Source organism: Phalacrocorax carbo, chromosome 19, assembly GCF_963921805.1.
Source record: "Phalacrocorax carbo chromosome 19, bPhaCar2.1, whole genome shotgun sequence".
NCBI classification, from domain to species: Eukaryota; Metazoa; Chordata; class Aves; order Suliformes; family Phalacrocoracidae; genus Phalacrocorax; species Phalacrocorax carbo.
Window position 1 is genome coordinate 3,913,764 of NC_087531.1, and position 144,179 is coordinate 4,057,942.

Sequence of the window (144,179 nt, forward strand, 5' to 3'; positions counted from 1 at the left end):
GTTAACAGACAGCCGGATCTTAAAGTATGAAGCAATACTAATAGACTCCCCTGACTTAGAATTGAGGGTGACTTCTGCCCAGAATCCAGCGCAATTTTTGTTTGGAGAGCCATCAGAGGAAGAATTACATCATAATTGTTTAGAGGTAATTGAAGCCCAGACTAAAGTGAGGCCAGATTTAAGGGATACTGAGTTGGAAGATGGGAAGGTGCTGTTTATAGATGGTTCCTCCCGAGTGGTGGAAGGGAAAAGAAAATCAGGATATGCAATAATTAATGAGGATCTAGAACTTGTAGAGTCAGGACCTCTGAGTCCATCATGGTCAGCTCAAGCTTGTGAGCTGTATGCCCTCTGTAGGGCCCTGGAATTATTAAAAGGCAAAAGAGGGACTATATTTACGGATTCTAAATACGCGTATGGGGTGGTCCATACTTTTGGGAAAATTTGGGAAGAAAGAGGTTTAATTAATACTCAAGGGAGAAATCTAATACATCAAGAATTAATAGTAAAAATTTTAAAAGCATTAAGAGAACCAAAAGAAATAGCAGTGGTACATGTGAGAGGACACCAAAAGGGATTAGATTACCGAACTCGAGGGAATAATTTAGCGGATAAAGAGGCCCAGGAAGCAGCCCTGAGGACTCAAGTCGCTAAAATTAATGTAGTACAAACACAGGAGGACATCAGCAAAAAAACACAGGAGGAGAAAGAGAAGAAGTTTACCCCTGAAGAAAAGATAAAATTAGAAAAAATAGGGGCTAAGTTAGAACAAGGAAAATGGACATTGCCCGACCGGCGAGAAATGCTGCCGAAAGCCTATGCCAGACAAATATTGGAGCATTTGCATGCGCAAACACATTGGGGTACAAAGGCGTTAAGTGATCATTTCCTTAAACAATTTGGCTGTATTGGGATTTTTGAAATAGCAAAGCAGATTACACAAGGATGCTTAACTTGTCAAAAGGTAAATAAGAAAGTGTTTCGACAAGTGGCAATAGGAGGGAGAAAAACAGCTTACAGACCTTTCGAGAAAGTACAAATAGATTTTACTGAACTGCCTAAAGTAGGGAGAATAAAATATTTATTATTAGTAGTAGATCATTTGACACAATGGGTAGAAGCTTACCCTGTAGCACGGGCTACAGCACAGATGGTGGTAAAAATTTTATTGGAACATTTGATACCTAGATATGGGATAATCCAGTACATTGATTCGGACCAGGGCACACACTTTACTTCCAAAATAATAAAACTATTATGTCAATCATTGGGCATTCAGTGGGAATACCACACTCCATGGCACCCACAAAGTTCGGGGAAGGTAGAAAGAATGAATCAAACAATAAAACAACAATTGGCTAAACTGATGATTGAGACACAAATGCCTTGGACAAAATGCTTACCATTGGCACTGTTAAATATAAGAACTAAACCATACAGTGAGACTGGATTATCACCATATGAGATGTTATATGGCATGCCCTACTTTCAAGGGATGCCTTTGGGGAATAATGTAATTGAAGATCATAGTATCCAAAAATATATAATTACCATTGGAAAAAGATTAAAAGAGTTAAGAGAGATTGGGATGGTGGCCCAGACACCACCTTTAGGATTTGCAATTCATCAGTTAGAACCAGGAGATAAGGTTCTAATAAAAACATGGAAAGAAAGAAACCTATCTCCCCTTTGGGGAGGACCTTTCCTTGTTTTATTAACTACAGAAACAGCTGTGAGAACTGCTGAAAAAGGGTGGACACATGTGTCGCAAGTGAAAGGTCCAGTGAAGGAGTGGAGAGTCACATCTGAACCCGGAGAAACTAAGCTAACCATCAGACGAACCTGAAGAGGCCATCATCAAAGAACATAAGCTAAGTTGCTGTGGGAATTTTATTGTGACTACTCCTGTAGAATTTGTAAACTGAGAAGCTCCTAAATGAATACCCATTAGGGAAGACAATTTGTCAATAACAAGGAAATATTGGTTCCTGGGAATAGCAATAGGCTATCCATGGTATACAATGGATATTTTTTGAGACATAGCATACGAATTGGAAAAAGCCAATCCTTAAATACTCAGGAAAGGACACCCCTTAAGATTAAGGAAGAGGGCAAGACCGGATAGGGAACCGGTGCTATGGTTTGAAAAGGTCTGCCAAGGGCTGCAACCCCTTTGGGCCGTGACCGCCAATCACTATGGCCCTTACCGGACCTCTTCTAGTTAGTCCTACTTGGGGTGAGTTCCTTAACCCTGGCTATGACAAACAACTGCAGTCAATGTGTAATATGACTGTAAAGGCCAGGAAATAGGAAGCTGCATTATGCTTTATGCAGAGAAGGTAACAGGACCGTATGCTATGATCCAAAAGAACTCACAAATTCGGAAGTAGCAAGACTAATTGGCAGCATAGACTGTTCATGAAATATAAACAGGAGTAAAATATGAAATTCCCACAGTTGCTAAAAATCTATCTGTAACCAATTGTTATGTTTGTGCATTGAATGTAACCAATTGTTATGTTTGTGGTGGAACAAACCAAGGTGAAAAGAAATTAAGAAAATCGCATACGTCCCAGTTCAAACTTGGAATGGAATCAATCTAGGAGAATTAGGGGGGAACTTTATGGACGGTCTCTATTGGGGATATGTGGAGGACTGTTCATAATTCCATGTTTAATACCCTGTTTTACTAGACTCATACACTCGGTTATACAAGGAATGCAGATAACTGCAATACCTGTTGATCCAGAAACAAGGGAAAAGAAAACTCATTCCTTGATGATAATAAAGACAAAAGAAGACCCAAAATTGATACCAATTCAGCAAGTATTGAGTAGATTGGAAACAAAAACACGAATCAATGTCATAAAAAGAAAAGAAGATGAGGGATTGTAAAATGTGTTCATCTGATTCGTGTCAATATGGAACAATGCTAGAGTCACACGGTGAAGTGTGACCCTCTAACATTTGACCCTTCTGTTTGTGCTTGTGTAACCGAGGGCCGTTCAATTGACTTGTTAACTGTCTTAATGGTTGGAATGTTGATTGGCGATTTGTTAAGTTAATTGTTAAGAAAGAATTTTAGTTAGGAGTAGAAATTCACACCTGAGAATTTTAACAAGATAATAAATAATGCTTAGGCCAGACAAGAGGGCGTTAGCAATGAATGCTGCATTGACAAGAAGCCTCCTAAAAAGATACAATTCAGTAGAACTTCAAGGACTAACAGTGGAAACACCCTGCTACAAAGGAGAGTGCCAAGATAAGGGAAGACCACAAATCAGCCAGTAGTGATAACAGGGAACTTCTTGGCTCAGAAGGCGCTGAAGCATGGAAATTAGGGGAAAGGTAATTCCGGCAGGGGGAGATTGCGACCACGGACCCAATTCAGGACCAAAAAGACTTGCCCCCCCACACCCGTAAAGAGCATGCGGGCTAATCTACATGGCAAGCGTGGCTAATTTAACTACGGCTGACCAACGGCAAGTGGGATGCTTATCACTGACCAATGAGTGTAAACTTAGGCGTGTTTTTACTAATTGTTATTAATTAAGTAACTGAATATAAACCCTGTAATTTTGTATGACGGTATGCACGTTAGGCGGAAGGATCCCCCGTGCATCCAGCGCTGCTTGCTTGTCTCTATTCAATAAATTGTAAACTTTGATTGAAATTCCGTTTAAGGCTAAATTAATTATAACAATGTTAAAACTAAAAGGACACTAAGCTATCTTTAATTAGAAGACTAGACATACAGTATCCTTGAAGAAGGGCTGAGAAACTGATAAAAGGGAAAACTCTTGCCTCATCTGGGTGAGAAAGTATGAAGTCAGTATCTTTTAACCAAGGACATTCCAGGGCAGTTAGAGAGAACAACTAATTGGATGTTTTATGTATGTTGCCAACTTGGTAATAACTAAGTGCCCTTTGTGTGAACTATCCTCATTATAATAGTAAAAATCTCACCCATAGGTTAGAAAGCCCTCTACTCAAATAAGCCCCTTACTCTCTGAGCATGCGTAGTGAATTTAAAAGGAGCTGTACCTTTAAGATGAAGTAAGAGACTAACTAATGATTAGTTGGGGCATGAATATTAGCTGATTACTAAAGCATTTAACTGTATAAATACCCTGTAGTTTCTTGTTTGGTGTGCTTGATTAGTGGGAAACCACTGAGCACCCTGGCTTGCACAACCCTGAAATAAACAAGCAATGTCTCTCCTGAGTGTGTGATTATTGGCTCATTGCACACTGGGCAACGGATCCGCTTTTTGGACAACAGTTATACTAGTCAAGGACTTTTTCAGCTTCCCATGCTGTGCCAGGGGCACAAGAAGCTGGGAGGGGACACAGCCGGGACAGCTGACCCCAGCTGACCAAAGGGATATTCCACACCATATGATGCCATACTCAGCATATAAAGCTGGGAGAAGAAGGAGGAAGGAGGGGATGTTCAGGGTTATGGCATTTGTCTTCCCAAGTAACCATTATGCGTAATGGATGCCTGCTTTCCTGGAGATGACTGAACACCTGCCTGCCCATGGGAAGCAGTGAATAAATTCCTTGTTTTGCTTGTGGGCACAGCTTTTGCTTTAACCTATTAAACTGTGTTTATCTCAACCCACAAGTTTTCTCACTTTTACTCTTCTGATTCTCTCCCCCATCCCACTGTGGGGGGAGTGAGTGAGCGGCTGGGTGGGGCTTAGCTGCTGACTGGGGCTAAACTGTGACACTCCCTTAGTCCAAAAGGTGATCTGGAGAGCTGCTCCTGATGACTCATCTCGATGGGTTTCATGTCTGGATATGGCTCTGTTGGGACAGCCCTGGGAGTGACCCGGAGAAGGTGTTCATTCCTCGGGAGTCCTTGATTTGGGTTCCTGTCTGGTATTTTGTGCTCCTGTGGACTTGTGAAGATGGGCCTTTGATTGACTGATGGCCCCTGTGATGGGCCTGGGAGTAGCCCGGCAAGGTATTATTTGGGCTCTCCCTCTTGCTGTTGTCTCTCTGAGCTCCTTTGTGAGTGTGCAGATGAGCTTTTTTCACATAACTTAACAGAAAGCACCCAAATACACTTTAATATAACTTTTTCTAAAATAATCTACGCTGTATAAACATACATTTTAATATTTTGGTCACTCAGAATAACCTACCTATATTTTAGAACCATGATGGTTGCTACATTAGTGAGGGTTGTTTGACTGCATATGTGCATTTGCTTTAAAAGGTACACTTTGGTTAAAAATTAAGTAAATGAAATTTTATAGCAGAACATATTTTAAAACTTAGCTATTCACAGTACCTCATCCAAATTACTTAAAATGCAAGCCATTCAAGTATGCAGAGTTTCAAATGAAACTGAACTAAATGCTGTGCAAGCTCTAGAAATTATACAGATGTAGGCTTTTATCCTAGAAAAGCTTAGTGATTTTTTTCTTTAATATCCGAAAGAAGTTAAAATTGTAAAGATGTGGTGATTCACAACACGGACTCCATATTCATGCACAAGCAAAGCTGAAGTAGTTTATTAACAAAAGAGCAGCCTTAATATAGTCTGCCTCTTGAGCTAGTATTTTTCCCTTCTCTCCGTCTCTGAATGTGTTCTATCACACTAGCTCCATATATGGTATAAACATAGATAAGCACGCTCTCTTGCTTCAGTGCTCCAGCTGTGCCCCTGACCTTCTGTCCTGCATATCAAGGCCTCAGTTCTGTGTTTTTGTAGGTTGTTTTTCTATCCCACGGCTTGCATCCAATAAGGGCGATGAGATCTCCGGTGCTGTCACAGGAGGCTGCATTCACTTACTCCACATAAAGAGACCTTTCATGCTATTAAAGTGCAACATTACAGCTGAATTTTCAATCTCCATAGACAGTGTCTCCTGACTGAAAAAAAAAAGAAACGTCTCTTATAATCTCAGATAGTTAACAAGAATGACGTAGCTATAAAGTACATCACTTACTTTTTTCACAACTCTTTCCTTAAAGAATCTTTCCTTAAACAAATGCAGAAGAGACTTTATCTGGTTCAGGCATTGCTCTAAGGGAGTTGCCATAATGAATTATTCAGTAAGAGTTTGGGAGAGAAAGGAAGGTGAAGAGGCAAAATGGTAGCAGGTGACAAACTTAAAGATTGTTGTGGAACAGAGTTTCAGGAAAATGGATCCAGACAAAAACTCAATTACCTAATGAAAATGAACCTGTTTCACTGTTAAAGCTTCTGGTAACCCATTAGAATAAGTCCCTAACCTATAAATCACCTTGTATTGCATCCTCAGGTGATGACGGAAAATCCAGTGAAGTGTCCAGTGACTAGTTTCTTCCTTTTTTAGTTCAGAAAAAGAGTGGCCAAAAGAAATCCTTCCCTTTATTATAGGTCTGAAAAATATCGTAAATTACTATATGTAACCAAATGCCAAAGGATGGCCCCCAAGCGGTTAGCTCTCACCGCCACCCCGGATCCTGCAGGCCCTGGAAGGCAGTGGGCCCTGGCCTCTCCTGAGTTTCAGGAGAGGAGAGACCTCCTGTGACCTCTCTGATGGCCTGTGGGCGCGGCTTGAGGTCACAGCCCGCCCCAGCTCCTCTCTGTGCTGGGCGTTGGCCGTGCCAGGCCCCGATAGCCGCCTCCTCCCCGGGGCCGCGGCGGAGGGCCTCGGAGTGAGGGCGCTGCTGTTTTGCACGTCTCCGGGAAGCTGCGGGGCATCGCTGGACAGCCCCGGAGCGCAGCGCAGTGCCCACGTTCTGGAGACGGCGCAGATGTGTACGGCGGTGGCGGTCCTTTCCTGGCAGAGTGCAATCCCGGAAGCAAGCTTAGCGAGCGCTCTCCCCGCCCACCTCGGGACCCCCCGGGTTTCTGTGGCGTGGGGCACCCCGGCGGCGGGGCAGGGGGGAGGGTAACCCTTATCCGTGGGAGTGGTGGGAGACAGGATCCCTGCACAGGAGGGGGCAGGGCGATAGGGGATATCTCTGCCGTCTCACACTGCAGCTGGTCTCCCCCAACGAGATGGTCCTTGTTTTGGTCCGCCTGACCAATCGGACACAGCGGCTGGATTCTACGGAAGCCGGGATGGGCCCTTCGTGGCAGCAACAGGACTCTCCCCTGCTGACCATAACGCATTGCGCAGGGTGCACCACCATCACCTGGTCCTCCTGCGGCTTTAATGCCTCTGACATGGAAACACCGTTGCAGTTCCAGCTAGGCTTCTGCTCCGAGCAGCAGCACAGCCAGGACAAGCGGAGTCTTCTCCAGCAGCCACAGCAGCAGCAGAGCCCATGCCTCCAGTGCAACAACTGCACCTACTATGGGGTTGCTGCAGCAGCAGCGGAGGATAACCTGCCCTCAATGCTCTGCACTTCTTTGCCCCTCTTGGGCACCTTCAGGACTCACTCCTCGCTGCTCTCCATTTCCGCCTCCTCCCGGCAGGGCAGCCAGTTGAACATCAACAAGCTCACACCCTCCAGCCATGCCGGCTCATCCAGGCAGCCCCACCAGTACCCCCAGTACCCCCAGTGCCATAGCCTGCAGCAGCAGCAGGAAGCCAGTCCCAGCAGCAGTCCCAGCAGCAGCAGCACCCACCATCACCACTACCAGCAGCGTTGGGAGAGCAATCCTTTCGCCGAAATAGCCATGAGCAGCTGTAGGTACAACGGCGGCATCATGCGGCCCCTCAGCAACCTGAGCTCATCCCGCAGGAACCTGCACGAGCTTGACTCTGAGTCTCAGCCGCCCCAGCCACCGCTCGCCAGCCCCATAGCTGCTGCCCCAGAGATCGTGGTCTCCAAGCCTGAGCACAACTCCAACAACCTGGCGCTCTACGGCTCTGGCGGCATGAACAACGGCGGGGCCAAGTCCAGCAAGAAGAACCAGAACATCGGCTACAAGCTGGGGCACCGCCGGGCGCTCTTCGAGAAGCGAAAGCGCCTCAGCGACTACGCACTCATCTTCGGCATGTTTGGCATCGTAGTCATGGTGATTGAGACAGAGCTGTCCTGGGGCGCCTACACAAAGGTACCTGCCACACCATCAGACTGCCTTCCTCTTGCTCTCAGCACCGTCGGCGCAGCCTGACCTACGCCCCTGTCCCCATCCCATCCCTGTCCCATGCCCTGCCACGGGCTTCGTGTCTTCCCTGGCCCGCAGGCAAGGCCAGCTCACGGGAAGGCAGCTCCGCAGCCAGCTGCACTCTCTTGCCAGCCGTTCAAATCCATGCGGTCTAGCCGCCCCATGCCGCTGTCCTCGCAGAAAGGCAGCAGCCTCCCGGCCCCGATGTCACTTCGTTTCTCTGAGCCCAGCGCAGCGGGACTGTTTGGCCCTCGCCCAGCCCTGCCACGAGGCGGCCCTCACCCTGAGAAGTGCCCTTCCCCCCCCGGCACCGCCGTGTGGGGCCCACTGGTCCTCCGCCCTGGGATGAGATGCTCCACCCGCGGTTCCACAACCGTGAGGCGAGGTATCCCTCTCCCCTGGCCCCAACACCGTAAGGCGCGGCAACCCTCCCTCCCCTCCCAGTCCAGGCTCCGCTGCTCTCAGTGAGGCTGGGGAGCCCGGCGGGGTGGGAAGAGTCCCGCGCGTGTGTGTATCTGATGAACATCGCTGTCTTTCTCTTGCAGGAGTCTCTGTATTCCCTCGCTCTAAAATGCCTTATTAGCCTCTCCACGATTATCCTGCTTGGGCTCATTATTGTATACCATGCAAGGGAAATTCAGGTAACGTTTCACTTTATGAATTGCTGAGTGTTTATGTATCTGTGTTTGTAGAATCAGTTTTTCTAAAGGCTTTATTGTGGTAAGCACTTTGCACTTCCTGCTGATTCAGAAAACAAAAATAATCCCTTAGTGCTTCCTGAAGTTCAGTGAATGTATTTCATCCCTGGAGAGAAATAAGATAGGCTTAATAGACACATTTGTGCTAGGAAGCATTACCTGTTAGGGACTGTTACCTGCAATTATGCTAGTAGGAGCACTTAGTTCTGAGGTTATAGCACACTTTCTCTATGACATACCTGCTGTCTTCTGTAGCAGACGTAGGGCAACAGTCTTTTATTTCCCAGTGACTAAATGTCATGCTGTGCATTTTCACTGGATAGCGGGGATAATTATTAGGAAAGAGGCATCAGTAACTTCTAGGTATGTAATCTTCACTGTGCTGTTTCAGGTACTAGCATACACTAGAAGAATATTTAACAAAGAGGGGAAAGCCTTATGTTGGATTTGTTTTATTTAATGCCATAGAAATTACAGCCACTAGGAAATGTGACAGAGGAAAGCTATCAAGACAGGTAGGGCTGAAGGTAGAGGGAATTTAATGATCAAAGCTATAGAGTAAGTCTAAAAATACTGTCACACGTCCTGTCCCAGGTACTTAGTTCTAATTTCAGCTGTCATTTTTTTTTTTTGATCAAGAAATTACAATTTGCCATTTCAGATAAATTGAAACATATAAGAGAGTTTTCAAAGTTTTGAAGTGAAGAAATACCTTATTTGTAGATACATTGGTGGTTTTGCTATGTCTAATTAGAGATAACTTGGGCTACAGGCAGAAATGACAGTTTTCAAGGGCAAAGACGTCTTTTTCAGCAGTACCAACTAACAAAAAAGAGAAATTAAGAATCATATAGCACCCTTTTTCTATGCTGTAGTTCTAATATGAAAGGGAGACTGTTGTGGTTTAGCCCATCAGCAACCAAGCACCATGCAGCCGCTTGCTCACTCCCCTCTGGTGGGACATGGGAGAGAATCGTAAAAGTGAGGAAACTCATGGGTTGGGATAAAGACAGTTTTATAGATAAAGCAAAAGCTGCACATGGAAGCAAAGCAAAACCAGGAATTCATTCATTACTTCCCATTGGACAGCAGATGTTCAGCCATCTCCAGGAAAGTAGGGCTCCATCACGCATAACGGTTACTTGGGAAGACAAACACCATAACTCTGAACATCCGCCCCTTCTTTCCTTCTTCCCCCAGCTTTATATACTGAGCATGACATCATATGGTATGGAATATCCCCTCGGTCAGCCGGGGCCAGCCATCCTGGCTGTGTCCCCTCCCAGTCTCCCATGCACTGGGCAGAGCATGGGGAGCTGAAAAAGTCCTCGACCAGTGCAAGTGCTACTCAGCAACAACCAAAACATCTCTGCATTATCACCACTGTTTCCAGCACAAATCCAAAACATAGCCCCACACTAGCCACTGTGAAGAAAACTAACTCCATCCCAGTTGAAACCAGTACCATAGTCTCCTACTTAGACTACTGTTAGAGAAGTATTGCATTACTGAATACTCTTTGCCAAGTGGGATCCTGTCCTGCAGTCCTTACATATGAAAAACAGTATTTCTGGCTCAGAACCCAGTTTCTTTGCATTAATATCAAGGATGGGCAGCTGTTTAACATTATTGTATTCAACAAACAAGTGTCTGGTGACAGAGTATCACTTTAAACTATTGGTATACTGATGAAGAGGTTTCTTTATTTGTGTAAAAATAAATAAATGTAGCTTCTGTAATGTGGGAGCATTGTTCTCCAGTGCACCTTGCTATAAGTGGTGTTTGAGGCACTAAGAAGAAAGCTGAAGAAAACAAGCTCTTGTAAGTATTTGAAATATTCTATGTATTTTCAAGAAACTTTAAATAGAAAACAATGCACAAGATAACCAAATAGTCATAGGTTTCTGTATGCATAAGCTTACAGTAGGTAGTTACTCCAACATTTGTATATTTTTTCCAGCTAATTAGATGCACATTTTCATTCTTTCAGAGATTTGTTATGGATCAGAAAAATCAATCTTTTAAAAAACTTCAGTTGTATTTCTGTTTTTTTTTTTTTAATTTTTCTAAAGAACTCCTTCATGTATGAGACTATATGGAAGGATTTGTGCAATCATGTGACTTAATCAAGGTTAATGTAGTTTTCAACACTGCCTGTCAGTATAGAATACAAGCATACCTGTTTGTAAAACAGTAATACTCTATGTTTTTGTCTGAGAGACACTGTAGGCTGCAGTACTCATGTCAGAGCCTTGGAGTAAGCTGCAGCTCCAAGGGGCTCTGTCATTCATCTTGAAAATGAAAGGGAAGTTTTGTTTTCAAGGACACTATTGGAAGGAAAGGCCATTGTACCACCCTTAGCTGTTAGATATCTAATAGACTTTTAATTTAGGCACAGTATGTTTATATACACACACTTGTCTTTAAAAAAAATAAGATGAAAACCACACAAAGAAATATGTACATCAATGTATGGTGCTAAATTTATGTTACACCTTAACTCTGAAAACAAGAAGTATTTTTAAAATACTTTAGCTTAGAAATGTACAAAACCTACTCCAAATGAAAGAAAATACTGCATAAGCCCAATAATGTAATGATTTTCAAATAATCTTTAAAGCTAACTGTTTTCTGAAGGGATACTTGCCTTTAATTCAGGCAAATATCCTGCTATGTGCAGTGGAATATTTCTTGAATCAGGACTGTAGAATCATGCCCATAGATGGTTGATTGTGTCCTAGAGCACCAGCTGTTTGTTGATCTTGTTCAAATTTGATCATTCCTTTCTTATTCTTCTCTGAAAGGTGCTTAGACTTTATCAGTAAGTATAGCATAAATTTGCAGGAATCCATCAAGACAATAAATGTTGTTGTACAGGACAGAATGGCAATGTATTTTGTTTGCAGCATGGTATGTTTCATAGTCTGATAGAAGCAAACCTACCTGAAAGAAAAGTAGATTTTCCTGCAAAACGTGATCTAAAATAGGTTGGGAAATAAGATAAAAGTTTAGCAATTAGTAGTGCTTACAGATTTAATAATTAGAAGCACCTGGTGACATAAAAGTCTGCTAACTGAAATCAGCTGTTTGTTTTTTTTTTCAGTAGCCTGTGCCCTTGATTTGTTGGTAGGAAGTCTGAACATCCATGCTGCAAGCAACTCTATGGTAGTGCCTAATGGTGTAGCAGGTGACTGTAGTCTGTCCATTTAAATGACCTTGCCTGTGTGTTCTGTTTTGAAAACAGTTGGCTTGTCAGTTAAACCAAACTATGAGTTTGCTTGTCACAGACCTGCCGAACATCCTATTTTAAGGGAGTTGGAAGGGAGATTTAAGATGACTTATAGTGATTCTTCCCAAGAATATTATATGGATGTGAGATAAATGGGCTTTTTTGTCTTTCTTTTGTTTGTTTTCATCTTCTTTTTTTCTTTTTTAGTTTATAAGCAGTAGAGGAACAGGAGCATCTTCAGTATATAGGGGGTGGGGGTGTCCTCCGCCTCCTTTTCGGCACCGCAGACAGTTCTACACGTTGCACGTTAGCTGGGGTGGCCTTGACTGGGCTGGGCCTGACTCAGAGCAACCTGTGCTGTGGGGAGGGGGGCTGCCAGCCTCCCTAGCTTCCCTCCCGCAGCACAGCCAGGTGAGTTCTGCTACTGCCTGATGGCACATGCATAATTTTGGACATATTTTTAGCCTTGCATTCTAAACCTTTTAGCAAAACAGATTCATTTCTATATTCTATGAAACAGCTCTGCATTTGACAGACCAAAGTCTCCAGAACAGCATAGGTGAAGTATTTAGACTAACTGTTTGGCTGCTGTGCAGTTTTGTGAAATATTGGAAATGTTAAAATGCTTATTAATAACTTATTAGTTAGTGTATTAGTTATCCTGTTATTCAGGAGCTATTATATTTATTAAATGTGACTTAATAAAGACTATAATAACAATAAAATTAAACCAGGTAGTTTTAAATTATAATTCTTAGTCTACATTATAATTTCCAGAAAAGAGGATAAAAACACAAACAGTGCTTTCTTCACCTCCCTCCCTCTCCCAGGAAAAAAAGCCAGATGAACAACAGTAATGATGTTGGAACCAAGTATGGTGACAACCCCAAATCTGTGTATTCTCCTTTTGGTTCATTGTTGTCATGCTTGTAATGTTATTAAAAACATCACACTTGGGAGATTATGAAATATTCATTACTCTCTGAGCTTGTGTGGTTGTTGATTCAGTTTGGAGGACCGGTAAGAAAACTGTAACTCATTGTTATCCCAGCCTAGAACAGGTATTTCTCAGACTACTGTTCCAGTTGAGAAATACACTTTTGAAGAGGTGGAGGAGGGAAGAGCTAAGAAGATAGTATCATCCAATTATCATAATAATTTACAATGTATTAATTGCCTACTTCATGCATAAGAAGTTTGTTACTTCATAATATTTTACAGAAAATAGCAGCATACAACATTATTAAAATTGCTGTTTCTAGACAATTTATTGTTCCATTCCACATTTCCCTAATGCAGTTTGCTGTTAGATTATTAATCAGGTGGAAGTTAAGAAACTTTTTGATAACAGTTCACATGGTAAAGCTGCATATTTTTTTTTCTACTTTTACTGAGAAAGTAGACCTCTCTGTCTCTCTCTTGTACTGCTGGAGATAGAAATGCTTTTTAAATGTACAGTTCCTGAAGTTTTACTGGCACTTCCTTATGTTACTCAGAACAAAGAATTAAACCCAAAATTCTCTAAGGTTGCTAATAAGATGTCTTTAATCTTCTTTCTTAGGTATTCTGTCACAGCCTGGTATTTCTTGAAAGATGTCTGTCACAGGGTAGAAGGACTATGTCCAGTGGGATACTTTTGCTTTGGTGCTGGACTACTTAGGGTATCCCTTCTGTAAATAAATGTTGCCCTTCTATTGCCTTTCTTGAATAATGGTAACCCATGTCCTTCTGGGCTGAATCTGAACCTCTTCTCCCTCTTCCCTTGATACAGATGCTCTCACTCATACAGAAAAATGAAAATTGTTGATATTTGGCAGAAACTAATAGCAATATTCATTTTTTTAAATGTGAATTGAGATTTCTAAACACTTAAAAATTGGACTGTCAGTTCATGTTCAAGTAGAACTCCTATGGAAAGTCATACAAACTTCAAAGATAAGGTTAAGCCATTGTTGTCACAGCATAGTTCATTTTTAGAATTCAGTCCATCACTTTCCAGGTCTCCAGGGAGAAATCACCCTCAGTCCCTCGATTGTTCTGAAGTGGTGGGAAAATCAATTGATACTGATGGATTTGGAATGAAACATTTTTGGTCTTCATTAACATTATGGAAAATTATCACACATGTGAGCCCAAATACCTTGCTGAAGACTCAAGAGTCTTTTCTCCTTTTCCCTGTCTCCTGAAAACTTGAAGAAATGGAACAGACAGTACTAGGAAACATAAGTGGATGTTAATAAATACATTTCTTGACTTATTTATTGTGCAAATACATTCCATAATGCACGATTCTAATAAACACTGCTTATGGGGCTTTAATTACCTTATTGGAAAGTTCTTCAGAAAAAATCCTGCATTCCCTAAGAAATATGAAGTTAAACTCCCTTACAGTTTCCCATCACAAGCACTAATGGGTATTCTGCAGGCAAAATTGTTTATATCTATGTAATCCTCTTGCCTTCGCTGTGGTGGTACATGCTTATCTCATTGTCTTTCTTCTTCTGTTGACTCCATGCCAAAAGAAAAAAATCTAGCTTGCCTTTGCTTAAGTACACTGAATCATCAGCTAAGACTGCTGCTGCAAAAACAAATGAAGATTAAGAGCACAGAAAGCAAGTCTGCTGAATAACAGGTGAAAAATCAATAAATAAACTTTGAGTGATGATTTTATTCTGATCTAAAACCTGTTGAAAAGTTACTGAAATTTTTCTGTTTATTTTAATAGGCCTTTGTGCTGGTTTTGGCTGGGATAGAGTTAATTCTCTTCACTGTAGTGCCTGTAGTAGTCAGGGACCTTTCCAGCTTCCCATGCTTTGCCATGTGGGCAAGAGGCCAGGAGGGGCATGGCCACAGCCAAGACAGCTGACCCAAACTGGCCAATGGGATATTCATTCCATACCATGTGATGCCATGACCAGTTGTCATGGTTTTAGCTGGGATAGAGTTAATTTTCTTCACTCTAGCTGGTATAGTGCTGTGCTTTGAAATTAGCATGGAAAAAAAAAACAAAACCTGTTGAGATAACACACAGATGTTTAGGCTGTTGCTGGGTAGCGCTTATACTAGTCAAGGACATGTCTAGCCTCCCATGCTCTGCTGGGTGCACAAGAAGCTGGGAGGGGAGGGGGCACAGCTAAGAGAGCGGATTCAAACTGACCAAAGGGATATTCCATATCATGTAACGTCATGCCCAGTATGCTACCTGGGAGGGGCTGGCCGGGGGAGGGAGGGAGCAATCGCGGCTCGGGGACAGGCAGTGTCGGTTGGCGGGTGGTGAGCGGTTGTATCGTTCGTGTTTCCGTGGTTTTTTTTCCTGTTTTCCCTTTCCCTTCCTTTTCCCTTTTGTTATATTAACATTATTGTCATTATTCTCATAATCATTTATCATTATCATTTTATTGTAATCATTAAACTGTGCTTATCTCAACCCACAAGTTCTTTTGCTCGTCCGATTCTCTTCCCCATCCCACAGGGGTGGGGGGGGTGAGCGAGCGGCTGCGTGGTGTTCAGTTGCCAGCTGAGGCTGAACCACGACACCAGTATATTAACCAGGGTAGTTGGTGTCTGGTGGAGTTGGTTGGTAGCATTGTGTGCTGTTTGATTTGGTTGTTCATTCCCCCTTCCCTGGGTTTCATGCCTCTCATTGTTTTCCTTTCTGTTGCATTATTGTTGTTATAGTTTTATTTCATTTATTAAACTGTTCTTATCTCAACCTATGAGCTTTACCCTTTTGATTCTCTCCTCCATCCTTCTGGTGGGGGAGTGAGTGAGTGGCTGTGTGGGGCTGAGTTGGTGGCTAAACCACAGCACCTTGGATCAGGCGACAACAAATCTCATCATGTGCTAGTTTTGGTCCAGGATATAGTAACTTCATGTATAGCCTTGAAAAATTACCTTGTACCAGTGAAGTTTAATGCACATTCCATACAACAGAAAAGCATGCTGATTATAAGAAATCTAGAGACATCATATCTGTTAAATTATTGCTTTACGAGTATTTATTTGATAAGTATTTAGTTTTAGTTGAACTTGGTACATTTTTTAATAGATTACATCTGCAGAACATGTTGACCCAGGAAATGTTACAGGTGCCTACTGTCTCTGAAAAGCAGCACTGTAATGCATAAGACAGAAGGTAGGATAGAAAATCCATTAACGTTGGTCAAGCATCTAATGAACAGTGACTGAAAGTATCTAAGGCCTTTTGCATTGAAATTAAATGTAGAAGATGCTTGTTTCCAACAGCCTCCCTTAGGACATAGGAGGAGGTTGTATCTAACGGTCAGGCTGCTGAATGGTTGACTTGACAATACCTAGCATTGTCCATTCAAATGCACCCTTCTTCTGAGCATTTTCTAGTGAGGCTGTTAGAAGTTTATCAGGACATTAGGTTTACCTTTCCTTAAAAATACATTCTTAAGTCTAGAGTCACAGGTGTACTCCTTTGGCAGAATGAATAAATTAGCTCATTTTATCTAGCTTCAGATTCAGCATTTCTTCCTTTAATATTGCAAATTTCTTCAGTGAATATATCCTTTTTTAATTGGTTCTAGTTTTCCTAGTGTCCTGGTTTCAGCTGGGATAGAGAGAGCGGCTGCGTGGTGCTTGGTTGCTGACTGGGGCTAAACCACTACACCCAGTAGTAATGAAGCTAATATTCCCTGAAGAGACTAAGGCTTCTCTCACATTAGGAATAGCACCTGATGGTAGCTGTGTTGGGAGGTGGCAGTTCTTCATGCAGTGATCTGTAGAAAAAATTAATTTTGTGATGAAGAAGAACAAATCCTAAATTAAGTACTGTAAAATGACCATTTAAAATTAACAACATAAAAATACTGAAATGTAGATAATTCTCCTCAGTGAATTTTGCTTCCACAAGCATATTGTAGCATTAGAGTTACTTTATTTCTGAGTTACTTGAATGGGGAAAAATATGACAGAGCACTAGGTTTCTTACAAGATGCATTCTAAAATTAGTGCTGTATGAAAGTACTGATATTTTGTGGGAAGATGTGCCATGTTCTTCATACACAGTCTTGGAATTGCTGCTTCAGTGCAAAACTAAATTATTTCCTAACTCTGGAATCTGACTAATGTTTCTATTCCAGTACTGCTAAGACTAGTGCACTAGTTATAGCAGACCACCTACAAGACCAGAAAAGGTTTTTAAAGAGAAGTTTTTGTTTTGGAAATATTTTATTAGTATGCTAGGTTTTTCAGTGTGGTCATTTGTTGTTCATATTTGTGAAGGTGCAAAGGGAACCTAAGCAATCCATTAAATATTTCTTTGCCACTTTCCCTTTCAGGTGTAATAAAGCTGGCATAGATAATGTCCAGCTACACTCTCAGCAGTGAGAGTGAGCCAGAACAGGCCAGTAGAAGTAGGGGGTAGGAGCTTATTCTCATTGTGTTTTACCCTGCTGGAGGGAGTGGGGTCTGAATACATTATATAATAGAATATGTGTTAAATTAAGAATATTATTTAAATGAGGAAATGCCTTTAGTGGACACTGACTTTGAAAGAACTCCTTATTCAGTAACTTTAATTGTCACTTACTGATGGGTCTACTGAGTATCTCAAATGAATATGGTAACCCTGAGTGGTGGGCTTCTATTTCTGGGCCTCTGATTTGGCTCATAAAAAATCATATAAGTAAATATCTCACCATTGCTTAAAAATCTGAGGAAGCTCAAGTGTGATTATTCCATCAAGAGTCCAAATTAAATTAAAGTAGAAGATTGCCTCATGAAATATCTTTTTAATAATGCTTTTATCGGGAGTTCCTCCTTCTCCATAGCACTGGGGAAGAAATCTGGATATCTAGGGACATCTTTTTTTTTCCTTGGAGTCCTTGGATTTCACTTCTTGACACTGTCACCTGCATAGAAGGTTACTGGAAAGAAAGAATGGCAGTTTTAGGAGCATCTCACCTTCTTTGGGTCCCTGAAGCACATGCATACAGGGAGAACTACATGAAAAGAAATTCCATGTGTCCCAGCAATTGCTGGGTGTTGTAATGGTTCCTTGGCACCACAGGCTGTCAGGAATTCAGTCTTTCCACAGCTATCTGAGACAAATGAAAGATCTGAAAGTCTGGCCTGTAGCATTTAAAAATACTGAGCGATGCCTCAGAATATCTTTGGAGAGAGAAAGCAAAAAAGAATAATTTCAGTATCTGATTTAGAACAGAAGGAAAACATGGGGAGGCAGAATTTAAGCTTATGTTAGTTTATGTGATCATGTCCTTTATTTCTTTATTATAGAGTATTTGGGCTAGTGTTTTTATAATTATCCGAGGGACAGAGGTTAAAAAAGACATGGACAAACCTGATAAGTGTGTTGAGTAACACATATATGTTTATTGAAATGGTTGTGGCTATGTTCCTCTCTGCGTGTGCCCTGTCATAGTATGATGTATATTATTCAGGTGTATTTTAGTGTGCAGTTTTTGATGCTGCACATTGGAAAATATGGTACACAAAGACCATAAGTAGCCTGAGCCTCAGTTACACATCTCTTCCTGAGATGGTCAGATTTAATGCTGTCTTTGAGGGAAGCATTTCAAGCCTAGTTATCCACCATCACACATTAACATGAAATTTCCTTTACATGTACTGATATACACAGTATGTATAGCAAGATATCAATAACAATGAAAAACTTATTTTGCATAGGGATACCAAATTTAAATAAATATACTATGCAAAAAAAATATTGATGATGCAACTAAGTACCAGACTTTTACAATCATTCTTTTAAATTGGCATTTTTATAATTAGGGGTGTATGTATGTGCATGTACATGTATGAATGATAAAATAGTCTAACTTCCCCATGTTTCATTTGTGTAGACAGCTATATCCACAAGATCTTGTGGATCAGTTTCTAATGACCTAGTAGAAAATTTGGTCTGGATGTGGGAAACATTCTGGAAAATATAGGATAACAAGGCTTTTGTGTAGTTTTGTGAAAAACATTATTCTTTGCCTTCTGTGCTTTGCTTGCAGAAGGTGTTTGATGCCTCATGGCTTTATATAGGACTTAAACTTACTAACTTCTCTGCTCTGTGGCACTCTATTCAGGATGTAGAGTCCTCAGGAATTGCTACAGGCTCTCCAAGATCGAGGACAGGCCTTTGGATAATTTATAGACCATTTGATTATATGCCTTCTGATGATGGAAGAAGGTGTTTTTCATCCCCTAGTAAGGGAAAGGCTTGAGACATCTATCTCCAACCACCATATGATTTTTAAATTTTTTTGTACCTAATACCTTCTTCCCCTCTGAGGACTATAATGCTGGTTTTAGTTGCATAAGTGATATTTTGGGTACTAGAAGCTATAGAAAAATGTTTGGTCAAAAATTTGGTAGAACAGCAGCCACAGAGGCTATATTTTGCTAGTCTGTGTCATGGTTCCATCAGTTCTTTTATAAGGGTAAAGCAACTCCAGTGTTTAATAATTTGAAATTTGGATTTTTAAATTAAACAATTGCTGCAATTCCATTGTGAGTATAGTTGATTCTCCTTCTGCAAGGAATGCCTCAAGGAGTACAGCTGATGCTACTTTATCATTGTTTATCACTTCCTTTTTATTCTTTACAGCAGAGCAGTGATACTGTTTTCACATTTGTTCTTCTACCGGGATTGTAAAGAAACCGGCCTATTTTCTTGTACTTTGCATTCACCAACATCCTCAGATAGCCTGCTAGGAATTTGTTTTGATATACTAATCATTTACAAAATTAATTTCTCTACTTTCTTTTAAGTAGCTTCAGGGAGTCTCTGATCTAAGTTGTCATTGTGTGCAATCTGTCTACTCTGAATTTGTTTATCTTTTTTTAATCTGGTGTATATTAATTTAACACAAATTGTTATGTAAATACACAAACACCCATTAATATCTATGATGTGCTATCTGTTTTTATATTTATACTGTGTGGTGTTAGAAACATCAAGTTTATTTATAGTTTAAGATTCATGTCTTATTTTTACATACCACGTGTTGGAAATTCATTATCTAATTTCAGATGAAAATAACTTTTTAAAATTCATCTTATAGAGTGCAGGCTTAGTAAAGGTAGATGGTAGTTCTGTATTTGAAGAAGCTTTACAGAACATAGATGAAGAACTTCAATTAGATTTCAATGTTAGACTAATAATTAATAAGAAATTTGAAAGCTGTGAGCAGGCATAACATCTTTGACCTTGTCTGGAGTTTGGCCTTCTGCATAGGCTACAGGACTCAATTTCATAGGAAGAGCTTGTTCTCTTTTTATTACTAGCATCATTCCCCATTCAAATGGGGAGTAGTATCATAAAATGAATGCATCGCTATTATAACAGAATTGACTGAAAGCAGCTGAGAGGTTGTGTGTGTGTATATATATAGAAAAAATGCATATACCCCCCTTTCTCCTTCATTCATTTTCCCTCCTTGCTTTCTGAATAGTAAATGTACACAACCAAGCAAGCAGGACATGCAAATACCACTGCATTTTCCAAATTAAAAATTAACAATTGCATTTAGTAGGTTGCATAATTGCAAGCATATAAAATGTATATGAAATCCTGTACTAATTTCTATCTAATTTCAGTACATCCCAACTGACTTGTTATCCACAGCCCATTTTGTTCCAGAATATTTGATATTCCTGTATTTCATGGGATGAATTTAGAATTTAGAGACATGGATTTGTATGTATGGAAATTTACCTCATAAATTCTTCTATTCTCACCTTTTGAATTGAATCAATACTTAAGGTATCATTTTTCGAATTGCCTTTCTGCATATAGTATTCATATTGAAATCTGTAAAGACAGTAGGTAAAAAGGGAGGACAAAAGACCACTGCTTTTACAGCATATTCTGCAACTTTAAAAGAAATTTTAAAACACTGCTGATTTATCATGTATTTGCTATGTATCTGAGAACTGAAATGGTCCACTGTGTGATTCATTTATTATTTTCTTCAGAGAACCACACATTTGAGGGATTTGATATTATCTTATATTCAGTTGAACTGGACCTCTTTATAGCATTTGTGTGATCTGACTGACATCATTTACAGGCTAATCACAAGAGTCAAATGCACTTGAGCCTCATTGTATTTTGAAAGTTTGGCCCTTTATATCAAATAGTACATTTACTAAGTGCAAAACAACTGTCTTTTGGTAATAAATAAATAGATGGATTTGCCTTCCTACCAGTATGAATTTAATTTTTATATCTAGCATACAAAGTCTTCAGAAAGACCACAGGTGAAAGAAAGTGTATGTGTTCATGTTGCATACATTGAATTCACCAAATGTGTTTCTTTAGCTTAATTCAAAACTATGTTTCTTTGGCTTTAACAGTATTGCAGTGGAGGTAAGAACTATGCCTAAGATAAAGAGAAGGAACATGAAGGAGCAAAAAAACAGATCAAAAAAAAAAAAAGAATTTGAGTTGGGTTGTTTTGTTTGTTTCTCACTGTGGTTAGCTTTTTTTTTTTTAGTGTCACTCCAACTACAATACAGTTAATTTATTTTTATCACTTTCTTAAACAAAGAAATGGAGCAATTTTCTGGAAGACAAACCAAATGTGTTGGGAGGAAGATGCAGACTGTGGTTTTGGATCTCTAAAGAATATATACAGTGTTCAGGATTGCATTTCTAAACTTTTAAAGGATGGAAAGGGGCAAAAGCAATGCAGATGAGGAATTGCTTGTTTGGCCTTGTATATGGTGTGTAGCATGCAGGAAATACTTTTCTTACGTTCAGAAGGACATTCTTTGTGTATTTCACCTTCTCACCCCTTAAATTACTTTTAAGTTTTTGAATAATCTATTTTAAAAAACCCTGCAAATGTGTGTTGTTTCCAATTACATATTTACTGAACAGCATTGTCTAAATTCAGCCTAGAAGTGGTGTAAAGGTCTTCTCCTGTTGCTGAGATTGTATGTTCTTTTTCATTATGGATTATTTTCCTTTTTTGAAAAGTTACCTTGCATATCCCTACTCTCTACTGGTGACAAATATTGTTCAATTAAGTATTTAGTTAGTAAATCTTCAGGAACAACATTTACTAAACAAAGTGTTTTATGACTTTTGTTCCTGGGTGGTAAACAGAAGGCTTTGATTCTGCAAGGACCTACATACATGTGCATTTAATTTTCAGCTACTAATAGACCTCACTTGGCTGCCTAGGCTACTCTGGTGTTTGTAGGCCTCTGCTTTTCATTTTTGGTGGGTTTTTTTGGTTTGTTTGTTTGGGTTTTTTTGAAGGTGTGACTACAGTTCATTTAGACGTAGTCAACCTAGCTTTAAAACGGCTAGTTCAGGTATTGTTGAGGTACAGTTGAACTGTTCTTTCACTATGAGTTGTCTTTTAGAGTCTTTATGTAGTTTCTTGGATGGTTTTGCATCCTGCATTGGTCTGTATCAGTACCTGAAGTTTGAAGAAAGCTTGAATAGTTATACTGAAGCTATAATCTCTCATGTCTAAAGCATTGATCTGCTCTAAACAAGTCTTAACGTTGTACTGCAGAAAGTATTTTCAATTTGTAATTTACATTTCCATCCTGAAAAACCTTTCTTAAATTCTTCTTAATTCTATGAATTTTGAATAAGCAATTGATTTTGAAGGGATGAAGTTTAAATTGGAACAGAGTTTTGTTTTATCAAAAATGACAATTAAACAAAAATATGAAAAAATCTTAGTAAATGATATGTGGAAATTCAGTTCCATATACAGTTTTAAAAATAGTGCACAAAAACATTCTTTCTGACTTAACCAAAATCACATTCACTTAGTAGTGACTTAGCAACATCATTTGCTGAAATGGCATATTTATTTTGATTTTAATGGTCATTAGCAGCTCTGAGAACGATGGTATTTTAAAATGGAATTATAACAATGTTTGTTAATGGCATACTAAATTTAACCTTATATTTTATCATTTCAGTTATTCATGGTGGACAATGGAGCAGATGACTGGAGAATAGCTATGACTTATGAGCGTATTTTCTTTATCTGCTTGGAAATGCTTGTATGTGCCATACATCCCATACCTGGGACCTATACATTTACATGGACAGCCCGGCTTGCCTTCTCTTATGCTCCATCCACAACAACAGCTGATGTGGACATTATTTTATCTATACCAATGTTCTTAAGGCTGTATCTTATTGCCAGAGTTATGCTTTTGCATAGCAAACTTTTCACTGATGCATCATCTAGAAGCATTGGAGCGTTAAATAAGATAAACTTCAATACCCGTTTTGTTATGAAGACTTTAATGACAATATGTCCAGGAACTGTACTGTTGGTTTTTAGTATCTCATTATGGATAATTGCTGCGTGGACTGTCCGAGCTTGTGAAAGGTAAGGTGGTTCTGTTTGGTTGGTTGGTTCTGTCTGTCTTGTTTTGCTTCTTTGGTTTTGTATTTGAAGGACCTAAATATTTAATGGAATGGAGCTTCCTGGTCTTTGATATGTTGAGTGCTGGTTGAATTTCACTCTGTCACAGATTGTCAGGAATATTTTGCCTTTTAATCTGAAGGACTTACGTAGAGAAGTTTGTGTCACAACATTTATTGTAGTATTGCAAGTCAATTTCAATGTTTTCATTTAACTTTGCTAAAACACAGTGGAATACCATAAAATGTCTTTTAACAACAGTTGCTGTTGTTAATATTCTGTGCTGATAACAGCTTTCATTTACTGTGTTTGTGAGTTAAATTTATTAAGAGTAATGTAGATAAAATAGCTATGGAAAATTCCAATGGAAAATGTATTTTTTCAATTAGACTTTTATTGTCCTGTTTCTTAAAAAAAATTAAAAAATGTTGTTGGGGAGTTGGCAAGATCAAGAAAGGGTGATGTACTGGTTTTGACTGGGACAGAGTTAATTATCTTTATAGTAGCTCATATGGTGATACATGTTTTGGATTAATGACCAGAATAGTGTTGATAGTACACCAATGTTTTAGCTATTGCTGAACAGTGCTTATGCAGTGTCAGGACCTTCTCTGTTTCTCACTCTGCCCATCCCCAGCCAGGGATGCACAAGAGACTGGGAGGGGACACAGCTGGAACAGCTGACCCCAACTGACCAAAGGGATATTCCATACCGTATGATGTCATACTCAGCAGTAAAAGCTGGGGGAAAGAAGGGGGAAGGGGGGACGTTTGGAGATATGTCTTTATCTTAACCCCTGCATTTTCTCACTTTTACCCTTCCAAGTCTAAGTCTCTTCCCCCCTCCCACTATGAGGGACTGAGTGAGCAGCTGTGTGGTACTTAGTTGCTGGCTAGGGTTCAACCACAACAGAGACAGAGAGGAAGGGGGTGGGGGGGAGAGATATATAAAAACAGAGGGGAAGAGAGATAAATAGGGGATGCAAACGAGATGAAGAGAGATAAAAAGAGAGAAAGAGAGCAACAGAGAAACAAAGGAGAAAGGAAAAGTTAGAAAGAGAAAGGGGAAGAAAGAGTAAAAAGAGGGGGAGAAGGGGGGAGGAGAGAGGTGGGGGAGAGAGAAACAAAAGAGGAACAGAAAAGAGCTACTAAAAGAAAGATAAATAGTTAAAGGGACGGAGAAAGAGAGAGAAAGAGTGCAGGAAAGAGAGTGAGAGTAAGATAGTAAGAGAGAAAGGGAGGGAGAAGTAGTGAGGAAGGGGGGGGGGGAGAGAGTGGACAGACAAACCAAGAGAGACAGAAAAAGCAAGAGTGTGAGAGTGAGGGAGAGAGAAAGCATGAGAAAGCACACAAGAGAAAGCGAGTTGAAGAGACAAAAAGGGGGGGGGAGAGAAATATCAAGCAAGCGAGAGAGAGGAAGTGCAGGGCAAAAGCAAGAGACTGAGCGAGAGAGAAAGCAAGAGAGGAAAAGAGAGAATGTGATGGAGCAAAAGCAAGAAACTGTGTGTAATGCTTTGAATCAGGTGTCCCACCCATCCTGTCAGGGAATTAAACCATTCAGCTAGCCAGGCACCACTAGTAGATTGTTTCATTTGATGCATTAAGTCCTGGAGATGTTGAATGTCATCCTCTACGCTGGCTGATTCATCAGTTGAAGCAACACATGCCTTCAAAATTGGAGCAGCATTTATGGTGTCGAAGAAGGAGATAGTCCAACACCAATCAATTTTGTAATGTTCCTTGGCATACAGCCGTTACCTACTCGGAAAGAATAACAATGAGGAACATTAATATCAAAAGCACTTAGCATAGTATAATTCTGTAATATAGCTGCTGGGGTTGGCACACCAATGAAACATGTCAAGATATCTGCAGCTGTTAATCCTCCCTCAATACAAAAGGCAGATGAGTTAGTTACAATAGAAGCCAGCCAAACACAAGTATTTACATGTTGATCTTGCAGAAATGTATCCAGGGCATGTGCTTGTAGTACAAGACTACAAAGCACAATGAGACAACCTGTGATAAGGGAGGAAAACAGGAGTGTCATCTCCTTCCAGTAACACATACACTGTTGCACCAGCTCCTTCAGCTAATATTACTGCGTGTTTGATAACCTGATGTCGGGTAATTGCCCACACAGACTGAAGAGCTATTTCTTGTGCTTTTTCAGATTGAACTTCAATTCACCGTTGGGTTTGCGACACAAATAACACCTTTTCAGTGCTATCTCCTCTAGATAAGGCACAGGTATTTGTTGAAGATACTTGCAATACAAGAACTCAAGAATCTGATATCAACAGAGGTTGTAAAATAAGAGGAGAAGTTGGGGTGCAGAACCATATGGCATTCTCAAGGGTTAGGAACCTTCATGTCTAGACTAATAGGTTGTGGTCCCACTGTGCAATCCGTTGGTGTAAACAATTCAATTTCCCCTGTAGTTAATATTTTGGGATTGATACCATCTGGAAGAATTTCAATCCTCACCATGTTTTGTACTGGAGAGGTAATACAATCATAGGGTGTTTGATTATGAATATTTCAGCTGTTTAACAAAACTGCTTTAGTGAGATGTGAACTCCAATGTTGTTAAATTTTAGTACTGGTTAGCTTTTTAAATTGTTCCTTCAACATCCCATTCATTCTTTCAGTTCAGCCATTAGCTTGGGGACGGTAGGCAATGTGGAATATCCACCTTGTCCCTAGCCCTTGAGCCCAATCTTGGACACTGAGTTCTTGATTCTTGGAGAAGTAAGAAGAGGGGTCAGCAGAACCACTACCATGGACTTCTGGAGGGCAGACTTTGGCCTGTTCAGGGCACTGGTTGGGAGAGTCCTTTGGGAGGAAGTCCTGAAGGGCAAAGGAGTCCAGGAAGGCTGGGCTTTCTTCAAGAAGGAAGTCTTGAAGGCACAGGAGCAGGCTGTCCCCAAGTACCGCAAGACGAACCAGCAGGGAAGACGACCAGCCTGGCTGAACAGAGAGCTTCTGTTGACACTCAGGAAAAAAAGGAGAGCCTACTGCTTTTGGAAGAAGGGGCAGGTAGCACAAGAAGAGTACAGAGACCTTGTTAGGTCTTGCAGAGAGAAAATTAGGCAAGCAAAAGCCCAGCTAGAACTCAAACTGGCCACTGCTATAAGGGATAATAAAAAATGTTTTTACAAATATATTAACAGAAAGGGAATCTCCATCCTCTATTGGATACAGAGGGGAACATTGCCACTGAGGATGAGCTGGAAGGCAGGGACGGATGGCAGAATAAATCCCCCATAATCCAGGAGGAAGCAGTTTACGACCTGCTGCTACACCTGGACACTGACAAGTCTATGGGGCTGGATGGGATCCACCCGAGAGTACTGAGGGAGCTGATAGAGGAGCTTGCCAAGCCACTCCCCATCATTTACCAGCAGTCCTGGTTAACAGGGGAGGTCCCACATGACTGTAGGCTTCCCAATGTGACACCTAACTACAAGAAGGGCCGGAAGGAGGATCCAGGGAACTACAGGCCTGTCAGCCTGACCTTGGTACTGGTGAAGGTAATGGAGAGGTTCATCTTGAGTGAGCTCACCAACAATGTGCAGGACAACCAGGGGATGAGGCCTAGTCAGCATGGCTTCATGAAAGGCAGGTCCTGCCTGACCAACCTGATCTCCTTCTCTGATGGGGTGACACACCTAGTGGATGAGGGAAAGGCTGTGGATGTTGTCTACCTGGACTTTAGCAAAGCCTTTGACACCATTTCCCAATCATTCTCCTGGAGAAACTGGCTGCTCATGGCTTGGATGGGTGTAATCTTCACTGGATAAAAAACTGGCTGGATGGCCGAGCCCAGAGAGTTGTGGTGAACAGAGCTAAATCCAGTTGGCAGCCAATCATGAGTGGGGTTCCCCAGGGTTCAGTGCTGGGGCCAGTCTTGTTTAACATCTTTATCAATGATCTGAATGAGGGAATCGAGTGTACCCTCAGTAAGTTTGCAGATGACACCAAGTTGGGTGGGAGTGCTGATCTGCTCGAGGGTGGGAAGGCTCTACAGAGGGACCTGGACAGGCTGGATCGATGGGCCAAGGTCAGTTGTATGAGTTTTAACAAGGCCAAGTGCTGGGCCCTGCACTTGGGTCACAAGAACCCCATGCAATGCTGCAGGCTTGGGGAAGAGTGGCTGGAAAGCTGCCTGGCAGAGAAGGACCTGGGGGTACTGGTTGACAGCTGGCTGAATATGAGCCAGCAGTGTGCCCAGGTGGCCAAGGAGGCCAAAAGCATCCTGGCTTGTATCAGGAACAGTGTGGCCAGCTGGACTAGGGAAGTGATTGTGCCCCTGTGCTCGGTACTGGTGAGGCCACACCTTGAATATTGTGTTCGGTTTTGGGCCCCTCACTACAAAAAGGACATTGAGTTGCTGGAATGTGTCCAGAGAAAGGCGACGAAGCTGGTGAAGGGTCTAGAGAGCAGGTCTTATGAGGAGAGGTTGAGGGAACTGGGGTTGTTTAGTCTGGAGAAGAGGAGGCTGAGGGGAGACCTTATTGTTCTCTACAACTACCTGAAAAGAGGTTGTAGTGAGGTGGGTGTTGGTCTCTTCTCCCAGGTCAGTAGTGATAGAACGAGAAGAAATGGCTTCAAGCTGCATCAGGGGAGGTTTAGATTGGATATTAGGAAAAATGTCTACTGAAAGAGTGGTCAAGCATTGGAACAGGCTGCCCAGAGAGGTGGTAGAGTCTCCATCCCTGGAGGTATTTAAAAGACTTATAGATGTGGCACTTCAGGGCATGGTTTAGGAGACGTGGTAGTGTTGGGCTGACAGTTGGACTTGATGATCCTAGAGGTCTTTTCCAACCTTAATGATTCTATGATTATGTGTGCTATAGTGTGTTCCTTGGTCACTTTGTATTTGGTGAGGAGGTCAATATTGATGAATGAGTTGTTCTAATGCTTCAGTTGTGCTATGTTAATTAGCATATTTGGTGGGTTTAGCAAAAAACAATCCTGACACTGTATCCACATCAGTGAATACATATTGCTACCCCCTCGATGGGGGCAGGGGGCCAATGTCAGCCCAGTCATCTGCCACAATCCCTTCAGATGTATACCTGCTGTGGCACAGACATAACCATGGCCACAGATGTTTTGGGGTGTCCTGCTCCCATGTGGACTCATCCACAGGTCACAGTCCCTTCGACTCGAGTTCACACTGGAGTTCCGGCCTGTCCAGTACAGTAGCACAGAAGCAGCAGCAATGCCCTGGCCATCTGCCAGCCCAGGCACCTGGCCATTTCTGTTACCAAAATGTTCGCAGGCACAGGAGAGTAATATGATAAGCAGTACAGCAAGCAGCGAAAGCAAAAAGCAGCCGCTACCGAGCACTAGACTTTAACATACAGTAAGGCAAGCAAGCCCCATAGCAAGCACAGGAGCCTGCCGATTAAATAGCTAAACAGTAATAATGGCTATAAATTCCATGTAGCACGTTCCAATAAAATCTGTTGTTATCTCGAACCCTTCGAGCCCAATGTTGGGTGCCAAAAAGGACTGTCATGGTTTAACCCCAGCTGGCAACTAAGTACCATGCAGCCACTCGCTCACTTCCTGCCCCCCACCCCCACCCCTGTGAGATGGGGAGCAGAATCAGAAGGGTAAAAGTGAGAAAACTCGTGGGTTGAGATAAAGACAGTTTAATAGGTAAAGCAAAAGCCATGCACACAAGCAAAGCAAAAGCCATGCACACAAGCAAAGCAAAAGAAGGAATTAATTCACTACTTCCTATCAGCAGGCAGGTGCGTTCAGCCATCTCCAGGAAAGCAGGGCTCCATCATGTGTAACGGTTACTTGGGAAGATAAACACCATAACTCTGAACATCCCCTCGTTTATTAGCAGTATGCACTACCAACTGCTCTACAGCACCTTGCAGCCCATGGCACTGCTCTGCTTGAGTAGTAATTACTTCTTGCGCATTCGCTTTTGCATCTTGTAAAGGCCCGGCTTCCCTTTCCAACTCTCATTTTACTCCATAATGCCACAACTTCGCAATCAAGAGCTCTAAGACTGGTAACATAACCATCCCAATCTCCCTGCTAATTTGAGAGAAAACTCCAGTGCTGGTTTCCATGGCCATCCATGCATAGCCATTTCAATTGTTGGGGGGGGCAGTAAGCACTGCCCCATCATCTGTTTCAGGCCATGCTTCTGGCAGAGCCAATGTAACCAGGAAAGTGGCTGCAGGGGGTCCAGTGATCAGTACTGGGCCATCCCGGAATAGGGGGAGTCACCATCGTGGCCTCCCCAGTCCCTGACATTTTTCCGGCTGTCGTGGTTTAGCGGCAGCTCAGCCCCACACAGTCGCTCGCTCACTCCCCCACCGGTAGATGGGGGAGAGAATCAGAAGGGTAACGCTCGTGGGTTGGGATAAGAACAGTTTAATAATTAAAATTAAAAGAAAACAACAGTAGAAATGCAATGTAAAGGAGAACAACAAGAGGCACAAAGCCCCGGGGGAGGGGGGGGGGAAGGGAGGGGAGAAGGGGAACGAACCGCCAGAACAAACTGCCCGCGCCGCAGCCGCTCGCCGCCCCGACGCCTCCGCGCTGGCGCTGCAACTGCCCCCCCCTCAATATATTGGTCATGGTGTCACATGGTATGGAATGAACATGCCATTGGCCAGTCGGGGTCAGCCGTCCCCACCATGGCCCTGCCCCTCCCAGCCCCCCCCGCCACGCGGCAGAGCGCGGGAAGCTGGAAAGGTAGCCGACCCCCACAGTGAGGAGAATTAACCCCTTCTCAGCCAAAACCAGCACATTCTCCACCCCTTATTCCATACCATTTACACCATGCCCGGGTCCCATATGATGCAATACAACCTTACCAGCCACCACCCCTCCCCTTCCCATCCTTTAACATAATACACAGACATCATTCCCTTAGTTCATGGACCTTCCCTGTACAATGTCCATTAAAAATGTCCATTGAGTTCTTCCAGTCCATGACTCTGGGCTCCATCTGTTGTATCAGTCTTTCCGGGTGGGAGAGATGGTGTGTGGCGTTGGGTTGCTGCATACCGAGTCAGTCATCGTTCCATCACTGCTGCACGGCTTGTTTCATAGTTGATCTTCCATGGGTTGGGAGGCTCGTACTCTGATATCATTGGTACAACACAGAGGTGACACACAGTATTATATAGGAGTTCACATTGTGCCATGCAGTTCATTGACTGTTTTCACCCAAAATCAAATCCCCTTGAGGCACACATCGGATTTCTCCATCCTCCCGCATCACCCACCAAGTGCACCCAGGTCCTCGAGCAAAAGCAATCCCACCAATGGGTTTGCCTTTGCCGGAGGCAGGAAGAACCCAGACTGTTTTGCCCAGCATACTTTTTTTATGTGCACTACAGGGACTCTATCCCCTTCCACAGTATGTAGGATTTCTGACTGGGCAGGGCCAGCTCGGTTGGCAGATCCCCTCGTGTTGACTAACCACGTGGCTTTTGCTAAATGTGTATCCCAGTGCTTGAATGTTCCACCCCCCATTGCTCTCAGTGTGGCTTTTAACAGTCCACTGTACCGTTCAATTTTCCCAGAGGCGGGTGCGTGATAGGGGATGTGATACACCCACTCAATGCCATGCTCTTTGGCCCAGGAGTCTATGAGGTTATTTTGGAAATGAGTCCCGTTGTCTGACTCAATTCTCTCTGGGGAGCCATGTCGCCACAGGACTTGTTTCTCAAGACCCAGGATAGTGTTCCGGGCAGTGGCGTGGGGGACAGGATATGTTTCCAGCCAGCCAGTCGATGTTTCTACCATTGTAAGCACATGGCGCTTGCCTTGGCGGGTCTGTGGGAGTGTGATATAGTCAATTTGCCAGGCCTCCCCATATTTATATTTCAGCCATCGTCCCCCATACCACAAAGGCTTCACCCGCTTCGCTTGCTTGATTGCAGCACATGTGTCACATTCGTGGATAACCTGTGCAATAACATCCATGGTCAAGTCCACCCCTCGATCACGAGCCCATCTGTATGTTGCATCTCTCCCTTGATGGCCTGAGGTGTCATGGGCCCACCGAGCTAGAAATAGTTCACCCTTATGCTGCCAGTCCAGATCCACCTCAGCCACTTCAATCTTGGCAGCCTGATCTACCTGCTGGTTGTTTCGATGTTCTTCAGTGGCCCAACTCTTGGGGACGTGAGCATCCACATGACGTACCTTTACAACCAGGTTCTCTACCCGGGCAGCAATATCTTGCTACAATGTGGCAGCCCAGATGGGTTTGCCTCTGCGCTGCCAGTTGCTTTGCTTCCATTGCTGCAGCCAGCCCCACAAGGCATTTGCCACCATCCAGGAGTCAGTATAGAGAGAGAGCACTGGCCACTTTTCCCGTTCCACAATGTCTAAGGCCAGCTGGATGGCCTTTACCTCTGCAAACTGGCTCGATTCACCTTCTCCTTCAGCAGTTTCTGCTACTTGTTGTGTAGGAATCCATACAGCAGCCTTCCATCTCCGGTGCTTTCCCACAAGGCGACAGGACCCATCAGTGAACAGGGCGTATTGCTTCTCATTTTCTGGCAGTGTGTTATACAGTGGGGCTTCTTCAGCACGTGTCACCTCCTCCTCTGGTGATAATCCAAAATCTTTGCCTTCTGGCCAGTCCATAATCACTTCCAAGATTCCTGGGCGACTGGGGTTTCCTACTCGAGCCCGCTGGGTAATCAGTGCAACCCATTTACTCCACGTAGCATCAGTTGCATGGTGTGTAGAGGGGATGTTTCCTTTGAACATCCAGCCCAGCACCAGCAGTCAGGGTGCCAGGAGCAACTGTGCTTCAGTACCAACCACTTCTGAAGCAGCTCGAACCCCTTCATATGCTGCCAATATCTCTTTTTCAGTTGGAGTATAGCGGGCTTCGGACCCTCTGTATCCCCGACTCCAAAACCCTAGGGGTTGACCCCGGGTCTCCCCTGGTACTTTCTGCCAGAGGCTACAGGTAGGACCATTCTCCCCAACTGCGGTGTAGAGCACATTTTTTACATCTTGTCCTGCCCGGACTGGCCCAAGAGCTACGGCATGGACTATTTCTCGTTTAATCTGTTCAAAGGCTTGTCGTTGCTCAGGGCCCCATTTAAAATCATTCTTTTTCCGGGTCACTTGATAGAGAGGGCTTACGATCAGGCTGTAATGTGGAATATGCATTCTCCAAAAACCCACAACGCCCAAGAAAGCTTGTGTTTCCTTTTTGCTAGTTGGTGGAGACATGGCTGCTATTTTGTTGATCACATCCATTGGAATATGACAACGACCATCTTGCCATTTGATTCCTAAGAACTGGATCTCTTGTGCAGGTCCCTTGACCTTACTTTGTTTTATGGCAAAACCAGCTTTCAGAAGGATTTGGACTATTTTCTCTCCTTTCTCAAAAACTTCTTCTGCTGTGCTGCCCCACACAATGATGTCATCAATGTACTGAAGGTGTTCTGGAGCTTCTCCCTGTTCCAGTACAGTCTGAATCAGTACATGGCAAATAGTAGGACTGTGTTTCCACCCCTGGGGCAGTCGATTCCAGGTATACTGGACGCCCCTCCATGTGAAAGCAAACTGTGGCCTGCACTCTGCTGCCAGAGGGATTGAGAAGAATGCATTAGCAATATCAGTTGTGGCATACCACTTGGCTGCCTTTTACTCCAGTTCGTACTGAAGTTCTAGCATGTCTGGCACAGCAGCACTCAACGGTGGAGTGACTTCATTCAGGCCACGATAGTCTACTGTTAGTCTCCACTCTCCATTAGACTTCCGGACTGGCCATATGGGACTGTTAAAGGGTGAGTGGGACTTACTGATGACTCCTTGGCTCCTCAGTTGGTGAATGAGTTTATGGATGGGGATCAGAGAGTCTCTGTTGGTGCGATATTGCCGCCGGTGCACTGTTGTGGTGGCGATGGGCACCTGTTGTTCTTTGACCTTCAGCAACCCCACCACAGAAGGGTCCTTTGAGAGACCGGGCAAGGTAGACAGCTGTTCAGTTTCCTCCGTCTCCAAGGCAGCTACACCAAAAGCCCACTTGTAACCTTTTGGGTCCTTGAAATACCCTTTCCTGAGGTAGTCTATGCCAAGGATGCATGGAGCCTCTGGGCCAGTCACAATGGGGTGCTTCTGCCACTCATTGCCAGTTAGGCACACTTCGGCCTCCAATACAGTTAGCTCTTGGGATCCCCCTGTCACTCCAGCAATGCTGATGGGTTCTGCCCCTATATAGTTTGATGGCATTAAGGTGCACTGTGCGCCGGTGTCCACTAAAGCTTTGTACTCCTGTGGGTCGGACGTGCCAGGCCATCGGATCCACACAGTCCTGTAAGCCCGGTTATCCCTTTCCTCCACCTGGCTGGAGGCAGGGCCCCTCTAGTCCTGATCATGGCAGTCACAACTCACTTCCTGTAAATGTGAATCAGGAGTCCCTCTATTACACTTAGAAATAAAATCTGCGCTTCTACTCCTCTGTCTGGGGACTTGCTTGCTGGAAACTGGAGCAGCAGCTTTCCTGGAAGAGCCTCCCTGAGTGACTGTTCTTCCTTGCAGTTCATACACTCGTGCCTGTAGGGTCGAGGTAGGCTTGCCATCCCACCTCATCATGTCCTCTCCGTGGTCACGCAGGTAGAACCATAGGGTGGCCCGTGGTGTGTATCCCCTTCTTTGAGCCAAAGGACGCTTATTCCTAACAGCTGAGACACTGCTCTGTCGAGGTGGGGAGTAGGACAGATCTTCTTTGAGTTGCTGGACCTCTTGGGAGAGTTTCTCCACAGCAGAGACAAGCGAGGAAGAGATATTTGTGTCGTAATCTCGGAGTCTATCAATCACCTCTGCCACCGTTGGTGTCTCGTCATCTTTCCAGGACATCACTGCCAATGAGTTTGCATGTGAGGATGGTGCGCTCCGTACAAACTTCCACCACATGGGTCGTGTGCACTCGGCTTCATCTGGATCTTTGGATGACCCTTGATCGTCCAGGTCACCATAAATCACCTCAAACACAGCTAATTCCCTTAGATACTGGATGCCTTTCTCCATAGTTGTCCATTTTCCTGGGCGATATGTAACATCTTCTTTAAAGGGATACCTTTCCTTCACTCCAGACAGGAGTCGCCTCCAGAGGCTGAGGGCTTGTGGTTTTTTTCCAATTGCTTTGTCAACGCCCCCTTCCCCAGAAAGGGACCCCAGTTGTTTGGCTTCTTTTCCCTCTAGTTCCAGGCTACTGGCCCCATTATCCCAGCATCGGAGCAGCCAGGTGACAATGTGCTCACCTGAATGACGGCTATAATCTTTTCGCATATCTCGCAACTCGCTTAAGGACAGGGATCGGGTGGTCTCTATTTCATTTATTACTTCTCCCTCCTCTCCCCGCGATGGCCCTGGTTCTTCATCATCCCGTTCTAAACGAGGTGATGTCCGCTTCCAATATTTGTCTTGTGTATGGGGGTGACTGATACTGGTACGGGTTTATTTTCTGAGCTAGCTCCGGTACTTGTTGTGGGGGTTTGAGTGGCTGCAGTGCCTGTTGTCAGGGCTGGATTGTCTGCAGTGCCAGTCACTTTGCATTTCAATCCAGAGACATTCTCTTCCCCCTGGGGGCACTGAATACTGTTGAGCAGGGCTCAGTAGGCTTGGGCCAGGTCCCAGCATGTTGCAGTGGTCTGTGTCTCTCTGGAGTTCCCAGCATAACAACATACTTTCTCCAAATATTCTACTAGTTTTTTAGGATTCTGCACTTGTTCGGGGGTGAAACTCCAAAACACTGGGGGTGCCCACTGCCCTAGGTATTTGCCCATGCTATCCCACATGCCCTGCCACTCCTAACTATCAAGCCTCGGGGCAGATTTCTGGGTGATATTCTTAAATTGCTTAGTCAAAACCAAAACAACATGCCTAAAAACTAACAATAAGTGCACCTTAACCACCCAAGGATGTTCAAGATACAAAGACATTGTTGTAACAAAGGCACAGACATCATAGAACAAAGTTGCAAAGGTATTATTCTGTATTTCCTCCATATAAAAATCTCTCAGAGGAGGAGATATAATTGCTAATTGCCTCAACAAGGTGGTATCCGAAGTACAGTAACGGTTTCGGCAAAAACCCCAAATACCAGATAAAGCTGAAAACGAGTGTTTGTATAACAAATCTTGTAGGCAAAACATTACTAATCACAGCAGAACACAGCAGACTAAACAAACCAACACCGATTTTTAACACCAACTGCAAAAAGGACAACATGGTGCTGTGACCAGCAGCTGTTGTTATCTCCAACCCCTGAGCCCCACGTTGGGCGCCAAAAAGACTGTCGTGGTTTAGCGGCAGCTCAGCCCCACACAGTCGCTCGCTCACTCCCCCACCGGTAGATGGGGGAGAGAATCAGAAGGGTAACGCTCGTGGGTTGGGATAAGAACAGTTTAAGAATTAAAATTAAAAGAAAACAACAGTAGAAATGCAATGTAAAGGAGAACAACGAGAGGCACAAAGCCCCGGGGGAGGGGGGGGGGAAGGGAGGGGAGAAGGGGAACGAACCGCCAGAACAAACTGCCCGCGCCGCAGCCGCTCGCCACCCGCTGACCCACCTCCGCGCCGCCTCCGCGCTGGCGCTGCAACTGCCCCCCCTCAATATATTGGTCATGGTGTCACATGGTATGGAATGAACCTGCCATTGGCCAGTCGGGGTCAGCCGCCCCCACCATGGCCCTGCCCCTCCCAGTCCCCCCTGCCACGCGGCAGAGCGCGGGAAGCTGGAAAGGTAGCCGACCCCCACAGTGAGGAGAATTAACCCCTTCTCAGCCAAAACCAGCACACCGGCCATGGCATGGCTGTTCCTGGATCCTGCTGACTCTGCTAAACGTGTGGGTCAGCACAGGCAGCGTGCAGGAACAACTACAAAACCATGGATGAAATGTAAATAGTAAATTTATTTTCATTGCATTGCTAACCAGGGGATCCCTGAAGCAGCACCCAGGGAAGAGGCACACAAGTGGAAATGCAGGCACTGCTGTGTTTTTATTCCATGCTGGAGGATCACCAAGCCTGCTGTTTTCACCTGTTTATCACAGATTCGTGCAGGTGTAGTTTACCACTGTGCTTTGATCTTTCCCACAGCAGGGCAGGAATCTCAAGCATGTTCGATAGGGTGCCTCTGTCACAGGCCTACATTATATAAACACAGATGTTCTACTTGTCAAGCACAGAAGGATAAACAACAGTTAGAATGATATATATTTTTTTCTACACCCCAGCTGCAAGTCACTTCAGCGTGTTTACAATCCTTCTTGCCAATCTTCTGTTATTATCCCACACCGTGTGAAAGCAAGAGCAAAAACTAGAGGAAGAGAGAGTGAGAAAGAAAGCGAGACAGGAAGAGGCAGCAAAAGATCCTCCCTGAGTGACTGTTCTTCCTTGCAGTTCATGTACTCGTGCCTCTAGGGTCAAGGCAGGCTCGCCATCCCACCTCATCATGTCCTCTCCATGGTCACACAGGTAGAACCATAGGGTGGCCCGTGGTGTGTATCCTCTCCTTTGAGCCAAAGGACGCTTATTCCTAACAGCTGAGACACTACGCTCTAGAGGTGGGGAGAAGGACATATCTTCTTTGAGTAGCTGGACCCCTTGGGATAGTTTCTCCACAGCAGAGACTAGTGAGGAAGAGATTTGTTTCGTAATCCCAGAGTCTATCAATCACCTCCGTCACCGTCGCTGTCTCGTCACCTTTCCAGGACATTTCTGCCAATGAGTTTCCATGCAAAGATAGTGTGCTCCGTACAAACTTCCACCACATGGGTCATGTGCACTAGGCTTCATCTGGATCTTTGGATGACCGTTGATCGTCCAGGTCACCATAAATCACCTCAAACACAGCTAATTCCCTTAGATACTGGATCCCTTTCTCCAGGGTTGTCCATTTTCCTGGGCGATATGTAACATCTTCTTTAAAGGGATACCTTTCCTTCACTCTGTACAGGAGTCACCTCTAGAGGCTGAGGGCTTGTGTTCTTTTCCCAACTGCTTTGTCAACGCCCCCTTCCCCAGAAAGGGATCCCAGTTGTTTGGCTTCTTTTCCCTCTAGTTCCAGGCTACTGGCCCCATTATCCCAGCATTGGAGCAGCCAGGTGACAATGTGCTCACCTGAACAACGGCTGAAATCTTTCCGCATATCTCACAACTCTCTCAAGGACAGGGATCGGGTGGTCTCTATTTCATTTATGACTTCTTCCTCCTCTCCCCGTGACAGCCCTGCTTTTTCATCATCCTGTTCTAAATGAGTTGACGTCCGCTTCCAGTATTTCGTCTTGTGTATGGGGGTGACTGATACTGGTACAGGTTGATTCTCTGAGCCAGCTCCAGTACTTGTTGTGGGGGTTTGAGTGGCCACAGTACCTGTCACTTTGCCTTTCAATCCAGAGACCTTCTCTTCCCCTTGGGAGCACCGAATACTGTTGAGCAGGGCTCAGTAGGCATGGGCCAGGTCCCAGCATGTTGCAGTTATCTGTGTCTCTCTGGAGTTCCCAGCATAACAACATACTTTCTCCAAATATTCTACTAGTTTTTTAGGATTCTGCACTTGTTCGGGGGTGAAACTCCAAAACACTGGGGGTGCCCACTGCCCTAGGTATTTGCCCATGCTATCCCACATGCCCTGCCACTCCTAACTATCAAGCCTCGGGGCAGATTTCTGGGTGATATTCTTAAATTGCTTAGTCAAAACCGAAACAACCTGCCCAAAAACTAACAATAAGTGCACCTTAACCACCCAAGGATGTTCAAGATACAAAAAGGTTGTTGTAATAGAGGCAGAGACATCATAGAACAATGTTGCAAAGGTACTATTCTGTTTTTCCTCCATGTAAAGTCTCTCCGAGGAGAAGGCATAATTGCTAATTGCCTCAACAAGGTGGTATCCAAAGTACAGTAACAGTTTCAGGAAAAACCCCAAATACCAGATAAAGCTGAAAACGAGTGTTTGCATAACAGATCTCATCAGGAAAACATTACTAATCAGAGCAGAACACAGCAGACTAAACAAACCAACACCAATCTTTAACACCAACTGCAAAAAGGACAACACGGTGCTGTGACCATCAGCTGTTATTATCTCCAACCCTCAAGCTCCACGTTGGGCACCAAAAAGACTGTCGTGGTTTAGCCGGCAGCTCAGCCCTGCACAGTCGCTCGCTCACTCCCCCACCGGTAGATGGGGGAGAGAATCAGAAGGGTAAAGCTCATGGGTTGGGATAAGAACATTTTAGTAATTAAAATTAAAAGAAACAATAACAAAAATGCAATGTGAAGGAGAACAACTAGAGGCACAAAACCCCGGGGGGGGGGGGGGGGGGGGGGGCGTAATCAACTGCTGAAACAAAGTGCACACAACACAGTTGCTCACCACCTAGCAACCCAATGCCACACCTTCCTTAGTTGTAAACTGCCCCCCCTTAATATACTGGTCATGGTGTCACATGGTATGGAATGAACATGCCATTGGCCAGTCGGGGTCAGCCACCCCAGCCTTGGCCGTGCCTCTCCCAGCCTCCCACCCCCACGGGAGAGCAAAGGAAGCTGGAAAGGTAGCCAGCCCTCCATGGTGAGGAGAATTAACCCCTTCTCAGCCAAAACCAGCACATCTGTGATTAACTGGCAAAAATTAAATTAATATTCCCCAAGTTGAGTCTGTTTTGCTCATGATGGTAATTCCTGAGTGATCTCCCTGTCCTCATCTTGACCCACGAGCTTTTTGTTATATTTTCTCCCCCGTGTCCTGCTGAGGAGGGGAGTAATAGAGTGGCTTGGTGGGCACCTGGTGACCTGCCAAGGTCAGCCCACCACAGGTGTGCATGAATAGCAATTTATAATCATCTTGGTGTGTTTATCAGAGAGACAAGGAGAAATGTCTGACAGTTACTTTGAACTAAAATAACTCTTTGGTTTTTTAAATTTCTTTGTAAAGACTTATTTTTTCCCATAAATACACTAAATATTTACAATTTACTTTGACTTGCAGAAGATTATAGAATGTAGTCTGTGAACTGCAGAAGGTGAAATTACCTGTATGCTGTCTTTGAAAAAAATGCAATGTATTGTAATACATAAACAAGAAATGACAGAATGATTAAAGATAAAGTGTTAAGACAGAAGGTTTGTTGGTGTACGTGTTCAACATAAGGATTTTATGTGAAAGAGAGAAGAAAAATATCAGTCCCATTGCAGCTTGATGCTGTTGGAGGGGAGAGGAGGATGTTGACCAAACACTTGTTTGGGCTTGTTTTCTGCTTCCACCTCCCTATTTGGACTGGCATAGGACATGAGATTTAAAGAGGATAAGCAGCTCTCTCTTTCCAACTCTGGAGAAGAGCATAGAAGAACATGGAAAGTATTTTGGTTAATAATCAGTGGTGTCAGAAAGTTCAATGGCTTCTTTTCAAATTTAATATTTGGCTACGGTACATCTCCGAGAGAAGCTTAAACATGATTATAAAACATTGCATGCCAACTCCTGGGTTTGCAGTGGGGTTGTGGTAGGAGAATGTGGAGTTTACACTATTGCAGGTGCTGTTTGGCAAGTGCACCGTCCATTTGCTGCTATAGACTTGCTTCTGGTAGTTACCAAGGGATGATGTTAATCTGCGTTCCTTTTCTTTCAGTCAGACACATTCTCTGTTAGTACTGAATAACCTAAATTTATCAGTTTTGTAGTCACTTAGTTTAACTGACTTAACCTGAGAGTTATCCAAAATGTTTTCCTTTGTGACCTAAGTGTCAACCAGGGGCTAGGCTGCGTATTTCTGAGTCTCCAGGAGCATATGTGGGAAATGAAATTGCAAATTATTTACATGAAGTAATGGTCTTCTAATAAAAACTAAGTTCTGTCTTACCTGTGTTTCAGAAAGAAATGACCTGCTGTTCTAATTTCTTGAGTTAAAGGTGATCTTTTATGTTATCCTGTATTTTGAAGAATGCATTAGATAATAGTCTGAAAATCTTCCCACAATCCGTAATTGTAGAGATGCAACATTATTTGAAATTGAATAGTGAGATTTCAGATCAAATATTTGTGCCCAAATGTCTTTTTCTTTTTACTTTATTTTTAATCATTCATCCTTTCAGAAAATCATCATACACCTTCAGACTAATGAGCTTCTAAAATTGTATCCTTGCCTGTTTAAACTTTGATGTGAAAGTGGAATCTTTTGCAGTTAATTCTTTCCAAGGCATTCAAAATATGATGTTACATTTAGTTAATTTAACACCAAAGAGGCTTTTCAGCTCAGTAATACTTGCAGCATTAATTGTCTTCCTTTTCCAAGCACACCAGCATTTGACAAAAGTTTTGCTTGATAATTCTTGATAATACTGCGTTTAGAGTGGTATTTTCTCTAATGGTTACATCTCCTTGCAAGCAGATGGCATTGATTGCCATCTCCTTGTTTTGTGTGTTGGGAGGCAGAAGACCTGCTGATGCAATCAGTGTACCTTCACTGATTGTATTTCTGAAGGCAAGGCATGCGATGTCTCTTGATTTTTAGAAAATGAGATCTTGCACAGACATTAAGTCAAGAAGCAGATGCTGTGGCATGATGTTCCAGTGTCCATTGGAGACACAACAATCTGCACCAGGAACTGCACAGTAGAGCAGTTCATTTTCATTTTCTTCAGAAGGAAAATAAAAAATGTAGACTCAAAGACTGTTAGTATGGTTTTAATAGGATCAACCCTAATAGAATCATAGAATTATAGAATGGTTTGGGTTGGAAGGGACCTTTAGAGGTCATCTAGTCCAACCCTGCTGCAGTGAGCAGGAACATCTTTAACTAGATCAGGTTGCTCAGAGCCCTGTCCAACCTGACCTTGAATGTTTCTAGGGATTTGGCCGCCACAACCTCTCTGGGCAACCCATTCCAGTGTTTCACCACCCTCATAGTAAAACATTTTTTCCTTATATCCAGTCTGAATCTACCCTCCTTTAGTTTGAAACAATTACCCCTTGCTCCGGCCCTCGGATCATTTTTGTGGCCCTCCTCTGGACCCGCTCCAACAGGTCCATGTCCTTCTTGTGCTGAGGGCTCCAGAGCTGGACGCAGTACTCTAGGTGGGGTCTCACCAGAGCAGAGTAGAGGGGCAGAATCACCTCCCTCGACCTGCTGGCCATGCTTCTTTTGATACAGCCCAGGATACGGCTGGCCTTTTGGGCTGCAAGCGCACACTGTTGGCTCATGTCCAGCCTTTCATTCACCAGTACCCCCAAGTCCTTCTCTGCAGGGCTGCTCTCAATCTCTTCATCCCCCAGCCTGTATTGATACCGGGGGGTGCCCCGACCCAGGTGCAGGACCTTGCACTTGGCCTTGTTGAACCTCATGAGGTTCTCACAGGCCCACCTCTCCAGCTTGTCCAGGTCTCCCTGAATGACATCCCATCCTTCTGGTGTGTCAACTGCACCACTCAGCTTGGTGTCATCTGCAAACTTGCTGAGGGTGCACTTGATCCCACTATGTAATTGATGAAGATATTAAACAGTACCAGTCCCAGTACAGACCCCTGAGGGACACCACTCGTCACCGGTCTCCATCTGGACATCGAGCCATTGACCACTACCCTCTGGATGCAACTATCCAACCAATTCCTTATCCACCGAACAGTCCACCGATCAAATCCATATCTCTCCAGTTTAGAGAGAAGGATGCTGTGGGGGACCGTGTCAAAGGCCTTACAGAAGTCCAGATAGATGACATCTGCAGCTCTTCCCTTGTCCACTGATGTAGTCACTCCGTCATAGAAGGCCACTAGTTTGGTCAGGCAGGACTTGCCCTTGGTGAAGCCATGATGGCTGCCTTGCATCACCTCCCTGTTCTCCATGTGCCTTAGCATAGCTTCTTGGAGGATCTGTTCCGTGATCTTCCCAGGCACAAAGGTGAGGCTGACAGGTCAGTAGTTCCCTGGGTCCTCCTTTCTACCCTTTGTAAAGATGGGCACAATGTTTCCCTTTTTCCAGTTTCTGACCATCACAGAAGCTTACTGTGAAGTATTTTTCTAGCCTTCTCATCAGTGCAATGAATAGAACAGAATCAAAAAAGGGAGAACACATTTTAAAAAATATCAACAGCCTCATGCTGTTTAATGCATAAAAATGCTTTCTTTGCTTAATTTGCTTTATAGCAATATATAGTTATGTTTTTATACTTCCTTATATTTCATAAAATTAAATATACCAATTGTCCCCCATATATTAGTAACATCTGGCATAACTTTTGGATGACTCTCAAGTACACACTTCATGTTTGGAATTGTCTTTATAAACATTCAGTAAAATATATCTAGTTTCAAGCAGTGTGACTTATGGAAGCATTAAACTAAATATAACCTTTCATCTTTTCATAAAAGACATTAAAATATATTCAAGGAGCAAGTATAGTTTGCATTGATTTAAGAGAAATACATGGCTCTATGTTGTGGTTCAGCCTCAGTTGGCAACTAAACACCATGCAGCCGCTCGCTCACTCCCCCCCACCCCGTGGGATGGGGAAGAGAATTCGGAAGAGCAAAAGAACTTGTGGGTTGAGATAAGCACAGTTTAATGACGGAAAACCAGCGGGAGACAGGCACCATCCGATGATGATCATCAAGTCTCGTTTATTGGCAATTAGCAAATATCTTTTATACCGTTCGTAAATTAGCTCATACCTATTTGCAAAAGCATAGCTCATCCTTGGCTGGGAGGTAGATGCCAACTCCTCCCATGCTTATCTCTTGTGTTCAGCCTTGCAAGTAGCAGTTACTTGTTTCTCACACTCCTTTACCGGTCAACAACAGCTGGGCTCACACTCCCTTGTAAAACACCAGCTGGCCTCATATTCCTCTGTCGACCAACAGCTGGGCCCAAGGTTGCTCTAACTCTGAGCCTGCTTTCTACTTCAATGCCCGCTTTCTGCTAGCCGTTCCCGGGCTAGAGTCTCCCACATTTCCCCCGTTTTTACTTTGCACGACATAAGCTTGGTTAACAATTTTCATTAAAAGGGTTCTAATACAAGAAAACACACAGCTCAAGCAAAGCAGTACTACAACTATTATGATTAGTAACAACAACCCTGACTGTAACACACTTTTGAGCCATCCACGCACCCCCAACCAGCCCCCCAAGGCCTCCAGACCAAAGAGGCCAGTATCTTGTTGCCCCTTCTGGGTGTGTTCTATGAGGTCCTGGATTTCCTTATGAATAGATCGAGAGTGGTCAGCCAGATCCATACAACACATTCCCTCAAAATCTTCACAGCCATGCCCGTGGGCCAGTAAAAGGAAATCTATTGCGGCTCTATTTTGTAACACGGCATGCTGCACTGTGGATAGATCCTCAGATACCTCTGAGAGGACTCTACTTGTGCCATTGGCTTGTTTCAGCACCCAGCATGCGAGACTCTCAAGATTTTTATGAGCTCGAGCCGCGGAGACCCCTGGTGTAAAGAGGGATGCGAAAAAGACTTCCCATCTATTCCATAGGCTGACTCCGTCACTGCACTCTGACGTTAGCGACTGAGACGTACCTCTTTTAAACCGATACCTATGGGTTGCGTTGGGGTGGTGGTGCGGTGCGCCGAAACTAAGTTGGCCTACCGTGCATGGCCCCCCTCGAGGGTAGGAGGGAATGCCTGCCCAGGCACGGTTGCCACAAATTAAGAAGAACCCCTTGGGAAGGCGCCTGGGCCACATCGTGCCCGGGGCCGAGTGGGTCTTGTTGCAGGCCAGTCGCTGGCACCAAACCGTTTCCCAGAGACTGAGGTCCCCTAATGGTGTAACGTTAGTGGGGGGTGAGATAGTGACGTGGCGCCCCTCCCTCTGATCCCCGGTCCAATTGGACAGGCCGATGTAAACACAGCTAGTAGCATTAAGAGAGCCCACAAGGGCAAGCTCCTGTGGTTCTGGGCCCACGGGGAGTACATCATCCCAGATGTCATACTCAGCAAACACCGAAGGGGCGTCACGCCACTTAAAGGGACACTTCCGAGTTATGTTATGCTGCTGTCGCAGCTCCGCTACGGACTGAGTAAAAGTCATAAAGGTTGCATTACTTAAAGGCACCCCAATAAGACATGTGATAAATGGGGAGTCGGGCGTTGCTAGGCTGGCACAAAAGCTAGTTGTATTCAATGATCTAGCTAGCGTGACCCAGATATTTTCTCGTGGGTCAAAAACGTTAGGCACAAGGGCAGTGCTACATACACTTAAAAGGGCTAATACCCATAATTTCTGTTCAGCAGAGCTCATTATCAGTCCGCCTTGTATTCTCGGTCGAAACCAGACCAAACCTCGGGCGCTATGCACCCTCTGGGACCTTTGTTCCTCCTGGACCGTGGTTATTCACTGGTGAGTGCTGCACAGCGCTCCTCTGGGTTCCTTCCGCTGATCCCAGCCGTTCGGGTGCCGCTTCGGCTGGTGCCGCGGTGGGCAACTGTTCTGCGTCGCGCTGTGTGGGGGAGGTGGCGGGTCTGGCACATCTAGCTGGAATCCATTGCGGCCCTGTAGGGGTAGAAACACAGAGATACCCCCTCCCCCAATATAAAACCTCCACAGGCCCTAACCATACACCCGTACGCGGGTCTTTGTATTTGACCCAAACTCGGGGTAGCTCCCGTTCGTCTTTTTTCTGTCTATAGTGAACGATGACAGCAGGCACTCCCTCAGAGCCAAATACACACAAATAGTTTAACACAAACAGTGCTTTTACCAGCCGCTCCTGTGGGTCTTTTATATCTGCATACTTTTGAACATAGGTTTTCAGCAACCCATTAGCTCGTTCCACTATTGCTTGACCCGTTGGGTTGTGAGGGATACCTGCAATGTGTTGTACTGACGCACCCACGCAGGAGGGTTATCGTGTTCTGCAAATAGGCATAAGTGATTTAATACAAACAAAACTTCTGCACAAACAAAACTTTTGCCATTCCAACACCCTTATCTTCTCCCCCTTTTTCTTTTTGCACTGAGTAAGTGCACCCAAAATGTGAGTAGAACCATGGAGTATGGGGAGATCGATGGGGAGATCGGGGTCCAGGCGGTCTACTGCTCTCTGGACGATCTCGGAGCTAAGACGTTGTATCATAGTGTGTTGTTCAGCAGTCGGTCGGACCGGCACGGCAGGGTCAGTGCCCTTTAACATTGAGCGAAAAACTGAGAGTCACTGATGCGCCACCCAAGGTATTTCCATACCGGTGAACGTTGAACCTTCTCTGCTGCTATTACTAGGTCGTGTAGCTGGAGCTGTTGCTGTAAATATAATTCTTGCTGTGCTGAGAAAGGTTGTACTTGCGCAAACAAGATGTCATCCATGTAATGGTAAATTATAGTGTCCGGCCATTGCTGCCTCACTTCTTTCAATGCAGCATCTACGAAGAGTTGACACAGAGTAGGGCTATTCTGCATGCCTTGTGGCAATACTGTCCATTCAAAGCGTAAGTCAGGACCCTCTCTGTTGATTGCTGGTAACGTAAATGCAAATCGCTGGGTATCCTGAGGATGCAGCTTTGTAGTAAAAAAGCAGTCCTTTAAGTCGATAATTAGTAAATGCCAGTCAGTTGGTAGCATGGCTGGATTTGGAAGGCTAGGCTGTAAAGCCCCCATCGCTTGCATTTGCTGATTCACTGCCCGTAGATCATGTAACAGCTTGAGATGTCCTTGATCTAATTGTTGTTTTATTAATATACAGGCTTGTTGTAGACTTTCCCGTTTGAGCGGTCACTGCCCGACCCATACTGGCTCTGCTGTGAGCCATGTCAGTGGGATTGGGAAAGTCCATGTGGCAGTGACCCTCTTTGGTTACTGTTGAGAGTTTTTGGCTGGACCCAATGGGGCGAGAGCGGCACAAACTTGTTGCTGAACGTGTACCATTCCCTGCCCAACTTCCCTCAATGCTTCAACTAACATAGCTCGGGGGCCGGGAGGTACCCGACTCATGCGTTCAAGCATCATCTCAATGCCTGCGTCTAGGGGAAGTGTAATTAAAATGCTTTTAGTAGCATGGTTGGAGTTTTCCATAACACATTGACGCAGCAATGGGCCCTTCATAAAAATTTTCCAATCAAGAGGATTATGGTGTGCTAATAAATTTTGATTGTTAGCAGGGTCCGGTTGATAGATGACAGGGAAAGCCTGAGCTAACAAATCGGCGGTCTCTAGGTCCCCGTTCTGTAATGCCTCTAACCCGATTTTTCGCCAGTCAACCTGGCTGCGCACAGCAGGCACAGAACGGTGACTAGACGGCGTGCTCGGCTTATTTTCCTTCACCGGAGAGACTACATCACATAAATTTTCAATATCTTCACCTCCCTTTCCCAAGCTTATTCCTCCTCCGCTAGTTTCTACAGATGTAGATTTATCAGGGGCGGGAGGGGGGGGAATAAGGGGTTTTCGAGGTACGACAACTGGGATCCCCAAGAAGGGAGGAGAGAGATTGTCTAAGCCAATTCCAATCTTCCCAGCATTGGGGTCACAGTTGTCTAGCCGATCAGAGGCGGCTGTTGCTAATCTTTTTTCAGTTTTATATTTTTTCATACAGTTAATCACTTCCCGCCAAGGTTTCATTAACTTTTCCGCTGTCTTATCGTCATCTATCACCCAATCCCACAAACAATCACCATAGGCTCCCCACTCCTCTACTTCAAAAATCGACTCCGGTTCTTTAAAAAACCCTTTCGCTTTACCCACTGCAACTAATCCTGACAAGTCTTTTAACTGACTTACTCCCCGCTTTTCTAAAAAGCGCTTTAATAATTCGAAAGCTACCTTGACCTCCATCGCCCGATGTGAGGAAAATCAGCGTCTTTGTACGGCTCTCGCTCCCGGGTTAGCTTCAACTGCGGAAAGCGGATCCCCTCTTGAATCCCGAGGTTGGATCCAGGCCGGAGGGTCGGGACGTATCAAAAATTATGCATAAATCGACTCCTCTTTGCCCCCTGGCCGCCGTCTGCCAGTGCATCTCCGTCTCTCGCTGCTGTATCCGAAATAATCCTTTTCAGGTGTGGGTTACTAAAGTGTCCCTTCTCGCATCCCCAGCTTATGAGCAACGGTAGTTCTTTGCGTAGATCTATACCCTTAATGCTACGCCTTTCTAAGAGGGATGTAAAGAAATCATATGCTGCTTGCCTCTGCGTTGTGCTCGTCGGCGCCATTGCAGCTCCCAAGGTCTCGGCAGCACGTATCGGCTGAGCCCACCTATGTGGTCGCCCAGGGCACGCAGACTGAGCCCACCTATGTGGTCGCCCAGGGTACGCAGACCAGCTGCGCTGTCTGTTTTGCCGTCCCTCTGCTTGCAGGACCCGAACCCTACGCTGGACCGTCCGTGGTATCACGTCAGGGTCACCATTTGACGGAAAACCAGCGGGAGACAGGCACCATCCGATGATGATCATCAAGTCTCGTTTATTGGCAATTAGCAAATATCTTTTATACCGTTTGTAAATTAGCTCATACCTATTTGCAAAAGCATAGCTCATCCTTGGCTGGGAGGTAGATGCCAACTCCTCCCATGCTTATCTCTTGTGTTCAGCCTTGCAAGTAGCAGTTACTTGTTTCTCACACTCCTTTACCGGTCAACAACAGCTGGGCTCACACTCCCTTGTAAAACACCAGCTGGCCTCATATTCCTCTGTCGACCAACAGCTGGGCCCAAGGTTGCTCTAACTCTGAGCCTGCTTTCTACTTCAATGCCCGCTTTCTGCTAGCCGTTCCCGGGCTAGAGTCTCCCACAGTTTAATAATTACAATAAAATAATAATTATAATAATGATTATGATAATAATGACAATAATGATAATATAATAAAATGGAAAAGGAAAAAAAAAAACAGAAACAGAAACGATACAGCCGCTCACCACCCGCCGACTGACGCTGCCTGTCCCCGAGCCGCGATTGCTGCCTCCCTCCCCTGGCTAGCTCCTCCCAGTTAACATACTGGGCATGACGTTACATGATATGGAATATCCCTTTGGTCAGTTTGAATCCGCTCTCTTAGCTGTCCCCCCTCCCCTCCCAGCTTCTTGTGCACCCAGCAGAACATGGGAAGCTAGAAAAGTCCTTGACTAGTACAAGCACTACCCAGCAACAGCCAAAACATCTGTGTTTTATCTCAACATTTTTTTCACGCTAATTTCAAAGCACAGCACTATACCAGCTAGAGTGAAGAAAATTAACTCTATCCCAGCTAAAACCATGACACTCTGGCATTGCCCATGATATGGGGCACAAGCCTAGTCCAAAATCTGTAGCAGTCAATTAAATTGTTTCTACTGACCACGGGTTTGGCTCAGACCCAAATTGAGCTAAAAATAATTCTGCCTAGATTTTGTAAAATGGCTTCTTCCACAGTGCTGTACTATATAGGGCATAGTTTTATTCTCCTGTGTTTCTAGAACATACATTTTGATTAATCTGTAGAATACTTTGTTTTTTAACTCTAAGGAAAATTATATTAGCTTGGCCTTTGTATTGTCATCTGTTTCCAGTGTGCTTTTTGTTAGAAAACATGCTCATGTTGGTAAAATTTGTATGGGTACGTGCATGAGAGAGCATCTGCTCCCTTAAGGTTATCTGACCAAGGACCTTGTCAAATGGGATGATAAAGAAAAGAGGGAAGCAATAAATGTAGAGGCACAAAGCTGACTGATAAACTTTAACAGAGACAATAAGAGCCAAACCTCATCAGTTATACTAATTGATAAGGGCGTGTGGAGTGTGAGAATGTTTATTTCAGTATGATTATCTGGTTGAGGTCTTTGTCAAATGGGATGGTAAGGAAAAGGGGGAGGCACAGACCTGACAAACAAACATAATGGGAATAAAGACAAGAAGCCAACCTTTTCAGTCACACTAATTGATGAGCTATCAAGAAACTGCTGGCATCACTTCAAAGAGGGCCAACCTGGACTTTGCAACTGATAAGGATGCAAACCTCCAGGACCTGGATACAGGTGCAGGGAAGGGGGCAGGGGGCACGGTGGGTGTCGGTGGAACTACACAAACAGATGAAGGAATATGCAGGGAAAGGGAATCAAGGAGAAACAGAGGATGACTAGACAGAAAGGGATATAAGAGGGGCTGATCATATGTAAACTGTGGCGGGTCAGTACGCTAGTCTGACTGAGCCATGTGCTTGATCACTGCAATCTGTCTTATCTTCTTATTAAATCCTTACTTAACTATCTTTCTGTGTAAATCTCACTCTCTGTCCCGTGTGTGTGAGTGCTGTAAGGATGAGGTGCCAGCTAATGGTGAGACCAACATGAGTGGATTTGGGGCCAGCAACTGGAGTCAGACAGGGGGGTATAGGCACCCCCAGGCCTGTGGTGGCAGCATCTGGAGTGAGTGAGGGTCTTGGCTTTAGTACTTGGAGGGGCTACAGCTCTTAGGAGCACCTTGACACATCCTACAGATTTTGTGTCCAGAGTGCCAGTTACTGGGGAGACCAGTGTGAGTGGATTTGGTGGCAGCAACTGGAGTCAAGCCAAGGGTGTAGGCACCCCAGCCTGTGGTGTCGGCAACTGGAGCAAGTGAGGGTCTCAGTGCTAGTGCCTGGAGGGAGTAAGGGTCTCCAGCACCCAGGATGGGACCAGTGTGTGTCCCAAGTACCAGCTACTGGGAGGGACCGGCACGAGTGAGGCAAGTGAGGGGCTCAGTGCCAGTGGCTGTGAGTGTGGAGTGTCATGTGTGTGCCTTCACTAGTGATCTTCTATCTCTACCAGCCAAAGAAGAGGAAGGGGACTTGGCAGTCTATACTTATGTTTTATGTGAGTCCTATATGTCGGTGCTGTTGAAGGCCTTATCTGCCTTATCTGTGGCAGTCTGTATCTGGCTGTGTCAATGTCCTATGTGTATCCTTTGTGTGTCTGTGCATATGTGTGTGTCACTGGCTTATGTGCTCAGATTTACTGCTGGTTGAACTTGCAAACCACATTCATTGGCCTGGGGCAGAGACCCTCTGGTCTGGGCTCCAGTGGCCAGACAGGACAAATCCCTGGGCCTGGAGGTGCTGGAGATGGCAGCTGCTTATAACATCGCTTAACAAAATAGTTTATATTTTTGAGACATTTGGGCATAAAGAATAAATTTTATGACTGTGAGCTTGTACTTCACTGCTTTTTATGGAAGGCAGTACATCAGGTTCTGCTTTGGGGGAAAAAATAATTTTAAAAAATAATAATTTGCATGATGATAAATGAAATTAGATCCATGAGAGAAAAATACCTTCAGACTGTTCAGTTTGTCACAAAGTCATCTCTGAGAATTCAGCATTATCTTTGCTGTGTACTTTCCTCCTCTTCCCTACCCTTTCCTCACATACACATACACCTTTATCTAGTTTTGCTGTGTTATGTTAGAAAAAAAATGGCTGTTGGCTTAGTTTTAAGTGCATAATGATTAGTTCTGTTTCTAATTTCTAAAGCTTCTATTTCGGAACTTTTTCTTCAGGAAATTACTTCAGATTCTTTAGATGTCAGTTGATTCCAGTTGATGGTCTCAACTTTAAAAACAAGCAAACCAACCCCCCCCAAAACCCAGAACAAAACATAAACCCTTCCTCCTTCTGAGGAGGGACTGTGTATAAAGTAGAAGCACAGTATCTCCAGAGAAAATGTAAAATGCAAAGTAAAGGAAAGTTTTAGGAGTGAATTAGTTGCTAGTGAATATAACGAATCACAGTAGAGCTCATTAAAGAACTTCCTTTGATTTTGAATGATTGATATTCCAATAATAATGCAGCTTTAACTAATGCTGTTACAGACTTGAAAAATTAAAGCAAGACTTGTAAAAAATAAGATTCATTCTTACTGTATCAACAAATTTCAAACATTATACTGTGTTACAAAATTATGGCTGCAGAAAGGAAAGATATATGCATATATTTATATATTTTAAAATAAGATTACAAATTAGAACACTCAAATAAAATTTTGCTTTAAGGTTGCTTATGTCACTTCAGTTTGATTCACTTATATTCATGCATTAGAACATTCTTTTAACTGAATGTCTATTTACAGCAGCTCCTCTTACTGAACCTCATTTGATAAAGATGATATACAGAACTACAGAAAGAGCAGCTCTTGGGTATTTTGGATTTTATTTCTATTATTCAATGTGTGTGTGGTCTCTGTACTTTCTCGATTACTTGCTGAACTTTGCTTTGAAAGCAGAACTATTGTTTACTCAGAGTGGTTTGTCAAGGATTAGAATTGACATGTCCCCTTCCCCAACTCTGGCCCTGATCCTTTTAGGCAATATCTCTGTCCGCTGTATGGGAGAGTCATGCTCTCTCCATTTTTAATTCCATTTAAAGTTGAAGTAGCTTCAAAACCGTTGCTGATTGGCTCGGCCTTGGCCAGCAGCGGGTCTGTCTTGGAGCCAGCTGACATTGGCTCTATCAGGCACAGGGGAAGCTTCTAGCAGCTTCTCACAGAAGGCACCCCTGTAGCCCCACCACTACCAAAACCTTGCCACACAAACCCAATACATTTGGGCAATGCCAGTATTTTTGGAAAAGTGAAGTATTCTTTTGTTATGAAACTTTTGGATGTCTAATTTAAGAAACATAGCTTCTTATTTTCAAACATACTTGTAATTACAGAGAACTTTGAGTTAATTGGTTTTTAGTTGCAGCTTTGAGGATCCAGGTCTTCGACAAATCAAACTCTGAAGTATGGCTCTGAAAGCAAAAACAAAAAAAAAGGAGCTGTAACACATATGGTTAACTTCATGCAGCAAGTCTATCAGAGCACTATGAAAAATTAAAATCTGATTTTTCATTTCCAAAAAATGAGGCAGGAAACTGTATGAAAATAAAGTATTTTGTGCTGCTGTTTTCCATCCCTGCTGCGGAGCTATGCTTTGCACTGAAAGCGTAATGGCATGGTTTTTGGAATGGTAAAAAGTATCATATTATCATGGAGTTAGTGCATCATAATACATGTGCCCAAAGAGGAGGAATTAAGATTGCTCCAGTCCTTACTGTTAGTTTTGGTGCCTATTGATGCTTTTGCTCAGACAACTGAAAACAATCACCAGAGTTTGCCAGACTGGAGTGGTATAGAGCACTGTATTGGGTTTATGGGGCAAGGCTTAAGTAGCAGGGGTGGGGAACTGCAGGAGTGGCTTCTGTGAGATGAGATCAGGGGCTGCCCCCATGTTGGACAGAGCCAGTTCCAGCCAGCTCCAAGACAGAGCTGCAACTGGCCAAAGCTGAGCCTATCAGTGACGTTGGTAGTGCCTCTGTGATGACATACTGAAGAAAGGGTAAAAAAAAGGGGAGGGGGCACAGCTAAGAGAGCAGATTCAAACTGGCCAAAGGGATATTCCATATCATGTAACGTCATGCCCAGTATGTTAACTGGGAGGAGCTGGCCAGGGGGAGGGAGGCAGCAATCACGGCTCAAGGATGGGCAGCGTCAGTCAGCGGGTGGTGAGTGGTTGTATCGTTTGTGTTTCTGGGGTTTTTTTCCTTCTTTTTCTTTTCCATTTTATTATATTATCATTATTGTTATTATTATCATAATCATTATTATGATAATTATTATTTTTATTGTAATTATTAAACTGTTCTTATCTCAACCCACAAGTTGGGGGTTTTTTTGTGCTTTTGCTCTTCCGATTCTCTCCCCCGTCCCACAGGAGTGGGGGGAGTGAGCAAGCAGCTGCGTAGTGTTTAGTTGCCAACTGAGGCTGAACCACGACACCAGGTCTCGTTGGATGGCAGCACGGCCTTCTGGTATATCAGCCACTCCTCCCAGCTTATCCACAGTGTCCGTTTGTATGTCCTCAGGTCCAGAGACCCTCTCATCCCTTTGAGGTTGCTGGACACAGGCTCAGTGTATGTAGGCAAGGCCCCAACACAGTGCTAGAAGTTGTGTCTTTGGTATAGGCAAGGTATCCTTCCTTCCAGTGTTCTGCCACTTCAACGGGATTCCACGCCTTTTTGGGTGTGAAGTCCCAGTCCATTGGAGGTGAAAATCGCTCTAAGCATCTACCCAAATTCTCCCACGCACCTTGCCACCCATGACTCAGCTGTCTCAGAGCACAACCCTGCATGGCATTTCCAAGCAGTTGGTTAACTTCAGGAAAAGCTGAAATCAGCTGAAATCCTCATCTTCCTCCTCCTCCTCAGCTCCAGCTGTGGTCTGCTACTGCATTGTTCTAGATGCTGCAACAACAGAAGAACCTACAAAAGCTTGTATAAAGAACAGAATGACGGTGTTTTGCAGATATTTATAGGGAATATATAGGTAATATATTGCAAGTGAGAGAACAGGGAATTTCCTGAGAGCGTCTTTGTGCTCACTCTGCATTTCTGCTCCATCATTCAGAGTGAAGTCCAGAAAGGAAGAAAACTGAAGTATTTCAGTGGTGGAAAGCTAATTACCTAGCAGCACTCTGTGACCCACTGTGAGACAGTGATTTGGGGACTGGTTAAAATAATACCCTTGAGGATCCAACAGCACAGATGATTGACCTGAGGCTTCACAGCAGCTGCAGGGGTTATTTCAGCCTTGAGGCTTCAGTAGCAGCCAGGTACTCTCTGTTGCAGAGCTACTCTATGTCTGGGAAGCAAAATTTCATCTCCATTAATGTTAGGCCTTTTTTCCTCACAGAGTGAGTGGTAACATTAGGTTTCATACCTAAAACATGTCCTTATGGCTTCCCAGTAGAGTTGAGAGAGAGAGAGAGAGAGATAGTGAAGACTAGATTATTCATTTAAGCTTGTTTTCTTTAAAGGAAACAATGAATACATTCCATTAGAATGGTAAAACTAAGACAGCAAATAGCACATCAGGAAGTTACATTCAGTAGTTGACTTCAACACAAAAGGGAGGTTTTCTTATTTTTAAGGTAGAGACCTTGTGTGACAAGGAATACAGTGGCATACAGTTCTATTCATCTTAAACATGCTGAAGGAAAGGGAAGATCCTAGGTTAATTCAGCATTCACATGGCAGTTCATTATTAGATTACTGATTACAGACTTAAATTTAGGCCAAGGAGACAGAGATCTGCTCTGCTCTCTGCTTGTCCACACATCCATTTTTGACTTCTGTATATGCTTCAGACTGGAGCAACTACAGTAGACTGATGTCTTATACAACTGCAGAGGATCAACAGAACTTGTACACCCTATGAAAAGATTCTCTTAAAACCCAAGAGTTTTCTATTTTAATAGTAATAGCAGAATACTAAAATATAAAATGGCATGAATATCTGTACTACTCATGCTATTGTTGTATCTTTTGTTTCTTTAGTGATGTCATTGTATTTGATTTTTATATAATAACTTATAAGCATTTTTAAAAAGAAATAACTATAGATTACAAGAATAGCTTTATCAACAGTGCATTGGGTATATGTGGCAAGGTTTTGGGAATGGGGGGACTGCAGGGGTGGCATCTGTGCTGGACACAGCCAGTTCCAGCTGGCTTGGCAATAGACCCACTGCAGGCCAAAGCTGAGCCAGTCAGTGAAGTTGGTGCCTGTGTGAAAACATATTTAAGAAAGGGCAGAAAGCACTTCACAGGCAAGTGAGAAGAGAAAAAGATTGAGAAACAGCAGTGTGAACACCAAGGTCAGAGGAGAAGGTGCTCCAGGCACCAGACCAGAGATTCCCCTGCAGCCATTGGAAGAGATCATGACAGATCGGGTATTCCCCTGCAGCCCATGGAGAGGTCACACACTGGAGCAGGGGAAAAGTGTGAGAAGGAAGAAGTGGCAGAGAGGATCTGTTATATTGTTGTGGGTTAACCCCGGTAGACAGATAAGCACCACACAGTCGCTTGCTCACTCCTCCCCCTGCCACCCCAAGTGGGATGGGGAAAGAGGAAAGGAAGAATAAAAACCTAGAAAACTTGGGGGTCAAGATAAAACAAACAAACAAAATTAATAAGTGAATGATAAGTGGAAGAAGAGGGAAGAAAACAAAACAAGTCACACAAAAGCAATTACTCACCACTTTACATAGGTAGCCAGTTCCAGAGCAAAAGATGGCTAACCCCCTAAAGCCCCTTCTTTTCCCTTTTATTGCTGAGCATGACATTATATGATATGGAATATCTCTTTGGTTAGTTCAGGTCATCGGCCCAGTTGTGTCCCCTCCCAGCCTATTGCACAACCCCTCCTCCCCCAGTCTATTCACTGAGAGGACAGAGATAGAAACAGAGAAGGCCTTGATGCTGTGCACTGTTCAGCAATAGCTAGAATATTAGTGTATCAGTACTGTTTTGGTAAAAAATCCAGAACACAGCACCATATGAGCTGCTTTGAAGAAAATTAACTCTATCCTAGCCAGGCCTAGTACATATATACTGACCATATACTTGGGAGGACAGGTAGAAGAGTCAGGAGTGAAGGAATAAAGTTGAACCTGGGAAATGGGGGGTTGCGGGGGAGTTGGTTTTTCAATTTTTATTTTTGTTTCTCATTACACAAGCCTATTTTGTCCCCTCCATCTTGCTGAGCAGGGAGGCGTGAGCAGCTGGGTGGGCGTTTGGCTGTTAGCCAAGGTCGAGCCACCACACACCAGTTAGTGAGATTTCTTTCTGACAGCACAAAAATTTAACAAAACTTTTAATTATAAAGAAATTCTTTTTCTTTTCAGGTACCATGATCAACAGGATGTTACGAGCAACTTCCTTGGAGCAATGTGGTTGATTTCAATAACATTTCTATCCATTGGATATGGTGACATGGTACCTAATACATACTGTGGGAAAGGAGTCTGTTTACTCACTGGAATCATGGTGAGTGGTTCAGAATTTATTCACATGATATGAAATTAAGTTTGTTAGAATTAATCCCCAAACTCATGATAGTCATAACAGAAATACTTATTTGATAACTTTTAAAGTATATAGGCTTACTTGCACCATTCCATGGTCTCATTTCATGGTAATGGAATGGAAGGCTTTCATCCTCTGTAGATAGAATGAAGAGCTGCGTAATAGAGAGAAGCAGTTCCACCCTGAAGCCATTCTCAGCTTCAAAATCTCAAGACTCTTTCAATAAATGTTAGGATATCACATCATCTTGACTGTCTTTGGACATGTGTAATTGGACCTCTTCTAATAACAAAGATACGGCTCTGACATTTGCTTCTTAATGAAGTTACTTGCAGGTGTAGAGTTGCAATGGTTGCTAGTCTCCTAAAGCATTTTGCTTGTGCATAGTTTTCTACGCTGTTTCTTATAAGTCTAATAACATATGGTGCATAGTTTTCCATTGCTTTAAGTGTATTTATGTAGTGCAGTTTTTATTATAAGAGTTTTTGTTACCATTGTTTTAATAGTTAGACCATACATATTCAGTACATATTTATTAGCTGTACTTCATATCTAATTTCAAGTTTTTTTGTATTGTAGCATTTGGTCCAAGTTAGGTAGGGAGTAGGGCAATAAATGATAATGGAAATTTCTGCATATTTACAGTAAATTAGAAGTTAAAAAGCTCCAGATCATGCCACTTTTATTTGTATCAAGCTCCTGTGTAAATTTCCCTGTGAGTGAGAAGTTTAGGATGGGCATCATATATAATGTATAAGACAGTAAGATCCATTGATCATAAAAGTAATGTAGCTTCAATATCTACCTTCTATTAAAACAGGTATATTGGGATTACTACTGAAAACATATGGTGGCAAGAAGTTTCCCTTTTTGAGCAGGTGTTTTAATAAATCTGTTGTTTATAAAAGTATATATTTTATGTTCAGAGAGTAAAATAGATCAATGCATTTTTGTAGTGTTGAAGACTTTTTCCAAATGCTGCTTTTTAATTTTTTAACATCTGACAGGTTCCAGGTCATTGACTTTTATTGAGAAAGACTTCCAGTAGTGTCAAATACATATCTGTTTAAATACAGAGTTTGCAATCTGGTGAAAATAGAGGCGGAAAGCACAGAAATTACTCAGAAGGCTTTTCTAAAGGCTGTTGACTAAACTCATATTTGCTGTCTTCTAGGGTATTTGCCTTTGTTCTTCATTTTGAGCTGGATTTTGATGCCAGATAGAAAAAAAATTGGCCATAAGTTCATTAGGAAAAGAAGAGAACATGCAGTGTATATTGCCACAGGGATGTGCAGAACAAGTACAGAACCCTGTTATAATGCTTTCCTTCTTCCCAGACACTGTTCAGAAATAAGAAGCAAATGCTTCAAGATTGTCCAGTCTTTACCATGCTGATTGTAAAGTACATGTTAAAACTTGCTGTTGGTTCTGTCAGCTGGCTGTGCTCTGCAGTGATTAGAGATATTTTGCCTAGGAGACTTGTTATTAAAACACTGGCCTTGACTGTTATCAGTTATTTAGGTTTTGCATGGAAGCCGTTACTGTACTACAGCTACCACCTCATGGAGGCAATTAGCAATTATACCTCCTCCTCTGAGGAGTTTTTTATGGAGGAAATACAGAATGGCACCGTAGCTAATATCTTATGTAATGTCTCCTCCCTCATTACAACAACTTTTCAGTATCTTGAACATCCTTGTGTAGTTAAGATACATCTGTTGATATTGCTTTGGCAAGTGGTATCAGATCTGTCTAAGGTTAGTAAGCAAGTTAAGAATATAATCCAGAGATCTGTCCCAAGGCTTGATAGCTATGCATGGCAGGGTATGTGGGAAAGTATGGGCAAATGCCTAAGACGGTGGGCACCCCCTGTGGTGTGGGACTTCACCCCTGAACAAGTGCAGAATCCTGAAAAATTAGTAGAACATTTGGAGGAAATATGTTGTCACCCTGGCAATTCCAGAGACATACAGATCACTGCCATGTGCTGGGGTCTGGCTTATGCCTATCGAGCCCTATTTAACACTATTCAGTACCCCCAAGGGAAAGAGAAGGGAACTACTCCAACCCCAGCGACAAGCACTGCGGCCACCCAAACCGCCGTGACAGAGACTGCAGCTACTCCAACCCCGGTGACAAACACTGCGGCCACCCAACCCGCCGCGACAGACACTGCAGCTACTCCAACCCCGGTGACAAACACTGCGGCCACCCAACCCGCCGCGACAGATACTGCAGCTACTCCAACCCCGGTGATGAGCACTGCGGCCACCCAACCCGCCGCGACAGAGAATGCAGCTACTCCAACCCCGGTGACAAGCACTGCGGCCACCCAACCCGTTGCGACAGATACTGCAGCTGCTCCAACCCCGGTGATGAGCACGGCGGCCACTCAAACCCCCACAACAGGCACTGCAGCTACTCAAACCCCAGTGCCAAGCGTTGCAGCTGAACCAGAGGACCAACCTGTGCCAGTATCAGTCACCCCTATACGCAAGAAGAAATCATGGAAGAGAAAGTCAACTCGTTTAGAAAGAGATTACGATGAACCAGGGCCATCACGAGAAGAGGAGGAGGAGGAGGAACCATGTGTACAAGAAACGGAAACTACCCGATCTCTATCCTTGAGTGAGTTGCGGGATATACGGAAAGATTTCGGGCGTCATTCAGGTGAGCACGTTATCACCTGGCTGCTCCGATGCTGGGATAATGGGGCCAGTAGTTTGGAATTAGAGGGGAAGGAAGCCAAACAACTGGGATCCCTCTCTAGGGAAGGGGGCATTGATAAAGCGATTGGAAAAGGAACACAAGCCCTCAGCCTCTGGAGGCGGCTCCTGGCCGCGGTGAGAGAGAGGTATCCCTTCAAAGAAGATATTGTATTTCGCCTAGGAAAATGGACGACCATGGAGAAAGGCGTTCAGCATCTAAGGGAATTAGCCGTGCTTGAGGTGGTTTATGGTGACCTGGACGATCAACGGTCCTCCAAAGATCCAGATGAAGCCGAGTGTACACGACCCATGTGGCGGAAGTTTGTACGGAGCGCACCATCCTCGTATGCAAACTCATTGGCAGTGATGTCCTGGAAAGATGACGAGACACCAACGGTGGCTGAGTTGATTGATAGACTCCGGGAATATGAAGCGAATCTCTCTTCCTCGCTCGTCTCTGCTGTTGAGAAACTGTCCCGAGAGTTCCAGCAACTCAAAGAAGATATGTCCTACTCCCCACCAGTACGGACCAGTATCTCAGCCATTAGGAGTAATCGTCCCTTGGCTCAAGAGAAGGGATACACACGACGGGGCACCCTATGGTTTTACCTGCGTGATCACGGAGAGGACATGAAGAAGTGGGATGGAAAACCTACCTCAGCCTTAGAGGCGCGGGTACATGAGCTGCAAGGGAGAACAATTACTCAGGGAAGTTTCTCCAGGAGAGCTGCTGCCCCAGTTTCCCGTAAGCAATTCTCCAGACAGAGGAGCAGAAGTGCTGATGGCCTGACTGATCTTAACAGAGACACCCGTGATTCATATCTACCGGAAGTGAGTGATGAATACTATGATCAGGACTAGGGGGGCCCTGCCTCCAGCCAGGTGGAGGAAAGGGATAACCGGGTTTACTGGACTGTGTGGATCCGATGGCCTGGCACATCTGACCCACAGGAATATAGAGCTTTAGTGGACACCGGTGCACAGTGTACCTTAATGCCATCAAACTATATAGGGGCAGAACCCATCAGCATTGCTGGAGTGACAGGGGGATCCCAAGAGCTAACTGTATTGGAGGCTGAAGTGAGCCTAACTGGCAATGAGTGGCAGAAGCACCCCATTGTGACTGGCCCCGAGGCTCCGTGCATCCTTGGCATAGACTATCTCAGGAGAGGGTATCTCAAGGACCCAAAAGGTTACAAGTGGGCTTTTGGTGTAGCCGCCTTGGAGACGGCGGAAATTAAACAGCTGTCTACTTTGCCTGGCCTCTCGAAGGACCCTTCTGTTGTGGGGTTGCTGAAGGTCAAAGAACAACAGGTGCCGATCGCCACCACAACAGTGCACCGACGGCAATATCGCACCAACAGAGACTCTCTGATCCCTATCCACGGGCTCATTCGTCGACTGGAGAGCCAAGGAGTCATCAGTAAAACCCACTCACCCTTTAACAGTCCCATATGGCCAGTCCGGAAGTCTAATGGAGAGTGGAGGCTAACAGTGGAGTATCGTGGCCTGGATGAAGTCACTCCACCATTGAGTGCTGCTGTGCCAGACATGCTAGAACTTCAATATGAACTGGAGTCCAAGGCAGCCAAGTGGTATGCCACAATTGATATCGCTAATGCATTCTTCTCAATCCCTCTGGCAGCAGAGTGCAGGCCACAGTTTGCTTTTAGTTGGAGGGGGGTCCAGTACACCTGGAATCGACTGCCCCAGGGGTGGAAACACAGCCCTACCATTTGCCATGGACTGATCCATAATGCTTTGGAACAAGGTGGAGCTCCCGAACACCTACAATACATTGATGACATCATCGTGTGGGGCAATACAGCAGAAGAAGTTTTTGAGAAAGGGAAGGAAATAGTTCAAATCCTCCTGAAAGCTGGTTTTGCCATAAAACAAAGTAAGGCCAAGGGACCTGCACAAGAGATCCAGGTCTTAGGAATCAAATGGCAAGATGGTCGTCGTCAGATCCCCATGGATGTGATCAACAAAATAACAGCCATGTCTCCACCAACCAGCAAAAAGGAAACACAAGCTTTCTTGGGCGTTGTGGGTTTTTGGAGAATGCATATTCCACACTACAGCCTGATTGTAAGCCCCCTCCATCAAGTGACCCGGAAAAAGAATGATTTCAAATGGGGCCCTGAACAACAACAAGCCTTTGAACAGATTAAACGGGAAATAGTTCATGCAGTAGCTCTTGGGCCAGTCCGGGCAGGACAAGATATTAAAAATGTGCTCTACACCGCAGCTGGGGAGAATGGCCCTACCTGGAGCCTCTGGCAGAAGGCACCAGGGGAGACCCGAGGTCGACCCCTATGGTTTTGGAGTCGGGGATACAGAGGGTCCGAAGCCCGCTATACTCCAACTGAAAAAGAGATATTGGCAGCATATGAAGGGGTCCGAGCTGCTTCAGAAGTGGTTGGTACTGAAGCACAGTTGCTCCTGGCACCCCGACTGCCAGTGCTGGGCTGGATGTTCAAAGGAAATGTCCCCTCTACACACCATGCAACTGATGCTACGTGGAGTAAATGGGTTGCACTGATTACCCAGCGGGCTCGAGTAGGAAACCCCAGTCGCCCAGGAATCTTGGAAGTGATTATGGACTGGCCAGAAGGCAAAGACTTTGGAATATCACCAGAGGAGGAGGTGACACGTGCTGAAGAAGCCCCACTGTATAACACACTGCCAGAAGATGAGAAGCAATATGCCCTGTTTACTGATGGGTCCTGTCGCCTTGTGGGAAAGCACCGGAGATGGAAGGCTGCTGTATGGAGTCCTACACGACAAGTAGCAGAAACTGCTGAAGGAGAAGGTGAATCGAGCCAGTTTGCAGAAGTAAAGGCCATCCAGCTGGCCTTAGACATCGCTGAACGGGAAAAGTGGCCAGTGCTCTATCTCTATACTGATTCCTGGATGGTGGCTAATGCCCTGTGGGGCTGGCTACAGCAGTGGAAGCAAAGCAACTGGCAGCGCAGAGGCAAACCCATCTGGGCTGCCACATTGTGGCAAGATATTGCTGCCCGGGTAGAGAACCTGGTTGTAAAGGTACGGCATGTGGATGCTCACGTCCCTAAGAGTCGGGCCACTGAAGAACATCGAAACAACCAGCAGGTAGATCAGGCTGCCAAGATTGAAGTGGCTGAGGTGGATCTGGACTGGCAACATAAGGGTGAACTATTTCTAGCTCGGTGGGCCCATGACACCTCAGGCCATCAAGGGAGAGATGCAACATACAGGTGGGCTCGTGATCGAGGGGTGGACTTGACCATGGACGTTATTGCGCAGGTTATCCACGAATGTGAAACATGTGCTGCAATCAAGCAAGTGAAGCGGGTAAAGCCTCTGTGGTATGGGGGACGATGGCTGAAATATAAATATGGGGAGGCCTGGCAAATTGACTATATCACACTCCCACAGACCCGCCAAGGCAAGCGCCATGTTCTCACCATGGTAGAAGCAACCACCGGCTGGCTGGAAACATATCCTGTCCCCCACGCCACTGCCCGGAACACTATCCTGGGTCTCGAAAAACAAGTCCTGTGGCGACATGGCACCCCAGAGAGAATTGAGTCAGATAATGGGACTCATTTCCGAAATAACCTTATAGACACCTGGGCCAAAGAGCATGGCATTGAGTGGGTGTATCACATCCCCTATCACGCACCAGCCTCTGGGAAAATCGAAAGATACAATGGACTATTAAAGATGACACTGAGAGCAATGGGGGGTGGAACATTTAAACACTGGGATACACATTTAGCAAAAGCCACCTGGTTAGTCAACACAAGGGGATCTGCCAGGCGAGCTGGCCCGGCCCAATCAGAATCCTTACGTACTGTGGAAGGGGATAGAGTCCCTGTAGTGCACATAAAAAATATGCTGGGCAAGACAGTCTGGGTTATTCCTGCTTCCAGCAGAGGCAAACCCACTCGTGGGATTGCGTTTGCTCGAGGACCTGGGTGCACTTGGTGGGTGATGCGGGAGGATGGAGGAGTTCGGTGTGTACCCCAGGGGGATTTAATTTTGGGTGAAAACAGCCAATGAACTGAATAATATGCTGTTAATTGTAATATGATGTTGTATGTCATCACTACTATGGTTGCATCAGTGGAATGTTATCGCGGTGGGAATCTCCCAATTAATGATAATAGCAAATGAACTTTCAATGGAACCGAGCAAAGTGCAGCAGTGAGAGAACACGAACTACCAGTGCAGCGGTGATGGAACAAGGACTGACATGCAACAACCTGACCCCACGCACACCGCCTCTCTGAAGGACCCTTACAAGAGATGAAATCCAAAGTCATGGACTAAATGAACTCAATGGACATTTCACAGGCATTCTACAGGGGTGTTCCATAAACTAGTGGAATGATAAATGAAAATCTGTATATATATATATATATATATATATATTGTTAAAGGATAAGAAGATGGATAAGGATTATTGAAGTTGTACTGAATAGTATGGGACCTGAGCATGATGTCAATGATATGGAATAAGGGGTGGATACTGTCATGGTTTCAGCTGGGATAGAGTTAATTTTCTTCACTCTAGCTGGTATAGTGCTGTGCTTTGAAATTAGCATGGAAAAAAAACCTGTTGAGATAACACACAGATGTTTAGGCTGTTGCTGGGCAGCGCTGATACTAGTCAAGGACATGTCTAGCCTCCCATGCTCTGCTGGGTGCACAAGAAGCCGGGAGGGGAGGGGGCACAGCTAAGAGAGTGGATTCAAACTGACCAAAGGGATATTCCATATCATGTAACGTCATGCCCAGTATGCTACCTGGGAGGGGCTGGCCGGGGGAGGGAGGGAGCAATCGCGGCTCGGGGACGGGCAGCGTCGGTCGGCGGGTGGTGAGCGGTTGTATCGTTCGTGTTTCTGCGTTTTTGTTCCCTGTTTTCCCTTTCCTTCCTTTTCCCTTTTATTATATTAACATTACTGTCATTATTATCATAATCATTTATCATCATCATTCTATTGTAGTTATTAAACTGTGCTTATCTCAACCCACAAGTTCTTTTGCTCGTCCGATTCTCTTCCCCATCCCACAGGGGTGGGCGGGGGGTGAGCGGGCGGCTGCGTGGTGTTCAGTTGCCAGCTGAGGCTGAACCACGACAAAGATGCAGATATTAGATCATTATCCCTCCTCATTATCATCTCTGACTACACCCTTGACAACAGATCTCTTGACAACAGCTAAATTCTAGGTTAACTGCAGTGAAAATGTTAGTATTGATACTAATCAGCCATGGGTTTCACATTGCTATTGGGTTTATATTGATACAAATGACAGCAGCATCTGGACTGGTCTTAAAATTTTAATGACTGTGGGTAGGCTGTATGATTCTGTTATGATGAAAAAAAGGTAAAAATAAAATAACAGAAATGGTCTCCAGATTACTGCAAGGTTTTTCTATGCACTCATGAATGAACCACACAGAAGGTGAAATTCTAAGCTGTATTTGTCATTTTGCTTATGACAGCACCATTTGGAATCAGGTGTAAAATTATATACAGCAGCTGTTTCCAATGCTTTAGTGAAAAGCTACAGTACTGGTTAATATATAGTGATTACACACACAGCATTTCTTTTTCTCAACTGAAACAAGATCCCTTTGAAAATTAGGTTTGTAAAAGGTACAGATGATATTCACCTTCATGTCTTTGACAGCTTTTTATGATTAAAAATTCTGCAGCTACATTTGAAGCAGTAAGGCTCCAAACACACAGTAGTACTATGTAGTCAGAATCACATGATGAGTTTGGGATAAATAACTCCAGAGACAGAAAGCACTCTCAACAAAAAAGGGGTCAGGTAGTTAGTGTGTGATGGTAGTTAAAAGAGTAATGAAAATCTGACCCCTAATTAAATTTTAAAGGACATCAGCAATATGGCTTTGGCAAGCTGTCATCTTTGAGAAGAAAATTATGAAGCAATGTGAGAAATTTGGATGTTGAAATTATTGCTTTTTCTTTGGTAAAGGATCTGAAAGATATAAAGTATGAAACAGTGAACATATTAATAAGCATATCCTCCAGCCTAAACTCCAAGACCAAAAAGTTCATAGCTCTTAAATATAATTCTTTAAAAACAGCTACACTTTTGAAACTTGTACAATAACTAATTCATGTTTATTGTGGAAAAGATAAGATTCTAAAAGAACAGACCTACCTACTTCTATTTCAAGAGGAATGATTATTGTCTAATTAAAAGACACAATAACTGTTGAATTACTAAAACAAGTAAAAGCAAACCATCTATGTGATTTCAAGAGGAAAAATTTAATTCCCTAGCATCTAAAGTACCAAGTAGATTACTGTGATCAATACCCAATACCACTGAATTTTTGCTTTTGGATAAGGCCCCTGTTAAAAAGTACAGAAGGGAAAATAAATAGAAGTACTTACGAACACATGTTTAAATTCAGGGAAACATCTGTAAATGACTGGTTACAAGAGTGGTTGCACAGACCACTGAAGAGTTAATATTGGCTTTGCAGAACTGGTGGCCCAAGGAGGGCTCCTTTTGTGTCTTGACCCTATAGAAGGGAGAGAGCCCAGGTGTTGTGCTTCTGCCAGGGAGTAGACTTTATGCAGTCTGCTGATGGCACCAAATTGTGGCTATTAAAACTGAAGCTACTGCTATCTTGAGATGCTGGTTTAAATGACATGTTTTAAATTCTCCTGGAAAATAGGAAAATCTTTACATATTATTCTGATGATACTAAAAGAAAACAAACAGTTGAGAATCATTAAGAGTAAGCCAGTAGTCTATCTGATGTATTAGAAAAATTAAAATAAGCAAAAAAGAAAACTGTGAACCATTTGTATTCTTGAAAAAATAAGGTAAATATTTAAAGAATGTGTTCTGTCATATTGAACAATTTATTATTGATCTTGCAAAGAACTTAAATATGTTAATCTTTAATGAAAATATTGAAACAGTGCAGTACAGAGTTGGTGGCATTGGTAAATGCAGAAGTTGTTTATATACTGGCAAGAGAAACTGAACTGAGTACCTCTCTAAAGCACCTATCAGTGTTTTTCCGATGAGACTTCACTAGGAAGCAGTCTATGCAGACTGGCAGACTATGGACCATGTAGATGATAAATTGGATAGTAAATGGGTCCTCTGTCTTCTCTATACATTAATTAGGACTGCAGAGAGTGATTGATGAATAGAAATATGAGTGCCATCTTCTGTATCAGAAGAGGATATAGAATAGATGGGGAGACCCACATCATTTTCACCAGGCCATGAAACTTGTCTGAGTTTTGGCTATCTACTGAACATGCAGTGGTAATCAATGCATACCCGCCAGATCTCTCAGTTCCTGGTCAGCAGGCTGAGCTCAGCTACAGGTGGAGCACTTTATTTGTGCTGTTATTAACTTCAGTGGCACTGCTTACACATGGATAGTATTTTCACCTGCTTAACTATTTTACAGAGTCAGGGCCTTGGAATGTTTTGCCAATTTTTCCTTCCTTTATGAGAAGTATATAGTGAAGACAACAAAAATGTAAGGAAGGGAAGTATAAATTGGTAGAAGTAAAAGGAGAGGCAATCAAGAGAAGCTATGGGAAGATGCATAATTATTGACTGTAGGATGGGAAGAATGGGAATAAATGAAGTATTAAAAATATACGAAAAATATGGAGGTGGTTGAATAGCTCTTGGTCTAGTATGAGAATAGGGAGTTTATTTGTCTATATTAAAAGTCAATACATTTGGAAAAAATAAGTAGAAGGAAGATAAAATGGATGAGTTACAATTAACTGTTTTGTCATAGGATGCACAGAGTAATTAGCTATAACTTTGTCGTGGTTCAGCCTCAGTCGGAAACTAAACACCATGCAGCCGCTTGCTCACTCTCCCCACCCCTGTGGGATGGGGGAGAGAATCAGAAGAGCAAAAGAACTTGTGGGTTGAGATAAGCACCATTTAATAATTACAATGAAAAGAATAATTATAATAATAATGATTATGATAATAATAATAATGATAATATAATAAAATGGAAAAGGAAAAAGAAAACCCAGAAACACAAACGATACAACCGCTCACCACCTGCCAACCGATGCTGCCCGTCCCCGAGCTGCCATTGCTTCCTTTCTCCCCTGGCCAGCTGCAACCAGTTAACATACTGGGCATGACATTACATGATATGGAATATCCCCTTGGCCAGTTTGAATCTGCTCTCTTAGCTGTGCCCCCCTCCCCTCCCGGCTTCTTGTGCACCTGGCAGAGCATGGGAAGCTGGAAAAGTCCTTGACTAGTGTAAGCACTACTTAGCAACAACTGAAACATCAGCGTGTTATCAATATTATTCTTATATTAATCCAAAACACAGCACTATGCCAGCGATGGTGAAGAAAAGGAACTCTATCCAAGGTAAAACCATGACAGTATCCATCCCTTATTCCATGCCATTTACATCACGCTCAGGTCCCATACTATCCAATACAGCCTCAATAACCACCCCCCCTCCCCCTTCCCATCCTTTGATAATACACACAGGAACATTTAGCATTCCGTTAGTCTATGGACCACCCCTGTAAAATGTCTGTAAAAAGGCAACAAATGTCCATAAAATGACCACTGAGTTAATTTAGTCTTTGATTTTGGGCTCCATCTATTCTAACAGTCTTTCCGGGCAGGAAAGATGGTGCGTGTAGTCTTGGATTGTTGCATGCTTTAAGTCAGTCCTTGTTCCATCACTGCTGCACTTTGCTCGATTTCGTCAAAGGTCATCTACCAGGCCTCCCCATATTGATATTTCAGACATCATCCCCTGTAGCTGTACGCTTCTACGGGAGAACTTATCTTGGGCCGCATATCTCCGGGACACAGGGCTCTACCCACCCTGGGGACAGTGATGCACAGACATCAATATGATGGATGCAAAATGTCCGTCTATTTGGCTGCGTCACACGCTTATATAGCTCTTGCGGTTCCTGTTCCTGCCACTCCTATGGGGAGGAGTCTATCTTTCCGTCACATCCCGTAATCTTCCGGTCGCCGATCCCTGTCTATTCCCCTACAATCCCCCATACCACAGAGGCTTTACCTGCTTCGCTTGCTTGATTGCAGCACAGGTTTCACATTCATGAATAAGGTGCAATACTGTTGATGGTCAAGTCTACCCCTCTATCACAGGCCCATCTGTATGTTGCATCTCTTCCTTGATGGCTTGAGGTGTCATGGGCCCACTGAGCTGAAAATAATTCACAGTTATGTTGCCAATATAGATCTATCTGAGCCACTTCAATCTTGGCAGACTGATCCACCCGCTGGTTGTTTCGATGTTCTTCAGTGGCCCGACTCTTGGGGACGTGAGCATCCACATGAAGTACTTTCACAACCAGGTTCTCTACCCGGGCAGCAATATCTTGCCACAATGTGGCAGCCCAGATGGGTTTGCCTCTGCACTGCCAGTTGCTTTGCTTCCACTGCAGTAATCAGCCCCACAGGGCATTTGCCACCATCCATGAGTCAGTATAAAGATAGAGCACTGGCCACTTTTCCTGTTCATCAATGACTAAGGCCAGCTGGATGGCCTTTACCTCTGCAAACTGGCTCGATTCACCTTCTCCTTCAGCAGTTTCTGCTACTTGTTGTGTAGGACTCCATACAGCAGCCTTCCATCTCTGGTGCTTTCCCACAAGGCAACAGGACCCATCAGTGAACAGGGCATATTGCTTCTTATTTTCTGGCAGTTTGTTATACAGTGGGGCTTCTTCAGCACATGTCACCCCTTCCACTGGTGATATTCCAAGATCTTTGCCTTCTGGCCAGTCCATAATCACTTCCAAGATTCCTGGGCAACTGGGGATTCCTACTCGAGCCCGCTGGGTGATCAGTGCAACCCATTTACTCCACGTAGCATCAGTTGCATGGTGTGTAGAGGGGATGTTTCCTTTGAACATCCAGCCCAGCACCAGCAGTCAGGGTGCCAGGGGCAGCTGTGCTTCAGTACCAACCACTTCTGAAGCAGCTTGAACCCATTCCTATGCTGCTAATATCTCTTTTTCAGTTGGAGTATAGCAGGCTTCGGACCCTCTGTATCCCCGACTCCAAAACCTTAGGGGTCGACCTCAGGTCTCCCCTGGCCTTTTCTGCCAGAGGCTACAGGTAGGATCATTCTCCCCAGCTGCGGTGTAGAGCACATTTTTTACATCTTGTCCTGCCCGGACTGGCCCAAGGGCTACTGCATGAACTATTTCTTGTTTAATCTGTTCAAAGGCTTGTTGTTGCTCAAGGCCCCATTTGAAATCATTCTTCTTCCAGGTCACTTGATAGAGAGGGCTAACCATCAGACTGTAACGTGGAATATGCATTCTCCAAAAACCCACAACGCCCAAGAAAGCTTGTGTTTCCTTTTTGCTAGTTGGTGGAGACATGGCTGCTATTTTGTTGATCACATCCATTGGGATCTGACGACGTCCATCTTGCCATTTGATTCCTAAGACCTGGATCTCTTGTGCAGGTCCCTTGGCCTTACTTTGTTTTATGGCAAAACCAGCTTTCAGGAGTATTTGGACTATTTTCTCTCCTTTCTCAAAAACTTCTTCTGCTGTGCTGCCCCACACAATGATGTCATCAATGTACTGAAGATGTTCTGGAGCTTCTCCCTGTTCCAGTACAGTCTGAATCAGTCCATGGCAAATGGTAGGGCTGTGTTTCCACCCCTGGGGCAGTTGATTCCGGGTGTACTGGACGCCCCTCCATGTGAAAGCAAACTGTGGCCTGCACTCTGCTGCCAGAGGGATTGAGAAGAATGCATTAGCAATATCAACTGTGGCATACCACTTGGCTGCCTTTGACTCCAGTTCATACTGAAGTTCTAGCATGTCTGGCACAGCAGCACTCAACGGTGGAGTGACTTCATTCAGGCCACGATAGTCTACTGTTAACCTACACTCTCCATTAGACTTCTACATAAGCCATATGGGACTGTTAAAGGGTGAGTGGGTTTTACTGATGACTCCTTGGCTCTCCAGTCCGTGAATGAGCTCATGGATGGGGATCAGAGAGTCTCGGTTGGTGCAATATTGCCGCCGGTGCACTGTTGTGGTGGCGATCGGGACCTGTTGTTCTTCAGCGACCCCACAACAGAAGGGTCCTTCGAGAGACTGAGCAAGGTACACAGCTATTTAATTTCCTCTGTGTGCTGGTTTTGGCTGAGAAGGGGTTAATTCTCCTCACTGTGGGGGTTCGGCTATCTTTCCAGCTTCCCGCGGCAGGGTTGGGAGGGGCAGGGCCATGGTGGGGGCGGGTGGCCAATGGCATGTTCTTTCCATACCATGTGACACTATGACCAGTATATTAAGGGGGGGCATTTGGTGGCTTAGGAGTCGCGTGGCGTCGGGTCGTGGGCAACTGCATTGTGAGCGGTTTGTTTTAGCGGTTCGTTCCCCTCTCCCTTCCCCCCTACCCCGGGGTTTTGTGCCTCTCGTTGTTCTCCTTTACATTGCTTTTCTGTTGTTGTTTCTTTTAATTGTAATTATTAAACTGTTCTTATATCAACCCACGAGCTTTACCCTTCTGATTCTCTCCTCCATCTACCGGTGGGGGAGGGAGCGAGCGACTGTGGGTCTGAGCTGCCGGCTAAACCACGACAGTCTTTTTGGCGCCCAACGTGGGGCTCAAGGGTTGGAGATAATAACAGCTGTTAGTCACAGCACCATGTTGTCCTTTTTGCAGTTGGTGTTAAAGATTGGTGTTGGTTTGTTGAGTCTGCTGTGTTCTGCTGTGATTAGTAACGTTTTGCCTATGAGATTTGTTATGCAAACACTCGTTTTCAGCTTTATCTGGTATTTGGGGTTTTTGCTGAAACCGTTACTGTACTTTGGATACCACCTTGTTGAGGCCGTTAGCAATTATACCTCCTCCTCTGAGAGATTTTATATGGAGGAAGTATGGAATGGTATCTTTGCTACTTTCTTCTATGATGTCTCCACCTTTATCACAACCACCTTTTTGTATCTTGAACATCCTTGGGTGGTTAAGGTGCACTTATTGTTAGTTTTTAGGCATGTTGTTTTGGTTTTGACTAAGCAATTTAAGAATATCACCCAGAAATCTGCCCCAAGGCTTGATAGTTACGAGTGGCAGGGCATGTGGGATAGCATGGGCAAATACCTAGGGCAGTGGGCACCCCCAGTGTTTTGGAGTTTCACCCCCGAACAAGTGTACAATCCTAAAAAACTAGTAGAATATTTGGAGAAAGAATGTTGTTATGCTGGGAACTCCAGAGAGAGACAGATAACTGCAACATGCTGGGGCCTGGCCCATGCCTACTGAGCCCTGCTCAACAGTATTCAGTGCTCCCAAGGGGAAGAGAATGTCTCTGGATTGAAATGCAAAGTGACTGGCACTGTAGTCACTCTAGCCCTGAGGACAGGTACTGTGGCCACTCAAACCCCCACAACAAGTACTGGAGCTGGCTCAGAGAATCAACCTGTACCAGTATCAGTCACCCCCATACACAAGACAAAATACTGGAAGCGGACGTCAACTCATTTAGAACAGGATGATGAAAAAGCAGGGCTGTCACGGGGAGAGGAGGAAGAAGTCATAAATGAAATAGAGACCACCCGATCCCTGTCCTTGAGTGAGTTGTGAGATATGCGGAAAGATTTCAGCCATTGTTCAGGTGAGCACATTGTCACCTGGCTGCTCCAATGCTGGGATAATGGGGCCAGTAGCCTGGAACTAGAGGGAAAAGAAGCCAAACAACTGGGATCCCTTTCTGGGGAAGGGGGCGTTGACAAAGCAGTTGGGAAAAGAACACAAGCCCTCAGCCTCTGGAGGTGACTCCTGTACAGAGTGAAGGAAAGGTATCCCTTTAAAGATGTTGTTACATATCGCCCAGGAAAATGGACAACCCTGGAGAAAGGGATCCAGTATCTAAGGGAATTAGCTGTGTTTGAGGTGATTTATGGTGACCTGGATGATCAACGGTCATCCAAAGATCCAGATGAAGCTGATTGCATGCGACCCATGTGGTGGAAGTTTGGAGACTAATTGGAAGCTTTTGCAAAAATCATTTGGTGTATCAGTAAGTAGAAAGTGCAGAGACATTTTTTTTTTCAGGCAGTATGTGAATAAGGTTTTCCAGCAAGTTAAATTATTTTTCTGTTTAGTAGTGTAATTTGTATTTGGGAAGCTAGGTTCAGAGATGATGTTCTGTATTTTCTGGAGATAGTAAAGCAGGTATAGAGAAGGAATGGAGAGAGAGTAAATGAATGGGAGAAAGACTACCTTGAGAATGGGAGAAAGAGGTGTGTGTCTAAAAATCCAGTAAGCTTCAATGTGAAACGAGACTGCTTTACACACTAATAGCTAAATTTGGGTGAACCTGAAAGTTAAACAGACCCTAAGTATATTTAATGTCATTTTACTTTTCTTTTTTTAAAGAACCTGTGAAGCTTGGTTTAGAAAGATACTAAAGCAGCAGATTTTAGTAATGGTGTCAGACTAAATGATAACTAGAGCTGTGTGATATGTATGCTGTTTCTGGTTATCAGATTAATTTTAGCCTATTCTCCTGTCCTTTAAAGAAATTAAATTTGTGATGGTGATAAAAGTACTGTCATTTCAAAGGAACTGGCACCTGCTTGCTTTGATCTGTTATGAACATGCATGTCTGTGTAGATACACATGTATATGTACATACACAGCACAAACTAGAAATTTGCAACTTTCTCCATCTAAGTTTTGAAGAAATGGTGCTGTGTATGTGTGCTATTTCTAATGAGAAACAGAAATACTATAGGAAATATAGGAACAGAAATACTTGTAGGCCTCAAAACAACTGCCCAAATTTCCCCATGAGACAACACACTTACAAGTTCTAACACAACAAAGTCAGTAACAATCCCCACCCTGCTATATTCCCACCCCATAAGAATGAAATGTGACAGCTCCACTAAAATTCAACTGAACAGAAAATATTTCCCCACTATCTATAGTAACCACCCCAAACTTTTCAAAACTCAGCAAAAACACCCAACAGCCATCCCTACAAGAAGCTCCAAGATAAACCCTACACCATATCCCACAAAAGGTCAATCTCCTCAAGCCTCAGGAAAAGGCTCAGCTGCCAGAGCTACAGAATAAACAAAGACCACTAACATCCCACCTAAATAAACCATAAACAACACCAAAGATACAAAAGAAATCCCTAAACTCAACCACTATCCACACCCCATAACAGACACTAGTACCAAACCAACCACTCCATAATACAGAGACAGATTAGGTGCTACTGCCAGCCCCCCCCAAAACAGAAGACAATGCTAAAAAAGGTAGAAAATAAATCATATTAGCTCCTGCTTGAGCTTCAAGGTCTATGGCCTGAAAAACTGTCAGTGTCTCAACCACAGGCACCCATAAAGCACCCCCTCAACATTCTATGTATAATTGTACATTAATTTATTTACCCTATATACTATATTAGCTCAGGGAATACATTCAATATATGGACTATACTCATTATTATGTAGAGCATGCCTCTCTTCCCCATCCTACTTTCAGGGGATTAGCAGTCCATACTTGATAGATAAGAACCAATACCTGTACTACAACCATCCATTGGTGTACTGTACATATACTAAAGTGATGAAATACTAAATTTATTATAACTTTATCTTTAGGCCCTAAAGAACATCCTAAGAAATCTTTCTTTTGTGTGTGACAAATGCTAATGTAATCTTATTTCTTCTTTAGCAATTCTTATTCACTGTAGAGAATTGTTAAGAACAGAGTATTCTGCATTTATTTACTAATATTCTGGGTTTTAAAATTGTTCTGATGACCCCCTTTGTTTATACACTAGAAATGGGATGTGTTTGAATTTTCAACGCCTGAAGGAAAAAAAGCAGAACTTTTAAATAATGCTGCTCACCAATTATTTTGATGCCATGGCAGTTTACTAACCTGCAATTGCTGACTTCTATTATTCTGAATTGAAATAGTTGTAGTATGTTTATCAGGGATCAATCACCTTATGCCTGCCATATTTCTACAGCAAAGGAGAAACTGCCATTAAAAACTCTGCAAAATGCAGCAATAACATCTTGGGGGTTTGTTTTATTGTTTTCAGGGTGCTGGGTGCACTGCACTGGTGGTAGCTGTGGTTGCAAGGAAGTTAGAACTTACCAAAGCTGAAAAACATGTGCATAATTTCATGATGGACACCCAGCTAACTAAAAGAGTAAGTCACACTTTATATTCACAACTGAAAGGGAAATGTGTGATAATTTTTATTCTGCATTTGTTTTAAATGGCTTCATGCTCCGTTCTCTTTTCGAACTTTTTCATGGGTGTGATTTTGCAAGGTGCTATGTGGAGGACTTGAATGCCCTGAGCTTCTCTTTGAAGTTGAGGGCAACAGCAGGTTCTCAGATTTTGAGGATTTGAATATTTTCTATAGAGGGTCCTTGCAGCTGAAAGATAATTGATGTAACCAACAGTTAAAAGCTGTGAAACGAGAGACTAATATATTAAACTGACAAATTTCCATGCAGCATATGAGAATAATGTATAAAATTTTAGGGTTTATTCTATTCAGCTGTCCTTCACATAAATCTAAATATCAGCTTAATAGTGGTGTTTTGGTAGTTTCAGACTCATGAAACTCAAAGGAAATGAAAAGCACACAAAACAAGCAACCAAATCTGAGACGTACCTCAGATCACAAATCCATTACACAGATACTAGAGAAGTTTCCTCACAGACTGAAGATAGCCAGATCTTGTGGAAATACAAGGACTAAAGATCTTGAGGAAGTCTCTAAAATCTCATTCTGCTTCCACTGAAGTCAAGACCAAGGTTCTCCAATGCTTTTATGGTTTCAAGGTTGGGAGATCCTGCTGGGAAGAGCTACTGCATAGCATTCCTAAAATGTCTTTACCTATACATTGTGTTAGCTCTGACACTGCAGTGACTGGCATGATATAAAACCAGAGGGAGAGAAAATACAGATCAGTAATAAGTGTTTGCCTTTGCAAATAGCCTAGTAATTCTGTCATTAATCAACATTGCATTGAAATTCTTTGTCTATTGCTTTCAAGTATTCTTGGTAATATTAGAGGGTCTAGGAAGGAACTGTAGGTATTCTTATGTTTAACATTTTATAGAAAGCCTCATTTAAAAAAAAATTCAAAGCACTCATGAAATAGAACACTGGCTACATTTATTGACAAGTTATTTTTTACATGTCCTCCAAGAATGGTAAGAAAGAAACCAGAATAAGGAAAAGTATAAAAAACAAAACAAACAAAAAACCCTGTTCTAACAGCACTGAAAATTTAAGACTGTTAAATTGCTAAGAGAAAAAAGGTAATAATGATACAAGAAAGAGAGAAATTTTATGATCCTATAAAATGCATCTAGTTAATTGCCATACAGATAAGAAATTAATAATCCTTCACTGTAATTTATATTGTCATAAGCAACAAATGGTCCTAACTCTTTTCAAAGGGAGAAGTAATTCCCAGATGCAGAGAGAGCTTGTCCCAATATCACTTTTATAAACAACATGGAAATTGCTCAGCAATCCCTTTGGTCTGGTAATTGCTCTTTGGCCTGGCTGCAGCTTCTTCATGTACCCACTTCCCAGTTAGACAGCCTTAAGTGCTTTAGAAAGACTTTACATTAGAAAAGATAAAAAAGAACATGATGCTATTTTTGTCAGCCTGGTGTTTTTCTTTTACAAAACAGGTGAAAAATGCAGCGGCCAATGTACTCAGGGAAACATGGTTAATTTATAAAAGTACAAAGCTGGTTAAAAAAATAGACCATGCGAAAGTAAGGAAACATCAACGAAAATTCTTGCAAGCTATTCATCAGTAAGTACAATTTTACTTTGCTTTTTCTGTCCAAGCACTTTTTCTCTCCTCCCCTCTCATTCTCTTTTCCTCATTCTCTCTTGTTCTCATTCTGCCTAGTTTTCTCTCATTCCATTTCTATCTCTTCCTCTTTCTCTCTCATTCCCCCTCTCTCTTTCACTCTCTCATTCTCTTTTGCACTCTTTATTGTTTTCTTGTCCTCTTTCTCCCTCTCCCTCTGTTTCCTTCCATGTCTCAATATCTCTTTCTCTCTCTTTCTCATTCTTTATTGTTCTGTCTTTTTGCTCTCATTTTCTTATTCTTTTCTATCTCTTACTCTTTCTCCCCTTTCTCTCTTCCCCCTCTCTTTGCTCCTTTTTCTTTCTCCCTTTCTCCCCCCTCTCCCTTTTTATCTCTCTCCACCTCTTGTGTTCCCCCCATCATTCTCTCTTCCCCTTCCCTGTCTTTCTCTCTCTCTCCCTTTCTCTCATTCGCTTCCCCCTTCCATTCTATTTTGTTCTTTCCTCCTCTCTCTTTCTTCCTCTCTCTTTCTTGCTCCCACTCTGTTTCTTTCTGACAAAATCGCATGCGCTCTCCCCCTCCCATCTCTCTCCTTTACATTGTCTCGCTTTCTATCTCTTGGTTTCTCTTTTGCTATCTTGCTCTCTTGCGCACTCTCCCCCTCCCACCCTTTCTCCTTGTCTTTCTCTTGCACATGCTCTTCCTCCTCTTTGCACACTCTTCCTTTCTTGCATGCACTCTCCTTCCCTCACATGCACACTCTCTCCCTTCCTAGAATTGTGCTCTTGAGTTTGGATTTTCTCTTTTTTTCCAGAGTAAAACAAAGATATGGTTTTACTGTAGTATCTATTTAGAAAAGAAAATACTCTGGTTATGTGCAGCACAGGGTAATGCAGAATTGTTGAGAGTGTTTGAAGGAGTTTTATAAGTCGCAGTCAGCTAAAATTGTACAGTGATTCAGTTATTCTTCCTTGAACTACATGGGAGAAATAAAAAGACTTGTCCCCAGCAGCCACAGACTCATCATAAGGAACATCCAGGACCCATGCTGCTGTTTGTCTGTTCTATTTGATATCCCTATCCAGCCTGTGGCAGCCTTTTCTATGATGTGTGAAATGGATTTTCCATTACATCCTGGGGAGATGTAGATTGATTAAGGCTCATTTTGAACTGATGTTTTGATAGTTTCTAAGTATGGGTCTGTGTGTGACCCAGGCTGTGAGGAGAGACGGGGGCAGCATCCAGCCAGCCCACCTACATTCCTGAAAAAAGATTCCTATGTGTCATCATCTTGCATAAAAGAGAGGAAGGGAAGGCTAAGTTATCAAATTTCCTATTAGTAAATTGAGGATAACAGTCATTGGTTCTGTGTCTCATAGCAATGTTGCAAGGACTAGTTAGCTAAGCTTTGAAGATATGAAGTAGTCTACAAACCTTAATTACTATATCATTTTTAGCAAACTTTCAGGGTTAAATGTTACTGTGCTCTTTTAGAAAAACTTGATGCAATAGAGTCCACAAAAGCTGAGGCATTTTGGGGTAGATAAGTTTTTTTTTATCAGTTCTGTCATCCTGCTTAGCTTAAAGGATTGGAAGGATGAGAGGAGTGGCAGGGGTTGCGGGGTAGAAGGTGGCATGTCCTGTATTTCTTTTGCTGGACTTGAATCTCTGATTGCAAAGGTTACTCCATAACATTTTGGCCTTGCTATTTATTGTGTGTGTGTGTGCATGTACACACACTTGTGCATGAAAAGAGGAATCTAAATTAAAAAGCATAGGAGGTTTTATCTGCAGCTTTATATATCATTCAACTCCAAAGAGCTTCACAAGTGGTGTTCTGCACCTGCCTTAAAAATTCATTAATCATGTAGGGGGTGGGGTGGAGAAGGTGGCGCCAGTGATATTTTCCTAGTTGTGTCAGCCAGACTTTGAACACCTATGTTAATAATACATTTCCCTCTGTCCTTTAGCACTTTGCTTCCCATTCCAAAACCTGTATTTAAGCAAGAACACTGGATTTTTTTCTCAATATGCTGAGGAATAGACCATGGATAAAAACATTGCTCTAGCAGTCTTCTTTCTTCCAGCTGCAGAAGTGTATTGTGTGCAATTTGTTCTCTCTCTCCTTGCATCTTTGAACTTTTCTCAAGGGAACAAGGGACCCTGTAGTAGCAAATGGCTCTCTTCCATCTTTTTGGATACTTAAGTTTTTTATTGGTTCCCCTCCCTTACCTTCCCAGTCATTGGGCTGGACACAGGAATAAAAGGTGTGAAGTTTCAAGGCCAATTTTATACAAGAAATCAGAGTAGATAATAACAGTCTCAAACTCACAATCACATCCCTGAAAGGTCTAAAAATATTGTCTGTGACTGCTACCTTCATCTGGTCTCAGTCTTTTTTCTTTCTTGTGCACACTTAATAAGGTGAAGATGAAATCAGTACTCAACAATAATGTTAAAAGACATTTTATATATTGCATAAAGAAGAAAATCTGCAGGGGATAGTTAATGGGAAGGTTTGAAGGTACCATGGATTCCCTCATCATGAACATGAGAGAATTATACTCCAAATGTGGCAGTTACTGATTGGAAGCAATAGCAACTCTGTAGGACGTTCCACCTGCTGAATAGACCCCACTGTGCTCATTTGGTTGTTTTAGTATATTTTACAGCTTTTCTTCTTCTGTTTTGTCTTTTTATTTCAACAAAATGAAAATAGAGCTCGGAAGTAAGTTGTATGAGCTGTTCCTTCCTAAATTTGCAGAATGTATCACTGTCTGCATGCAAAAAATAGTCTTTATTTGTGAACTTCAATGGTCTGATTGCTGCCATGGAAACATGATCCAGAATCATGGTGTTTTGCTGTGATAAGTGAAGTTTATAAAATCAAGATGTTTCATTTCCTCATAATGAATTTAAGAACAAAACTGCCATTTTTATTTTAATCTGGCTGCTGCAGCTAAAGACTTACCATTACCTAGAGGTACATTTTCCAGTCTGTGCCAGGTTTTAGGTTGGTTACCATTATGTATTATCACATTGATGTCAGCTGGTACTTTTCTTTTTCTTTCTACAATAACAATGGATTGCTCAAAATTTTAAATTTTGGCATACTAACTGGCAAATAGATGTTACAAAGAAGCTTAAGAAAAGCAGAAAATATATATTCTGCAAATTGTTTGAGAGAGTGCTCACCAAAACACTAGGATTATCCTTCTCTAGTCAAATCATTACATGCTTACATCTGAATAAATATTTTGTTCTGGGGCAGTAATGATATAACTGATTACTTTGGAGATTCCACCATAATATTTGCTTTAGAATACCTCCAGCTTGTAGCCTCTGAAAGCACTACTTCTATAAACTGCATTTACAATGTGCTCTGAAGGAAGCCTCCAGGGGAAGAAGAGTGTATGACATTCCAGTAACAAGCTGATGGAATTTCAATTTTATATGAACAGTTGATTTCTACCTTAACAGAGTTATTTCCACATTTAAGAAAATTATTTCACAGCATTCTTTTTCATGGACATTAGCCTAGATGTAAAAGGAAAATGTATGGTAACTAAATATCTGACACAAACTTCTGATTTTGGGGTATCTCCCTAAAGGCTTTTATTTTAAAAAAAAAAAAAAGAGTAAAAAACCCCAAAACTTCATAGAATCATAGAATGTCCTGAGTTGGAAGGGACTAGCAAGGATCATTGAGTCCAATACCTGTCCCTGCACAGGACAACCCCAAATTCACACCATATCTCTGAGGGTGTTGTCCAAGTGCTCCTTGAATAGCGTCAGGCTTGGTGCCGTGACTACCTCCTTGGGGAGCCTGTTCCAGTGCTCCACCACCCTCTGGGTGAAGAACCTTTTCCTAATATCCAACCTAATATCCAACATTGTTGAATTTAAGTAGTAACTTGTATATATTTTCCCCAATTTAGTTTGGAAAAATAAATGTCCCTCCTTTCCCTCCAATTCTGCATCTAGGTTAAAATAATTTATAGCCATCTTGGAAACATCAAGCTATTTGAGATTAACAGATTGGTTGGCTTCCAGGAGTTTAAGGAAATAATCCTGATCCTGCTGAAGGCCTTGGAAGTTTTGTCATTAATTTAAATAGGGTCAGAATTTCACCCCCCCATATTCAAAATTCAGAGAAGGCAAAATGATTTTTCACATCAGGTTTTGGTTGGAGCACTTTGAGGCATACGAAGCCTTGAAGTGAAAGAGAATACCTCCTTTGCAAGTGCTGTGGCTATACTATACAGGCTGGCAGCGGCATGGAGTGCCATTGCCAGAGTTTTAGTTTTTGCTTTACAAGAACAGTTTTATATTCTTTTGTGCAGTCATGTTTGCTTTATAAGATATATATATAGCTAAGACAATAAATGAGAACTAGGTGGAGTATGTGTTAGCAACCTATGTGCCACAAAATGCTGCCAACCTTATTTTCATTTGAGAGTTAACCAAATGGATAGCTTGATTGTTTGTTGAGCTATTGGTAGACTGCATGGAATCTATCACACATTTTATAAATTGATTTGTTGCTTTTGAAAAATGCTATTTCTTACTTTGAACATCTACCAGGAAAATCATTGAAAGTCCAAGTAATTCTACTTTAGGAAACATTTAAAAACCCCACTTAAATATAAGAGATAAATTGCTTATTTTTGAAAATCACATCTGAAAACTGCTCCTTTAGCAGTTAATCTGAAAAACATGAAGTTTGATTCAGGGAACACATAGGAAAGGTCAATTACATATCTTTCAGAGTATGTGCATCACTAATTAATAATAATGCAGTTAGCTAAGCATTAAAGAGAAAATATACACTTGATTCTTCTTTCATAATTTTTACAGCAGTCTAGTTTAAATAGTGCATTGGAAAGGTATGTCTAATGTAAGTTTAAATTGTAACCATATTTAAATTCACAAATGTTCAGAGTGATGAGAAAATTAAATGTATTGGCAAGTATGTTGGTTATTTAGCTGTTGGTCAGATGGAAGTTCCATTTAAAGTAATGAGAAACTCACTTATCACTGTATTTCCATCAGGATAAAACACCTGCTAATCTGATCCATTTCTGACAGAACAGGGCTAATACCTGTATCTAGTCATGTAGGCATGGGAAGATTCTTGATTGCTAAAATATTATTGACAGAAAAGCATTTTTTCTATGGTTCTTCCTATATCTACTTGTAATGATACTGAGGAATGCTTTTGCTTTCTTTCATATAGTCTGGATAAATTGTTATCTCCCTTTTTGAATGCAACTTTACCCATGACAAACAGTAGTCTCAAGGACATGACATTTCCTTGCTCTTTTTCTTTTGCGGTGTTGAAGAGGCATGCTTCTCATTGTACCAGACACATGACCAATTCTGACTTTGTATAAGGTACTTGAGGCATTGTTCACGCAGTTATCTGTTCTTGTAAGCTTTATGCATGCTTTTTAGAAGTCCTAAGATGACCACACAGATGCACACACAGAAATCTGACTTAAAATTCCACTTTTTAGATTAAGAAGTGTAAAAATGGAACAAAGGAAACTGAATGATCAAGCCAACACTTTGGTGGACCTGGCAAAGGTTAGTAGGCAATTATTGTTGTTTTGTATCAACATTCATCCTTTCCAAATGAAGAGGTCATAAGTGAAAATGTTATGAATTATACATGCAAATATTGTTAACAAGTTTGTTAATTCTAGAAAAAGAAAACATATCTGTTTTGGGTTAACATTTATTAAGTGAAACATCTTGTTTATGGCTCTGACCAAGGTTTGAATGTACCTTTTAGTTTTTGAACATTTAGAAAAGATTTCGTAACTAAGGGTCTGATCCTGAGAGCTGCTGAAACAGATTGCAGTGATCATGGCAAATGCTTAGGATGAACTTTGACTAGGCAATGTTTGTGTAGTCCTGTATAATAAAGAGGTTTCTTGTCTGGAGACAGACTATGCTGTGAGGGACTATAGTTCACAGGCCCTCACACAGACTGAACTTAGAGGTTGTGGTTTTCCATTCCTGTTCTCTTATGAAGCAGTGACTTTAGACAAATAACTTTAGGACTGTATTTGTTCCAATTTTTTAAAATGAATAATAACTGCCCACTTTCCCGATATATTATAAGGATTTGTAATTTTAAAGCTATTTGAGATCAACTAAAAGAGACTATTCAATTGCAAACTATTAGTGGAAAAATATTGAGCCAGGTCCAGCAGTCTGAGAGAGGCAAGGCTGCTGCAGCTGCATGCCCTCAGGTCCAACCATTAGCGAAGCTGAAGATGCATTCCCAGTAGTCACACACACACACAGAACAGACATATATCACATATATACATGGCTGGCCACACAGATCACAGACAAACACACACAGAGCACTCACATGAATACAGACAGCACCAAAGGCCTCATGCTGCTCTCCTCTCTGGCTGAGCAGGGTCACAGAATGGTTGAGGTTGGAAGGGAACTCTGGAGGCCACTTTGTCCAACCTCCCTGCTCAGTCAGAGCCACCTAGATCCAGTTGCCCAGTACTATGTTCAGATGCCTTTTGAATATCTCCAAGGAGGGACATACTCAAAACCATCAGAGTCTTCCCATTTTGCAATCACTGTATATTGCATCAGTATGAACCCTCAGTCCAAGCACTTGTGAACTGGGAAGGCATGATTCAGATCCAAACTTCATAACCTCGTCCTCATCAGATATGACTTGTTTAATTTTAGTCACTCTGGGCAACAATGGATTTTTCCCTCTAGAACAGCTGCCATAGCTATGTCTGCTGCAGTCTACTATAATGCAAAATTATCTGTGATAGCTTTAAATTAGTTATCATCTCAGGACTGGAGGTCCTGGTGATAACAGAAGAAAGCTTAGGGTGGGCTGCATCAGTAAAGAGAAGGACAGAGGACCATGATTAGATTGCTACGGGTACCTCAGCTTAGTATATAATATGGATATTTTTATATATCTCAGCAGAGCACAGTGAGATCTGAAAGATAAAAGCCAACAAAGTCAGATCTAGTATTGTGATGTGTACAGTACAGTTGGTGATACAGAACTACCATCTTCATTTATTTTTATTTATATTACTGTAGCACTTCAGGACTCTTAATCACAGAATCACAGGTTGGAAGGGACCTCAGGGATCATCTAGTCCAACCTTTCTGGGAAGAGCACAGTCTAGACAAGATGGCCCAGCACCCTGTCCAGGCGACTCTTAAAGGTGTCCAACATGGCCGAGTCAACCACTTCCCTGGGGAGATTATTCCAATGGTTGACTGTTCTCACTGTGAAAAATTTTCCTCTCATGTCCAATCGGAATCTCCCCAAGAGCAACTTGTGTCCATTCCCCCTTGTCCTCTCCATGTGACTCCTTGTAAAAAGGGAGTCTCCATCTTCTTTGTAACTACCCCTTAAGTACTGGTACATAGTGATGAGATCCCCTCTAAGCCTCCTTTTCTCAAGGCTGAATAAGCCCAGTTCTCCCAGCCTATCCTCATTGATACAGGTACTGTATAAAAACAGAAGAGAAAAACAGTCTTCGTTCCCAAACAGCTTACAAACCCCATATAAGAAAGAGAGTGGGGAACAATGAGGCATTATTAGTATGATACTATCATAACAAGGGATCTTGGCACACCAGAAATCTAAGTTTTTTCACTGGTTTCGGTAGGTTTTGTAGTAAATAATATTCTAAAAAAGCAGGGGGGTACTTGAAAGAAACCCATATATCAGATTTCTACATGCTTTCATGGAGATTTTACTAAGTCAAGAGGTGATGCAAAAGCAGGGTTTCTAACGTTGTAGTAGTGGGGAATGTATGGTGGCATCATGGACTTAGAGCCAAGATCTATTGCCTCCATATTGATGGGATGGAAGATCCCAAGGTCATAAAATATCAAGACTAAGACTGATGAGATCCCCCCCTGAACCTACACTTCTCTAGGCTAAACAGCCCCAGCTGTCTCAGCCTCTCCTCATAGGAGAGATGCTCCAGTCCCTTAATCATTTTAGTGGCCCTGTTTTGCACTGGGAGGTTCTGGTCCATTACAATCCCAGTAAGAAAGGCACTTTGACTCTGTAAGGTATAATTTAAAATGCTATTTATCTAACACTATAATGAGATAACAGCATCTATTTAGATGCTGGGAACCCTGAGCAGTGTAGCATTGAACAGGACTCTAACCCACACGCAGCATGCCACACAGATCCTGTCCATAGCTGAGATTATCACCTTTTGGTCTTTCAAGCCATTAAAGGATTTTCTTACAGGACAACAACTCTATAATTTCTACTGTCAAAGAGAAAGGACATTCACATAAGAACTTCTTGCTGTGCTTGCAGATAAAGGCAAAGCCATGCAAGTGACAATCACCAGTACCAACTGGGAGCCACCTGTAGGATCCTGTGTTACAATGAGCTGGTGTTGTGGTGTAGCTGGCAACTCAGTCCCACACAGCCACTCGCTCACTCCCCCACCGGCAGGATGGGGGAAAAGAATCAGAAGGATAAAGCTTGTGAATTGAGATAAGAACAGTTTAATAATTAAAACAAAACAATAACAACAGAAACAATAATGCAATGGAAAGCAAAACAACGAGAGAGGCAGGAAACCCAGGGCAGGGCAAATGAACAACCAAAACAAACAGCACCTGATACAGACATTCAGCAACCCAACACCACCAATCCCCAAGCCACATCTGCCCCCCTGCACACCAACTGCCCTTGTTAATATACTGGTCATGGCATCACATGGTATGGAATGAATATCCCATTGGCCAGTTGGGGTCAGCTGTCTTGGCTGTGGCCCCGCCCCTTCTGGCCTCTTGCCCCCATGGCAGAGCATGGGAAGCTGGAAAGGCCCCTGGCTACTACAGGCGATATAGTGAAGAGAATTAACTCTTTCTCAGCCAAAACCAGCACAGCTGGCTTAGTTTATCCTGCAGCCAAGTGATTTGTGCAGTGTTATGCTGTTGTGGTTTAGCCCCAGTCAGCAACCAAGGACCACGCAGCCGCTCACTCACTCCCCTCTTGTGGGATGGGGGAGAGAATCAGAAGAGTAAAAGTGAGGTAACTCATGGTTTGAGATAAAGACAGTTTAATAGGTAAAGCAAAAGCTGCGCATGGAAGCAAAGCAAAACAAGGAATTCATTCACCACTTCCCATGGGCAGGCAGGTGTTCAGCCATCTCCAGGAAAGCAGGGCTCCATCATGCATAACGGTTACTTGGGAAGACAAACACCATCACTCCCAATGTTCCCCCTTCCTTCTTTTCCCCAGCTTTATATACTGAGCATGACGTCATATGGTACGGAATATCCCACTGGTCAGTTTGGGTCAGCTGTCCAGGTTGTGTCCCCTCCCAGCTTCTTGTGCACCTGGCAGAGCATGGGGAGCTGAAAAAGTCCTTGACCAGTGTAAGCGCTACTTAGCACCAACCAAAACATCTCCACATTATCACCGCTGTTTCCAGCAAAAATCCAAAACATAGTCCCATACTAGCTACTACGAAGAAATTTACCTCTATCCTAGCTGAAACCAGGACAATAACACAGGCCTGAAAGCCATGCTGTGTGTGCACCATAGTGCAGCATGGCACAGTATAGCACAGGCCTGAGCCCAGAACTGAACAGAGGACTCCACATGTGGCCTCACCAGGGCTGAGTAGAGGGGAAGGATCACCTCCCTCAACCTGCTGATAATACTTTGTCTAATGCAGCCCAGGATACCATTAGCCACTTTTGCCATGAGGGCACATTGCTGGCTCATGTTCAACTTGGTGTCCACCAGAAACCCCAGGGTTTTTTAGTGTAGAACTGCTTTCCAGCTGGGCAGTCCCCAGCATATACTGGTTGTTTCTCCCCAGGTGCAGGACTTGGCACTTACCCTTTTTGAACTGCATGAGGTTCCTGTCAGCCCACTTCTCCAGTCCATTGAGGTCCCTCTGGATGGCAACACGACCCTCTGGCATATTAGTCACAATCTTCTGTGAATTTGCTGAGGGTACACTCTGCCCTGTCATCCAGATCATTAATGAAGGTGTTGAACAGGATCAGACCCAGTATTAACCCCTGGGGTACACTGCTAGTTACTGGCCTCCAACTAGACTTTGCACCACTGATCACCACCCTCTGGGCCCAGCTGTTCAGCAAGTTGTCTGCACATCCAACCCAAACTTCAACAGCTCCTCTATGAGGATCTTCTGGAATACTGTGTCAAAGGCCTTACTGGAGTCGAGGTAGACAATATCCACTTCTCTCCCTTCATCTACCAGGCCAGTCGTTTCAGCATAGAAGGTAATCAAGTTGGTCAAGCATGACTGACTTCCCCTTGGTGAATCCTTGCTGACGACTTCTGATGTCTTTCATGTGCCTAGAGATGGATGCCAGGATTAGCTGCTCCATATCCTTCCCAGGGATGGAGGTGATGCTGACTGGCCTGTAGTTCACCGGTCCTCCTTCTTGCCCTTATTGAAGATAGGAGTGACATTTGCTTTCCTCCAGTCCTTGGGCATTTCTCCCAATTGCTTTCATTGTTCAAAGATTATTGACAGTGGCCTTGCAATTACATCAGCCAACTCCCCGAATACTCAAGGGTGCATCTCATCAGGGCCCATGGATTTATGCATGCTTAAATATTCCCTGACCTGATCCTCTTCCACCAAGGCTAAGTGTTCCTTGCTCCAGACTTTCCCCCTGGTCTCTGGGACCTGGGATTCCTGAAGGCTGGTCTTTACTTGCTATTAAAGACTGAGGCAAAGGCAGCATTCAGTACCTCAGCCTTTTCCATGTCCTGTGTCACCAAGGCCCCTTCCCCATTCAACAGTGGGCCTGCTTTTTCCCTAGCCTTCCTTTTGTCACCTATGTACCAGAAAGCCATTCTTGTCTTCGACATCCCTTGCCAGATTCAATTCCAGGTAGGCTTTGGCTTTCCTCACTGTATCTCTGCATGCCTGGAAAACATCTCTGTATTCCTCCCAGGTTACCTGTCCCTGCTCCCACCCACTGTATACTTCATTTTTTATGTGTGAGTTCTGCCAGGAGCTCATTCTTCATCCATGCAGGCCTCCTGGCATTTTTCAATCATAGAATCATAGAATAGCCCAGGTTGGAAGGGACCTTGAAAGATCATCTGGTCCAACAGATTGTGGGAAAGGGAGCCCAGATGAGATTATCTAGCACCCTGTCCAGTCATGTCTTGAAAACCTCCAGTGATGGGGACTCTACCACATCCCTGGGGAGGTTGTTCCAGTGATTGATTGTTCTCACTGTAAAAATTTCTTTCTTATATCGAGATGAAACCTCTCCTGGTGCAACTTGTGCCTGTTGCCCCTTGTCTTCTTCATGTGCCCCCTTGTGAAGAGAGACCCTCCGTCCTCTTCGTAGCCACCCTTTAAGGACTGGAATACTATGATGAGGTCCCCCCTGAGCCTACTCTTCTCCAGTGAGAAAAGACCTAACTCCTTCAGTTGATTTTTGCCTGGCTTCCTGCTTGTTGGAATGGACTGATCTTGAGCTTGGAGGAGGTGATCCTTGAACATTAAACAGCTTTCTTGGTCTCCTCTTCCCTCTGGGTCCTTATCCCATGGGACTCTACCAAGCCAGTACCTGAAGAGGCCAAAGTCTGCTCTCCTGACATCCAGGGTTGTGATCTGGCTTTCTGCCCTGCTCCCTCCCCTCAGGATCCTGAACTCTGCCATGTCATGGTCACTGCAGCCAAGGCTGCCTTTGACCTTCACATCTCCATCAAGCCCTTCCTCGTTTGTGAGTATGAGGTCCAGCAGAGCACCTCTCATTGGTCGCTCCTTTGTCACTTGGATCAGGAAGTTGTTGTCGATGCTCTTCAGGTATCTTGTGGATTGCTTATGCCCTGTTGTGTTGTTCCTCCATCAGATACTAGGGTGGTTAGAGTTTCCCATGAAGACCAGGCCTGCAAATGTGAGGCAGCTCCTAGTTGTCTGTAGAGAGCCTCATTCACTTGTTCTTCCTGATTAGGGGGCCTATAGCAGGCAACCACTACAATGCCACCCTTACCCGTCTTGTCTTTCATCCTTGCCCATAATCTCTCAGCTGTCTCCTCATCCATCCCCAGGCAGAGCTCCATGCACTCCAGCTGCTCTCTCACATAAAGGGCAACACCTCCTCCTCATCTTCCTGTCCTGCCTTTCCTGAAAATACTGTATCCTTCCATTGCAACACTCCAGTCATGGGAGCTATCCCACCACATCTCTCTGATCCCAAGACGACCATAGCCCTGCACCTGTATGCAGAGCTCTAATTACTCATGTTTATTTCCTATGCAATGTGCATTAGTGTACATGCACTTCAGAGAGGCACCCCAGCATGCTGATTTCCCAGAAAGAATCTGTTGGTTTTTTGGGTTTTTTTACTATAATGGTGCCTTGTAGGCACTTCCTTGCTTACATGCAAATGTTGGAGGTGACTCCATTTAAGCCCTATTTTGTTGATTTTGCATTTCCTTTCAGTCATATCACTCCAGGCATTTGCTCATCAACCCTGTCTATCACTCCCTTACAGGGCTGCTGGTAAGAGTTTAAAGCTCTCCTTACTAGGTGAGCCATCCTAGTGGCAAAGGTACCTTTTCCCCGCTTGGTGAGGTGAAGCCCATATCTCCCAAACACACATTAATCTTCAGAGTTCCATGGTCATAGAAAACAAAAGCCTGTTGCTTACACAAGCTCTACAACCAATTGTTGACATGCTGTATCAGTGAACTCCTTACACCCTTTCCCCTCACTGACAGGATTGAGGAGGATACCTCCTGGGACTCCATGCCCCTGACTATCACCCCCAAAGCTCAGTAGTCATTTTTGATACTCTCCTGGTTGCCCCTGGCACTGTCATTGGTGTCCACATGGAAGAAGAGCAGAGGGTAATAGTCAGAGGGTTGGACAAACTTCAGCATTCTCTTCACAACATCCTGGATCCAGGCCCCCAACAAGCAACAAACTTCTCTAGACAATAGGTCAGGTCGGCAGATCAGTGCCTTCATCTCCTACAGTAGGGAGTCACCCATTACTATCACTTGCCACTTCCTCCTCGTTGTCTTGCATGGTTCAGCATCAGTTGGTCCAGATGCTTTGCTTGAAAGCACATCCAGCTCCTCAGCTTTGAGGACAGTGAACCTATTTTGTAGTTTTAAGCCCTTAGGTGGAGCAGGAGCCTTCCTCTTGGTGCTGGAAGTCACCAGCTTCCATTCTTCGCCTTCCCCAGAGGTTGCACTTACCATTCTGCTAGGGACAGACTGCTTGTGTCTCCATCGCACCTGGGGTGTGGGGTTCTTGAAGCTGTTGCATCTCTGAGAAGATACTTTCTATCTGTCTCTCATCCCCTCTGATGCAGCCTGCTGACTTCCTCCTGTAACTTCTTCAGGATGGGGTTCTATTAGTGAGAAAATATTTTATATCTATATATACACATATGTACAATGTGGAACTGTGGTGGGTTGACCTTGGGCAGCTGCCAGACCCCGACCCCTACCCCACCTTACCCCCCCTCCTCAAACAAGACGGGGGGGGAAATAAGATGGAAAGGCTTGTGGCTCAAGATAAAACAGGGTGATCGCTTGTCAATTACTGTCACAGGCAAAACAGACCCAACTTGAGGAAGATTAATTTAATTTATTTCCAATTAAAAATAGAGTAGGATGGTGAGAAGCAAAGACAAAAACTCAAACACCTTCCCCTCACACCACCTTTTCCCCAGGTTCAACCTCACTCCTTCATTCCTGACTACCTCCCCTCTCTGCCCCCCAAGCAGTGCAGGGGTAATGGAGTTAGTGTCTGTTCATAACAATTCCTCTCTTCTGCTCCTTCCTCCTTACACTTTTCCCCTGCTCCAGCACGGGTCCTTTCCATGGGCTGCAGTCCTTCAAGAAAAATCTGCTCCAGCTGGATTCTCCATGGGCCACAGTTCCTTCAGAAAATAACAATTTGCTCCAGTGTGGGGTCCTCCATGGACTGTAGTGTGAATATGTGTTCTGGCGTGGTCTGTTCCATTGGCTGCAAGGGAATATCTTCTCCAGTGCCTGGAGTACCTTCTCCCCCTACTTTTTCTATGACCCTGGTGTTTGCAGGGTTGTTCCCACACACACACCCTCCAGCAGGTTTCATCCATAGAGACACGCAACCCAACACCTCCCCCCCGCCCCCATCCCCCCATCATCTGGCTGAAGCCCCACTGGTCCTTCTAATAGCCAGATACTCCCGTGGCCCTACCTTTAGACACACTCCCCCCTGCCCGACTCTCAGGCCACTTCACCTACTCACAGGCTAGTCTGGCTTGATCTTTGCTAATACTGACACACCATAGTTGTTCCAGTTATTGGCACCACAAACACATGGACCTCTGGGTCCTGGTTCCACTCCAGTGGGACTTGTTTTCACTCACTCTGGTCTCTCCAGTTGCTGGCAACACACACACACATACACATGCATGCACACCAAATAGAGAGCCCCTCACCCGGGAAAAGAGAAAAGTATTTAATAAGACAGGGCAAACTGCATTCACAGAATCACAGAATCAGAGAATGGTAGGGGTTGGAAGGGACCTCTGGAGATGATCTTGTCCAACCCCACTCTTGAGCAGGCACACCTAGAGCATAGGGCACAGGACTGCATCCAGGTGGGTTTTGAATGTCCCCAGGGAAGGAGACTCCACAACCTGTCTGGGCAGCCTGTTCCACTGCTCTGTCACCCTCACAGTAAAGAAGTTTTTCCTCACGTTTAGCTGGAACTTCCGGTGTGCCAACTTGAGCCTATTGCCCCTTGTCCTGTCATTGGGCACTATTGAAGAGCCTAGGCCCATCATCCTGACACCTACCCTTTAGATATTTATAAGTATTGATGAGATCCTCCCTCACACTTCTCTTCTCCAGGTTCAACAAACCCAAGTGTCTCAGCCTTTCCTCATAAGGGACATGCTCCAGTCCCCTGATCATCTTGGTAGCTCTCCGCTGGACTTGCTCAAGCAGTTCCCTGTCCTTCTTAAAACAGGGATCCCAAAACTGGACACAGTACTCCAAATGTGGTTTCACCAGGGCAGAGTAGAGGGGGAGGATAACCCCTCTCGACCTGCTGGCCTCACTCCTTTTAATGCATCCCAGGATACTGTTGGCCTTCTTGGCCACAAGGGCACATTGCTGGCTCATGGTCAGCTTGCTGTCCACCAGCACTCCCAGGTCCTTCTCTCCCAGGCAAGTTTCCAGCCACTCTTACCCAAGCCTGTAGCACTGCATGGGGTTGTTGTGACCAAAGTGCAGGACCTGGGACTTGGCCTTGTTAAACCTCATGCAATTGGCATCGGCCCATTGATCCAGCCTGTCCAGGTTCCTCTGCACAGCCTTGTTACCCTTGAGCAGATCAACACTCCCACCCAACTTGGTTTTATCTGCAAACTTACTGAGGGTACACTCGATCCCCTCATCCAGATCACTGATAAAGATGTTAAACAAGACTGGCCCCAATACTGAGCCCTGGAGAACCCTGTTTGTGACCGGCCGCCAACTGGATTTCGCTCCATTCACCACAACTCTGGGCTCAGCCATCCAGCCAGTTTTTATACACAGTGAAGAGTACATCCGTCCAAGCCATGAGCTGCCAGCTTCTCTAGGAGAATGCTGTGGGAGACAGTATCAAAGGCTTTACTAAAGTCCAGGTAGACAACATCCACAGCCTTTCCCTCATCCACTAGGTGTGTCACCCCATCAGAGAAGGAGATCAGGTTGGTCAGGCAGGACCTGCCTTTCATGAAGCCATGCTGACTAGGCCTCATCCCCTGGTTGTCCTGCACATTGTTGGTGAGCTCACTCAAGATGAACCTCTCCATTACCTTCACCAGTACCAAGGTCAGGCTGACAGGCCTGTAGTTCCCTGGATCCTCCTTCCGGCCCTTCTTGTAGTTAGGTGTCACATTGGGAAGCCTACAGTCATGTGGGACCTCCCCTGTTAACCAGGACTGCTGGTAAATGATGGGGAGTGGCTTGGCGAGCTCCTCTATCAGCTCCCTCAGTACTCTCGGGTGGATCCCATCCAGCCCCATAGACTTGTCAGTGTCCAGGTGTAGCAGCAGGTCATAAACTGCTTCCTCCTGGATTATGGGGGATTTATTCTGCCATCTGTCCCTGCCTTCCAGCTCATGGGACTGAATACCCCATGGTCTGGCAGACTGAGGCAAAGAAGTCATTTAGTACCTCAGCCTTTTCCTCATCCTCGGTGGCATTTTTCCCCTCCGTGTCCAATAGAGGATGGAGATTCTCTTTGATTCTTTTTTTGTTGTTAATATAGTTGTAAAACCACTTTTTGTTATCCCTTAAAGCAGTGGCCAGGTTGAGTTCTAGCTGGGCTTTTGCTTGCCTAATTTTCTCCTTGCAAGACCTAACAAGGTCTCTGTACGATTCTTGTGTTACCTGCCCCTTCTTCCAAAAGCAGTAGACTCTCCTTTTTTTCCTGAGTATCAGCAGAAGCTCCCTGTTTAGCCAGGGTGGTAGCCTTCCCTGCCGGTTATCTTGCGGCACTTGTGGACAGCCTGCTCCTGTGCCTTCAAGACTTCCTTCTTGAAGAAAGCCCAGCCTTCCTGGACTCCTTTGCCCTTCAGGACTTCCTCCCAAGGGATTCTCCCAACCAGAGCCCTGAACAGGCCAAAGTCTGCCCTCCAGAAGTCCATGGTAGTGGTTCTGCTGACCCCTCTTCTTACTTCTCCAAGAATCAAGAACTCAGTCATATCATGGTTGCTATGCCCAAGACAGCCTCTGACCACCATATCTCCACCAGTCCTTCTCTGTTTGTGAACAGCAGGTCAGGTGAGGCAGATCCCCTGGTAGGCTCACTTACCAGCTGCATCAGGAAGTTATCTTCCACACACTCCAGGAACCTCCTAGGCTGTTTCTTCTCTGCTGTGTTGTGTTTCCAGCAGACATCTGGTAAATTGAAGTCCCCCACAAGAACAAGGGCAACCGACTGCGATACTTCCTCCAGCTGCTTGTAGAACATTTCATCTACCTCTTCATCCTGTCTGGGTGGTCTATAACAGACCCCCAGCAGGATATCTGCCTTGTTGGCCTTCCCCCTCATCCTTACCCAGAAGCACTCAACCTTATCATTACAGTTGCTAAGCTCTATGAAGTCGAAGTACTCCCTATCATACAGAGGCCAGCCCACCACCTCTCCTTCCTTGCCTATCCCTTCTGAAGAGCTTATAGCCATCCATTGCAGCACTCCAGTCGTAAAAGTCATCCCACCATGTCTCTGTGATGGTAACTAAGTCATAGCTATCCCATTGAACAACAGCTTCCAGCTCCCCCTGGTTGTTGCCCATGCTGCATGCATTGGTGTAGATGCACTTGAGCTGGGCTATAGGTTTCACCCCCAAACCTGGCATGCCACCCCTAGGCTCCTCTCTGGTGGGCCTGGCTACATCCCGCTCCCTCTTCAAACCTAGTTTAAAGCCCTCTCGATGAGTCCCGCCAACTCATTTGCAAGAATCCTTTTCTCCCTCTGACATAGGTGAACTCCATCTGCCGCCAGCAGGCCCGGTGCCATGATCCAAAAAACCTGTCTCTGAGCCATGTGTTAATCAGATGAGTTTTCCTGTTCCTTTCAGTATTGTTCTTTCCTGCCACTGACAGGATTGAGGAAATCAGTGGGCCGTACCAAACCAGGGAGTTTCCTAGTAACATCTCTGACCCGAGCCCCAGGGAGGCAGCAGACCTCCCTGTGGGATGGGTCTGGTCAGCATATTGGGCCCTCTGACCGCCTCAGAAGGGAATCTCCTACAACTATGACCCTCCTTTTCTTCTTAACAGGGGCAGTCATAATGCGTGGGGCTGACCGACTCTCCCTAGGCAACCCCCTGGATATACCTTCACCTACATCCTCTTTTGCCTGACCCTCAAGTTTCAGAGCCCTGTATCTGTTGTGTAGGTGTAGCTGGGAAGATAAGGGCGGCCAGGAGGGGATTTGCCTGCCGCCCTGAGCAGGGACATGTTTCCATTCCCCATCATCTCTTAGGTTCCCTCCTTCTGCTTGGTGGCAAGAGGGTAGGGGATTCTCTGCTTCTTGAGGAGCTTCTTGTGGAGCCTCCATCTGCTGACTTGACCCCGGGGACGATAGGGTGCGGCTCCAACAATCTATCTCCCTCTCACACTCCCTGATGCTCCTTAACCTTTCCACTTCCTCCTTCAGCTCTGCCACCAGGCAGAGTAGATCATCCTCCACCTGGTCACACCGCAAGCAGCTGTTGTCTCTGCTGCTCTCCGATGCGAGTGCCAGGCTCAGGCACTCCCTGCAGCCAGAGACCTGGACAGCTGCATGTTTATGTGGGGTCTCAGTCTGAGTCGCCATGTTCCTTCTGGCAGTGGTTCTCAGGCAAGTGGAGACCATGGCTAGGGCCTCTCCTGGGTGGGGGCCGGTGACCACTAGCCGAGTTACTCATTAGAGCCAGGAAGGGATCTGCACCCTGCCTGCACACCCTGCCTGTGCAAACTGCCGTGCCACCTGCCGTGCCACACCCTTCTGACGTGCCACATCCTGTTTATCTGCCCTGTTCCCCATGCTCCTAGTCGCTCATGCTCCCTGGGGGCTCCTTTTGTACATGCAGGGTTTTGCCGGCTTTGCTCTTGTCCCCGCTCACATTGGGTCAGAGCTGCCTCACCTCAGGAGCTCCCTCCTTCCCAGTTTTGGTGGGGGGAGTGTGTGTGTGTGGCTGCGCTACCCTTGCTCTCCCTGTGCTTTTGCCTTCATGTTTTTTGCTGTGGTTTTGCTGCTTTGGGAAGGATCCCTCAGCGTGACCCTCTGCTCTGGAACCCTTTGCCTCGGTGGCTTCCTTTCCAGTAAGTCAACCCCCAACCTGTACTGGTGCATGGGGTTGTTCCTCCCCAGGTGCAGGACCTTGCACTTGCTCTTCTTGAATTTCATCAGGTTATCCTCGGCCCAGCTCTCCTGCCTGTCCAGGTCTCGTTGGATGGCAGCACAGCCTTCTGGTGTATCAGCCACTCCTCCCAGCTTGGTATCATCAGCAAACTTGCTGAGGTTACCCTCTATCCCATCATCCAGGTCATTGATGAATATATTCAACAGGACTGGACCCAGCACAGACCCCTGGGGAACACCAGACTCTGCCCCGTTGATCACGACCCTGTGAGTTCTATTGTTCAGCCAGTTCTCAATCCACCTCACTGTCCACTCATCCAACCCACACTTCCTTAGCTTGTCTATGAGGATGCTATGGGAGACAGTGTCGAATGCCTTGCTGAAGTTGAGACAGACAACATCCACTGCTTTCCCTTCATCGATCCAGCCAGTCATGCCATCATAGAAGGCTATCAGGTTAGTCAAGCATGATCTTCCCTTGGAGAATCCATGTTGACTGTTTCTGATAACCTTCTTGTCCTCTACATGTCTGGAGACGACCTCCAGGATGAACTGCTCCATCACCTTTCCGGGGATGGAGGTGAGGCTGATTGGCCTCTAGTTTCCCAGGTCTTCCTTCTTGCCCTTTTTGAAGATTGGAGTGACATTTGCTTTCCTCCAGTCCTCGGGCACCTCTCCTGTCCTCCACGACCTTTCAAAGATGATGGAGAGTGGCTCAGAAAGAACACTCGCCAGCTCCTTCAGCACTTGCATCCCATTGGGGCCCATAGATTTGTGAGGATCCAGTTTGCCTAGGTGATCTTTAACCAATCCTCCTCAACCAAGGGGAAGTCCTCCTTTCCCCACATTTGTCCTCTCTTCTCTGGGGGCTGAGATGCCTGAGGGCCAGCCTTAGCAGTAAAGACTGAAGCAAAGGAGGCATTGAGTAATTCCACCTTCTCTGCGTTCTGCGTCACCAGGGGCCCTACCCTGTTCAGCAGTGGGCCCGCTGTATCCCCAGTCTTCCTTTTACTGCTGATGTATAACAAGAAGCCCTTCTTGTTATCTTTGACATCCCTTGCCAGATTTCGTTCCAGGTGGGCCTTGGCCTTCCTTGTCGCAGTTCTATCCTGTTCTGTCCCTGTGCTCCTCTGGGCTTTTAGAGATGGGCCTGTTATTGGCTGCTGGCTCCTTTTATGTGCCTGGGAGTAGCCATGGGAGAGTATTATTCAGCTACCCCACCTGCCATTGTCTCTCTATGCTTATTTGTGGGTATGTAGATGAGATTTTTTAACACACACTACTTGCCTGTTGTTAAGTGTTGCTTTTTTAAAAAAAGCATAAAACAATAACAAGACTTTACAGTGCTGAGCTGAGAGCATTTGATGTTTCACATTAAGTTGCAGTATATAACAGTTATTTTATATGAACTTCATTTGAAGCTTCATTAGAAGTATTTATACATGTTCCCCAAGGGTTTCTCATACAAATGTCTTCAGGCACATCAAAACCCAGATCAATTTAAAGTGCAACATCAAGGCAAACATAAAACTCTTCAGTGTTTGTTCCTCTTTTGCAGTAGAGAACCACCTGACAGCTTCAGTTTCTGAACATACATTTCACTGCACTTCTGGCAACTGATAAGGACTTTTCAGATATTATTTAATGTAGATTAGTTTTCTTTCAACAACTATGCTAGCATCCTGAAACGGGGCAGAGAAAATGCATTATAGGCACTTGTCTGATACTTCTGTGCTTTGCACTTCAGTTAGTCATAAAATTAAATTTTCATTCCTTTATAATGGTTTATAAACTTCAGTTTATCTACTGAATTATGACTAGCTATTTTAAATTTAGGTTATGTCTGATCTGAAGTCTCAATCTACAAGAGGGAGAAATTCAGTCGTTAGTTTTAGTAATTTCCCTGCATGAATTGCAAGAGAAACTAATTGAAGTGAAATAGAAAGTGACAGACTTCGTGAAATAAGATATTTCCGATTCCATTTGTACTAAGTATTATGACATTTTAAACTTTACCCCATAGACTTTCTGATACCAAACACCATTTCGTAGAGGACAGATAGATAGGGGAAGGTAGAAGTAGAGGAGCATACACTTGAGTTTTTACTCCTTGCTCTACATTTCAAAAACAATCCACCCAACTATCCTTATTACAACAGATTCAAGCACAGTTTAAGGAGAAAACAGGCAAATTGTTTTCTTTTTAAAAATGTGAAGGTGTTTAAAAATCAGAGGAGATAATAGAGAAAAGTGAAGGGCACATCACTGTGCTTTGGAGCCTTTGGTCTTGTGACTTACACAACTAATTCTGTTCACCATCAGTGATGGTGCATTTCTAAGCATCTACACTTCTAAAAAGGTCTGGTGTTTTGTCAAATTTAATAAGAGCTTGACATTTCAAATGCTACTCAAAATACTGATGTTACATTTCTGCTCAATAAATTTACACCAGTAGGGAGTCTGTCATGCATCTACAAATAAAATTATTTCACAAGACTAGATTTTGTTAGAATACTCATATCTTCTTTTTGTGAAATGCAAAAGCATTTAAGAACCCTTGTAGAGTTGCACTGCATGTTACAATATCTGTAAGATCTCTCTAAACCTTTTTCACATCCTTCTACTTTCAGACTCAAAACATCATGTATGACATGATTTCTGACTTAAATGAAAGACGTGAAGATTTTGAGAAGAGAATTGTTACTCTGGAAACTAAACTGGAAACTTTAATTGGTAGCATCCAAGCTCTCCCTGGACTAATTACCCAGACAATCAGCCAACAACAGAGGGATCTCCTCGAGGCTCGGATACAAAATTATAAACATGTTGTCTACAGTGCTGAACGATCATGGTCTTTGTCAAGAAGGAGGAGATCCTCCTCCACAGCATCACCAACTTCATCAGAGAGTAGCTAGAAGAGAATGTTAACCACAGAGAAAAAAAAACCAAGCACATTTTGCCATCATATGGTCAATATTTTAGCTTTTATTGTAAAGCCCTATGGTTCTACCCAGGTGTTATCTGGGTTCTGATGTCAGAATCCTGGAAACCTGGACACAATATTTAAGGATAAAATGAGTGAACTCTTGAAAACTCCTCCCCCCCCAGGATGCACAGTGAATGCACTTATTATTGCTATATTAGATTGTTCCTCCCGTAATTTCACTAACTTTTTATTCATGCACTTCAAAAAAACATTACTATTGTATATAATAATAATGAAAAGGTGAGTTTCTGCACATATTTGCTTAGTTACTTGGAACTTAACAGTTAAAAAAAAGCTCATGATCAAAAGGCTTAATTCTAAAACTTTAAGAAACAAAATCCAAGCGTAATTATCCTCTCAGTAGGAAAACTCATTCTCTAAACTGCTCTGGAGGAGGAAAAAATAAAAATCAAAATAAAAGTAAAAAAATCCATTTTCATCTAACACTGATGTGTATGTATAGTCATTTTAAAAGGTCAATGACAGCTTCAGTTTCTGAAGTGATTAATTAAAAATATAATGCACCCTAGAAATCAGAAAGACAGTAATGCAGAAAGTCAGAGCAGAGATGGGCTAGGCAAGACAGAAGAACTTTTTTCCCAAACACCCAAAATGCTACAAACCAAATACATTACATTTCATAATCTGAAAACCAGCATGCACTTTAGGCCTATTTATTATAAAGGTTTTGCCTTTTTGGTATAAAGCATATAACTGATGAACATAAGTTACATCCATAGGCATTGCTTGGTTATAAAAAGCTCAAGAATTTCTCCAATGCCTTTTCTGTCCTTGAGAAAGATAATGACTTCACAGTATTCCCCCTACTCCACCCCCCCACCCCGAGATGAGCAGCATGGTTGCATGCCTTGAGAGTGCTTTCTTTATAGATGGTGGTATTTTGTGACTGGAAATAATAAGCCCTATGCACACTATTTACAGTTCTGCTTTTCTTTTTGTGAAGTTCATATCTTTTGAGTTACCAAAGGAAATATTGCTACTGTTGTGCTAGCTCAGTCCTCAGCTAGATGAGCTTTTCTGAAAGGTCATGAGGCCATCTCATTGACACTATTGGCAGGATTAGATGTATTGATTAATAATATTGGGATTTAACAGTTAAGTATCAGAAATTTTTCTTGAAGATTTTTGTTTCTGCATTCTCCCATTTTTCATGTATAATTTCTAATACTTTTCCTGTAACTGAATGTGAAATATCCTTTCTGTAGCTTAAATGCATTGCCTCTTTTCTTGCCACCGTGAACTAGTGCTTTTTTGCTTACAAAAACATAATCTTTTTTATATTTGTAAGTTTTTTTTTTATTTTTCCTCCTCTAGATTGTATAACTTTTTTTTAAAAGAACTATAGTTCCATATTGAAAATTCTTGCCAATCTGTGACAATTAACTCTGAGTTAAGATCTGACTACAAGTATTGAGCTAGTTTATCCTGCTGTGAAAGAGCACCTGTTATCTTTCACCTCTCAATTCACTGTTACACAGTAGGACTCAGGAGCCTGAAAGTAAAAAATTTTTTCTGTAGCTTTATGCAAGCAGGGGTGTTAGGTGTAACGGGACTATTCACATCAACAGGATTTTATAATAGTCTGCAAAATTCTTTTGTATTCCTTTTTTTTAAAGCAAACAACAAATGATGACACCATTGAACACTGGTTCAATTTCTTAATTTACTCTGAAGTTCACTACACATATTTTACCTGTGTAATTCTGCTAATTCTTTCCTTCTAATATTTGGTTTTGATAATTACTTCCACATGTGAATTAAATCCAAGAAAAGACAGATATAAATTTATATTGCGGAAAGCACAAAGTACTATGGGTTTAACTTTCTTACTCCTGATACAAAATTTCTTTTCATCTTTCCTTGTTTGAATCTTGTGCTACAAATGCCTTTACTGAATTTTTATTTCCAAAACATAAGCTTCTTTACAGCGGTCAGTACATTAGGTTACCAAAAGGAGAAAGTACCATTATGGCAGATCTCCAAAACTGCTTCTGTAACTGAATATAGATTTTTCTTTGAATGATTGTTTACAAATAATAAGGTATCCCTCACAAGAAACACATGGCATATTTCCTGTATTACAAATTGAAAAGCCTTATTCATACTTCAATTTAGTCTCACTGATTGGAAAATTCAGCTTTCACTTGCTCCTGAACTTCTCCTTTTCACTTCATTCCAGACACTGATTCGTTTATCAGTTACTTTGGAGTCTTGTTGCTAAACCTTGCATTTTTAATGACTCTTAGCAAAGGTATCTTGCCTGTAAAGACATAAACATAATATCACAAAGGGAGGATAGAAGAGTCCGGTGTGTACCTCAAGGTGATTTGATATTTATATTTCAGCCATCATCCCCCATACCACAGAGGCTTTACCCGCTTGGCTTGCTTGATTACAGTGCATGTTTCACATTCAAGGATAGCCTATGCAATAATATCCATGGTCAAGTCCACCCCTCGATCACGAGCCCACCTGTATGTTGCATCTCTCCCTTGATGGCCTGAGGTATCATGGGCCCACCGAGCTACAAATATTTCACCCTTATGCTGCCAGTCCAGATCCACCTGAGCCACTTCAATCTTGGCAGCCTGATCTACCTGCTGGTTGTTCTGATGTTCTTCAGCGGCCCGACTCTTGGGGACGTGAGCATCCACATGACGTACTTCCGCAACCAGGTTCTCTACCCGGGCAGCAATATCTTGCCACAATGTGGCAGCCCAGATGGGTTTGCCTCTGCACTGCCAGTTGCTTTGCTTCCACTGCAGTAATCAGCCCCACAGGGCATTTGCCACCATCCATGAGTCAGTATAAAGATAGAGCACTGGCCACTTTTCCTGTTCAGCAATGACTAAGGCCAGCTGGATGGCCTTCGCTTCTGCAAACTGGCTTGATTCACCTTCTCCTTCAGCAGTTTCTGCTACTTGTTGTGTAGGACTCCATACGGCTGCCTTCCATCTCTGGTGCTTTCCCACAAGGTGACAGGACCCATCAGTGAACAGGGCATACTGCTTTTCATCTTCTGGCAGTTTGTTATAGAGTGGGGCTTCTTCAGCACGTGTCACCTCCTCCTCTGGTGATATTCCAAAGTCTTTGCCTTCTGGCCACTCCATAATCACTTCCAAGATTCCTGAGCGACTGGGGTTTCCTACTCGAGCCCGCTGGGTGATCAGTGCAACCCATTTACTCCACGTAGCATCAGTTGCATGGTGTGTAGAGGGGACGTTTCCTTTGAATATCTGGCCCAGCACCGGCAGTCAGGGTGCCAGGAGCAACTGTGCCTCAGTACCAACCACTTCTGAAGCAGCTCGAACCCCTTCATATGCTGCCAATATCTCTTTTTCAGGTGGAGTATAGCAGGCTTCAGACCCTCTGTATCCCCGACTCCAAAACCCTAGGGGTCGACCTCAGGTCTCCCCTGGCCTTTTCTGCCAGAGGCTACAGGTAGGACCATTCTCCCCGGCTGCAGTTTTTACATCTTGTCCTGCGCGGACTGGCCCAAGGGCTACTGCACGAACTATTTCTTGTTTAATCTGTTCAAAGGCTTGTCATTGCTCAGGGCCCCATTTGAAATCATTCTTCTTCCGGGTGACTTGATAGAGAGGGCTAACGATCAGACTGTAATGTGGAATATGCATTCTCCAAAAACCCACAATGCCCAAGAAAGCTTGTGTTTCCTTTTTGCTCATTGGTGGAGACATGGCTGCTATTTTGTTGATCACATTCATTGGGATCTGACGACGTCCATCTTGCCATTTGATTCCTAAGACCTGGATCTCTTGTGCAGGTCCCTTGGCCTTACTTTGTTTTATGGCAAAACCAGCTTTCAGGAGTATTTGGACTATTTTCTCTCCTTTCTCAAAAACTTCTTCCACTGTGTTGCCCCACACGATGACATCATCAACAGCTTGTAGGTGTTCTGGAGCTTCTCCCTGTTCCAGTACAGTCTGAATCAGTCCGTAGCAAATAGCAGGGCTGTGTTTCCACCCCTGGGGCTGTCGATTCCAGGTGTACTGGACACCCCTCCAAGTAAAAGCAAACTGTGGCCTGCACTCTGCTGCCAGAGGGATTGAAAAAATGCATTAGCAATATCAATTGTGGCATACCACTTGGCTGCCTTTGACTCCAGTTCGTACTGAAGTTCTAGCATGTCTGGCACAGCAGCACTCAATGGTGGAGTGACTTCATCCAGGCCACGATACTCCACTGTTAGCCTCCACTCTCCATTAGACTTCTCCATAAGCCATATGGGACTGTTAAAGGGTGAGTGGGTCTTACTGAACACTCCTTGGCTTTTCAGTCGACGAATGAGCTCATGGATGGGAATCAGGGAGTCTCAGTTGGTGCGATACTGCTGCCTGTGCACTGCTGTGGTGGCGATTGACACCTGTTGTTCTTTGACCCTCAGCAACCCCACAACAGAAGGGTTCTTCAAGAGGCTGGGCAAGGTAGACAGCTGTTTAGTTTCCTCCATCCCCAAGGCAGCTACACCAAAAGCCCACTTGTAACCTTTTGGTCCTTGAAATACCCTCTCCTGAGGTAGTCTATGCCAAGGATGCAGGGAGCCTCTGGGCCAGTCACAATGGCGTGCTTTTGCCACTCATTCCTGGTTAGGCTCACTTCGGCCTCCAATACAGTTAGCTCTTGGGAATCCCCCTGTCACTCCAGCAATACTGATGGGCTCTGCCCCTATATAGTTTGATGGCATTAGGGTGCACTATGCACCGGTGTCCACTAAAGGTTTATACTCCTGTGGGTTGGACGTGCCAGGCCATCGGATCCACACATTCTAGCAAACCCGGTTATCCCTTTCCTCCACCTGGCTGGAGGCAGGGACTTTCTAGTCCTGATCATGGCATTCGCAACTCACTTCCTGTAAATGTGAATCAAGAGTCTCTCTATTACACTTAGAAATAAAATCAGCACTTCTGCTCCTCTGTCTGGGGACTTGCTCACTGGAAACTGGAGCAGCAGCTTTCCTTGAAGATCCTCCCTGAGTGACTGTTCTTCCTTGTAGTTCACGCACTCGTGCCTCTAGGGTTGGGGTAGGCTTGCCATCCCACCTCATCATGTCCTCTCCATGGTCACGCAGGTAGAACCATAGGGTGGCCCATGGTGTGTATCCCCTGCTTTGAGCCAAAGGATGGTTATTCCTAACAGCTGAGGCACTAATCCGTACAGGTGGGGAGCAGGATATATCTTCTTTGAGTTGCCGGACCCCTCGGGATAGTTTCTCCACAGCAGAGACTAGCAAGGAAGAGATATTTGTTTCGTAATCCCTGAGTCTATCAATCACCTCCGCCACCGTTGGTGTCTCGTCCTCTCTCCAGGACATTACTGCCAATGAGTTTGCATGCGAAGATGGTGCGCTCCGTACAAACTTCCACCACATGGGTCGTATGCACTCGGCTTCATCTGGGTCTTTGGATGACCGTTGATCGTCCAGGTCACCATAAATCACCTCAAGCACAGCTAATTCCCTTAGATACTGGATGCCTTTCTCCATAGTTGTCCATTTTCCTGGGTGATATGTAACATAATCTTTAAAGGGATACCTTTCCTTCACTCTGTACAGGAGTCGCCTCCAGAGGCTGAGGGCTTGTGTTCTTTTTCCAATTGCTTTGTCAACGCCCCCTTCCCCAGAAAGGGATCCCAGTTGTTTGGCTTCTTTTCCCTCTAGTTCCAGGCCACTGGCTCAATTTTCCCAGCATCGGAGCAGCCAGGTGACAATGTGCTCACCTGAACAACGGCTGAAATCTTTCCGCATATCTCACAACTCTCTCAAGGACAGGGATCGGGTGGTCTCTATTTCATTTATGACTTCTTCCTCCTCTCCCCGTGACGGCCCTTCTTTTTCATCATCCTATTCTAAACGAGTTGACGTCCGCTTCCAGTATTTCGTCTTGTGTATGGGGGCAACTGATACTGGTACGGGTTGATTCTCTGAGTCAGCTCCAGTCCTTATCATGGGAGTTTGAGTGGCCACTGTGCCTGTCACTTTGCTTTTCAATCCAGAGACCTTCTCTTCCCCTTGGGAGCACTGAATACTGTTGAGCAGTGCTTGGTATGCATGGGCCAGGTCCCAGCATGTTGCAGTTATCTGTGTGTCTCTGGAGTTCCCAGCGCAACAACATACTTTCTCCAAATATTCTACTAGTTTTTTAGGATTGTACACTTGTTCGGGGGTGAAACTCCAAAACACTGGGGGTTCCCATCACACAGAAATGAAATTATTTAAAAAAAACCTCAAAAATGTATAGTAGAAAGAAGGAGAAAACATGAAAGAGTTTGTGGTAGACTGACATCTTAAAAGCCAGTCCTGCCAGGCATCTAGCCTCTGGAAAAATTGCAAGAGATGAGGTTTCAAGTATCTCAAAACAAAAAATTTTTAAAAAGCCCTACCTCAGGAGCAGTTTTGGACTCTTTAAAATGTCCTTTAAAAAACCTTTATGATGTTCTGAGTAGCAAAAGTCTGCCCAAAATGAAGTGTGGCAGTACTCTCATACTCCAAAGTGAGTGAGAATCCAGATTCCTTTATGATCAGTTAGAAAGGTCTATGGAAACACGGTCAGCACATGAATGTCACACGTGTGTATAAGAAAAAGAAATCTCAAGACTCACTCCTAAATTTAACCTGCAGTTTCAAACACTTGTGGCATACAGGGTGTGGTGCGCTGACCCAGGCCAGCAGCCAAACATCCACCCTGCCTCTTGCTCACTCCTCTCTCCCAGAGGATTGGGAGAAAAATAGAAGGAAGGCAAAAAGACATGTGGATTGAGATAACGACAGTGTGATAGGGAAAGCAAAAGGAGTAATTTATTCACTACTTCCCACTGGCAGGCAGATGTCCAGCCACTTCCTGGAAAACAGAGCCTCAGCATGTGTAACAGTTACTTGGGAAGACAAACACCCTAACCATGAAATGTACTCTCTTCCTCCTTCTTTCCCTGAGCTTTTATTGATGAGCATGATATTATATGGTATGGAATATCACTTTAGTCAGTTTGGGTCAGCTGTCTTGGGTATTTCCCTTCCCAACCTCTTGTACTCCCCCAGCATACTGGCCTTTGTGGATAGGGAGAGAAAATGTTGGCATTGTGCAAGCACTGTTCAGCAACAGCTAAAACACTGGTGTGTTATCAACACTTTTAGCCACAAATTCTAAGTGCAGCACCGTATGGGCTTCTGTGAAGAATATGAAGAATGTTAACTTCATAAATTCATCCCAGCTGGACCCAAAACATAGGATTATGTTACATTAGCTATCATCAAAGTTCCAAAACTTTAATTTCATAAACATCACTCAGCAGAAGTTATAATTTCAAAGGCCAGTCACTGAAAGTGTCATTGCAAAGCATGCACATACCAACATATAGGCTTTGGTTAAAAGGTCTCTTAACCATATATGCCACCTACACTCCCTCTTTTGCTTTTGCCCACCCTCGGCCCTTTGAACTACATATTTTCCTCCAGTAGCTTCTGAGCACTGGGATCCAGGGCTACCTCTGTCAGTGTCCCTGGGACAGAGTCACCAGTACAGATCTGAAGGGCAAGATAGCCCCGGGGCACCTGAGACATGTGGCCTAGCACATAAGAGAGAACAGATAGCAAGATCCAACCTGAGAGGTCATGGACCCCTAGACATCACCTCAACAAGGCAGTGGTACACATAACCTGGGAGTTATTATGACTCCAACCATTCTTCTGTCCAGAGATATCACTATATTTCTCAAATGAACTTATGGACCTAAAAGAAAAATGTTTTTCCTATCACATCTCAAGCATGATAACACAACATTCATTTTGACAGGTCTGTGCCATTGCTGGAAGAAAAGCACAGGCAGGGTCTGCTGCTGTACTGTAAGGAAGGTACAAAGCTGTACCACTCTGCAGGACCTTCTCAGAAAACTGCCCCCTTTCAAGATCAAAACCAACAGCACTCTGCTAGCAACAGTTATGATTCCAGGGGAACAAGCCTTACTAAGGTTTTCTGGCTGGCCTGTAAGATTTAGAAACTCAGCTTCTAAGTGGTTAAACAGTAAACCCTACTTCCAGAAAAGAAGATAAGAGAAAAATCAAACAACAAAAAAAGTTCAAGTCTTGTATTAAAATACACATCATTTTTTGTCTGATGCTCCTTAGCACTTATTGATATCTTTGTTCACTGGAGTTCAGATTCTGACTTATGCTACAGGGTGATGAGACAAAAGACCTATGGATACACTCCCACACATGAGTTCAGAATACAGTCCCAGTGCTGAAATGTGCTAGTAAGCCATCTAGCTTCATTAGCTTCCTTTGAAACAGAGCTTTAAGTAAGTTTGACTAATAACTGTAAATCATATTGCATTATTAGTGCTTCCAAAACTTTTTTAAAGTGCTTCCTGCTGTTGGGCTCAGGATTACTTGAGTAGTGTACCTGACCTGGCATCAATTCCACTGAAGTGCCAAAAATTGAATTCACCTGTTCATAGTCAATAGTAATCACCATTAACATCTTCTACTGAGTGCTCAGCACATCCCAAATCAGGTCCTCAGAGACGTTTTCCCACGAATTCCCAAACTACTTTGGAAGATAATGTAGGAACATCTGGAAGAGTTTCCATTCTTTCAGCCTTTTTAGTTACAACCTACATGCAGAGAAAGCTACTCAGGTATCAGTAGTGCAGTGGTAGGAAGTTAGGCCATGCATATTTCAGTTATCAAAAGTGCATGAAAAGAAACTTTAAAATTGTACATAGAAATAGACTGCTTTCCCAGTCTTGCCCAAGATTCAGGGTTATATTTCCTGCCTTGCTACCCTGTTTTTGGCAGCCTACAAAATATATTTAGTGAGTCTGTTACATTTATTTTCAATTTGAAGCACTTACTGTAATACAGCAGCATGAAATAATTGCACTTTCAGAACAGCAGAATGGAAACCAGAAGAGAAATGGACAAGTAGTGGGTAGGCTTTCCAAATAAGTTTTGCAACTAATTTCAGAGAGGTAGAAAAAAGGACAAAGAGAGGGTTAGATCCTCAACTGGCACAGTTTGGAACCTCTCTGTTAATGGTCTATGGATACATCTCAATTGTCCTTTGAAGGCCATGCCCAAGCCTGTCATGGAGAAGACACAGACAGTGTAGACATGATCTTGTGTCTGGTGGCAGTGCAAGAGTCTCTGTTCACAGTCCTGACTTTGTCAGTGTGACCATCCACTTCACCTGTCAGGGTAGTCAGCTTCCTGCTCAAAGAACTCCAGCTGTAGCATATAATACCCAAAGAGGATTAAACATAAAACTACAGACAGCTAGGCTGCTACCATAGAAAATACTTGCTTTTAACTGTTTAACATTTTTCTTCTTTTTCCCCTGCATTAAAAAGATTAGTCTTCCTCTCCCTTTCCCTCTCTCTCCCCCTCTCTCTTTTTTTTTTTTTTTTGAAGCTGTCTTCCCCCTCCCACCCTTTGGTCTTTGCTCAGTGGATGAAAGAAAGACATTGTTAGATGCAGAGGCCTTTTGTAGCCTTCCAAGTTGGTGGAAAAAAACACCTGTTATTTGTGTATGAAATGGCCAGATACTAGCTGGTGGCATATGAATGCATGATTCAAGTTATGAAGTTCTAGCTGCATTGACTTGCACCATTTGCCCTGCAAGAAGCTAAAGAACCTTGCACTGCTTCACATTTTGTTTGATAGTTTTTTGAACATTTATGGCTGTTTGACTGAGTGCATGATACATGAACTGAGCAAGGCTAATCTTTGGTTCTGAGAGTTTTGACCATTGCAGCTGGTTTGGTTTTTCCCCCCCTCTGCTTCCATCCCAGAGCAAGACGGGAGCAGCAAGCAGAAAATCTCTAAAAATCATCTCTAAGACAAAATGCTACCCAGGGCTACCTCAGTTTATACTTGCTCTACAGCTTGGCTTTGTGGAATAAATAATAAAACTCACATCAAAGATTAAGGAAAGCTACCTGATGCCTGGCCTTTATTCCTTTTCCTGCCAAAAGAGGATGCATTGCTTGTGCAAGGTATTTCAAGTATTTCATAGAATGATAGTATTAAATGCCAACATATTCTAGGAATATAGTGACAGCCATGTCAGAAGCATGTGGGGAAGTGAAAAGTGGTTTGATCATATATTTAGAAAATAGACTTCTAGAAAAGAAGAGCACCAAGGCTAGGTACAAGGCAACTGCACAAAGGAGTCCAGCAGGGGAGGTGGTGATTTTGGCCTTGTGAAGAATCAAGAAGCAATTTCCCACTGCTCACTAAATCATTTAAGCAGAGCCAGAAGTTTCCCTGAAGCTGCACGTGTATTACTGCGCCAAGTAACTTGCAAGATGACTGTAAAAAATCTTGATGGCAAGTAAATTCATATTTCAGTTGCATGCCCTGGCAGTCTGTGCCATTTCTGGTAGATAACTCAAACATGAAAGAGGAGTCACAGAGAACAATAGGTTTATCTACAGGAAACACTAGTCTTTTCCATGAGATCAGATTTCTCCCCCCTCAGGTATGGATGTACATAACCCACACCTGTTAATATACTTGGAGTTCAGTTCTTCTGCCCAATAAGTTTCCTCTGGTTGGTTGAGGAAAAAAACAGCTGAAATAACCCCAAACCTGGGTAATAAGGACACTCATAGGCAACAAAGGTTTTTAATTTCTGCAGGAGGATTTGGTCCAGGTGTCTCTTTTTCTATGCTTTTTCTTGGTGCTTTGCTCCTTCCTCTTTATGGAGTCAGAGACTGTCTAAACATTTGTATCGAGTAACACTCTGCAAGTGTAATATTGAAAAGAATAAAGCACTTTCTGGTGGGATTTGGAAGTGAACTAGACACAGAGCAGCTTGATACAAGTGCCAGAAATGCTATGGTGGGTTGACCCTGGCTGGCTGCCAGGTACCCAGCAAGCCACGCTATCACTCCCCTTCCTCAGCTGAGCAGGGGGAGAAAAATATGACAAAAGGCTCATGGGTTGAGATAAGGACAGGGAGATCACTCAGCAATTACCGTCATGGGCAAAACAGACAAGACAGGGAAATTAATTTTAATTTATTACCAATCAAAAGTCAGAGTAGGATAATGAGAAATAAAAACAAATCTTAAAACACCTTTCCACCACTCCTCCCTTCTTCCTGGGCTCAACTTCACTCCTGACTTCTCTACCTCCTCCCCCTGAGCAGCACAAGGGGACAGTGAACGGGGATTGCGGTCAGTTCATCACATGTTGTCTTTGCCACTCCTTCCTCCTCACACTCTTCCCCTGCTCCAGCATGGGGTCCCTCCCATGGGAGACAGTCCTTCACGAACTTCTCCAACATGGGTCCTTCCCACAGGCTACAGTTCTTTACAAACTGCTTCAGCATGCATCCCTTCCATGGGGTGCAGTCTTTCAGGAACAGACTGCTCCAGTGTGAGTCCCCCCAGAGTCACAAGTCCTGCCAGGAGCCTGCTCCAGCATGGGCTTTCCATGGGGGTCACAGCCCCCTTTGGGCACATCCACCTGCTCTGGCATGGGGTCCTCCATGAGCTGCAGAGTCGATATCTGCTCCACCATGGACCACCATGGGCTGCAGGGGAATCTCTGCTCTGGTGCCTGGAGCACCTCCTCCCCCTCCTTCTGTCTGCAGAGTTGTTTCTCTCACATATTCTCACTCCTCTCTTCCGGCTGGTGATGCACAACATTTTTTCCCTCTTTCTTAAATATGTTAGCACAGAGGCACTGCCACTGTTGCAGATTGGCTCGGCCTTGGCCAGCAGCGGGTTTGTCTTGGAGCCGGCTGACATTGGCTGTATCGGACATAAGGAGAGCTTTTTGCATCTTCCCACAGAAGCCACCCTTGTATCCCCCACACTACCAAAACCTTGCCACGCAAACCCAATATAAATGCCTTGAGGCCTAAAGCCACTGTTACATCCTTTTTGTGAAGTTAGTCCTAGGCTTTTTTCCTCCCTCAGGGTTTCTGAAGAAAGAGACTAAAAAAGGCCTATAGCACTTCTAAAAGAGGAAGCAAAGAGATAATTTCTTTAAAAGCTCTTCTACTACAACTGACAGGATGAACAAGCATATTTTCCCATAAATAATGGAATAATTCTGAACTTCAGAGATTAATTCCACAGGGAGCTAACATCAGCCAGCAGATCACCAGAGCAAAAACTGCCTGGCAGATATTTGTACAGTAACTTGACAACTGATGCTGCTCCCCGACTGCAGCTGGCAGTACATGTCCAGCCTTTTGGCCTGCCCACTTGTTCATCTTAGAGCATTATTATACCACTGAGAAGCACCAGCCAGATTATGTATGAGAATCAGGCTCACTGCACTAAATTCTGAAGAACTCAAATTATTTCAGCCACTTTGCCATTAGTCTTAGATAATGAGTAAAGTTTATGTTATCATCAACTGATGCCTAAACTCTGGATTTCAGTACTATAATTGGAAACTTCTATATGTAACAGAAATCCACAAAACCCTCTCAAAGTAAAGAATAGCAGGGAATGTGCCTTACTGTACATTTTGTTGCTTTAGGAAAACAGGTTAGCTTAAAAGGTCAGAGATGATAAAATTCTACTAAAAAGTGCTGACTTTAATAGTAGAGTGTGTTTATATTTTTATTGCAAGGTATATTTAACATATTGCAATAAGCAAACAAGAAGACAATGATAAAGTTGGTTGTGGCTTGACTGCCACATGTAAAAAACCTAGCAAGATTGTAAAAGCTAGACTGAATGCAATTTGAGTGATAGTTATAGGAAAGCTTATTCTGATCAAGGTTAAAATCGCTTAGACATGAAAATAGATAGAACATTTATAACAACTAAATGGTCAGAGTTTAAGGGCATTAACTACCATTTTAATGCTAATTTCTCATAAAAGGTTTTGAGTAGCTGTTGTCCTATTAGTGATGAACAAGAAAGAACTTAACTCCAGGAATCATAGACTCATAGAATCATTAAGGTTGGAAAAGACCCCCAAGATCATCGAGTCCAACTGCTAACCTATCACTGCCAAGTCCACCACTAAACCATATCCTCAAGCACCACATCTACCCTTCTTTTAAATACCTCCAGGGATGGAGACTCCACCACCTGCCTGGGCAGCCTGTTCCAATGCCTGACAACCCTTTCGGTGAAGAAGTTTTTCCTAATATCCAACCTAAACTTCCCCTGGCACAGCTTGAAGCCATTTCCTCTCGTCCTATCGCTTGTTACTAGGGAGAAGAGACCGATCCCTGCCTCGCTACAACCTCCTTTCAGGTAGTTGTGGAGAGCGATAAGGTCTCCCCTCAGCCTCCACCTCTCCAGACTAAACAACCCCAGTTCCCTCAGCCGCTCCTCATAAGACTTGTTCTCTAGACCCTTCACCAACTTTGTTGCCCTTCTCTGGACACGCTCCAGCACCTCGATGTCCTTCTTGTAGTGAGGGGCCCAAAACTGCACACAGTACTCAAGGTGCAGCCTCACCAGTGCCGAGTACAGGAAGAGTGGGGTGATGAGCCCGAGTACAGGAAGAATAGGGTGATGAGCCCAGAGAGTACCCCTTGCAAAATGCCTACATCCTTCCCTCCTCCCCCAATTTACATACTCCACTTGGCGTATTTAGGCATTTTCCTTCTAACACCATCCTTCCTACCTCCTCCCCAGAATAAGCTGACTCACTACAAAAATATTTTTTAAATTGAGTTATTCCTCCCTGTTATTTAGGAGAGGCTGTGGGTACCAAATCCAGGTCTAAGGATTCCACTAGACAGCTTGGTTGTCTTGGGAAGAGGTATCAAAAATCCACCCAAACTCTTTTGGGATCCCAGCTTTGAAAATATCATAAAAATTATTTTAAAAATCTCTCAGTTCCCTCACATTTTAAATGGGGTCAACATCTTGATATGTTAATGATATGTAAAATGCTGTAAGTGCTTTTATTTACAAGAGGTGCAAACATTTCAGAGGTAATTTGCAACATGCAACCATTTGGGCCTGACCAGTCACTTTAGAAAAGCACATGAAGATTTCCTGCTGAAATATTTATGCAGCCTCACTGATTGTGACTATACTAGATTCTACATGAAGTACATGGGATGAATTAACATGTTATACTTCTCCCTTCCTTCTTTCAGATTTGCATTAGTTGACTATTCCTTGAATTACTAGCAAGAGATTAGTGCTGTGGTTTGAAGAAATAATTCCATGTAGAGTTCTAAGATTTTTTCTCTAAACAGGGATGCTGCTTTCAAGCCTTTCACTAAAGAGTGCTCCTGCTTCACTGTTGATGACCTACTTTCTTTCCAACTTGTATACACTTGTCATTGATATTTTCTTTAAGTAGTGCCAAGTGCATAAAAGTCTAGCAAGGATACTACCTGCCCATCAACTGATCTGAAATAATGTTTTTGCTACTCAACACCTCACTCCTCCCCCCAGCCAAAGAAGTTAAAAATTCATTGGTTTACAGAAAGCTTACGTTCATGGCCATGACATACACATTCATAGATCCCTTGAGTATCAGCACAGCCCCCTCTGTCCATCCGGTATACCTGCCCAGGTCCTGGGCCCTCTTACCTCTTCACAGGTTCCCTACTCAATAGCTAGTCCAGCTTGATGCTCACTAGCAAACATGCATGCACTCACACACTTGTCCCACAGACACTACACATTCGCAAGTCCCCCTGAGCATAACAACACAGACCCTTTCCCACCTGATACCTGGGCCTGGCCCAGACCCAAGGCCACCCTACTCATTGGCTAGTCCAGCTTAAAGTTTGTTAGCGAATACACATGCACACCCCCCCCACACACAAGGTTTGGGGAAGATACAAAGAGTCATCCCCTGCCCAGCAGCCAGCACCAGGCACATGAGCTGTGACTCATGGTCTTGTTCCAGCTGCTGGTGCTGAGCCCCTCAGCCTCACTCACGATGGGCTCCTCAGTAGCTGGCACTCCAGGTTCAAAGTCTGTAATACCCTCCCTAGATCCAGAGAGATATGGCCCCTCCAACTACTGATGCTAGGACCCCCACTTGCTCTAGTAGCTGACACCACAGGCCGCAGGGTACCTACACCCCTGATCTGACTCCAGTAGCTGGCACCGAATTTCACTCACGCATATACAGAGGTCTCACCAGCAGCTGGCACTTAGTCCTTGCAGCACACATACACATGGGATAGAGTGACATTAGGCAGAGACGTAGTTAAGAAAAGATTTAATAAGAAGATAGGAGACATTGTAGTGGTCTGGCACAGGGCTCAGCAAGACAAGTGTTCTGACTGCCCCCATTTTACATGCAACCGGCCCCTTTTGTATCCCTTTCTGTCTACCCCCTCTTTGGTCCTCCTTGCTCCCCTTTCCCTTGAAGGCTGTCTCATCAGTTCACATAGTTCCACTGACCCCAACTACAACATCATGGACCCTCAGGTTTGCATCCTTATTAGTTGCATAGTCCTGGTTTGCCTGCAGTTTCTTGATAGCCTGTTAATTAGAATGACTGACCAGGTTTGTTTCTGGTTGCCTTTGTTAATGCTAATTGGTCAGGTTTTAAGTCTGTGTGTGTTTGTCTCCCTTCCTTTCCTTATCCTCTCAACTGAAGAAAGAAATATATGCTCATGGTACACATATCCTTACCAATTAGTGCAGCTGACCAGGTTTGAAGTTGTCCCAACCTCCATTAACATGTGTCAGTCAGCTTTGTCCCTGTATGTTCTTGTATATGGCTCCATTGATCAGATACCATTAAAGGAGAAGACACTCTCCTTCCACATGCCGTTACAGAGTTGTGCTGGTTTTGGCTGAGAAGGGGTTAATTCTCCTTGCCGTGGGGGGGGTCGGCTACCTTTCCAGCTTCGGGAGGCTGAGAGGGGCAGGGCCATGGCAGGGGTGGCTGAACCCAACTGGCCAATGGGATGCTCATTCCATACCATGTGACACCATGACCAGTATATTAAGGGGGGGGCAGTTTGCGGCTCAGGACTGGTGCAGCATCGGGTCAGCGGGTGGTTAGTGGGTGTGTTGTGTGCGGATTGTTTCGGTGGTCCCGTCCCGTCCCTTCCCTTCCCTTCCTTTCCCTCATTGTTTTCCTTTCCGTTGCATTTTTATTTTGTTTTTTTTAATTTTTTTTTAATTATTAAACTGTTCTTATCTCAACCCATGAGCGTTACCCTCCGATCTGATGTGTGCCTCAAGGGGATTTGATTTTGGGTGAAAACAGCCAATGAACTGCATGGCACAATGCCAACTGCTATATAATATTGTGTGTTACCTCTGTGTTGTATCGATGATATCGGAGTACGAGCCTCCCAACCCAAGGAAGATAGACTGTGAAACAAGCAAAGTGCAGCAGTGATGGAACGATGATTGACTTGGTATGCAGCAACCCAACGCCACACACACCATCTCTCCCACCCTGAAAGACTGGTACGGCAGATGGAGCCCAGAGTCATGGACTGGGTGAACTCAATGGACATTTTAATGGACGTTGTACAGGGAAGGTCCATGAACTAAGGGAATGATGTCTGTGTATTATGTTAAAGGATGGGAAGGGGAGGGGTGGTGGCTGGTAAGGTTGTATTGGATTGTATGGGACCTGGGCATGGTGTAAATGGTATGGAATAAGGGGTGGAGAATGTGCTGGTTTTGGCTGAGAAGGGGTTAATTCTCCTCACTGTGGGGGTCGGCTACCTTTCCAGCTTCCCGAGCTCTGTCACGTGGTAGGGGGGCTGGGAGGGGCAGGGCCATGGTGGGGACGGCTGACCCCGACTGGCCAATGGCAGGTTCATTCCATACCATGTGACACCATGACCAGTATATTGGGGGGGGGGGCAGTTTGCGGCTCAGGAGCGGTGCAGCATCGGGTCAGCGGGTGGTGAGCGGCTGCGTTGCAGGCGGTTTGTTTCGGCGGTTCGTTCCCTTCCCCGGGGCTTTGCGCCTCTCTTGTTCTCCTTTACATTGCATTTCTGTTGTTGTGTAGCTGTACGCTTCTACGGGAGAACTTATCTTGGGCCGCATATCTCCGGGACACAGGGCTCTACCCACCCTGGGGACAGTGGTGCACAGACATCAATATGATGGATACAAAATGTCCGTTTATTTAGCTGCGTCACACGCTTATATAGCTCTTGCGCTTCCTGTTCCTGCCACTCCTATGGGGAGGAGTCTATCTTTCCGTCACAGCCCGTGATCTTCCGGTCGCCGATCCCTGTCTATTCCCCTACATCTCCCCCTCCCCATGCTACTAAAATTCTACAAAGCTACTTGCGTAAGCGGATACATATTGCGGTCACGTCTATATTCATGTAACTCTCGCAGGCGCTCTTTGATTTGTCTTATAACACAGCGTAACAATGGTAGCCCACAAGTAACCATGATTACTACACACAACATCCCCCCAATTATTACTATCCAGTTCCAGTTTATATCTCTCTTTTGCCTCCCTTTCCCAGTGTCGCTCTCGTTGCAATATTGCTTGCGATCGTGTCAAGGAGCTTATTTCTTTTCCCAATCGCACAGCTAGCATGAGGATCCATGTCAGCAGACCCTGCAAAGAGACAACTCAGAAAGGGATTATTCATTGTACATCCTTGCACAGTTCTGCTTTCACACACTTTGCAGGCACCCATTCTATGCGCCCTTCATTCTCAACCGCGGCGTAGCCCCTCCCCAGGCATCTCAGTTTCCATCCTCTCTCCCATTGCTCACTGCCTGGGAACCTTACTCGTACCTGCGGATAGCGCTCGCCTGCTTGAGCTTTGCCAAAGTGCTTCTCCACTGCTGTAACTTGCTCCTGCCCACGTATAAAATGATTAAGCGAATATAATGCACGCATTAAAATAGTTTGCTGAGCTGCTATGGGTATAGTTCCCTTATACCCCTCCCCCTCCCCAAGCTGTATTATTTTTGCTTTCAAGGTGCGATGAGCGCGTTCTACTATTGCCTGCCCTGTGCTATTGTAAGCAATGCCGTGTTTTAATACAATATTCCAAGCTTTACACCATTCTTGGGTACTTTGAGCCCGAAAGCATGGTCCATTATCTGTTTTTATCTCGGTAGGCTTTCCAAGCCACGCCATTACCGTGGTCCAATGCGCAGTCAAGTGCGTTGCGGTCTGCTTCCGATGTTGAGTAGCCATGATGACTCCACTATATGTATCAACTGTAATTGCCAGGTGCCGTCCGGGGGCCAACTGTGGACATTCAGTAAAGTCAGTCTGCCAGATAGCATTTGCTTCCAGTCCTCGAGGGTTGACTCCTGCCTCCCACAATGGCGAGTGCTGACAGTAAGGACAGGTGGCTACTACTTCTCTTGTTGCTCTTATTGAGATGCCACACTCCTTTGCCAAGGCTTTAGCACCCAGGTGCAGTTGTTCATGTAGTTTCTTTGCCTCCGCCAAGGTCCAGACTCCCGCGGCTGCCTCATCAGCCATGCGATTCCCCTCAATCAGTGGTCCAGGCCCCGTCTGATGACTGCGAATGTGAATTACTGTCACAGTTGCTCCTCGCTGTGATAAAGCAATCTCTAGCATCAAGGCAATTTCCGTGTGTGGTACACCCTCTCGTTTCATGGACATGACTAATTTATACACATATAAGGAGTCTGTGCACACATTTATATGCCGATCTATATCCTTTCGCAGGGCCATCTCTAGTGCTTTCGCCTCCAGCCACTGCACACTTTTACCCTGCTCCTCATACGTCTGGCGCATCCAACTATTCTCTTCTTTCCACACTACCGCCGCTCTGTTTGTCTTCAAGGAAGCGTCTGTGAAATATGTTGGTCCTGGGTGAGGGGTATCCAAAACTCTACTATCCACACTCAAATCCACCACTTTGGCTGTCTTGGCCCACCTCTGTACCGTGCCTGTGACGATTTTCCCTGGGTATGAGTATACCGCCAATTGTATATCCTCTTCACTCTCTACTACCTTCTGCCATTTCTCCCCATTCCACGGCACTGTCAGCTTATCTGGCTCCTTCCCAAAGATTCCCTTGCTTTCCCGTCGCAGACACAAAATCATTCCCCCGGCTACCTTGACTTTTGTGGAGAACGCATCCTTGGGAACCTTCTGATATATCCATCACAGTGGCTTTTCTTCCCCTGTCCGTATTTGATATAGCAATCCTAATCCTCCACCGGCGGTCAGAATCCAACATGCAATTAATTCCTCCTGGGGGTCCCACCGCCATACTCCTTCCTTTTGCATTCGACGTTCTATCATCTGAAATTGCTGGACTGCCTCAGCGTCTAAACTCCTGGGCTCCCATGGGTTGGTCCCTTTCAGCAACGCATAGAAAGGTTGCATCTCCTCACCGGTGACGCGCACGAAAGTCCGCAACCACTGCAGTGCTCCTACCAGCTGCTGGACATCGTGTAAATTTTTAACCTTAGGTGTAAGTTTAATAGGCTGAGCTTGTATGGAATCCCCTTGTATTCTAGCACCCAGAAATCCACACACTGGTCCTCGCTGTACTTTTGCCTCAGCTACCTTGAGGCCCTGTCCCGCAAGGCCCCTTTGGGTGTCTGAAAAGACTTGTTCACACAACGCCTCAGTGGGCGCAGCTATGAGGACGTCATCCATGTAGTGGATCGTGTAGATTCTCTCCTGATACTGTCGCCTTACTTGCTGCAATGCAGAAGCCACATACCTCTGGCAGATCGCTGGAGAGTTTTTCATCCCCTGCGGAAGTACTGTCCACTGCCATCTACTACCTGGTTCTGCGCGGTTCACCGCAGGCAGAGTAAAGGCAAATCTCTTTCTATCATCTGGATGTAGCGGAATGCTGAAGAAGCAGTCTTTGATATCTAAAACAATGACTCGCCATCCTTTCGGGACAGCACTCAGATCTGGTAGGCCAGGTTGGAGAGGCCCCATGTCCTCCATTTGCTGATTTACTGCTCTAAGGTCATGCAGCATCCTCCATTGGTTTTTATCTTTCTTTTTGATAGCAAATATAGGGGTGTTCCACGGGCTCATCGAGGGCTCTAGGTGCCCTGCTTTGTGCTCTCGTTTTACTATAGCTCTTACAGCCTCTGTTTTCTCTGTTGTCAGGGGCCACTGCTCCACCCAGACGGGCTGTTCGGTTTTCCACACTAACTTGTGCTGATGAAGCCCCTCTGAGGCAGTGGCCCTTATGCTAAATTTTTCAACCCGATCCCCATCTGGGCAAGGGCGTCTTGCCCTAACAAGGGGCTTGCTACCCCATCTGCTACTAGTATGGTCACTACGGCCGTGAGGAGCTTCCCTGCGTCCTCGTCCATGACTTCGAGTTTCACAGGGCAAGTACTAGTTCTCGTATGTTGTTCTCCTCCTACCCCTATTATACGTTTTCGAGTGGCATCACTGTGACATCTGCCCCGGTATCCACTAACATTCCCAGGCATATCCGTGCCGGGTAACTCGGCTCTTGTGGGGTAATCATCACTGATGCCATGGGTCTCTCATCACAGCCTATGACCAAGGCCACGCGGGGGCTGTAACCTGCAAATCTTGCTCCCCTGCGTGACGGTTCACTCCCCCTTGGCCCGCTACGGTGGGCCAAGCTCCTGGCGTTGGCACCGTGATGGGGGTCATTTGACTCACAGGAGGCGCGAATCCCCCTTGCTTCGCCCTCCTTTGGCTGTTTCCCAGCTTCGTAGTTGGACAATCTCTTGCCAGGTGTCCTGGCTTCCCACACACCCAGCACCTCCCTACTGGGCGCACTCCTCCTCCATTACGTCCTCCCCTTTCCGCTAGCGGGCACCCAGCTTTAAAGTGCCCTCGCCGGCCACACAAGTGACATCTCGGCCCCACCCCGGCCGCTTGCACCATCACCCTTTCTTCGCTTCCACAGTCAGGGTTCTGGCAGACATGCGCTCCCGCACCGCCATGCTGGTTCAATGCTTCCTGGCGCAAGACATGCCTGATGGTTTCACCCAATGGCGCCCCTACCGCCAGGGTGTGGAGGATATCTTGTGTTTGCGGATTTCCTTGATTTCGGAGGCAATCCATAAGGACTGCCTCCTTGGCTGCTGGTGGCAATTCTGATTCTATAATAGCCTTCTGCAACCTGTCACAAAACGTTGTAAATGGCTCTGCTAGTCCTTGCTGTATCTTTTGCCAAGGTTCTGCTTTTTTCTCATACCTGCCCACTTTGCTATACGCTCTGCGGGAACTCTCCATCACCACCTGCAGCTCCCTGCCCCTCCTCCAGGAGCTATCCGGACAGGGAATATCCCGGGCATCTCTATCCTTACTCCATCGAGGCTACAATCTCTGGCTATCAGCCGCCAGTTAGGTAACTCGACTGACTGTCGCTGGGGCGCACCCTTCGTTAAGAGTCCTGTCTGCCGCCGAGTTACTTCCCCTAGTGCGCGCATAGCCTGCTGCAGCTGCCGCAGCACGTCCTCCGCGGACCCCTCCGGAGCTGCAGCGCTCTGGACCTCCCCTTTTGGCGGTCCCTCTCCTCCCTCCTTCTGATTGGTCCTCCGAGTCTCTGCTGCCTTATGCCTCTTTTTTGCGCGCCGCAGGCAAGCTGCTTCCTCTTCCCACATGTGGGCATCGGTTTCTCCCCCAACTTCCGATTCGCTGCTACTCGAGGTTGTTCTATACCCACCCTGTCCTCCCCTCCAGGCACCCCAATCCCCCTCCTCGTCCGACTCCCATCTCAAGGGTTGCCCCGGGAGCCAGTCTCGAGGGTCGGACAGAGGGCGGTGCCGCTGCCGGCGCTGCTTCCGGCGCTGGTCATCTTTCTCCTTCCGCTCCGTCACTCCCGCTGCGTCCACTGCCACGTCCCCCTCCCCGCGGGCAGGTACCCGCGCCTGTGCCAAATCATCCCAGGGGTATGCGGGGGGGGGGGGCATTCCAAGGGTCCTGCTGGCTCAACAGGGAACACCGCCGCTTCCCGATCCACCTCCTTGGGAGCCTCAGACTGAGTCGCTGGCCAGGCTACTCCGTCCGAACTCTCCCCTTCTTTCCCATCCCCCGCGATGCTTGCCCCTGTCTGCGTCCCCACTGCCCCTCCTGGTTCTCTTTCCGGGCTACTGTCGCCTGTAGCACCGTGCAGGCACCGCCGCGCCTGCCGCCACAGTCTCCTGATCATCCCGAGCTTTCAATAGTAATCGGTGTATCATTCCCCAGAGCTGTATGTACTGGGTTTTTTCCCATCATAGCCCTTTCGGCTAACTCCTCTTTAATTCTCACCCACTTATCCTTATTAAATATGTCTGCGGGACTTCGTATGAGCCCCTGCGTAATCATCCATTGGATGGCCTTTGAGGTAGGCACCTTCGATATCGAAGTACCATATTCCTTCCCCAATCCCTTCAGTACCTTTGAAAGAACTAAACCCCTGACAGTCCTTGACTTAGTCCTTATTGTAAGCATCCTTGTTCTCTTGTGGTTTCCTCCCTTGCAAAGATAGTTTCAGGGTTTTGAAGAATGCAACTTGGTGCCAGACAGGATTAAAAAGATAGTGAATAAGCTCGTAAATTCATTGATAACAGAGACTCAGGACATCAGTGCCGAGATAAGCACTCGAGGAACTAGTTTAAATCAACCCCTTGTGACAGTCCAAGGCTAAAGGACCGAGGAGCTCATTCAATGACTATATATGGGCAAAGGAAACCCAAAGTTCAACCAGCGGACAGGTGAGGAAGACCGTCAGAGACCACTGGAGGACTCCCAAAGACCACTAAAAGGACAACTATGCATGCAGCTTGAGCTTTTACATATGTTAATGAATCCTCGTGAATCTTATTAATATGTATGACTTTATGGTATATAATCTTTGGAAGTTTACTGAATCACTGGAGCACTTATGGTGGATCAATCCCCAGTGCTGCCCAGCGCTGTAATAAAGGATGCCTGCTTAATAGTGACTTTGTTGCTATTGAGTTTTATTTCGGGAACTTTCTGGATACTCTGCTTCCTCTTACGGGGAGGTTCGGACTTTGAAAGATAGTATCCGCGAATTTTTGTATCACCTTTACGACTGATTCCATGGCGCGCCCGCCGTCCTGCGGCTCCCCGTCCCGCCCCTGCCTGCCCCAAGCTATCTTTTCCCCCCGGCGCACTTGCCATGCCGCCCCGCCGATCACGTCGGGGTCACCACTTGTAGCTGTACGCTTCTACGGGAGAACTTATCTTGGGCCGCATATCTCCGGGACACAGGGCTCTACCCACCCTGGGGACAGTGATGCACAGACATCAATATGATGGATACAAAACGTCTGTTTATTTAGCTGCGTCACACGCTTATATAGCTCTTGCGCTTCCTGTTCCTGCCACTCCTATGGGGAGGAGTCTATCTTTCCGTCACAGCCCGTGATCTTCCGGTCGCCGATCCCTGTCTATTCCCCTACATTGATGTTTCTTTTAATTTTAATTATTAAACTGTTCTTATCTCAACCCACGAGCGTTACCGATCTGATTCTCTCCCCCATCTACCGGTGGGGGAGTGAGCGAGCAACTGTGTGGGGCTGAGTTGCTGGCTAAACCACGACAGCCATCAGCCAATTGCTCACCCACTGCCTTACATGTTTATCCAGCTGTATGCTGGACATTTTGTCCAGGAGGATACTGTGAGAGACAGTAGCGAAAGCTTTACTGAAATCCAAAAAGATCACATTGACTGGTTTCCCTTGGTCAACTAGGTGCATAACCTTTTCATGGAAAGAAATAAAATTTGTTAAACAGGACTTTCCCTTTGTGAACCTGTGCTGGCTGGGGCCAAAGACTGTGTTGTCTTTCAGGTGTTTTTCAGTAACTCCCAGAATAATCTCCATAATTTCACCAGGCACAAAAGTGAGACTGACAGGTCTGTAGTTACTGGGGTCATCCTTGTTGCCTTTCTTGAAGATTAGGACAATATTTGCCAGCTTCCAGTCAACGGGGACCTCTCCAGATTCCCAAGAGCATTGCAAAACCATTGAGAGAGGTCTTGCTATGACATCAGCCAGCTCCTTAAGTACTCTTGGATGAATCCCACAAGTTCAGGGTTTATTAGGAGTTTATAATTCCCACAGTCATGGTTCACTAGCCCAGGGTTCTGGGGGTCCTTGAGCCCACCATCGGTGTTGAAGACCGAGGCAAAGAAGCATTAAATGTCTCTGCCTTCTCTACGTCCCTGCTTGTGAGGTGACCATGCTCATCAAGTAACAGGCCAATGTTATTTCTAGCCTGGATTTGGCCATTAATGTATTTTTTAAAAAATCCCTTTTTATTGTCCTGCAGAGTACTGGCTAGCTTCACCTCTAAATGACCTTTGGCCACATTTTCTCCTTACAGTGGTGAAAAGCATCCCTATAGTGCTCCCATGTTGCCTGACCTTGCTTCCACTGGCCATGTACATTCTTTTTTTCTCCTTATTTCAAGAAGAATATCCCTGGTCAGCCAAGCTGGCCTTCTGCCTCACCTGCTTGCCTTCCTACACTTTGGGACTGCCTGCTCTTGTGCTTTTAGGAGGTGGTACTTAAAAAGTGACCAGCACTGATGGACCCCAGCACCGTCAAAATCTTTTTCCCAGGGGACCTTACTAAGCAGTTCCCTGAGCAACCTGAAATCTGCTCTCCTCATGTCCAGAGTTGAGGTCTTGCTGGCAGCTTTCTTCCTGTCACCATAGATTTTAAACTTGACTATTTCATGGTCACTGTGGCCAAGGCAGCCACCAGTTGCCACTTTACTCACAAGGCCCTCGCTGTTAATAAGCAACAAATTGAGGAAGACACCCTTCCTGGTCAGTTCCCTTAGTACCTGTACCAAGATGTTGTCATCCAGATGGTTTAGGAGCCTTCTGGACCTGTTTGTCCCAGCCATCTGGTATTCCCAGTTGACGTCTGGCAAGTTGAAGTCCCCCCATGAGGACAAGAGCAGATGACTTAGAGGCATCCCTTAGTTCCTTAAAGAATAACTCATTGATGTCATCATCCTGGTGGTTGGGTGGTGTATAGTAGACTCCCACAACAACATCTGCTTTATTTGTCTGTCCCTTAATCCTTACCCAGAGGCTCTCAACTGTGCCATTGCCAACTGCAAGCTTTGCATTCCAGCTCCTCCAGTATATACAATGCCTGCCCTGCCTATCCTTCCTGAAGAGCCTGTAACCATCTATCATGGCATACCAGTCATAGGACTCATCCCACCAGGTTTCACTTATGCCAATATTGTCATACTTCTGGGACTGGGCCAAGGCTTCTAGCTCCTCTTGCTTGTTCCTCATGCTGCGTGCATTTGTGCAGAAACACTTCAAGTGCGGTTCATTGCGCCCATCGCCATGTGAGACAGTCTGAAGGATCTCATTAGCATGCAGCTCCTCAAGCTTTGGAGTGCTATCCTGTTGCTCACCACTGACTAGCCTGGTATAGTCCCTTTCCCCACTCCAATCTAGTTTAAAGCTCTGTTAATCAGCCCTGTGAGCTCCTAAGAAAAAACCCTTTTCCCCTTCTGAGAAAGGTACATCCCAATGGATGTCAGTAGACCTGTTGATGAATAGACCATCCTATAATCAAAAATCAGCCATCTCCAGGAAAGCAGGGCTTCATCACATGTAATGGTTACTTGGGAAGACAAATGCCATCACTCCAAACATCCCCCGCTTCCTTCTTCCCCCAGCTTTGCATGCTGAGCATGATGTCCTTGACTAGTGTAAGCACTACTTAGCGACAACTAAAACATCTCCACGTTAACACTGTTTTCAGCACAAACCTAAAACATAGCCCCATACTAACTACTATGAAGAAAATCAACTCTATCCCAGCTGAAACCAGGACACTGATTAAGGACTTGAGGATCCAACCTGTTCCCAGTTCATTTTAGATAAATGGGTGATTCACCTGTACTTTCATTTATAACATAGGTTGTTGAAAATATTGTGTGAGGAAGGTGTTGACCCAGTCCAAAGGCCAAGAAATAAGCTGTTTCAGCCGATGCTGAACATCAGCTTGAGCCTCGGCTTCAGAGGGCCACTCATTTCTTTTCTGTACAGTGCCAAGCACAGTGTTAGCAATTACTAAATCACAAGGAAAAAGAATGCCTTTAGTTCAGGCTTTTCCTGCTAAGAAATACTCCTTTGTTCTTATTTATTGCATATATTGTGCAAACCATCATGCAGTGACATGGGGTCCACATATCTGTCCGTATGAAACAGAAATAGTATGCAATCTATATCTAGAAAATATACATGCCACTATAAGATTCTTGCAAAGGTCAGAAAACTTCTTGGCCTGAGAAACACCTAAAGGATCTTGAGACCCTCAATAGTATAAAGATAACTTTTATCCAAGGTAAAAAGTGATAGGTGCCCCACTCCCTTCAGGTAGTCATGTGTTCCACATGCCTCGGAAGTCCCTCCCCTCTATGTCTTATATACACATATATAAACATATATAATTTAACTTACATATATATATTCATAAATATATAAGTATAAAATGTAGAATACATTCTTTAATAACGAAATAAATAAAATTAAATTTAAATAAATTAAATAAATGTAAAATGCAGGCTGCTGAACAAGCTTTAATATGTCTGAGGTAGAGAAGAAGGTCGAGAGAGCGGAGGGCATCACAAGGGCAGGGGGCATGAACAAGACTGAACACTCCCGAGGGCTACAGACCCATCCTAGGAGGCCCATCAAGGGGGCCCTCTGTGCAACCCCTGTCCCATACAAAGAAGAGACCAAACCTGTGAGCTGGACTAAGAAGCCCCCCCTAACAGGATGAGCATGCCATATTACTGGGGAAGACTTCGAGTCTTGCATGGTGCTGCAAGTCATTGGCAACACTGTCCATGAAAACAGAAAGCCAGAACAAAATACCAGCTTTAGAAGAATGTGTGCATGGGGGCAATAAGAAAAAGCCCCAAAGGGCTTTCTAAAAAACCCACACATACGCAAAGAACTGGCCGATGGGCCCATGAAATGGCAACTGAATTTTGAGGTAAGTTTCACACAGATAGGGCAGGTGGTGCTGGGGGAACCTCCTTTTGTCCACGGTTGTTGGGGGATCTTACAGCTACCTGTAAGATCATTATGGGTTGCGGGCTTGTGCTAAATTTGTTTCCTTATCCTTAGGTTGATGACCTTATAGAAAGTTTCAAATAGCTCTGTCCTACTGACTGCAGAGGTAGAAGACAGAAGTGTGCCATGACCTGCTTGTAATAGCTAAAGAAATGAGAATGGGCATAGAAGGGTCAATGGCATTCTAGGAAAAAAGGAAAAAAAGACTGGAGAAGTTTGACTGGTGACCAACTCCCCTTATATCCTCTTTATTTGGCTTAAACTGATTGTCCGATGTTTCATTTCTTACATGTGTGTAGTAGCTGCTGGTCAGTAGTCATGTCTATATCACTGCTTCTGTTAAGACATTCACTACAGTCCTGCGGAGGTGGGAAGCTTTGGCAGGGCATAAATTCTCTTTTTGAAGCTGCTAAAAGGTGAATTACTATCTGAACAGAAGACAAGTAACAACCTGGCTTGCAAGCCAGGATGTTTACAGCTTATACAAGGCTGCAAGAAAGCACTTCAAAAGAAACAAGGCAATTGTGGCAGACATGGATGTGCAATGCCAGGCAGACTTGGTGGATACACAGCAGTTTTCCAAGCACAGTGATGGTGTTAAGTACATCTTAATGGTGATAAACATATTATCCAAGCATGCCTGGGGCACTGGTCTAAAAGGCAAAACAGGTTCTGAAACCACTGGGGCTTTTAAAACAATTTTAGCATGCAGCAAACACCTCAGAAATTACAGAACGACCAGGGAAAAGAATTTTTAAACCTGCCTTTAAACAAGCTGTTAAAGCAGTGTAATGTTTACCATTTTGTTACTAATAATGAAGTAAAAGCTTCTGCTGTAGGGCGTTTCAGCAGGATGCTCAAAACTAAAATGCAGAGATACTATACAGCACAGAATACTTTTCACTAGACTGATTATGAGATTTTATAAAGTGCTGTAGCTACAGATTCCACAGGACCATCAGAGCCAGGCCTTTGGATGTTAACTCATTACACTACGTGAGGGTTTGGAAACCCATATATGGGGATATGTTTAAAATTAAAGAATCTATGCCTCTGCTCAAAAAGGAAGACTGTGTCAGGGTGTCTGGAACAAAAGAGATTTTAGAAAGCTTATGAGCAGATATTCACAAGTGAAATTTTCATAGTAGATCAAAGTAGGAGAAGGGGACAGAAACTATGTCACAAACTTGTACTATGGTCACAAAGCAATTTAGGGGACATTTTACCCTGAAGAACTTCAAAAAGTGAATCCTGATGAGAAGAGAATCTAACAAATTGAGATCATCACTGTGAAAGGGAAAGGAAGAAAGAAACAGCTGCTGGGGAAGTGATGTGGCTGGTCTGAGGGATTTCACAGTTAGATAGAAGCCTCCCAAGTCCAGGACATCTAGTCATTGGGGTTGGAGTCAGGGAAAAAGGGGGATGGCAGATGGGCGTTTCTATATCACGATACCCAGCAATGTCAGCACCAGAAATTTGCCACGAAACACCAGCTTAAACTTCACCATACAGCTGGTGAGGGCCCTGCGGCTCTTGGGGAAGTAGGAGGTGGGGCTGGCAGAAAGACAGTACCTGCGCAGCTGGAATAACATTAATGAAGATGCCATCTTTGAAATAGTATTGCAGGGTAAGACATGCCAGTATACTTTGTGGATAGGCTATTATCCTTCTGTTCTGCATAAGGGGTGGGAGGGGGAGGTGTGAGAAAGGAGACAGTGCAAGGTTCTTTCCAGATATCAATAAGAAAGGCCTGACAACAAATGGCTTAACAAAATAGCTGTTTTAATAAGATAGAATTAAAAGAGATAGTAAGTAAATCTTACACCCTTCAGTTGCTGGGAATCCTGTGTTTGTGCAACATTGGATGGGCCCTGGATGGATTTTCCCACAGCACACTGCACAGATTGTATCCATGGAGAGGTTCCTCCTCCCTCCCATGCCGTGGTGCCTTTTATTTTGTGTAATAAACAAAATTATATATGTTCTCCTGACAGTCTGGAATGTCATAACATCCACCAGTGCACAGCGCAGGCTGGCATGTGTCATTCCAGCAGGTTCCCATACAGCAGTTACTCATGCTAAATTATAGGCTTCTAAAGCCCTAAGTACAAAGCCCAATAGAGTAGACATGGCCTGGTCAAGATCTCTAACTCCTCAAATGTAATGTCTTCTGCAAGGCTCCCAATACACCATGCTTCTCCATGTTGATGGAATGTATGAACTCTCTGATTAACCCCCTACAACTCTCCAGCAGCAGGCCTGGTCTAGGACCCTGCTGTAAATGGATGAAAAACATTACACATTTTCTACAAGAGGGGATCTAGCACATATTTTGGAGGCTTCTCCAGGGGTTTCTGCAAATAAATTTCCCTTTTTTTGGTGAACATCAGAGGGTTTAATTCACTCCACCCCTACACAGATCTTGTAGAGAACCAGCATGTTGGGGAGGTTTTGGTTCCTTTATTGCACTGCGTTCTGACCAGCAGTAATAACAAGATCATTGCAGTGACATATGATAAGCCACATTATGTGCCCATAAACTGCCAACACATTGACACGATCAGCATTGAAATAAAGACTGACCAGAACAAGCATGCCTCATTTCACTTTGGGACAGTGATTGTGAAGCTGCATCTTCAGCCCTGGAAATCTCTTCTCACTACCTGAATTAGTAATTACATTTCTATTTTAACTGGAAATAAATTAAGTTAATCTCCCTGTCTTTATCTTGACCCATGATCTTTCTTATTGCATTTCTTCCTATTTTTTTCCTGCGGAAGGAAGGAGTGAGGAAGCAACTGGGTGGGAACCTGGCTGTTAGCCAAGGCTAACCCACCACAACTTTAAACATTATTATATAATTTTTGCTGCCTTCTATGTGGATAGCAAACAAACCCCAGCAAAACCACTGCAACCTGATTTTGAGAATGGCTAGTCATTTTCCTCATAGATCAGAACTGCAGAGTTTTTTGACTCATATGGCTATCCCCCAGTGTTCTCTTTCCTGAAAGCATCATGCCCTTTTTAAACACAATGCAATGGACATCCCTTTCCAGAGGAAACATCCCTTCTCCACAGCCTATGGTTACCACTGTATCTTTTTCCTACATCACCATAACAAGGGACTACCTTTTGAGCAGCTTTTAAAATTCTATTCTTACAATTTAGTTCAAAATTACTAGATGGTGAAGAAGTTTTGTATTGGATTTGCATGTCAAGGTTTTGCTAGCAAGGGGTCTGAAAGGGTGGCTTCTGTGAGAAGATGCTAGAAGATTCCCCCATGGCCGATAGAGCCAGTGACAGCCAGCTCCAAGACGGACCTGCCGCTGGCCAAGGCTGAGCCAATCAGCAATGGTGGTAGAATATTTAAGAAGGGGAAAAAACCTGCTGCACAACAGCATCCAGAAAAGAGGAGTGAAAATATGTGAGAGAAACAACTGTGGAAGACACCAAGGTCAGTGAAGAAGGAGGGGGAGGAGGTGCTCCAGGCATCAGAGCAGAGATTCCCCTGCAGCCCGTGGTGAAGACAATGTTGATGCAAGTTGTCCCCCTGCAGCCCATGGAGGTTAATGGTGGAGCAGATATCCACCCTGTGTGGTGGGCCCCATGCCAAAGCAGGTGAATATGACCAAAAGGAAGCTGCAACCTGCGGAGACCCATGTTGGAGCAGACTCCTGGCAGGAACTGCAGCACTTGGGGGAACTCGCATTGGTATATTCTGCTCCTGAAGGACTGTACAGCTCACTCACCACCACCACTCCCACCACCCCCCTTGCAGTGGGCTGAGGGAGAGAATCGGAAGGGTAAAAGTGAGAAAACTCATGGGTTGAGATAAAGACAGTTTAATAGGGAAAGCAAAAGATGTGTGTGCAAACAAAGCAAAACAAAGAATTCATTCACTACTCATCAACAGGCAAATGTTTAGCCATTTCCAGGAAAGCAGGGCTTCATCATGCATAAAGTTTACTTGGGACATCATTAGCCTTCTTGGCCACAAGGGCACATTGGTGGCTCATGTTCAACTTGGTCTCTGTCAGGATCCCCAGGTCCTTTGCTGCTAAGCTGCTTTCTAGCTAGGTGGCCCCCAGCATATACTGGTGCCTGGGGTTGTTCCCCAGGTGCAGGACTTTGCATTTCCCCTTGTTGAACTGCATGAGGTTCCTGTCAGCCCATTTCTCCAGCCTCTTCAGGTCCTTCTGGATGGCAGCACGACTCTTTGGCATATCAGCCACTCCTGATGATTTCCTTGCCTTTCATGTGCCTGGAAATGTTTTCCAGGATTAGTTGCTCCATCACCTTCCTAAGGATTGAGGTGAGACTGACTAGTCTGTAGTTCCCCAGGTTCTCCTTCTTGCCCTTCTTGAAGATAGGAGTGACATTTGTTTTCCTCCAGTCTTCAGGCAGTTCTCCCAATCACCAAAGATTATTGAGAGTGGCCTCATAATGGCATCATCCAGCTCCTTCAGCTCTCATGGGTGCATCCCATCAGGGTTCATGGACTTGTGTATGTCCAGTTTGCTTAAATACTCCCTGACCTGATCATCTTCCACCAAGGGTATGTCTTCCTTGCTCTAGACTCTTCCCTTGGTCTCTGGGACCTGAGATTCCTGAAGGCTGGTCTTGCTAGTAAATACTGAGGCAAAGAAGGCATTCAGCACCTCAGTGTTTTCCATGTGCTGTGTAACCAGCTCCATTCAGCAGTGGGCCCACATTTTCTCTAGTCTTCCTTTTGTCACCTTATTTACAGAAGCCCTCCTTGTTGCCTTTGACAACCCTGGCCAGATTAAATTCCATTTGGGTTTTGGCTTTCCTAACCTCATCTCTGCATGTTCAGACATTGTCTCTGTATTCTTCCCAGGTTATCTGTCTCTGGCTCCACTCTTTTATTGTGTTTGTGGTTGGCTAGATGCTCCTTGTTGGCCTCCTGGCATTTTTGCCTGACTTCCTACTCCTTGGGACGGGCCTTGAATATTAATGAGCTTTCTTTCCCTCCAGGGCCTTATCCCATGGGACTCTTCAGGAGGGTTGGACCCTCCTCAATAATTCTGTGATTCTGTGATTTTTTTCTCACTATTGTACTCTATTTTTAATTGGCAATAAATTAATCTTCCCCAAGTTGAGTCCATTTTGCCTGTGATGATTACTGGTTAGTGATCTCCTTGTCTCAACCCACTGTGGCAGTGTGCTCCTCCTCACCTGATCTTTTGCCCCTGGTTCTGCTCAAGTGATAAGTATCAGTGACAGTCGTGATAAGATGCATCTGGTCATGATGGCTGCATCCAGCTCAAAGTGGAGTCCCAGGAAACAGATAACCACACAGTAGCTGAGATGTGTGTCCTTGTCCACCTAACCAGAGTGCTAATTAATATCTGATGAAGGAGAAAGCAAATAAAATAGATGTTGCTGTGGGAGTCTACTATCGAGCACCCAGCCAGGATATCTCTAGATCAGCTGCCTTTGTCCTTATGGGTGATTTTAACTTCCCAGATATCAACTCGGAATATCATACAGACACAAACAGGTCCAGGAAATTCCTGAAGCACCCTGAAGATAACTTCTTGGTGCAGGTACTAAGGGAGCTGACTAGGAAAGGTGCCCTCCTAGATTTGTTGTTTGTGGCAAAGTGGTGATTGGTGGCTGTCTCGGACACAGTGACCATGAAGTAGTTGAGTTTCAAATTGTTGGTGATAGGAGAAAAACTGTCAACAAAACTTCGACCCTGGATATGGGGAGAGCGGACTTCAGGCTGCTGAAGGAGCTAGCTAGTAAGATCCCCTGGGAATCTGCTTTTGAAGGCATTGGAGTCCAGGAATGCTGGTCACTTTTTAAGAGCAGTCTCTTAAGAGTGCAGGAGCAGGCAGTTCCAAAGAGTCAGAAGTCAAGCAAGCAGGGCAGAAAGCTGGCTTGGCTGAGCAGGGATCTTCTAGAACTTAGGCAAAAAAGGAAAGTGTATGGACATTAGAAGCAAGGACAGGCAACATGGGAGGACTACAGAGATGCTGTTCAGCATGTTAGGGAGAAAATTCTCTCGATTAGAGTTCAAGATGGTCAGCACTGTGAAGGACAACAAAAAGGGCTTTTTAAAATATGTTAACAGCAAAAGGAGAATCAGAGATAACATTGGTCCATTACTGATGAGGTCGGTCACCTCACAAATAGGGACGTAGACAAAACAGAGATGTTTAATGCTGCCTTCACCTCTGTCTTTAACACTGATGATGGGCCCTGGGACCCCCGGAGCACTGTGTTGGAAGACCAGGAGTGGTGGCATGATTAACTCCCAGCCAACTCTGAACTTTTTCTAGACTTGCTGCTCCAGCTGGATGCACATAAGTCTATGGAGCCCGATGGGATTCATCCCAGGGTACTGAAAGAGCTGGCTGATGTTATCACGGGACCTCCCTCCATTATTTTTCAACTGAATGTTGTCCCAATTTTCAAGAAGGGTAAGAAGGAAGAGCCTGGCAATTACAGGCCTGTCAGTCTCACTTCAGTGCCTGGTAAAATTATGGAGAAAGTTATTCTGGGAGTTATTGAAAAACACTTGAGAGACAATGCAGTCATTGGTCAGAGTCAGCACGAGTTCACGAGTCCTACTTAACTAATTTAATTTCACAGAATCACAGAATCACAGGTTTCCTTCTATGACAACATCTTTCCTTCTATGACAACGTCACCCATCTAGTTGACCAAGGGAAGCCAGTGGATGTGGGATTTTGGATTTTAGCAAGGCTTTTGATACTGTCTCTCACAGTATCCTTATGGAAAAAATGTCCAGCAGAGCTAGATAAATCCATAATACATTGGGTAAACAATACTGTCCTGATTTCAGCTGGGATAAGGTTAATTTTCCTGCTAGTACCTGGTATAGTGCTGTGTTTTGGATTTAGTATGAGAATAATGTTGATAACACACTGATGTTTTAGTTGTTGCTGAGTAATGCTTACACTACTGTCATGGTTTTAGCTGGGATAGAGTTAATTTTCTTCACTCTAGCTGGTATAGTGCTGTGCTTTGAAATTAGCATGGAAAAAAAACCTGTTGAGATAACACACAGATGTTTGGGCTGTTGCTGGGTAGTGTTTGTACTAGTCAAGGACATGTCTAGCCTCCCATGCTCTGCTGGGTGCACAAGAAGCTGGGAGGGGAGGGGGCACAGCTAAGAGAGCGGATTCAAACTGACCAAAGGGATATTCCATTTCATGTAACGTCATGCCCAGTATGCTACCTGGGAGGGGCTGGCCGGGGGGGGAGGGAGCAATCGCGGCTTGGGGACAGGCAGCGTCAGTTGGCGGGCGGTGAGCGGTTGTATTGTTTGTGTTTCCGTGTGTTTTTTCCCTGTTTTCCCTTTCCCTTCCTTTTCCCTTTTATTATATTAACATTCTTGTCATTATTATCATAATCATTTATCATTATCATTTTATTGTAATCATTAAACTGTGCTTATCTCAACCCACAAGTTCTTTTGCTCGTCCGATTCTCTTCCCCATCACACAGGGGTGGGGGGGGAGTGAGCGAGTGGCTGCGTGGTGTTCAGTTGCCAGCTGAGGCTGAACCACGACAACTACTCAAGGACTTTTCCAGGTGCACAAGAAGCTGGGAAGGAGCATAGCCAAGACAGCTGACCCAAACTGGCCAAAGGGATATTCCATACCATATGATGTCATGCCAGGTATATAAGCTGGGGAAAATTGGCTAGGGGAGGCAGCGATTGCTGCTCAGGGATGGGATGGGCATTGGTCAACGAGTGGTGAGCAATTGTATCGTGCATCAGTTGATTTGTATATTATTATTATTATTATTACTGCTGCTACTATTTTACTGTATTTTCAGTTATTAAACTGTTCTTATCTCAACACACGACTTTTCTTACTTTTGCTCTTCCAGTTCTCTCCTCCTTCCCACTGGCCAGGGAATGAGCAAGCAGCTGTGTGGTACTTAGTTGCTGGCTAGGGTTAAACCACGACAGTCATATATAACAAATGCCCCCCTTCCTTCTCCTTTCTCTTAGTTTTTATTTCTGAGTAGATGTCATATGGTATGGAATATCCCTTTGGTCAGTTTGGGTCAACTGTCCTGGCTATGCCCCCCCCCAAGATATTGCCCACCCCCAGCCTGCTGGTGAGGGGTGGAAATGTTGGGGAGACAGCCTTGATGCTGTGGGAGCACTGCTCAGGAGTCACCAAAACACTTGTGTGTTATCAACACTTTTTTAGCTACCAATTCAAAACACATCACTATGAGGGCTGCAATGGGGAAAATTAATTCCATCTCAGCCAGACCCAGTACAACCTCCACACCTTTTTCCATACCATTTGCGTCATGGTCAGGCCCACATAATTTAATACATTTTTATATATACATATATATATCTTCTAACCATTCCATCATATTTAATTCTCATTACTGAAATCCCTTCTTACCAACACTTACAACTTAAACTACATACTTAAACCACATACTTAAACCATCTTTAGACCCAATATACAGATTTACATATTTTCATTTACTGTCCCCTATCCTTTAACAGATAGATATTGCTCTCCCATTCTGTGGGCTTCCCCCACTCCTCCAAATGTTCACAAACAGGCTATGACTTGTGCCCTATCTCAAGGTGGGTGTTCAGGACAGGAGAAGCAGTATGTTCAATTGTTAGGCACCAACACCAGCTTGGTTTGAGTCATCGTTGCACTTGTCTGGTTCCTTGCGAAACTCACTCTTTGTCGGGTTAGGTCATTCCTGCTACGTTACTTTCTACAACATACAACTCATGTCACATTATTTTTCCCCCAAGGTTAAACCTTCTTGAGGCATGCACCAGTTCTCCCCATCCTTCCGCATTACCAACCAAGTACACCCAGATCCTTGAGTGAAGACAGTCCCATGAATGGGTTTGCCTTTTCCCATGGGAGGAGCAATCCACATCGCTGCAGTGTAGAGTACATTTTGCACAGCTGGTCCTGCCCAGACAGGCCCAAGAGCTACTGCATGAGCTATCTCCTGCTTGATATGCTCAAAGGCTTGTTGTTGCTCAAGGCCTCACTCAAAATAGTTCTTTTGGGTTAATCGATAGAGAGGGCTCACAAGCTGACTAGAATATGCATTCTCCAGAACCCCACAAGGCCTAAGAAAGATTGGGCTTCCTTCTTATTAGCTGGTGGGGACATAGTTGCTATGTTGTCGATCACGTCTAGAGGCACATGACAGCATCCATCCTGCCATTTTATTCCCAAGAACTGAATCTCCTGTGCAGTTCCCTTGACCTTGCTTTTCTTTCTGGCAAAACCAGCTTTCAGAAGAATCTGAATTACTCTTTTTCCCTTCTCAAACACTACTTCTGCCTTGTTGCCCCACATGATGATGTCATCAATGTACTGTAGATGTTCAGGGGCATCACCCTTTTCAAGTGCAGTTTGGATTAGTCCATGACAAATGGTAGGGCTGTGCTTCCACCTCGGGGCAGTCAATTCCAGGTGTATTGGACAGCCTTCCACATGAAAGCAAACTGTGGCCTGCACTCTGATGCCAAAAGAATTGAGAAAAATGCATTGGCAATGTCAGTTGTAGCATGCTACTTGGCTGCCTTTGACTCCAGTTCCTATTGGAGCTCTAACATGTCTGGTACAGCAGCACTCAGCAGTGGTGTGACTTCATTCAGGCCACGATAGTCTACTGTTAGTCTCCACTCTCTATCAGACTTTTGCACTGGCCATATGGGACTATTAAAAGGTGAGTGAGTCTTGCTGATGACTCCTTGGCTCTCCAAGTGATGAATCAGCTCATGGATGGGAATCAGGGAGTCTCAGTTTGTGTGATATTGCTACCAGTGCCCTGTTGTGGTAGCAACTGGCACCTGTTGTTCTTCAACTCACAGCAATTGCACAATGAAGGAATCTTCTGAGAGGCCAGGCAGTGTAGATAACTGTTTGATCTTCTCTGTGTTCACAGTGACTACACCAAAAGCCCATTGGTACCCCTTTGGGTCCTTGAAGTACCCTCTCCTGGGGTAGTCTATGCCAAGGATACAAGGGTCTCTGGGCCAGTCACTATTGGGTACTTTTCCCCTCTTAAGCTCACTGCAGCCTCCAATACAGACAATTCTTGGCATCAACTTGTCACTCCAGAGATCCAGATGGGTTCTGTGCCCCTATACCCTGATGGCACCAACATACACTGTGCACCAGTGTCTACCAAAGCCTTATACTTTTGTGGGTCTGATGCGCCAGGCCATCTAATCCACACAGTCCAGTATACCTGGTTATCCCTTTCATCCTCCTGGCCAAAGGCAGGGTCCCTCTATTCCCATTTCTGGTCAGAGTATTCACTGTCTGACCCTTGCAGTGCCAGACCAGAAGTCCCCTCACCAGGATCAAGGGAGTGATCTCAGTCCTTCTGTGTCTGGAAGCTCATTGATTGCCTTCTTGTGTCTCTACAGCAACTAAGCTGACAGCCTTCTTGAGTGGCCCCTTCTTAACAGCTGTCTTCCCTCTCTGTTTGTGTACATGGGCTTCCAGATTAAAGGTGGGTTCACCACCCCACTTCCTTTTTCAAAGCTATTTAATATATGCCTGACTGTCCTGAAGTTGAAATAGATTTCTTAACAGGCTGTTATGCTTAAGCTTGGCTTTTGTTGAGACTAAAATATTTTATATAACTTGGAAAGCCTGATTTTGAGACACTGTACCAAAAAGTAAGTTTTAAAATTACTTACTGTTTTGTATTTCTCAGTTTTGTTTATTGAAGCAGTTCATCTAATAAGTCTATTACTCCTTACATCCACCCTTAGCTATGCCACCTTGACCCCCCCACCCCCAAAACTAGGGAAGATGTTAAATCCAAAGACAGGTATCAGAAATCAGCTTCAGTGAGTGTTAGACACACAATTATCATTTGTGCTTTTAGCACCTCCTGCAATGTGGCCATTTTAAATGGTCTGAGAAAATGAGAAGAAGAAAGGAACAAGCAAGAGACCCTGTACACAAGTTGACTTGTTCTTCAGCTATAAACTACTTTCAAAACTCACAATATTTCTGAAGACATTTCTTTGGGGTGGGGTTGCTCCATATTTGCCTGCCTGACAGCTGTCACTTGCACCTCTTGTGGACATGTTGTCTCTGATATCTTCACAAAGACTAAATTTTTAATTTGTTTAAGTGGTATTAATCTGCAGTCTCCATTAGTTGTGATCACTCATCCCTCCATGCTCCTCAAAATCATAGTGATAGCAGATGAAGGGATAGAACAAATACTTTGCCCATAGTATTAATAGCAGTAAGAGAGTAGTAGCTGAGGGAAATAAAACCACCTATATTGATAGTCCTGCTCCCTGTTGATGAATATATTAATTGTCTTCAATGAGATTACTTATAGTGAGAAGCTGTATTCAAAATATTAATAACATGATATTTTAGTGATATTGAGTGGTTTTCTGAAAGTTTTGGCATTCTAATGTCTGTGTAGAAAAACTGAGAGTATGTCTCAAGCTCAAATAAAAAGGACCAAATTTTAAAATTAATTTTAAAAATGTAGCACAGCTTGAGGTCCAGCTTTTGATTTGTGAAAGGTTGGGCTTTGCAGCAGTGGAAACAGCATATTTCCTTTTGCAAAGCAGGCATGTGCTTTGCACCTGGAGTGCTGTACCCAGCTTTAGGTCCCCCAGTACAAGCTAGAGATTACGTTGGGGACTAGCTGGGCGTTGGTCTGCTGGTGGCGAGTGATTGCTTTTGCATCATTTATATAATTTATTATTCTTTTTAAAATTATTATTCACTTATTATACTGTATTGTTCTCAACCCATTAGGTTTTTTTCCCTTCTCTCTCCCCCATCCCACTGTGGGGGGAGTGAGTGAGCAACCGGGTGGGGGCTTACCTGCCAGCCAGGGTCAACCCACCAAACACAGGCATGATGTTTCTATGCAATCTCTTTGATTAGAGGGTGGGCTTTTTTTGTTTGGGTTTTTGGTCTGTTTTTGTTTTGTTTTGTTTTTAATGTGTCTGGTTTGCTATTTTCTTCTTATCTTACCAGTGCATTAATCCCTTCATGACGCCAAACACACTGGCTTTTAGATTATAACTATGCTTCATGCATAGCTTAGAGTTGGACTTTGTTGGACTTCACTGTCCAGTTGTGTAAAGGTATGTGGAAGGAGAGTGTCTGTTCTTTTAAGGACATGTGGTCAAAGGAGCCATAATCAAGAACATGCAGAGACAAATGATAAGGGAGGTCATGATAAGAACAAACCTGGTCAGTTGCACTAATTGGTAAGGATATGTGGAGTGTGATAATGTTTATTTTTTTCAGTTGGGAGTATAAAGAGAGGGAGGGAGACAGAGTCATAAAACCTGACCAATTAGCGTTAACATACAATAACCAGAAACAAAATGGGGCCAGTCAGCACGCTTGTCTGGCTGAGCCCTGTGCCTGATCACTGCAATCTGTCCTATCTTCTCTCTTCTCATTAAATCTTTTCTTAACTATCACTCTGCGTAATCTCACTGTCTATCATCTCGTGTGTATGTGTGCTGCAAGGACTAAAGTGCCAGTGACTGGTGAGACCTGTGTGTGTGTGAGTGGAATTTGGTGCCAAGTACTGGAGCCAGACCAGGGGTGTAGGTATCCTTGGCATGTCATGTCAGCTACTGGAGTGAGTGGGGTCTCAACATCAGCTAATGGAGCAAGTGGGGGTCTCTGCCACCAGCCACTGGGGTGGAAACAGTGTGTCATGAAAACCAGCTACTGGCAGGGGATTGGTGTGAGTGAGGCAAGTGAGGGGCTCAGCATCAGTGGCTAGAGCAGGACCATGTCACAGCCCATGTGCCTGGTGCCAGCTGCTGGGGGAGGGGCCAAGTGACTGTATCTTCCCCAAACCTGGTGTGCATGGGGACATGGGCATGTAATTCACAAGCAAACTTCAAACTGGACTAGCCAATGAGTAGCAGGGGGCCTCGGGTCCAGGCTGAGGTATCCCCAGGGGGACTTGCAAATTTGGGACAAGTATGGGAGTGCGTGCATGCTTGCTAGCAAGCATCAAGCTGGACTAGCTGGCAAGTAGGAGACCTGTGAAATGGGGCCAGAATCCCAGCAGGGGTACCAGGTGGACAGAGAGGGCCGTGCCAGTACTTGAGGGATACACAAACGTGCATGTGCTTGTGAATCTAGAGTGTGTCATGTGTGTGCTTTCAGTAGTGACTTTCTATCTCTACCAGCTGAAGAGGAGGAAGGGGACTTGGCTGTCTATGTTTGTTTTGTGAGTGTCCTGCACATACCCCATCCATGGAGAGAAGTTCCTCCTTTTGGTCATTCGAGCTATTATAGGATTGTCTTACAAGGAAACAACTCTATTCCTAAAGGATGTTGTCATGGTTTCAGCTGGGATAGAGTTAATTTTCTTCACTCTAGCTGGTATAGTGCTGTGCTTTGAAATTAGCATGGAAAAAAAAAACCTGTTGAGATAACACACAGATGTTTGGGCTGTTGCTGGGTAGTGTTTGTACTAGTCAAGGACATGTCTAGCCTCCCATGCTCTGCTGGGTGCACAAGAAGCTGGGAGGGGAGGGGGCACAGCTAAGAGAGCGGATTCAAACTGACCAAAGGGATATTCCATTTCATGTAACGTCATGCCCAGTATGCTACCTGGGAGGGGCTGGCCGGGGGAGGGAGGGAGCAATCGCGGCTCGGGGATGGGCAGCGTCGGTTGGTGGGTGGTGAGCGGTTGTATCGTTTGTGTTTCTGCGGGTTTTTTTCCCTGTTTTCCCCTTCCCTTCCTTTTCCCTTTTATTATATTAACATTCTTGTCATTATTATGATAATCATTTATCATTATCATTTTATTGTAATCATTAAACTGTGCTTATCTCAACCCACAAGTTCTTTTGCTCATCCGATTCTCTTCCCCATCCCACAGGGGTTTGGGGGGAGTGAGCGAGCGGCTGCGTGGTGTTCAGTTGCCAGCTGAGGCTGAACCACGACAGATGTTTACATGACAACTTCTTGCTGCACTTTTAGATAAAGGCAAGGCCACGCAGGTGGCATAATCACAGGTACCAAGTGGGAGCTGCCTGCAGGCTTTTCTGTTACAATGAGCTGTCTGAGTTTATTCTGCAGCCAAAGAATTTGTGCCACACAACACAGTCCTGAAGGCCATGCTGTATGTGCAGCACAGCGCAGCACAGCATAGGCCTGGGCTCACTCAGGTTAATTGTTATGTGGATCACTAACTCCTTGATGTGCAGTGGTGTGCCAGTCAGGATCAATACATTCTACCCCTTGGTCATAAACCCACATACAGTTTATCTTTCCCAAGGATATTATAAATTACAGATTATATTAATAATATATGGGCCTCTCAAGCCCTAAGTACAAGGCCAAATAGAGCAGACATGGCCTGTTCAAGATCACTAACACCTTGAGCATCTCCCAAGTATTATATTAAGTAAATAGGCCCTGACAGACAAGAGGAGGGACTGTGAAAGGCAAGACGCTAACTGCAATACGACTTCCTTAGAAGAATGAACGTTACCTGGGACTATGAGCTTTTAACCTCAGGGTCAACGTGACCTGAAGACCAACCTAAGCCGGCTTTCACCAGCTGAGAACACCCTATAGTGATGATAAAACAATAGGAGATTTGCCTAAGGAGGCCAAGCATATAACCATGGCCTTGATGTGTGAGCAGAGTCCCCTGACTGGTTATGCATCTCGTCCCTTTATCAGATTGGTTACACTATTTTTTTATTATGTATGTGTCTTAAACTTATTGGTGGTTACTCATGTGCAATACCTATTTGGAGAAAATAAATACTCACTGGTTTTCTTTCTCAGGGTCCTCCATGCATTAGGCTGGGGCACCACTTTGTGCATAGCTAATACGTGAAAACAAATTCCCGTAGTAATGCTATACTAAGCATCCTTGTCTCCCTCCTTGGCCGGTGAAGAACTTACTTTAACAGAGCAGAGGGTGTAAACAGTCTATCCATAATTCTTATTTCCTTTTGTGATCTCCTTTTCCCTCAAAAGGGATATTTTCCCATCAGTTTTGTATTTTGGGACTCCGGACTGGAGTAAAGCTATGTACTTCTCCTTTCAGATAACTTTTTTCTTCTGCAGTTTTTCCACAAAGAATAACCTCCTCTCTTCCCTTTCAGCTTGATATTCTCCTAACTGCTCTAGTGCTAGAATTACATCACGAGTGTTTTCCTCTGAGCTGTTCCCAGGAATGATATGATGGTCCCTTTAAGATTAAAAATCTGGATTACATTCCTGAGGTAAATACCTCTAAATCAGGGCTAGTGAAGGCAGGGTTATAAACACCCTGTTGAACAGCCAGTTCTCTTAAATACTGCCCCCTTCCATGTCACTGTTCTATCAGTCCAACCAAATGGGATGGGGTGATTTAGCTTTACTGCCCCCTGCAACCATTCCCAAACAGAATAAATCACATTTCTATTTGCCTGAGCATCTTTTAATCATTGCATCACCATTGGATTTTGGGAAATTGCTCCCAGACGCATCTTTTCTCAGTAGTACACTATCCCCTCCTTGGTCCCACACTCACAGTAAGCATTGTCCTAATCTTTCTCCAGGCTTCTGACAATAGAAGTCTGCTGCATTCCGCAGCTTGGTCTGAATATAGTCTCACACTGACATCATATGCTGCTGCACCCTGGGGGAGGGTCCTTTTGCTTTCTTAATAACCAAAGGGTGCACTGGGATTGTTGTACCATTTTTGTCCTTGGACCCTTCAGTCCATTTCTTGGTAGAGGAATTCCCACTGCTACCATCCCAGTAATCACTGAGGTAACTAACTACTCGACCCCTATGCCCCCATCACCCAGTGCAGGCACTCTGCCCCTTCTTCACTGTGCATACTTGAATTTCTGGCATATCCCCCTGTGCCTGGGCTTCCAATTTATCTGAGCACAACCGTGTCTCCAGATTTACTAGCTGTGCTTCTAATTCCCCAGTTTTCTTTCACTCACTTTCTAGAGTCTCCCCCTATGCCTGGGCTTCCAACTTATCTGAGTGCAACTAGGTCTCCAGATTTACTAGCTGTGCTTGTAATTCCCTAATTCCCTGGTTTTCTTTCACACACTTTTTAGGGTCTCACAGTCACCAAAGGCAAGTCAACAATAACCAGATACTATTTAGATCTCGTTGCCCTCTGCCCTGTCCTACCCCATGCTTCTCTAAACATTTCTTAATATCCTCAGGGATGAGGCATTGGGGTAATACCTTCTCAGTTTCTCAACTCACCAGTGGGATCATGCAGGCCAAACACTGTGTGACAGGCCCCCCAATGCTTGTGTGCAGTGCCAGCCTGGTACCCATTTGAGCTTTTCCTGCTTGCCACTAGTCATCTTCCAAAATGGCATTTCTTATCAAGACCCTGTCTGTGATGCCAAGTGTTCTGCAATGGGGGGGGACATACAGATGGGACAGGGACAGACACACACAACCGGGCAGGCAGGGGAAGAGAGAGACAGAGAGACAGAGAGACAGAGAGACCAAGAGAGTGACTGAGGGACTGAGAGGAATGCAAAAGAGACCGAGATAGACAGGGTGATACGCTCCAAGAGAGTGCGTGAGAGAAACAAGAGCTTGAGAGAGACTGATAAACAGAGAGTGGCAGAGAGGCCAAGAGAGGCACTGAAAGAGAGACTGAAAGAGCCTGAGAGAGAGAAAGAGACCAAAAGACCGAGTATGGTGGGTGGACTTCAGCTGAGTGTCAGATGCCCACCTGGACGCTCTCTCACTCCCCCTCCTCAACAGTACAAGGACAGAAAATAAGATTAAAAAGCTCAGGGACTGAGATAAAGAATACAACATCACTTACCAATTACCATCACAGGCAAAAGAGACTTACCTTGAGGACAATTAATGCAGTTTAGCTTTGAATGGTGAGAAACAAAGACAAAAATTAAAACAATTTTCCCCCACCCCTTTTTCCCATGCTCAACTTCACTCCTTCATTCCTGACTCCTCTACCTCTCCATCTCCCCCCCCTCAGCAGCACAGGGAGGATGGAGAATGGCACAGGGGAGGGGTGAGAGCATGGGAGGGGGCGGGGCAGGGTTGCTGTCAGTACATAACACCTCTTGTCTGCTGCTCCTTCCTCCTCACACTTTTCCCCTCCTCCAATGTGGGGTCCCTCCCATGGGCTGCAGTCCTTCAAGAAAGTTCATAAAGTTCAAAATGAAGTTCAACAAGGCCAAGTGCAAGGTCCTGCACTTGGGTCAGGGCAATCCCCAGTATCAGTACAGAGTGGGGGGTGAATGGATTGAGAGCAGCCCTGTGAAAAAGGACTTGGGGATTCTGGTGGACAAAAAATTAAATATGAGCCGGCAATGTGCACTTGCAGCCCAGAAAGCTAACCGTATCCTAGGCTGCATACAAAGAAGCATGGCCAGCAGTTCGAGGGAGGTGGTTTTCCCCCTCTGCTCTGGTCTTGTGAGACCCCACCTGGAGTACCGCGTCCAGCTCTGGAGCCCCCAGTACAAGACATGGACCTACTTGAGCAGGTCCAGAGGAGGGCCACGAAGATGATCAAAGGCCTGAAGCACCTCTTATGAGGACAGGCTGAGAGAGTTGGGGTTGTTCAGCCTGGAGAAGAGAAGGCTCCGGGGAGACCTTATTGCATCCTTTCAATATATAAAGGGGGCTTATAAGAAAGATGGAGAGAGACTGTAGTGACAGGACAAGGGACAATGGTTTTAAATTGAAAGAGGGTCAGTTTATATTGGATATAAGGAAGAAATTTTTTATGATTAGGGTGGTGAGACACTAGAACAGGTTGCCCAGAGAGGTTGTGAATGCCCCATCTTTGGCAGTGTTCAAGGTCAGGTTGGATGGGGCTTTGAGCAATCTGATCTGTCGGAAAATGTCCCTACCCATGGCGGGGAGGTGTGTGGAGTATGTAAAATGTGTTCATCTGATTCGTGTCAATATGGAACAATGCTAGAGTCACACGGTGAAGTGTGACCCTCTAACATTTGACCCTTCTGTTTGTGCTTGTGTAACCGAGGGCCGGTCAATTGACTTGTTAACTGTCTTAATGGTTGGAATGTTGATTGGCGATTTGTTAAGTTAATTGTTAAGAAAGAATTTTAGTTAGGAGTAGAAACTAACACCTGAGAATTTTAACAAGATAATAAATAATGCTTAGGCCAGACAAGAGGGCATTAGCAATGAATGCTGCATTGACAAGAGGCCTCCTAAAAAGATACAATTCAGTAGAACTTCAAGGACTAACAGTGGAAACACCCTGCTACAAAGGAGAGTGCCAAGATAAGGGAAGACCACAAATCAGCCAGTAGTGATAACAGGGAACTTCTTGGCTCAGAAGGCGCTGAAGCATGGAAATTAGGGGAAAGGTAATTCCAGCAGGGGGTGATTGCGACCACCGACCCAATTCAGGACCAAAAAGACTTGCCCCCCCACACCCGTAAAGAGCATGCGGGCTAATCTACATGGCAAGCGTGGCTAATTTAACTACGGCTGACCAACGGCAAGTGGGATGCTTATCACTGACCAATGAGTGTAAACTTAGGCGTGTTTTTACTAATTGTTATTAATTAAGTAACTGAATATAAACCCTGTAATTTTGTATGACGGTATGCACGTTAGGCGGAAGGATCCCCCGTGCATCCAGCGCTGCTTGCTTGTCTCTATTCAATAAATTGTAAACTTTAATTGGAATTCTGTTGAAGGCTAAATTAATTATAACAATTGGGGGCTCGTCCAGGATGGTCTTAGTTCCTGAATTCTGACTTGATCTAGGAGCGGCGCCCCACCATTTGGTGGCTCCTGGTCAGGTTGGGTCAGGGCTAACGCTGTCCTGAACCCGAACAGGGACAAGTATAGAATTTAATTTTTATAAGCTCCTTTGCCGGCTGCAGCAGTTTGTTTTGCCCGTAATTCTGCGCGCGAAGATCCAAACGAAGACGACGGAGTCGTAAGTATTTAGGCAGTATACCGTTTGGTTGGGTGGGATTCAGTTGCCTGTGTGTGTAAGAGTGTGACTGAGACGGAACCTAGTTCCGAAGTGATTGTGGAGGTCTTCTAACTGCGGTTCCAATCTCCCGCGAGGGACTTGGCCGGTGAAGGACCGAAGTGATTCCTATAGGATTCGTGGGTGGTGATAGGTCCTAAACCCCCTGCAAGACTCTTACCAGTAACCAAGGGCTGTAGGAATTGCCACAGTAAAATTCCTAGATGGGTCAGACAAATTTGAGGACCCAGGACCAGAAGAAAGGGAGCAAATTACCAGACATACCATCAGAAAGTCCATTAGGAATAATGATTAGAAATTGGAATAAAAGGGGCCCCAGAAAAGGAAACAGTAAATTAAAATTGGTTCAATATTGTATGGTTGAATGGCCGAAGAAACCTTTAAGACCACTTGTCTTTTGGCCTGGTTTTGGATCTTTTGAAGACTGGATTTGCCAGGCCTTGAATATATATGTTAATTCAAAGGAACCTTTTAGTCAGGAGGAAAGTGATTATGCAGAACTGTGGCTCAGGACTTCACGTCCTTTTCCAGCCTCAATACTTACATTAAAGAAAAGAGATG

General features: G+C 44.5%; 1 protein-coding gene across 2 annotated transcripts; it reads left to right on the top strand.

Annotated features, from left to right (window-relative positions):
* Positions 1 to 6,984: 6,984 nt before the first annotated feature.
* Positions 6,985 to 98,953, top strand: LOC135316326 (small conductance calcium-activated potassium channel protein 2). Of its 2 annotated transcripts, XM_064469497.1 has the most exons (8): positions 6,985 to 8,004; positions 8,604 to 8,699; positions 22,930 to 23,348; positions 56,006 to 56,147; positions 74,013 to 74,123; positions 75,632 to 75,759; positions 81,276 to 81,345; positions 97,277 to 98,953. In XM_064469497.1, exons 1-8 carry the CDS (start codon positions 7,000 to 7,002, stop codon positions 97,559 to 97,561), a joined length of 2,256 nt encoding a protein of 751 aa, XP_064325567.1. In that variant the 5' UTR covers positions 6,985 to 6,999; the 3' UTR covers positions 97,562 to 98,953. The 2 variants fall into 2 exon arrangements, with proteins under 2 accessions (XP_064325567.1, XP_064325566.1); XM_064469496.1 differs by lacking the exons at positions 6,985 to 8,004; positions 8,604 to 8,699 and adding an exon at positions 12,432 to 14,617.
* The last annotated feature ends 45,226 nt before the right edge of the window (positions 98,954 to 144,179 follow it).

Bases quoted from the DNA above. Each gene is read 5' to 3' on its own strand.
- LOC135316326 (XM_064469497.1), top strand. From the start codon at position 7,000: ATGGTCCTTGTTTTGGTCCGCCTGACCAATCGGACACAGCGGCTGGAT. The intron at 23,349-56,005 runs GTAAGGTGGTTC...TTTTCTTTTCAG, and splicing joins ACTGTCCGAGCTTGTGAAAG to GTACCATGATCAACAGGATG. The intron at 74,124-75,631 runs GTAAGTCACACT...TTTACAAAACAG, and splicing joins ACACCCAGCTAACTAAAAGA to GTGAAAAATGCAGCGGCCAA.